This window comes from Aplidium turbinatum, chromosome 5, assembly GCF_918807975.1.
Source record: "Aplidium turbinatum chromosome 5, kaAplTurb1.1, whole genome shotgun sequence".
In the NCBI taxonomy this organism is placed as follows: Eukaryota; Metazoa; Chordata; class Ascidiacea; order Aplousobranchia; family Polyclinidae; genus Aplidium; species Aplidium turbinatum.
In genome coordinates, this window is record NC_137476.1 from 16924342 (window position 1) to 17028974 (window position 104633).

Sequence of the window (104633 nt, forward strand, 5' to 3'; positions counted from 1 at the left end):
GGTAGTTTAATAAATCTTGTTATGATAACTTACATTGCGCTATTACCATCAGAAATGGATAATTACAGCATGCTCATGGTTACTTGTTTATTCAACTACCCATATACTTGCTTTACATCTAGCCTACCGCATCAGGCTTTGTTAAAAAAAAAACAGCTTACTGGTAACTTTTTAACTGTATTTGTAAACAAGTATTCTTTAAATATGCTCTACGTAACATTTGTTAACTGTCTTCTGTAGGTCATTGTACCAACTGCACTACAAAAGTTTCTATGATTTTAAAAAGAAACACATGTTTAAAGCACTACAAACTACCGCCCTGGTAGTGTAATGAGAATAAAACAATCGCTTCGAGCCTTCATATCCCCTTCTCTAGATATTCCTGCAATGCGTATTCTGGTAATTGCACACTCTGTCAGTTAAATAAGGAGGCCAGCCTACCAGTCTGAGCTATGGTTGTTGTTACTTCTGACTCTGAGACCACCTGTAAAGGCCATAACATGTTTAGATTGTGGCGATCGCCGCTACACAATAAAACAAAAAAGGATTATATATTTTCTGGCAACACTTTTAAAAACAAAATGACTGATTTGTCCCTGCCTCGTTTTCCCTCTTTTCTTTCTGGTTGTACTGGTGCTCACTGCTCATATGTAGACTTGTAGAGTGAATAACAATTTGTTTGTCTGGAATTCTTATGGAAAAGAAAACAAAGCAAATGAAGCTGAACAATCACCAAAATTTAAAGTGAAGAAAAGACAAAGTTTGAATTGACTGTGATTTATTAATTGGGCAGAGTTAAATTTAAGTAAAATTGTATTCTGTAACTATCAGTAGAACTCGGTTAATCCGGATTCGGTTAATCCGGATCTTCGCCTAATCCGGATGAAACTGGAAGTACAAATGAGTCAGGTTTGATAGAACCGTCATCGGTTAGTCCGGATCTTCGCCTAATCCGGATGGAATCGCCGGTCAAATCGAATCCGGATTAACCGAGTTCTACTTATATTCGTAATTAATTCTGTAATTGTATTCGTAATTAATTGATCAAACTTATTCTGTCATTTGTCATTGTCATAAAATAGGTTGAAGAAAATAAGTCGGGAGGCGGGAGCCCTTCTGGTGTCAGATAGCAACTAGGGTAACCTTAACCCTCATAGCCTAAATTCCCGCACTGGTGACCCCCGACGTTCAGAACAACGCAGGGCACTTTACCTTTGCGTGTCTCGGGCCAACCCAGCCCTCAGACACTGGTGGGGTGTTATGGGGTACCTCTAAATACCCATTGTCAGGCATTGTCGGGCATTGTCAGGTATTCTCAGGCATTGTCGGCTGTTTGGGGGGTTTTGGAGCATTTTTAGGGGTTGTAGAGCATTTTCAGGGGTTGTCAGGCATTGTAGAGAAGCTACTTTCAGGCATTGTTGGGAATTTCCAGGCATTGTCTAGGATTTCCAGGCATTGGGGATCATTATCAGTGGTTAACGGGTTTGTTAGGCATTATTGAACATTTTCAGGCATTGTCGAACATTTTCATAGGTTGTCGAGCATTTTCAGGGGTTGTCAGGCATTGTAGAGTAGCTAGTTTCAGGCATTGTCTAGGATTTCCAGGCATTGTCGATCATTATCAGTGGTTGACAGGCTTGTGAGGCATTGTCGAACATTTTCAGGCATTATCGAATATATTCAGGGGTTGTCGAGCATTTTCAGGGCTTGTCAAGCATTGTAGAGTAGCTACTTTCAGGCATTGTTGGGAATTTCCAGGCATTGTCGATCAATATCAGTGGTTGACAGGTTTGGTAGTCGTTATGGAACATTTTCAGGCGTTGTCGAACATTTTCAGGGATTGTCGAGCATTTTCAGGGGTTGTCAGGCATTGTAGAGTAGCTACTTTCAGGCATTGTCGATAATTTCCAGGCATTGTCGATCATTATCAGTGGTTGACAGGCTTGTGAGGCATTGTCGAACATTTTCAGGCAGTGTCGAATATATTCAGGGGTTGTCGAGCATTTTCAGGGGTTGTCAGGCATTGTATAGTAGCTACTTTCAGGCATTGTTGGGAATTTCCAGGCATTGTTGATCAATATCAGTGGTTGACAGGTTTGGTAGTCATTATAGAACATTTTCAGGCGTTGTCGAACATTTTCAGGGATTGTCGAGCATTTTCAGGGGTTGTCAGGCATTGTAGAGTAGCTAGTTTTAGGCATTATTGATAATTTCCAGGCATTGTCTAAGATTTCCAGGCATTGTCGATCATTATCAGTGGTTGACAGGCTTGTGAGGCATTATAGAACATTTTCAGGCATTGTCAAACATTTTCAGGGGTTGTCGAGCACTTTCAGGGGTTGTCAGGCATTGTAGAGTAGCTACTTTCAGGCATTGTTGGATATTTCCATGCATTGTCTAGGATTTCCAGGCATTGTTGGATATTTCCATGCATTGTCTAGGATTTCCAGGCATTGTTGATCATTATTAGTGGTTGATAGGTTTGTCAGGCATTGTAGAGTAGCTACTTTCAGGCCTTGTTGGGAATTTCCAGGCATTGTCGATCAATATCAGTGGTTGACAGGTTTGGTTGTCATTATGGAACATTTTCAGGCGTTGTCGAACATTTTCAGGGATTGTCGAGCATTTTCAGGGGTTGTCAGGCATTGTAGAGTAGCTACCCAGCAAACATTGTACTTCGGCCCAACGTAGTGTGACAGTTGGTAAAATAATGCTCCTCCGTTGGCACTACGTTGTGGCCGAAGTTGACCCAACGTATCTTGCACCATTCGTCGCAGTTGGGACAACTTCTTTAAAATGTTTGGGCCAACGTTATCCCAACTCTGCACCCAACGTAGTTCATCGTTGGTACCCTACGATGGCCCAACGTATTTTGCACCATTCATCGCAGTTGGGACAACTTCTTTAAAATGTTTGGGCCAACGTTATCCCAACTCTGCACCCAACGTAGTTCATCGTTGGTACCCTACGATGGCCCAACGTATTTTGCACCATTCATCGCAGTTGGGCCGACTTATTTTAAAATCTTTGGGCCAATGTTATCCCAACTCTACACCCAACGTAGTTTATCGTCGGTACCCTACGATGGCCCAACGTATTTTGCACCATTCGTCGCAGTTGAGCCGACTTATTTTAAAATCTTTGGGCCTACGTAATCCCAACTCTACTGCCAACGTAGTTCATCGTTGGTACCTACGCTGGCCAAACGCACTTTGCACTTTTCGTCGCAGTTGGCCATACATATTTTGCACTAATCGTTGTAGATGAGCAACGTTGGTTAAACTTAACCTGCAATTTCAAGTTGACACTGTCCTGATGATCCATATGCCAATACGATGACCACCTTCTTGTACTGAGCAAATTTAAGTCAATGATGTAAACAAACGTAAAGTTGTTGAAAAATACATTTATTCGAATGGTAAAATGCACCACCCATGCACAATTCTCAGCTACGACAAGACATGCATAAAAGTCTAAAAACACAGTGGACTGAGGTACTTCATGCCTCATCAGAAGACTGCGCCTGGATGTAACAACGTGATCTGTGGCGGCCTCAAACGCAAGTACCTATAAAACAATATACAACATTTGTAAAGAAAACAGGGATGAAAGAAAATATACTGTACAGTGCAAATTAGGTCGTGTTTACAGCACCGTGAAAGAACAGACTCTAATTGCTACATATCCCATGGATATGTGTATGCAACACCCGGTTGTGTTACAATAACAAGCATTTTTTTAATACATCCTAACATTCCTCAGTATGTTTTAATTCTGTAATTCGTAGCCTATACGATGGGGTGGGAATGGGTATACCGTTATGTTCTATCAACCTCTAACATTAATGGCCATTCGTTAATCGTGTTTTTAAACTCATCCTTCACAACAAGTGAAGGATGAGTTTAAAAAAGTCGGACTGAAGGAGGAAGATGCAAGGGACAGGGTGAAATGGAGAAAAGGGATTAAGACAATTGCTGCGCGGAAACAATCGGCCACCCCCACTAGTGGGGAACAAACCGACGATGGATTATGATGATGATGATGCGGTTTGCCTTCTCTAACCAGTGCAAATTATTATTGTTATCGTTTGATAGATCTTTGAAGTCAAGTCTTAAAATGTGTGTATATTTCTTGAAGTTCTGCTCCAGCAATAAACTAATCGCTGGTTAAGTAAATAAAAATGCTTTTATTGCCCTTATTGAGAGAATAGTAACGATTTGTCAGTGACGGAGAGAACAAATGAACATACCCGCAGTACTTTTTGTAGCAAGACGTTTAAGCCGGCCCCCATCGCGGTCTTCCCACGTCATAAACCAGTCGCCCAGTTTGTGGTCGATTTCTTGTAGAGTGCATGATTTCGTATTGCTCTGGACAACATCTATAAGTAAAGCAGTGTTGTAAACAAATAATGTTACATCGATTTTTATTTTTACACAATCATCTGCAGCAGTGGCCAGAGGCTCTTAACCTGTGGGTAATTACTCAATCTGGGGAAGTTTGAGGTCTTCCAGAGGGCAATGAGCAGGACAGTGCAAATTATTACCAATTTTTAATCAAACTTAAATCATTGTTGGGTTTGGCTTTGGCTATTCCATTCAATTGAGATGCTGAAACCAGCTTTGAAATTTTTGTGTTTTCAATATGGAGTTGTGTGATACAAACCATACAACAGCATGTCTGTAAGAATGTGAAGGACTGATTCACACTAAGCGTTTTGACTCCAATATGACATTTGAAATACAAATTAAATATGCACACAATGAATTCAGTTTATTTAAGAATTTCTAAAACAAAACTATATTCTGCCTCATTGAAGCCGAACTGTGACAGTGTGAATCAGCCATAAAAATAGTGGGTTACTCGAAGTCCACTTTGAAACTAGACTGTTTTATTGATTCTTTGATTGCTAAGATCAAGTGTATTTATACTAGAAGAGGACTTCATTTGTTTGAGTAAGTTTTTAAAAGTAGTTCTACTTGATGGGGTATGTTTCCCAGTCATAAGATCAATCATTATACACTTTTGACATCGCACCCACTGCATCAGTGCTTGATTTTACTTTAAAAAATCAGTACGGTAATTTGCTTGTAACTTTTTTTCTGTACATTTTTAAGAGAAAGTTCTTTGGAAATAAGATAGAAACATGTTACTTCTGCAGCATTTAAGCCAAAAACTAACTTTCTAGTATAAGCGGTTATCAAGATATGGCAAAATTAGCTATTTTCAGCTTGTTTGGTGAAATTGCACGGCCACTAGAGGGTGCAAGAACCCAAAATTATGATAGAAGTATTTCATTTGATATTTGGGGCCATATATCAAGACCACTTTTTGAAATTCAATTTTTTTATTTTTCACTCCACCCTAATGAACAATTCGTACCGTCAGTTACCTTGAAAAGATCAAGAGAAAAAATTAAAAAAGCTGTAGTCGCTGATCATAGTTTCCGCAAACATTTTAAAAGGATTAGATATCGATTAGCTAGGCATCGGTATCCGCAAACAAACAAACTGAAAAGATCGAGAGAACAAAATAGAACATTGCTGATCGCAGTTTCCGTTTTTCCGCAAACATTTTAAAATTTCCGGTAATGCAAACATTTTAAAGTTTCCGGTAATGATTCTAAGAGTTTGCTGAAGTCGCTGAACGCAGTTTCCGCAAACATTTTAAAAGGGTTAAGAGTTAGGGTGTTTCCGCAAACAAACAAACTGAAAAGATCGAGTGAAAAAAAATAGAACAAAGCCGAAGTTGCTGATCGCAGTTTCCATTTTTCCGCAGTTTTCGCAAACATTTTAAAATTTCTGATAATGATCCTAAGCGTTTGCTGAAGTCGCCGATCGCACTCGCAGTTTCCGCAAACATTTAAAAAGGGGTACCTCTAAATACCCATTGTCATGCATTGTCGGGCATTAGACAAATCCTAGACTATGCCTTGAAATTACCGACAATGCCTGAAAGTAGCTACTCTACAATGCCTGACAACCCCTGAAAATGCTATAATGCCTAACAAACCCGTCAACCACTGATAATGATCGACAATGCCTAGAAATTCCCAACAATGCCTGAAAGTAGTTAGCCTACTCCACAATACCTGACAACCCCTGAAAATGCTCCACAAACCCCCAAAAAGTCTACTATGCCTAACAATACCCGACAATGCCTGACAATGGGTATTTAGAGGTACCGTTTTAAAAGGGTTAGGCTTGATTAGAGTTTCCGCAAACATTTTAAAAGGGTTCAAGATTAGGGTTGATCAAAGTTTCCGCAAACATTTAAAAATTTCTTTAAATGATCCTAAGAGTTTTTTTTTGTTTGCGGAAAAATTTTAAAATGTTTGCAGAAACTGTGATCAGCGACTTCGGCTTTTTTTAATTTTTTTCTCGATCTTTTCAAGGTACGAACTGACGGTACGAATTGTTCATGGTACTAATTAGGTTGCATCCGATGCTGCGCAATCTACTTCATAAAACAATCTGCAAAAAACTTGTGGTATAGCCCAGGCCCGTAATTATACATTTTAGCTTGGGGGGGCTCAAAAGCTGTTGCGAAGTAAAAGGCTATGCACATAGCATTTGTAGTTGCAATTAGTCTAATTTGCGGTTTTTCGGGCAAAGGCACGGCATATGTTATAAAGTCACAAGGTGCTAGATAGCAGTAATTTCGAATGATTGGGATAATTCCAGAAACATGGGTAATTCCAGCCCAAATGATTGCAGAATAGAATAGATGCAATCAGTGGCGTAGCCAATAATTTGTAAAGGGGGGTTTTTGACGACCCAGCGGCGGGGGGTCTGGGGGGCCTCCCCCAGAAAATTTTGAAAAATTGCTTTGAATTTGGTGCATTCTGAGAGCATTTTCAACAAAAATGTGGGTATGAATATTCCTGCAAAATTGTGCTGTCCGGTGGCATAGCCAAAGAATAAGATCATGTTTTCTTCGGCATTTTTCGGAAATAAAGCTAAGTCTCTATGTTTTCTTGTTGCTAAATCCTGGCTGAGATGTTTGAATGTTTGGTATTGACAAAACTCGCTCTTTTAATGCAGTTTTGCTTAAAATTAGGCAATTTCTTTTTAGACTGAAAGCATCACACGTGCCAAAGGGGGGGGGGGGGGGGTTGTAATCCCCAACCCCCCCTCCCTGGCTACGCCACTGGATGCAATATTTTTAACACACAACTTTGTCAGAAATGACCCTCGTGACTTTGTTTGGTACAGGTCTCCACCAAACCAATTTATCCCCTTTGGGGTGTAATATTCGGCAGTAAACGTCAAAAAACACTAACAGCTATCCAAGCTGATACCAATGTTGATTTATTTGTTTTTAAGAGATATTCATGGACAATATTTCCAAAACCAGCATCTTACTCCATTGTAATTGCTTTTACCTGAGATGCCTTGCCAAAAAAACTCACCCAAATTTAAAAATCATTATCGTGCAATCTGTCTGGAATAACCCTATAACTATTACCCCACCAGTACATAACAACTACAAAATTACAAGCAAGATAATTGTACAAAGTGACATATGAGAATCAAACAAAATTAAATATAGAAAGTCTTGGGTCTGGGATTACCGTAGGCTACTCATTTGGAATTGGAAAACCAATCAATCAATCAATCAATCAATCGTTTATTTATCAAAAAACAAAACACAAAAGTGACATAAAACAATAATACATACAATGTTTAGGTTTTGTTATTGATAGGGAGACAACGAAACGACCATACGGTCAACTAGTCAGTTGCCACCCTGGAAAGAATAATTTGAGTTATGAAACTAATCAACAATTTACCCAAATTGGTTACAATCAAAAAAGAAAACACAAACAAGACTAATACTTCGACTAGTAGCTTACAATTAATTGTCAGCTTCATAAAATTGTGTGCGAGATTTTCCAACAAATAGTAATCATGAAAATCAGTGGACACTGGACACCATGACAATAGACATTGTTAAACGTAAGAGCTTAGGCCAAATGAAGACCCACTTATCAAGTATCATAACTTTGCAAAGCTGATGCTTTGCTATGTTTTTTGAAATCATAAAAAGATAACTTTTTGAGATTGCTTGGAACCTCTGACCACACCACTGGTCCAAATACTTGTATGGATTTTTTGCCAAATTCTGTATTAGTGCGTTTAACAAAATAATTATTGTTTGCTTGATATCTAGTGTTATGGTTGTGGATGAGTGAAGAACTTGTGAACAATGCACAGTCGGCAGAAGGGTACAAGTTCATGCAGACTTTGAACATGTGTTTTTTTACTTCCAGTGTACATATGTCTTCCAGCTTTAAGATATTCATTTTAAAAAATAATGGACTGGTATGGGCTCTATAATCGCTTTTTGTGATTATTCTTATTATTCTTTTTTGCATTTTTCTGAGAGGGTCTAGAACTTTGTTGCAAGCTTTACCCCAGCTAGTAATGCAATATTGAAGGTGGGAGTAAATTAAAGTATAATAAACGGTTGTCAATGTGTCTGAATTCACATAATCTCTCAGTTTTAATAGTGCCCAAGAACCCTTTGCAACTTTCCCACAGACTTGTTCTATGTGGTGTTTCCACGTTAACTTATTATCAATATAGACACCAAGGTACTTGATTTGATCTTTTTGCTGAATTGGTTTACTCCCAATCTTAATGTTAACATTTCTTATTTGTTTTTTGTTTGTAATAAGCATGTATTCTGTTTTTGTAAAATTTATTGATAACCTGTTAAGTTTCATCCAAGTGAGAACCTTTTCGAGTTCTGTGTTCACATTTTGTTGTAAGTCATTCTCACATTTGTCTGCCATCATTAGATTTGTGTCGTCAGCAAATAATTTAACAGTCATTTTTGTTGAGTTTGGCAGATCATTTACATACAACAAAAAGAGGAGAGGTCCTAATGTTGAACCCTGGGGAACTCCACAGGTAACTTTTCTAGAAGTGGACGGAACACCATTAACAACTGTGTATTGTTGACGGTTGCTGATGTAACTTTTTAACAACTGTTGGGAATGGCCTCGAAATCCATATTTTTCTATTTTTTTAATGAGAATAGTATGGTCGACTGTATCAAAAGCCTTAGCAAGATCAAGAAATACCGAACAGGTGGTTTTTTTGTTATCAAGATTTGCTAAAATGTCATCACAAATGTTTGAAACAGCAAGTGAAGTGGAATACTCTGGCCTAAAACCAAATTGGTGAGGTGTAATAAGGTCTTTTTTTGCTAGATATTTGTGCATTTGGTCAAACAGGCATTTTTCAAATACTTTTGTAAAAGGTGACAGGATTGATATTGGTCGGTAGTTGCTGCAGCTTTTTTTAGATCCATTTTTATGTATAGGAGTCACTTGAGCAATTTTTAGGATGTCAGGATATTCACCTTGATTAATACATTCATTGAATAGATTAGTGAGGATGGGTGCTATTACTAATGAGGATAACTTTATAAATTTCATAGGTATTCCATTGAAGCCGGTACTTTTAGAGCACGACAAATTGTTCAGATGTTTAAGCACTTCTTCTTCAGTGATGGGTGACAGAAAAAAGGAATATGGAACACTTCGAAAATTTAGTGGAGACCCAGTGGTTGACAAAGGAATCTTCGATGCCATTGAAGGACCAATTTCAGTGAAATAATCATTGAAACAATTGCTCACTTGTGTTGGTTCAGATAAGATTTCATTATTAAGATTGATTATTTCTTTTGGTATTTTTGCATTTTTCTTTTTGTGTTTAATAATATCATTAATGGTTTCCCATGTCTTTCCAGTGTTGTGTTTGCTCTCTGAAATTAAAAAGTTGTAATGCATCTTTTTTGCTCGTTCCCTAATATGAGTGAGCAAATTTCTATATTTTTTGTAGGCGTCATGAGCAGATGTATCAGTTGGTGTTTTTATTTTTAGGGAATATAATTTGTTTTTGGTTTTGATAGAGTTTAAGATTGCTTTTGTTATCCATGGTTTAGCCTTGAGCTTTTTTTCTTTTCTTGTCAAGATTCGAGGTGGTGCATGTTTATTAAGTATGTCGTTATATGTATCTATAAAGTCATTAAATTGATTATGGATTGATTGATCTAATGTACAGTGATTTGTAAGAGAATTCTCAAGATCACATAAGAACGTTTCTGCCGAAAAATTTCTTGTATCTCTAATTGTATGAGTATGTTTCCCCTCTTTGGGTTTCATTGACTGTATTGCAATTGTAATTGGAAAATGATCAGAAATGTCATGTAGCAAAGTATGGCACATAATTTTATTTTTTAAGTCATTTGTGTAAAAATGATCAATTAAAGTTGAGCTTTTAGCGGTTACTCGGGTAGGAGTCTCCACTAGTTGCTGACAGCCACAACTGAGAAGTGTATCAGAGTAGGCCTTGACAGATGAGTTAACATCTTTTTTTGAAAGATCAATGTTAATGTCACCACATATATAGTAGTTCCTGTTTAGGTTATTTATTGTGTCAATACATTCACAGAGTTTCATTTGAAATTCATCAAGTTTATGTTGAGGATGTCTGTAAAGAACACCAAATAAACAGTGCCTATTATTTGTTGCTGGTATGTTTACCCACAATTCTTCACAACCTTTTATGTTTAAACCAAAATTGTCCAATTGATTATATGTTATTGAATGGTTTATGTACATTCCCACACCACCTGCTACTGATTTAGTGTCTGCATGTGTACTGTGAGAACAAATAAAATTGTATCCCTGCAACTGGACAAACTGAGTACGATTATCATTAAGCCAGGTTTCTGATACGGCAATTATATCTGGTAGCCTTGGCATTTCAGTGAGCAATGATTCTAGTTTTGCAAGATTAGCAACTAAGCTTCTCATATTCACATGGAGTAATAACAGTTGATTCTTTTCATAGACATTTATCTTTGAAGATAGATCCTTGATTTCACAATAACTTTGGCTTTGATCACGCAAAAGCTCATTTACCTTGTAAGGTTTATCATTATTAAGTGTAGTTAGGTCTAGATTTGATATGTTATTAAAAGGAATAATGCATGACATGCATTTGTTACAGTAGTATGGCTCATCAGAGGCTCCAAGTTTTTTAAATTGTGGCAAAGTTAAAGATATGCACTTCAAGTGTGCCCACTGATCACATATGTCACAGCAAATTGAATTCTGGTTTCTTTTACAAGATTTCTGACATACATGGCATAAGTGAGGTGTCATTTAAGTAAAAACCTTGTTTTGTTTTGCGGTATAAAGAATAGTTTAGAAACACTTAACAGTATCAGAGAGTACTAACTGATTTTTCATCAGTAATATGTAAATAATGTATCATGTCTATCATAAAAAGAAATTTAAAGCTCACGATTTTCAATGTTGAAGGGCATAAAAATCTTCTTACTGCTGTCTTTTGCTTTGGTGTAAAATATTTTCCCATCTGTTGTCCAGTACGAATGGATTTCTTTTTCCTGCCTTTTTGTTTCTAATATTCTGATGCATTTCAGTCTTTGAGTTGTGAGCGACTCAGTGATCAGAAGTTTGGTTCCTTTTAATTTTCGTTTCTGAGAATACACCATATATTTTATGTGATAGTTTGTAAATTTGACAATTAAAGGTCTGCAATGGTTTGGCTTTGCTTTTAGCCTATGGCTTCTGTCAATATCTTTTTGTGTGATGGTGATGTCCAATTTTTCTTTTAAAAATTTTTCTACAATCTTGTCAGTATTTTCCTTTGTTTCTTCTGGCATTCCATGTATCAAGATACAATTTCTTCTTGAGTATTGTTCTAATTCTTCTTGTTTTCTTTCAACTTCTTTAAATTTGTTGTCCAGTTGCGCACTTTTTTCTTTGACAGAAGCATTTATTTGATTTTCCATCTGTTGTTGAAATACTTTATTTCCAAGAAGATGTTTTACCAGTTTTTGAGCTATCTCATCCATGAGAGCTTCGTCTTGCTTGATGCATGTTTCAATGGGTAATGTCTTTCTCTCTGATATTACTTCATCTAATATGTTTGTAGTGGCCAGAATCCTTTTGATTTCTTCTTTAACTATGTTTTGGGCCATTGCCAATTTTAAATTTAGATACAGTTAAGTAATTAAAAAATAAATTAAATCAGCTAGAACTGCAAAAACTCCTAGTGATCCATAAACCTTATTCAAATAGAATGTACCAAATGTAGCTTGCCTGGCAGAGTTTTTACTTTGAGCTTGGGGGGGCATTGCCCCCCCCAAGCCCCCCCGGCAATTACGGGCCTGGTATAGCCTATACATAATGCGGTGATAGTAGCAACACTCGAATCCTGATAAAAGCACTTCTCGTTGACATAATAGTCATTTTTATGCCACTTGAAAGTGAAGATACCACTTTTTGAAAAAATCGAGTAGGCTACTTCTAAAAATGTTACTTCAAAACCAATAAACAGGTCACGTAATTGCCGTAAAAAGTATTAAATAGTTTACCCTGAAGAATAGATATGAGTCAACTGAAATAAACCTTACCTGAGTTTCATGATGATCATTCATTTGGGCAGTGCTCTCATAAATGAAAACCTGAAAGTCCCCAAAGCTACGTCTAAAAATTCCTAGATTACATCAAAGTTCCCTAAATCATTATTACATTCGAACAGTTTCACGTTCTGAAACAAAAAGCAAGAGTTAAGCGGTTTAAACAACAACACTAGCAAAAACCATTCTACATAACTTTGTTGTATTAGTGGGCAAAGTCTCACAGCAAAAAGCAGTACGGTATGTTAAATAGGGTGGAGTGAAAAAAGAAAATTTTGATTTTTGCTCTGTAATAGCGATTAAAAGTTGTAGTGTGGCTTGACTATTAAGCTTTGAAAATTTCAGCGTTTTAAAATAAAGTTTTCGTCTGCCGCAAGCAAGTTCAAGATTACAAGGGATGTGCTGATTAAATATCACAATTTGCTTCAGATTTTTTTCCGCAACAAAACCATCGCATGTGACGTCATAGAGGACATTTCTTACGATTCAATTAGTCCATTTAAGCAACATAATCGGAAATATGCAATTCTTAAAAAGGGCCTAAAAAAGCCATTGCAGCGGTTTGTATGTCTGTTGCATTTTAATGAATTACCACTGAGACACTTGATGCATTATCTTGATGGAGTTACATCTGGTCCACTAAGTTTTTCTGGCTCCATTGGTAAAAAACTTGAAGACTGTGACAGTTTACCAGTCACAGAGTTTGAGGCTGTTGATATTCAACTGCCTTCAATTGACGTGAGCTTAAGCACAGACCAGCAGTAGCCTACTGTACTTGTATGGCATCTGTAAAGCAATTAGCTCAGGGCGTTGTGATGCCAAGCTTGCCTATTGTAATCCAAGAGAGATGAATCACTCCAGATGGCTGACAACAACCAATCGCATTTTGAAGCTTTATGTTTCACGAAACAATCCCTGTAAAATCTGAGAGCGTTGGTCTTCTTCATCGTGTATCACACGGCCGTAGCCCAGAGCATCACGCAGGCTCTTGCTCTATCGTTGAACTCGGCCAAATCCTGTGCAGAGCACCTTGCTTTTAGGTCAGGGCATTCGAGTAGATGTTGCATCATTTGCTCCTGTCCGCATTTGCAACTTGTGCTCCCCATGGAATACCCCAGTGTCTCATCAAAGTTTTACACCTGCCAATACCAGTTCTTAAGCGGTTGAGGCATCGCCAATACTTCCACGGTTCACGTTTTCCGGGAGGAAGGCTCTCCATGGGTGTGAGCTCCATATTGGCCAATGTCGGTCCGGCTGCCAGTCTCTCCTGCCATATGAACCCGCACATTGGCGGCGACATCGTCATGACCTAATGGGACAACTGAAGCAAGGAAACTTTTGATGGAGTAGCCTACATTGCCAAGTTATACGCTCCAACGTGGTTTGCAGTGAAAACGCAACCTTCCTGTACTACTTACTGTAAAGGAGCTAAACACTTTGTTTCACGTAGTTAAAAAGTCGCGCTGTCTTAGCGCTGAACTAAAAGCAATAGTTGTCCCTGGTATCAACCGAAATGCCTTTTTTGCTCACCAAGAGAACCTATTGCTGTGGATGTTGGTAGATGAACGTCTGTACAACAGAAAATTAGCACTGAGAAGGATACTTTCCAGAAAACAAGGTCATGGAGATTCCATTCGTCTCTTTAAAGTTCCACTCTTGATCTTTGAAGCAAACGAATACTTTGAACTGATTGATTGGCAGCATACAGAGAGATATGAACTACCGCTAACTCGAGACATACCGGACAGTCAGTTAATGTCCTTCATTCAAGATGCTGCAGCTCCAGAGCTTGAATTTCCTAGCTATCCGTGTCACACGCAAGCCATGGAAGGGGCCGTGCGCCTCGTTATTGAAGCAGCATCTGCTGAGTGTGGGCAGAAACAACGGGAAGGATTCATTCGAAGTAGACTGCAGTCAAAATTAGAAATGCCTGTATTCAATACAAAACGAGAGTTTTTGGCAAATGGAGTGCTTAATGAGATTTAAACTCATGGGAGTCGGCAGAGAGGGGCACTTGTCCCCCTGGATTTGGGTTTTATAAACGTTTCTTTCCTTATGAAAACGATACTTTCAAAAATGTTTCTTACCTTTGGGCGATAATATCTTTTTCATCCAATTTTCTTCGAAGTAAACCAACATTTTTCCAGGACTATTTTTTCGCGCTTTCGGAAACTATCGCTAAGTATGCCTTGGAAATATCTTTAATTGTAACGTTTTCGCTCGTGCCGTCCAAATTTACGTTACATTTCATCAATACACTTAGCTACGTTGCACTCGTTGTAGCTCACAAGATGAAATTTGGCTTAAAAGATGTTTGCCCCCTCCCCCTGCAATATTTCTGCCAACGCCCATGTACTGTATAAGCTGATGATTTAAAAAGCGTTTACAATATTTATATGGGATCAAAAGTAAACAGGCAACCGAAATCTCAATATTGTCATATTAAGAAAAACACTTTTCTACTGTAGTTTGCTTTACCTTCATTGCACATACTTGCTTAAACTGTGGTGATGAACTTGTGAAAGGAACAGAAATTTGAAGAAAATAGCTTAAAATCCGTGTTTTTTCTTATCAGTTGATCATATACATGCAACAAGCGTTCTAAAAGACGTATTTTCCACTGCATTGCAACGATTTATGTGTAATTTACAACTCTGATATTGTTAGATAGAAGTACCGAAGGTAGAAGTTAGATAAAAGTGACGATCTGCTAATTGTGATGACGTCATAGCTCCAAAATACCAGTGAAAACTTCAATGGACTTGCGGCAGACGTTAACGTTGATCAAAATCAAAAATATTTCAGCATGTGAATACATTTACCACATCACAACTTTTAGTAACTATTACAGATTGATTCTATCAACTTTCATTTTTAACCTATGTTTCACTCCACCCTACTGTCCATGTTTTTCTGATAAAAAAGAAGTCCGACTTGGCTGAATATTTCCCTAACCAACAGTGGATTTCCCAGCTGTGCTACCTGGCTGACATCTTTGGTGAATTGAACAAAGACAATCTTTTAATTCAAGGCAAGAATGTAACTGTGATCAACTGCATTTATCTTAGCTGCATTTATCGCAAAGGCTAAATTGTGGAACAACCGAGTTGGAAGAGGCACAGTAGTGCGGTTTCAGACGCTTGGCATGTACTTCGAAGGCAATGGACTTGAGTTGACAGCGGCGTTGAAGGAGGACATAGGTGACCACTTAGGCCAACAAGCCAAGAAGATCGACATTTGCCAACTGCTTTCCGAATTTGGACACGGCTAGTCTCCAATGTTGCGCTGAGCCCTTGACATGTGATGACAGCCAGGTGGATGATGACGACTTTCCGGCCAAAGAAAAATTTATCACTCTCCGAATGAATGAAGCGTTAAAACTTGATTTCAAGGGGAAGGCTTGGATTGGAACCCTTCTGGTTTGGCAGACTCCAGGACGCACCAACATTAGTGACACTGCATTAAATATCCTGACATCTTTTTCAACAACGTATCGCTGTGAACAAAGGTTTTCAACTGTCTTGGGAATGAAGACAAAAAAGCGCAATCGCCTAGATGTCGAAAGCGACACAAGAATCGCCCTCAGTAGGCTACCACAAAGCCCAGGATCTCAAAGCTGGCGGCTGAAGTCCAGGTCCAACCTTCGCATTGAATGTTTACAACGCATTGTCATCTTGTATTCAGCATTGTATTGCATTTTGATTGTCATAGTTAGCCCTTTGAAATAGCCTACATAGCAATAAACACTTTGTTTTTGAAAATTAATCTTGGGGGTAATTGGCTAACTTCAGGGCGAAGATTAGGGTAACAGCCAAAAAAACGTTGAGAACCACTGATATTTAGTTGTTCATTCTTTAACTTGGATCTAACTTAAACAAAAATAAAGTCTTAAAAATTGCCCACCTAGTTTCAAACTATGGGGGCAAAGAAAGGGCTAGGGGGGCAAGCAAAGGGACTAGGTGGGCAAGTGCCCACCTAGTTTATATGTGAAAAGATGCTATGGCGGAAGGAGTAGCTAGGTCATTCCAGCCCAACTCAACCAGTGCTTCCATGGGTACCGTCTCAGATTTTGCTCAAAATTGCACCAAATGTACCTCTATGGGAGCAATGAAAAATCCCCAAGTTTCAGATGAAAATTCCAAGCAGCTTAGATTTTATGGCCGTTTAAACTTTACGCGCCTTATTCCTTTTTCGTAACAGTGGACCGCCGCGTTCATTTTCAATGGTTTTTGAAGGCACATATCTTCATTTCTATGCATGCAATATGCCTGAAAATTGGTATTATGGCTATTTCTGGGCTGCTCTTTCAGAATCTGCTGCCATAAGTGGACTAGGATGTGTTGATAAAAAGTTACAGGCATCTCAAAACTGGATTTTTGTTGGTAACTGATAGCGAATAGAAATTTCAGCCATTTTCAGAGCCCCATAACTTTTATTGTAACTGTGTTAGAAGACTAAAAATTGCTGAGCTAGTTCATTATAAACTATATATACCACACAATTAAACAGTAGAAAACAACATCTCTTGATGCATAAGTGTTAGGTAGGTCATCAAAATCCTGCTTTTTTGCCTCGTATAAGTGTTTTTTTCAATTTTCAAATGCTTCTACTACCCAAACCAATCAAAATATTTCTCTAAAACCTAATTATTTGTAATATTGGGAAACTTTACTTCTGCCAACTTGAATTTGGGAGTTGTGGTGCCATTAACAGAGATCTTATGGTGGTTTGACAACCCTATCAGGCAGAAATGGCCCTTTTTACCCCTATGTTTAGAGCCCTAAATGACCATGTGGGCATTTTATGGTCATGCTGAAAGTTATACCAGACAAATACATACTGTACATTTATTCTTTCATTTCATGAAATAAAATCTTTGATTATCAAACTCCTTCACTATAAATTTTATGTCTTTAAAATGTAACATTTTGGTCATTTTTGGCAAATAATCTCAAGTCCGTAATGGTCAGAGAAAATTCAACAATGATTTATCATGAAAACAGTGAAAACAATTAGATAGGCCTACTATGCTTAGTGATCATAAACATTGGAATGCTGTCATGCTGACACTGTTTACCATTAATATATGTTCCAAATGATGCTTTTTTATCTAAATTTTATCTCCACATCATAGCTTATTGATAGCAGATGGGTACTTTTTCATAAGGTGAGAAGGGGTGAAAGCATCATTTTGAACATAAATTAATGGTAAGCAGTGTCAGCATACCAATGTTTATGATCACTAAGCATAGTAGGCCTATTTAATTGTTTTCACTGTTTTCATGATAAATCATTGTTGAATTTTCTCTGACCTACATGACGGACTTGAGATTATTTGCCAAAAATGACCAAAATGTTACATTTTAAAGACATAAAATTTATAATGAAAGAGTTTGATAATCAAAAAAAAGGTTTATTTTTGTGTGTCATGTGAGCGAAAGTTAATTTTCCCTGGGCCCTTTCTTTCCTACTGTAATACCAAAGATTAACAAATTTTGTAACCAACCTTCAGCCCTCGAAATTAGCTTCCATCTACGACGGCAATGTTTTTGTTGTCGCCAAATCAACAAACCTTGGGTTGCGGCGGTAATTGTCGTATGCTTTAATCAAAAGAAATTTTATGTGCTTCTTCTTCATCGTGTGTCACACGGCGGTAGCCCAGAGCATCACGCACGCTATTTTATACGCTGACAATGCTCTTGTGAACTGTAAAAAGTTTACAACCTTATAAATCAGGGGTTTCCAACCTGGGGGCCATGGCCCCCTAGTGGGCCATGAGCCTTTTTCAAGGGGGCCATGGAAAAATTTGAAAAATAATAATTTTTTAACTTATCATATCTAAGTTCACTCCAACACTATACAACAGAAGAAATTAATTAAAATTTAATAAAAATACTAGTAGGCTATACATTTTGCCCAAATTTTTAAAATTATTAAAAGACATTATATTAAAGGACATTATTATTTAAAGGATTCATCAGAAAACTTGGCAATTGGCATAGAATTGGGCAATTATGCAATGTTTCCAAAGTTATCAGAAGTATTGGATGGCAGATTGGCAGAGATGTGGATATGTCTGCTGACTGGAAACAATTAATTACCGTACGGTAGTGCCCACTTGGGAGATTTGATGCCAGAATTCAGCAAGTATTTCCCTGACATACCAGATCAAGCTGCTACACTAGTAAAAGATCCTTTGTATTGTCCTGTTACTAATATTCCAGACACAAACGATGGTGCACAAAGCGAACTCTTGAAGCTGCAAGAAGAGACGGCAACCCGATTGAGCTTTGAGAAAGATAGTTTGACCACATTTTGGACAAAACTAAGCAAATCGTACCCTAAGCTTAATGAAATTGTCATGCCATTGCTGTTGCCTTTCCCGTCAACATATTGTTGTGAATGTGGGTTTTTAACCATGTTACTTCTGAAGACAAAGCTGTGCAGTGTCTTGGATATTCAATATGGCATGCGCCTTGCTCTTTCCACCACCAAACAAGCAATTAAGACATTGTCAGAGCAAAAACAAGCTCAACCATCACATTAACTGCATATGTAATATTAATAACTAATGTATGTACTATCAATCATGTTTATTGTGTGATGTATTTATATCATTTTATCATTCTAACTACCGGTTACTGTATAAACAAGTTTTTTTTAATTAAAATGACGTTTCTTAATCTTTTCAAAAGGTTGAAAAAAATAGGGGGGCCATTGATTTTTCAAAATTTTCAAAGGGGCCACGGTGTAAAAAAGGTTGGGAACCCCTGTTATAAATACTGGCTTAATTGTTACGCAAAAGTTATTCTTTCATCGAATGCTTACTTTTGACCGGTGTCGTTGCGAGTATAAAAAGTGATACAAAATTGGATAAATGGTTCTTCGGCAGTAAATAAAAGTAATGCTTCCGATCATATGGCATCGCGCGTTCATGAACGGGCAGTTTTGCGTCTTCAAGTATTCCAGTGACGACGCGACAACCTCATCCTCTGATGATTCCGATTCTGACTAGTTCTTTATTCAACATGTATCCTAATTGTGCCGAAATTATGTTTGTGTAGGCTACTGTTTTTTTATATGTAAATCAAGGCAATCTTCTCGCTGGGAGCTATTGATTTGTTATCGGTACCCAGTGTTGTATGCGTCATTGAAATAATTTGACGGCATCAGCGTCAGCGCGAATTGCCTAAAAACTTTACGGCGTAAAGGACTGCGTAAGCTCTTAAAGAAATTGACAGCGTCAGCGCTAATTTCTAGCGCTATTTTTTGCCAGCGTCTCATAAAACGGAAATATTTCAACCAAGTTCAGGCTAACAATAGCTATAAATAAAGAGCAGGTATTATGTTTTGAGACTGTATTGTAATTAGCTGCTCAGCCTATTAGTTATTTCCTTGCAGAAAAACAAGCATTTCAAAACGTTTGTCTGACAATCTGCTGCGTTTGAGACGCATATTCAGGGGCGCCGGAGAGATTTTTGACTGGATGGGCAGGAGTATGAAAAAAGGGCACTTTTGTTGCTGAAAGGCCAATTTTTTTTGTAAGTTTTAAGATAAGATATAGCGATAATGCTCATCTATCAGCTCATTATCGAGTAATGATACAAGTGTCCGCTATACAAAGAACAATGGCACGGAAGGGCATCATGCTACTGGTATTTTATAATGATGTAATATAACTTACTGTGATGGAGAATTTTGTGTCGTGAATATTATTTTGAGGCAAAAATAGAATATTATAATTAGGCTAAAAGCAAATAGCATAAATTTTTATATTGCAAAGTGTGCAGTAGCTTACATGACCTTAAAATGGCACCATTGCCCCCTCTTCCCTCCCCATCCACAGAAATTTGAGGGCTGGGAGGCATCCGCTCCCCCTGCCCGCTTCCGGCGCCCCTGCGCATATTGTCATTTCCAAGTGAAAACATGCGTTCCACAGCAGCGCTGGTTGGTATTGGTGTGTTGTATTTCAAAAACAAGTTGAAAACGTTTAGTCGGAAAGGTATCACTGTTCCAAGCTGTGATAGTTTAGCATGTATACATCTTTTCACAAGGTTCACTGCACCAACATCGCTCTTTTCAGAGGCATAGAGCTCTTGAAATAAAGTATATTCAACGTCCACGATGCCATTCATGGATTTTTCGCTTTTTGTCTCTGATCCCTCGTTCTCAATACATGGGTGATCACCATTTGGCGAACTTCTTCCGCATGTATTTCAGCGAACCATTCCAACCAACGCAAAAGCCGGTAATTCGGATGAGTCGCGCTGGCCAGAATACATTGTGAAACTCTTATTGTGAAACGGGATTTTCCATGAAAACAAAAAATGGCGCTTAGCGCTTGACGCTTAAAATCGGCAAAATAGTTGACGGCGCTATCACTTCCGTCAAATGAAAAATAAATTGACGGCGCTAGCCTAGCCTCAGCGTCAACAAAAAGTTGACGCCGTCAACGTACAACACTGTCGGTACCTGATTGAGCCATTAACGTTGTTTCATGATAATTTAACGTCGCTAGATGTCGAATTAATGTAAAACAAACGTAAATATCTTATTGGGCATTGTTACGTGATATAACTCGACGGGAAAATGAAATCGATTTGTGCTGACTCAAACGTTGAATCAACCCAAAATTAACTTACTTTTTCCCCCAATACATATAACGTGAATCACCGTAACAGCGTGCGTATCGCGTTGATCGCTTTATTGCTACTTTCGGTATTATTACATCACAACAAATCAAACAGTGCGGTCGTGATAGACTATTTCGATTATTTTTTCTCTGCTCGTTTTGCATGTTTTGGTACAATTTTTTTCGTAATAAACGTTCACAGCAATTGCCGAGGCAATTTCAACTTTTGCCGTTTGGCCTCGTCAACGTTTTTGCAAAGTAAAAATATGCTAATTTTGAAGACTGTGTGAGTATTCACAGCAAGTAAAATAGTCCGAGGTGAGGTCTTGGTGCGATGTTTCTGCTGATTAAACTCACGCTGCGAGTAAATCAAACAGGAAGAAATTTTGAACAACTTTTGTCCAAATTGAATGCTCATTTTGCGACAGCATTTTTATTGCCATAGTAGAATGGCCATTATGACGTTTTTGCGGCGGCATTTACCACGGCAATTGCCGTGTCCCGCCGCTAATTTCGAGGACTGAACCTTGCCTTATCAATACTACTCGGAGATCAAAGCCAGACATTGCAACGTAAGACTGGAACTAAGTTGCGCGTGATTGGTTTAGAAGTATGGTACTCCCATCGACTCTTGGCGAAGAATTCACCTTTGTTACGCTGATTCAATGTCATCAATCGTTGCAACAACGTAAAAATCGAAAGTTTTCCTGCTTCAATGGAAGCTAAGGGATACAATACCGTATTCACATAATTTTCTAGATGTGCGCTAGAATGCGCTGGAAATTATATTCTCGCAACAATTGTTTGACGTTCGTGCTATGCAAATGCAATGGCGATTTGAATCGCTCATTTCAGTATTATTTCTCGGCGGACAAATATGACCGATCTAGATGGTACTTCCCGCGGACATCACAATGACGGCGGACATGTCCGCCGTGAATTTCGAGGCCTGTGCTTTCACAAATGTATGTGCTACCGAACATGGAACACATTTTCAGTGCAAAGTCTTTAATTGAACTCCTTTTTAATTAAATTCTTTCAGAACAGGTATTACTTGTAAGCACACCAGACACTGTTGTTTATCAATGCTATCGTCAAAAAACACGTTTCCCCCAAATAGAATTGAAGTCACTGTTTTTATTTGACGGCTAATGTAATGCTTTGATCTAAAACGCAAGTAGGTGCAAGGTGCATTATAACACCTGTGGATTTTGCACTGGAAAATCTGGCATGCAGGTTGTGTTCGTGTGTCGCACAAAAGCTGCTCAGGATTTGGACCACCCGTCCCTGGGTTTGGACCACCCTTGGTTAGGCCACCGGTACCAGTCAACATTAAATTTTAGTAGCGATTCAACCATAAATTAACTGTACAGCACATATTGAAGTTATATTTTAATAATAATGAAATTGTTTCTCAGTTCACTTTCTCAGTCCACAGTCAACTTTTTTAGCTTGACTAATGGCGGTGTTTTGTCACTCTCAATGTCACAGTTTCCACCAAAGTAGCCGATGTCTTGTAGGGTCGAAACGTTTAGACGAAGCATCTCAGGGACGAAATATCTAGCACCCCTTTTTTATATGATGCAGTAACTGCAGTTTCCAGCTTTCCGCTCTTGTGTCGCCATAGTTGCATACTTCTTGTCTTCCACATTTTTCCAAAACTTCACTTGTTGATATATTTTGGAAAACTTCTAACGAAAATCAAATAAGATAAAGCATTACTATTTTTTAAAATTTGATTTTCTTTATGTCCTAAATGTGAACAAATCAAGTTTTAAGACTTGGACCTGGACAGATGAAACTTGTAATATAAAAGTAATAAATTGATAAAAGTAGACAATTTAATTTATTTTTTCTTTGCTTTATTTTTTTGATTGAACATGTAGAAAATTTCAGAGTAAACACACGAATTTGGCACCAGCAAAAGGAAAAGATGGCAAAACTAAAAGGTTTAAAATATGCATCTATCAGACAAACTGAAAAATCACTAACACCTTGGAAGTTCAGAATGACGTACAGTCGTACAGTGAGGCACCGAAATAATCAACATAAAAAAAATTTTAGGCCATAAGTGGTGTCGACTGTCGAAGTACATGGAGCGACCAGTTAGCCAACAAGATCATTTACAAAACCATAGGTGTTCCGTGGGACCAAGGAAAAGTGTCCAGTTGAGCGTTGCTATAATTACATTTTGGAAGCATTCTTGTTGTTGACCAGTTCAATTGAATTACATTTTATTGTTTATTTCAGAAATCTCTAGAAACTAATTGTAAGCATGACTTTACGTATGATCTTTACCACCAGATTCAGGTCTGGTCTACTCTGTTGCAAATCATTGGTGTGTATGACCAGGCCTACACCTGCAAGGACTTTGTTCACTAGGACTCATTCCCTTCTCAAGTCCTCAATTCAAGATAAAACTGCCTTACAGAGGTAAGATTAATAATTTTTTAGGCTTCTTTATTTACAAGGCATTGGCTATTTGACCGGCACCGGCCTTTTAATTTAAAAGGGTGCGACCTATTTCGTCCCCTGAACACTTTGCCCCTGAAAAGATCGAGAAAAAATACAACAGAGCTGAAGTCGCTGATTGGAGTTGCGCAAACATTTCAAAATTTCTCTCGATCTTTTCAGGGGATGAAATAGGTGGCAGGCCTCGAAATTCGATTTTGTTGACGGCGGACAAACGTGTCCGGTCTGAGCAGCTATCTCGGCGGACACACCAGTTTTAAGTCGACTGTCATGCTTAGTCACTTTATCTTGATAATTCTTCGCCATTTGAGAGCTATAGCTACGGCTCAGAAGGCTTTTTAAAATTTCAGCGAAGTCACTCTGGAAGGCTTTCATCAGACCAACGACTTGCGCTTGAAGAGTCAGTGCCCTGCAGCCGCCCAATACGCCACATAACTGATTAACTTTCGCTGAACGAGGTTGTTTGGCTGCTTGGGTCACAATGCTCTGGGCAGGAGTCGGAAAACTTCTGCACTAACCTTACTGTTTTCTGCTGTGCAACGTTTTACTAGGCTTTTTTCTTTAGGTTTGTTTTTGTGTGTCATGTGGATGTGAGCGTAATTTGTAACCACCCTTGCCTTATATCAATATTACTCGGAAATCAAAGCCAGACATTGTGATGTAAGACTTGAATTGAATTGCACTGATTAGTGGAGAAATACAGTACTTCCATCCTTTCTTAATGAAGAACTCACCTTTGTTACGCTGATTCAACGTCACCAATTGTTGAAGCAACGTAAAAATCGAAAGCTATTAACATTTTCTAGATGCGCGTTAGCCGTTAATATGTAGTAGTAGTAGTAGTCCAGTTTTAATCCGGTGATGTCCCCGTTACCGAGGGTGGCCGGATTCACCTCCAAGTGCCGCAATCGTCTTCACACCCTGCCTCCACATCGATCTGTCTAGCGCGTCCTCTCTTGTCAAGCCCACCTTGCTGCTTTCTTCCTCAACTTGCTTTTTCCATGTTTTCTTTGGTCTTCCTTGTTTTCTATGACCCTCCACTCGCAACTCCAGCGCTCTTCTCAAAACATCATCTTCATCCCTTCTCAAAACATGCCCATACCACCTCACTCCATTCGCTTTTGCCAACTTATCAACACTCTCATTCAACCCAAGCAAGCTCATAAGTTCTTCGGTATTCCTTTTGTCCATCAGCTTTACACCACACATTGCTCTCACCATCGCTCTCTCAGTTCTTCTTAAAATCGCCAATTCGTTTTCCCGTAAGCACCATGTCTCACTTCCGTACAGCATTGCAGATCTCACACAACTAATATAAATTCTTCCTCTCATTTTCAACGGAAATCTTCTACCACATAACAACTCTCGACACTCTCTGAATTTCACCCAACCAAACCTTCCTCTTGCAGTCACTGCCGCTTCACAACCACCACTGGCATTCAATCTATCTCCTAGATAGCAAAAGGCATTTACTGATTCAACTTCGTCATTCAGCTTTTCAACAGGACCAATCATTCCTTCCTCAATCTTCTTGCATCTTTCACATTCAAAACCATCTCCAGATCTGCATGTCACTCTCTTCATCTTTGCACATCTTCCATGCACCCATTTCTTGCATTTCGTACATGTAACAGAATTTGCCATCACTCTTCTTCCGCAGACGCCACATGGGTCAATTTTGCTCATTGTGATTTCCCCTTCCGTTCCGCTTATTACGACCTTTGTCTTTTTGATGTTCACACGCATACCTTTACATTCAAACGACTCCTTCCACTTCTCAAATTTCCCTCTCAGATCTTCCATTGTGTCACTCAACAAAACCAAATCATCGGCGTACAGTATCTCCATTAATGAATCTTCTCTTACACATTCGGTAATCACATCAATCACAATGGCAAAGATTAGAGGAGAGAGGACAGAACCCTGGTGTACACCAACCTTCACCGAAAACTCGTCTGAGAGGGCAGATCCAACGCGAACTCTCGTCCTTGCACCGTCGTAAAGACCCATTACGGCTTGCACGAGAGCTTCTGGCATTACTTTTTTTCTCATTGCCCATTCCATCACTCTTCTTGGAACTCTATCAAACGCCTTTTCCATGTCCACGAAACACATGTACAAGTTTTTACCCTTGTCTCGATATTCCTCTTGCAACCTTCTCAAAATAAAAATAGCATCTGTCGTTCCCTTCCCAGGCATAAATCCACACTGCATCTCGTCCAGCTTCACCACAGATCTTATTCTATTCTCCAACACCCTTTCCACTACCTTCATTGCATGCTCCAACAGTTTTATTCCCCTATATGACCCACAATCCATTACATCACCCTTTCCCTTGAAGATGGGTATCACCACACTCATCTTCCATTCATTTGGCATTCCTTTTCCATCTAACACACGTTGACTGATTTCCTGCATTGCTTTCAGTCCTGTCTCTCCACTTGCGCGTATCATTTCCACAGTGACTTCAGATAGTCCAGGAGCCTTCCCCGATTTCATTTTCTTCATTGCTTGCGTTACCTCCTCTCGAGTAACTCTCTTTAATGGACCTGCTACCACGTCGGCTTCCACATTTTGATCCCAATCGTTTTCCTCGTTCATTATCATCTCCATATGTTCTTTCCAAATTCTTCCACGATCTTTCTCACTGAAACCAAGTTTTCCATCCCTTCCTTTAATACATCGTCCACCATCTACATCTTTCCCATCCCGCTTCATAACCTTCATAAACTTATATACTTCGTTAGGACTGTTTTTTAATTTGGTCAATTCCTGCTCAGCTTCTTTCTTCATAGCTTTTGCAACTATTCTCTTTGCCCGATTTTTCAATTGCTTGTACTTGAGCTTAGTTTCTTCTGATCTATTTCTGCACCAAGCCTTGTATGCGACTTTTTTCTCCCCAATCACTTCCCTCACATCTTCATTCCACCACCACGTATCTCCTCGATCCATCCTGCCTTTTGTTTTCCCACAAACTTCATCGCAAGCTTGCAAAACTCCATTCTTGAAGGATCCCCATACATCATTCACATCGTTGTGAACAAGACTTTCAACTCTCTTTTTAAACCTTTCTCTTGTGTCGGCATCTTCTAGCATCTTCATCTTCTAAAATATGGAAATTGTATTCTCACAACAATTGTTTGAGCTATGCAATGACGTCAGCATTAGAAATGTTTAAGGAAGGATTCAACTTAACAAGAATTCAACCTCTTTCGTAGGGATGGGCACTTCAGAATACCGAATCCAGAAGGATTCGAATCCTAAACTATCCGAATCCAAAATGGCAATAAAACCGTGTAATAAGATTCCATTTTAAAGATATGCATATTGCATAGCCTAAGTCTTGTGCAAGCTGTCAGCTTGAAGGTGTGTCTACACGAGAAAGGCGTCTGCTACTATTCGGTGAGTCCGATTCGGTGAGTTCCTAACCTCTAACCCCCAACCCTAACTCCTAACCCCTAACCCTAAAACGGCAATGATAACTAGGCTACGGTACCCGATAATTTAAAAAAAAAAATTAAAAAAATCCCCCGTTAAGGGATTGGACTCACCGAATCGGACTAACCGAATCGGACTCATCAAATTGGACTCACCGAAACGGGCCATTCCGCGAGAAAGTGTTCTTGCTTAAGCTAGTTTTTAAGATTGTTTCGTCTGCACTCACAATCTCGAAAAAAGATTTTGCTTGCTTGAACCGCGTTCATGTGAGTATTCCAACCGCAATGATGTCACGTTTCAAAAAGTTCGCGCTAAAGCAACTAAGTAGACCAAATGTTTTTTTAACAACTATTTGCAGTGAGCTGGCACTTTGAGTTGGTGCAGTCATTCAATGATTTAATAATGGCTTTCAAATGTTAACATGTGTTATTTTTGTTGTGATGGTCATGGCCAGAAATAAAATGGTACTGTTTTATTCGTATTGTTTATAATTGTACCGTACTATTCTCGCAACAGACAAAATAAAGGTTTCTCTAGCTGTAAAAAATGCTGCAAAAAGATAAGGTTCCAAACACGCAATTTACTTCAGAAAGAAGTGTTCTGACACCTTAGTGAAGTTAAAAAGTTAGAAACAGGTGTGGCAAGAGAACACTGGATGCATCAAATGCAAAACAACAACTCAAACTTCCTAGTTGCTTGACTAGCAGCTAGACTACTGAGTGTAGACGTGAGGTTTTGCCGCGAAAAGATTTCTAAGCAAGAGAACTCACTTAAGCGCTCAGTCTTTCGCTCTGGGGCATATTTTTTCTCGGGCACTCGCTTACTCGCTCAGTTTCTTAAAAGTAAGTGGCACAAAGTGCGATTATCTTAAACAAACAAGAAATTTTGCTAGCTTAAGCGAGAAAACAGTTGTCGTGTAGACGCACTTTAAGACAGTGAACTGAAAAAGAAGTGTGGTTTACTCACTTTTGTCTTTGCACTGACACCATTCGCACTTTCAAAAACATTTTACACGCGTTGTGCACGCACACTGCACAGCGCATGCATCCCTACGTCACTCGCTCGCATGAGCAATCAAAAAAACTAAGCACGCCATTTTCTTCATGCTTTGTACACATGCACATTGCACAACTGTTTAATGCTTTTTTTCAATCCATGTGCATATGTGATAGTTTGACTGGTGGCGTATCAACATTGAGCAAATGCCCTTGCCCTGTAATAGGAGTTGGCTCTGAAATATCTCAGCATACCTGCCACATCAGCATTTTCCGAGCGATGCTTTACCCGTACGGGCTTGACGGCAATGAAGCTGCGCTCCCGTTCAGCATTGCCAGATGAGGAAATACAATACCAAATTAAAAAATTCTGGCGAAATTTAGAGGTCTTTACTCTTTAGTTCCAAGCTTTTTGACCTTGGAACCAGACAACTTTTTGGTGAAATCTGTTGAAATTTTTCCCACTCAATTTTTTTTTAAAACTTTTAGCAAATGGTCCCTGCTCGTATAGAAAACGTTTTGCAAGAGGTTTGCGTATGCATGATTGCAGTGTCTTACGTAGAGCTCGACCGATATATCGGTCAGCCGATATCAGGTGTAGCCGATATATTGTATCGGCTATTTTTTGCCGATAAACATCGGCCAGCAAAAGCACACTCAAAACCAGCCATAGATGCCTTTAGAAGAAACACAAGTTGCTTAAATGCTTAAACGTGCTTGTGAAGCATGAACAATTGTTGCGAGAATATAATTTTTCGCGCATTCTAGTGCACGCATCTAGAAATTTTTAATATACTGTATTCCTAAGCTTCGATTGAAGCAGGACAACTTTCGAGTGTTACGTTGCTCTAACGATTGATGACATTGAATCAGTGTAACAAAGGTGAATTCTTCGCAAAGAATCGATGGGAGTACGGGCATAGGCGCCGACTTTTCTTTTTGCACGGGGTGGCGAATAGCACAATATGGCAACCTAAAAACTTTCAATCTGCATGTTTTTGTTTGATTTTTACTAAGCGTGTTTCGTAGATGCAATTGTCTGTTCACACCTGATTTGTAGCTCGATAATTTACAAAGTAACTTTAAAACAAAGCACAGGAAGTATGTTGTGAATTTTATTGTTACGTTGCTGCTCTGACACTTAACATTTGGACAGAACTGACAGAATGCTCTATCTTTGCATCTATCGCATTCTAGCCACGGGAATTCGCTCTCCCACGATTTTTGATAGCTTCTCCCTTCAACAGCGATTATCCTGTTCGTGCTTGGTTATTCCACCTCCTTGATCGTGCTAACGCCTTTTCGCAGTGGCACACTTTCATTTCGTTCAGGCGTTTGGTCATTTTCATGCTGGCTGAAATCCTGACTAGACAGTAGACGCAACAAAAAATGACTCAATGGAGGGCTGCAATTTTGAACGCTTTTTCGGTGGCATCTTTAAGCTGAATAAAACTGGATTGTGGGCGAAAACTTTTAGTGGACGACTTATCGTAATTTTTTCTGCACGATGTAACAAGCAACTCCTATGTCAGATCAATAAATTCCTGCCTCAGACTTTTACAGGACGACTTTTCTTAATTTTTTTTATGATGTAACAAGCAACTCCTATGTCAGACCAATTAATTCCCACCTCACAGTTTGTCACCCATTGACATGCAATATTAGTGCATGAAGTAGATAACAAAGTATAAATTAAAGCATGAAGTAGATGACAGTACACTCCAATTGAAATCGGAATATAATTCAAAATCTTGAGTAATTGAAAAAGGTTGCTTTTATTATTGGGAATTGGCAGGGGGTGTAGCTTTCCTCGAATAGAATCATGTAAACGTGTAAATTTGCAGAACGTTAAAACTGCTACTTTACTAAGTGCACTTTTTAAATAAAACTCAAAAAGTTTCGAAAATTGCATTTTTTTTTAATGAAATTTGAAAATAGATATTCATTTAAGGGTAGAGCTATCAAACATCGAGATAATTTTATTTCCAAGTATTTTATAGCTATCATATTATAATTTATAGCGATATTATGAGCAGTTTAAAAAATTAAAAAAAGGATTTTTGAGGGAGGCAATGGAAAGATCGTATATTATTGATTAATAAATCCCATTGTAAACCTAACAAATGTAACAATGACTTATGACAAGTAACAAATAAAACAATCGCAACAACAACAAGGAAGTATCATGCTTGTGACAAAAACAATCATTTTCTTCGCAATACTGTATTGGTTCACCTCTTGCTTTACGTTGACTTGAAGTGAAAACCAATGATCAAAAAAGATTTAAACGTTTGTTCAAATTACATTTATTTGCAGTAAGTAATGTAACCTAAACGGGGTGGCGTTGCCAGTGAGTACAGGTACTGCTACACTAATCACGCGCAACTTAGTTCAAGTCTTACGTCACAATGTCTGGCTTTGATCTTCGAGTGATATTGATGAGGCAAGGTTGGTTACAAAATTAGATTATACGAGTAGGCTATTACAGCAAGATGCATCAAAATTTGTTAAGTTTTGGTAATACGGAAAGAAAGAAAAGGCCCCGGGAAAATTCACTTTCGCTCACATGACACGCAAAAATAAACCTAAAGAAAAAAGCCTAGTGAAACTTTGCACTGCAGAAAATAGTTGCGGCAGTGTAGAAGTTTTCCAACTCGTGCCCAGAGCATTGTGACGCAAGAAGCCACACGATGCATAAACACCGACCAATGCAATAATGCATAAACTTTCTTGGACTTGTTTGTTGTTTAATAACTTTGTTGGTGACAAATTTTTCGTAATTGATATATATCGGTATCCATAGGCGTCGATTTTTTTTTGAAGATCGAGGAATTCTGGGTGGGCGAGAGTTTTCAAACAGATTTCATTGAATGTGTACTGTGTAGGCTATTATGTTCGCAATGGTTAGTCTTTCTCACAAAGACTGCGTTTAGCGTCGCTGCAGCAATTAAGCTTTAATAGGTTTGATTCTTACCCCTTGCGATCTTATGAGCGCTGCTAAACTAAACAAACTTCTTTTATGTTTTCCTTTGCGACCTAAAAAGCGCATGACTCGTGGCCTGTCAGCTTTAAAGTGGCGCCTTCGAATTTGCCGCAAAATGTTCGGACAGGTGAAGTCTACAGTAACATTACAAGTACCATCAGGGTTAAGACGCATCCACTGGAATTCGGAAAAAAGCTTCCTTTGCAACACACGACTTTCCCGAGCCGGAAGCTGATCAGGCAGCATGCTAACGTCAAATGGAGCAGGTACAGGTCCATGGCTCATGCTGTCTTCTACAACTACCGGAGTACCGGTGCATTGCCTGAGTTATTGACTTCACCACTGTCCATCCTTGAAGCACTGCTTTCTTCATCAATGTCATCTCTACGTTCATTCGTGCTGGACTTGGCTTCTTCAGCATTATCATCTCGACGCCTTTTGGAAGCTGGTTTTAAGAATGCGCGAATAGATGTTTGATTTTGCTTCATGTTTAACTTTTCAATAATTGTTAACAAAATAGTGTGAGGGAGAATAAATATTACGTGTCAACTGTACTAGGCGCAACTAAAGAATGATTACACTGAACACAGAACTAAGAACACGACGCCTACCAATTATGACGTCACACAATTTACGTTGGTGCTTGAGGTTCCATCAACATCCTTCTTTCTTTAAGAATAGAGAGTTACGTTTCCAAAATTATGAGGAGTACAAGCAATGCAATAAACATACAAAATAACATTAATAATACATATAATCAGCGAATCTTGCGGGAGGTTTTCGACTTCTCCGAGGACGCTCTCGGACAGACTCCATCTGCTGTTCATGTTGTTGTGGCTTGCAAGGCTCACCATGTTGACTGGCTTCTGGCAGTGGGTAGTAATAATACGAAGATTTATCACACGTCTTTTTACAATGATTAGAGCGCACATGAACTCTGTTTCTCTTGTAAGTGGCACCATCACTCGTGATGATCAAATACGTACGATCAAATAATTGTTTTATTACAGTTCCTTTAAACCAGCCAGGCTTATCCGGATGTTGGAAATAAACAGATTGATTTGGATAAAGGACACCTAAATCCTTTGCATTTTTATCGTAGGATTGTTTCACCTGCTTTTGACGGTTCATCCTTTTCGAAGGATCAAAAGTACATTTGGTAGAGTTAACAGAAGGAATGATAGAGCGAGTTGCTCGACCAAACACAAGTTCAGCGGGGCTACAATTAGTACTTTGTTGTGGAGTATTTCTAAATTCAAGAAATGCCAAATACGGGTCTGAATTATCACAAATACACTTTTTAATCAAGTTTTTTACAATTTTCACAGACGATTCAGCTTTCCCATTGCTTTGTTGATGTCCTGGAGATGAGGTGTTGTGTGTGATACCCCATTCTTTTGTAAATTTAAGAAATTCATAGGAGGTAAATTGAGCACCAAAGTCGCTTATTACACATTTGGGTATACCATAACGAGCAAACGATTTCTTCATACATGCAATCACTTGACTACTAGTTAAGTTTGGTAAAACATCAACTTCAAAAAAATTACTAAAATAATCAACAGTGATTAAGTAGTTTTTGTTTTGATAGTGACAAATGTCTGCACCAACTTTTTCAAACGGCGTTTTACCTTCGGCATGTTGAATTAAAGTTTCTTTTTGATTTTTTGGCTTAAATTCTTGACAAACATCACATGAATTAGCAATTTCAGAAATTTCTTTACACATGCCTTTCCAAAAAATGGTGTTTCGAGCACGGCGCATCATACTGTCACATCCTAAGTGTGCTTTATGAAGGCGCTGCTTCATTTCATGTCTGAGAGTTTTTGGTATTAAAAGTCTCTGTCCTTTTAGGACAATGCCATCGTGGCAACTTAGAGTGTCTCTTAAAGAAAAGTATGGTCGTATAGATACCTCGAGTTCATTTTGGTGATCTGGCCATCCGCTTTGAATAACTTCTAATAGTTTCTGGATGTCGGGATCTTCATTGGAAGCTTTTCTTACTTCTTCTACCAGAAGATCGGGTATATCTCCAAATCCGTCGACTGATATCGAGTTGACATTAACGAGAGGAATATCTAAGTAAGCTCGACTTAATGTGTCAGCTAAAATAAGTTGTTTTCCTGGAACATACTGAAATGTAAAATTATATCTGTGCAGTCGTAACATCAATGCTTGTAATCTTCTTGGGGCTTGACTTAGAGGCTTGTTTAGTATGATTTTCAGAGGCTTGTGATCATTTTCCACCAGAATCGTATTGCCATAAGTGTACTGGTCAAATCGTTCCAAACCAAATACTACAGCAAGAGCTTCTTTTTCTATTTGAGCCCAATTACGTTCTGCGGATGTTAAGCATCTGGAGGCATACTCAATAGGTTTACCTTCTTGCATAAGTACGGCTCCTAAACCATCTTTGCTGCTGTCTACTTGAAGACAAAGCTCTTTTTCGGGATCGAAGTAAGCTAACAGTGATGTTTCAGACACTTTCTTTTTGATTGTTTGAAAAGCTTTTTCGGCCTCACTTGACCAATTCCATTCTGCACCTTTTCTTACGAGGGCTCTGATTGGTTCCAGGTCATTCGCCAAGTTAGGCATAAATCTTGCCAAGTATTGAATCATACCGGTAAATCTTTTCACACTGTGTATATCCGTTGGGGCAGGCATATTCATGATTGCTTCAACTTTTGCTTTATCGGCTGAAATGCCTTCTTTAGTTATTCGGTGACCCATAAAAGTGATTTCTTCTTGCTTGATTACAGCTTTTTCATTGTTGAGAATAATGTTTTGCTCTTGACAACGTTTTTGCAGTTTCTTGATGTTGGTTTCGTGATCAACTTCAGCTTGGTCACTCGTGTTACCACAACCTACTACAACAATGTCATCGGCTACCGTTATCACACCGGAGAGATCAACAAGGGCATGATTGAGATGTTTTTGAAAGATTTCGCTACTCACTTTTAGTCCGAAAGGTAATCTATTCCATTGAGATCGTCCAAATGGAGTGATCATGGTTGTGAGATTTCTTGACTCTTCACCCAGCTTGATGTGCCAATAAGCTTCTTTTACATCTAGTTTGCTGAATATTTGAGCTTTGTTCATCTTTGGGAGCACGTCATCAATAGTAGGTAGTTTGTAATGCTCACGCTGTAGAGCGGCGTTTAATGGTTGTGGATCAATGCAAATTCGTAATTTTCCATTAGGTTTCTTTACTACAGCCATTTGGCTTACCCATTGTGTAGGTTTGTCAATCGGTGATAGAATGTTCCGCTTCACGAGATGTTCGATTTCTTTGACCTGATCTTGAATGGCAAAGGGAAGTTTTCGGCATGGTGATATTCGAGGTTTCACATTTGGATCAACAATTAAATTTGCTGTGCCTAAATCTCCTAATTGGTCAGGTTGTTTAACTTGAGATATAAAGTTATCGAAGTTTACTTTAATAAGATCCATATCTCGTATAGACTTTAGTCCTAGCAAACAGTCAAACTTGTTTTCTACAACATTGAATGGTAATTTATAAACTTCTTTATTTTTAGGATTCACTACATGCAAAACTGTTTCACCAATCGATTTTACTTGTGTAGAGTTCGTTTAATGGTTGTGGAAATGGTTGTGAAAAAGTTCCAAATGGTTAGAGCATTGGGTTTAAAAGTTAATTGATGTTTGTGAACATTTTCTTCCCGAATAATCAGCGCCAGTATCTAAGTGGAATTTGACGTCTTGTCCATTAATGTTGAGTTTCACCATTAAGTGAGTCTCGTTATGTTTCAACGCATAACATAAAAAATCGTCGTCACTATCGCAGTTACCTTTTTGCTCTTCCTTGTAGTTGTTCGTCTTTTTCATAGAGTGAATACGAGTGCGACAGACTGTACTGAAGTGATTCATCTTGTTGCATTTCAAGCATTTTTTTCCATAAGCAGGGCAGTTACTTCGGCGATGAGATTTTCCGCATCGTGGACAGTTCTTGATAAAGTTGTCTTGTGGTTTCGATGGTGTTGGATTCTGCACTTTCTGGATAATTGATTCAGATTTTTGAAGAGATATTTCATTAGCTTGTTTTTGTGACATTTCGTCCAACCTGCATAATTGAATAGTTTTTTCTAAATTTAAATCCGGATCTCTTAACAAAACTTGTTGTAATTTGTCTGGAATAGAAAAAACAATTTTGTCCCTAGTCATTCTGTCTGCTTCTTTGAAGTTACATCCTTCAGCTCGTTGTCTGAGTTCAGTTAGGAATGTGTCGAAAGGCTGTTGATATTGCACTTTCCAAAATCTATAACTTTCCATGACTGTGTTCTGTTTAGGAAGGCAATATTCTTCAATCTTTTTCAAAACAACGTCTGGTTTGTTTTTGTCGTCCTCTTCATCGAAGTTCATCTGAAAGACTGCTTCTATAAATTGTGGTTCTGCACATTGAAGTATGATGGCTGCTTTTATTTTGTCTGCTTTTTCGTCAGCTCCACTTGCATTTAAATAAACTTCTAGATGCTGCCTCCATCTCTTGTATGCTTCTAATAAATTAGGAACACGTAAGTCTAACGGACAGGGTGCTCTAAAGTTATTATTTGCCATCTTTTTTTAAGCAATATACTTTCAACAGTTAACTTCTTTCATTTATTCAACTTAAAGTTTTCGCTGCCATTATGTTAACAAAAGAGTGTGAGGGAGAACAAATATTACGTGTCAACTGTACTAGGCGCAACTAAAGAATGATTACACTGAACACAGAACTAAGAACACGACGCCTACCAATTATGACGTCACACAATTTACGTTGGTGCTTGATAGACCGAGAGCCTACGACAGAAGATTTCACCCCATAAGGTACAAAAGGTTTGACCCCTTGAAGTTACTGGGGTCAACCATGTCACTCACAAAAAGTATGGAAGATTGACCGCGCCGGGTGGATATGGTCCCTAGAGCCCCCTAAAAAGCCCAAAAAGGGGGTTAATTTCACCCCATAAGGTACATGGACCAAACTTGGTGAATACGAAGTTCTATGTCAGGACATCACAAAAATATCAAATCTAACAATATTTTCGAGTGGAAAGGTGATGTAAGACCCTCCCGAAAGTGACCCCCCGGGGGGTTAATTTCACCCCATAAGGTACATGGACCAAAGTTGGTCAAAACAAAGTCTTATGTCAGGACATCACAAAAATATCAAATCTAACAATATTTTCGGGTGGAAAGGTGATGTAAGATGACTTCAAAGTGACTTCCCTTAATGTGACCCCCTCGGAAAGTTTATTTCACCCCATAAAGTACATGGACCAAACTTGGTCAAAACGAAGTCTTATGTCTGGACATCACAAAAATATCAAATCTAACAATATTTTCGGGTGGAAAGGTGATGTAAGATGACTTCAAAGTGACTTCCCATAATGTGACCCCCTCGGAAGGTTTATTTCACCCCATAAAATACATGGACCAAACTTGGTCAAAACGAAGTCTTATGTCAGGACATCACAAAAATATCAAATCTAACAATAGTTTTGGGAGGAAAGATGATGTAAGACTCCCCTAAAGTGACCCCCAGGGAGTTAATTGCACACCATAAGGTAGGCTACATGGACTAAAGTAGGTTAAATCGAAGTCTTATTTCACGGCATAACAAAAATATCAAATCTAACAATATTTTCGGGTGGAAAGGTGATGTAAGATGTCATCAAAGTAACCCCCAGAGGGTTTATTTCCTGATAGAGTACATGGACCAAACGTGGTCAAAACGAAGTCTTATAGATCCTAGGACACCACAAAATATCAAATCTAACAATACTCTCAGTTGGGAAGATGATAAAAGACTTACCCAAAAGTGAATCTCCTCCTATAGTTTAATTTACTTCATTCCTTACCCGAACCAACCTTGGTGTAACGGAAGTGCTATGCCAGGACAGTACCAATGGATTAAATCGAAAAATATTTTTATATAGGTTTTGGTGAAATACATTCACAAGCTGTCCCATGATGCATGACATGGAACTATAGCCTACTTTACAAAAAGTTTTTGTATAAATCATATTCAGTCAATCGAAAAAAGGCAACAGGACATAACAATACGTGGCTTTGTAACACCAAAAACAGAAAGTACATAAGAAGCATATAGGCTACAGTCATGGGCGCCGACCGCTCTCTAAGATTGGTGGGGACATTTACTAGGAAAGAAAGGGCAGACGAGCGAACCGAGCTGAAAGATTGGGGTCTGTTCAACAAACAAACAAATAGGCCTACAGTAGATAGGCTACAAGCCTAATGCGATGTATTTTAATTGTCTGTGTCAGCATTGGACAGCAGAAGTCCAAACACTGCAACTCGGCAACGAGTCTCCGGCGAATTAAAAACGAAGTCCTTGGTTGATCCTTGGCTTGTAATGAAGGTTGATCGATTTCAAAACTTTATTGTGCACATAGCAGACCATTGCATGATTTGGCCGTTTCTGTGTCATGGTAGATCGTAACAAAGTTTTGATACGTCGCAAAGTTGAAAATGAGCGTTCAGCTGAATACGAGCGGGCTGGTGATATGAGCAAAAGTTTCACTTGCGGAAACATTTGCCGAACAGCGGATGGTATCTTCTTGAATATCATTCGAAAATCTTGTGCAAGGGACTCTGTGTCAAAGAACTGAAGACAATCGTCTACCAAATGTGATTGTAGCCTTCCACTAAAGAGTGATTCTTGTAGAATTTTGTAGTGCTCAACATCGGTCGACTTGAAATAGTCAGTAAGATTTTGCTGCGAGCTGTCAATGACTGCAAAATACTCTGACCGATCGATCTTGAAGTTTAGGAGGTTGACCATGCCCATGTCCATACTGAAGACGATTTGGAACGTGACAAGTCTTTTAAAAATTGGGTAGGGTAAGAGTTTTTTCAATTGAAAAAAAGCTGCCTGCCAGCCTTCCAACTGCTGATTTTCCTATATACAATTTTTTGCCAAACCGGTAAAGACATTTCGGCAGCTCTTAACCTCAATGTAATAATAACTGAAAAACTAGCTTTTTTCTTATACAAAAGTAACACAAGCTACACTTACTGCACTACATGCTTGTACGACTCTTTCAAAGTAATTCTAAAACTCTGCACTGTGTGGCCCTGGCGTAACCAAATTAAATACAATTTGCGAGTTACACCAGAGTTTCTCTGCCTAATAAAACATTTCTACTACGGTTGGGGCTTCCTCGCATAAAACAAAAATGTTGTCCCCTCCTTTCAATATATTTTAAACGTTTGACAGGTAAAATTGTGACATTCGGGTAATATTTTCCCTTTTACGTTACAAAAATAATGTAAAAAGATGATGGGGACATGTAAAAGGATGGTGGGGACATGTAAAAAGATGGTGGGGCATGTCCCCACTGTCCTATATAGGGATCGGCGCCGTGGCTACAGTAGCCAGAAAATTGATCCAAGATCTTGATACGACCACTAAATGTTGACTTAATAGAACAACTGACTATCCAAATAAGAAGAAGAATAAGACGAAGAAAGTGAAAGCGACAGCAGTGACAATGAAGAATGAAGAAACGACCGTTTACATTTACACAAACAATCTCTGTTTATGAATGAACAGTTACAATAACTGATTAGAGACATGAAGCAAATGGCATTAAACAAAAATTTACTACATTGGGTTTATTGGGTTATTTATTGTAGCAGCTGGAAAATGTTCATTACTGCCTGAATTAACGTTCCAAATGATTCACTTCGAAACGTTTTGATTTGGATAGTCAGTTGTTCGATTAATTCAACATTCAGTGGTCGTATCAAGATCTTCGATCAATTTTCTGGCTACTGTAGCCTATATGCTTCTTATGTACTTTCTGTTTTTGGTGTTACAAAGCCATGTATTGTCATGTCCTGTTGCCTTTTTTCGATTGACTGAACATGATTTATACAAAAACTTTTTGTAAAGTAGGCTATAGTTCCATTTCATGCATCATGGGACAGCTTGTGAATGTATTTCACCAAAACCTATATAAAAATATCTTTCGATTTAATCCATTGGTACTGTCCTGGCATAGCACTTCCGTTACACCAAGGTTGGTTCGAGTAAGGGATGGAGTAAATTAAATTATAGGAGGAGATTCACTTTTGGGTAAGTCTTTTATCATCTTCCCAACTGAGAGTATTGTTAGATTTGATATTTTGTGGTGTCCTATAAGACTTCGTTTTGACCACGTTTGGTCCATGTACTCTATCAGGAAATAAACCCTCTGGGGGTTACTTTGATGACATCTTACATCACCTTTCCACCCGAAAATATTGTTAGATTTGATATTTTTGTTATGCCGTGAAATAAGACTTCGATTTAACCTACTTTAGTCCATGTAGCCTACCTTATGGTGTGCAATTAACCCCCTGGGGGTCACTTTAGGGGAGTCTTACATCATCTTTCCTCCCAAAACTATTGTTAGATTTGATATTTTTGTGATGTCCTGACATAAGACTTCGTTTTGACCAAGTTTGGTCCATGTACTTTATGGGGTGAAATACATCTTCCGAGGGGGTCACATTAAGGGAAGTCACTTTGAAGTCATCTTACATCACCTTTCCACCCGAAAATATTGTTAGATTTGATATTTTTGTGATGTCCTGACATAAGACTTCGTTTTGACCAAGTTTGGTCCATGTACCTTATGGGGTGAAATAAACGTTCCGAGGGGGTCACATTAAGGGAAGTCACTTTGAAGGCATCTTACATTACCTTTCCACCCGAAAATATTGTTAGATTTGATATTTTTGTGATGTCCTGACATAAGACTTCGTTTTGACCAACTTTGGTTCATGTACCTTATGGGGTGAAATTAACCCCCCGGGGGGTCACTTTCGGGAGGGTCTTACATCACCTTTCCACTCGAAAATATTGTTAGATTTGATATTTTTGTGATGTCCTGACATAGAACTTCGTTTTCACCAAGTTTGGTCCATGTACCTTATGGGGTGAAATTAACCCCCTTTTTGGGCTTTTTAGGGGGCTCTAGGGACCAGATCCACCCGGCGCGGTCAATCTTCCATACTTTTTGTGAGTGACATGGTTGACCCCAGTAACTTCAAGGAGTCAAACCTTTTGTACCTTATGGGGTGAAATCTTCTGTCGTAGGCTCCCAGACTATGAGGTTCCATCAACAATAATGAAATGACAAACATCGCGCGGTGTTCCAATTTATATCCAGCAACAAGTTTGTGAGGAAAGATTTGTAAAAAGCGATTGTTTCAGTACATCTTTAGTTTGTATCGGTTATTTTATTGTCATGTTCATTATGATGTCTCATATTCCCTTACTTACGCTGACCCGGAACTGAAGTTTGATTGTGACGTAACAAAAGTGAGACCATTCGGGAGAAAATATCAAACGTGGCATTCTCTCGCCAGGAATTTCCAGCGTGTGGCAGTTGCCGTGGCAACAACAATGCAGTGAGTACCGCCTGGCCGGAATGGCCCGTTTCGGCGAGTCCGATTCGGAGAGTTTCCTATTCGGAGACAGCCTTTTTCGGAGAGTTCCCTATTCAAGGATTTTTTGAAATTTTTTTTGAAAATTATTGGGTGCCGTAGCCTAATTATCATTGCCGTTTTACATAGTTTTAACGTCACTAAACGTTGAAATCGTGCAGAAAAAAATAGAAAATTATCGGGTATCGTAGCCTATTTATCATTGCCAATTTACATCGCTTCAACGTCGCTAAATGTTGAAATCGTGCAGAGAAAATATAAATAAAATGTTTGAACAATTAAATGAAAATTCGTCATGTCAGTTCAGTTGAGTTGTTTTTATTTGTGACCATCATATCAAAAACAATACACGTCAACATAGCAAAGGTCAAGAAAGATGTAGAAGTGACAAAACACGAACGTTAAAACATGCTTGCGACTGACGACAACAAATTTGGCACGGCCGCAACACCTTCAGAACAATGTAAGATATGAAGGGAAAATAAAAAAAAAAGAAGATGTTACAAAAAAAAATCATGTTTATGTCTATAAGTTAGTACTTTTGAATAGTTAAAATGATTACCGGTAGTTTGGATCAACAAATGTGTGGCCTACAGCTTGGATTGAAAGGAAATTATCGGGTACCGTAGCCTAGTTATCCCGACCAGTAAAAATTTGTTCCAAGAACCCAGTTAGCCTAACAGTTCATTTTTACGTTGTAGTAACAGATAACCACATGTGTGGCCTATCGTTTTAACGTCGCTAAACGTTGAAATACCGTAGCCTAGTTATCCCGACCAGCAGAAATTGCCGTTTCTACATCGTTTTAACGTCGCTAAACGTTGAAATCGTGTAGAAAAGAGTTTGTGTTAGCAGACTAGGATACACATACTAGGATATTCCACAATATCGTTTCTTTTATAGTTGAAATTATCGAAGCTTTAGATGAGTGGGATTTAGACCTAACCACTGAGATCTTAAATCATATTTATGACACCGGAAAGACCAAAGAAAACCGGAGCAACAGAATGCTCACTCCACAGAACAATTAGCCTTGTGAATCACCTAACAAACATCTTACTCCGAATCATGATGATGAGATTAATACCAAAACTACAATCAGAAATTTCAACAGCACAGTTTTTATTTGTTCCAGACAAAGGGACCACAAAAGGAATTTTTACATTAAAAATGATAACAGAGAGATGTATGTCCGATTCTTCTGTTTATTTAGAGAATTTTGTATTTTATTCCACAATATCGTTTCTTTTGCATTCTTGTATTTTGTCCAGTGTTTACCTTTGAGTGGCTTCCCAGACGGCAAAATCCGTCATTTTTACATTGATTCAACGTCTGCAGACGTTCGAATCAATGTAAAAATGACGAATTTTGTTGTCTGGGTTCGTTCAAAATATGTGTTTTACATCAAAACAACAGTTTTCATGATTAACAATAGGGGTTAATGAGATAAAGTCTCAGCGAAAACGTGTCAACCAAAAAAAGACAGTTGCCAAATAGCGTTTGCCATAAAAGATGAAGTTAAAACCTAAGTGGCAGTTTAGAGTAAACCTATAATTTTTAAATAATTAATTTTTAAAATTAATAATAATTCCTAATAATTTTTTTTTTTAAATTCAAAAAATCTCCGAATAGTGAACTCTCTGAAAAAGGCTGTCTCCGAATCGGACTCGCCGAATAGTAGCAACCCCCTGTTTTCAATGCAGCGTTGTTGCGGAATTGCTTTGTTCTGTCGGATACCTAGCGAGAGACAAAGTGTAAAACAAGAAGTTGCGCTGCAGTTGGTTGGATAATTCAGCGTTTAACAAAAACGAAAATAATTTTAACGAATACTTCATAAGTGTCATGAAAGCTGGGTGGGCAAAACATATTTTGCCCACCCTCGTTTCACGGCAGGGTGGACACCGCCCACCCTATTTTGACGCCTATGTCGGTATCGGCCTAAAAATTTCATAAATATTGGTATCGGCCTGAAAAAGTGATATCGGTCGAGCTCTAGTCTTATGTCTTAAAAACTATTTATATTTTAGGCGACATTGCTTAATTTACGGTGTTTTAAATATCTGGTGAAATTTTAGTTACTTTTTGGTGCCAAGCAGCTTCCAGCATCCGGCAACACTGCTCCCGTTTGACTGGCATTCATTTGGAATGCCTTAATGTGTGCCTTAATGCCCACTGCAACAAACATATACTTTGATTGTGTTGCTTTTGTGTCTAAAATTGCAAATAATCATTGCATGAAATTTTGCTGGAGCCTGGAAGTTAATAGGATTAGGTATTGTGGATTCGATTTAGTATTCCGGAATAATTCTGGAATAGTGAATTATTCTGAATTGCCGATCCCTACTATTTTGTCCCCAGAACGAAGTGTTCAGGAGACGAAATAGGTTGCATCCAATCTAAAACACTATCAAGGCATACTTTTTTCTTTCACCTTCTCTTTCAAAGCAATAGACGAGAGGAGAACAAACGAAAAAAATTGCATTTATAACTTCTAAATTCAACATTTTTTTTCAACTGAATCAGTGGGATGTACGATATTTGTCAAGCTGATATTCCCAAGGATATGAGTTGGATACTACCCAGAAGCGTTTTTGTAAAACTAAATTCTAACCGAAGTGACTCAATCGTTAGGCTATTGCATTTTTGTGGTGAATTTTTAATTTGAGTAGCCTACAGCCCAATTTTTTATGTCTTCAAACATGAGGAATAAAGTTAGAGATATTTTAATTTGCCGGAATTTGAGAATTTCTTTGGGTAAGTTTTCGTTCGTCATAAGAGGATATGACCGTGTTTGCCGAGGTAGTTTGGTAGCTGTAAAAAGTTACAATACTTCTTTAAAGAAAATGGTTTCATGAATGTTCAGTTTACTTTTAGGCAGTGTTTTTCAGCAGGCAGTTTTGTTTAAAATAAAGCGCTTCTGGGTAGTATGGAACTCATATGCTTGGAAATATCAGCCTGACGAATATTGTACGTGCCGCTGATTGAGTTGAATAAAACTGTTAGATTTAGAAATTATAGAGGCCCTTTTTTCATTTGTTCTCCTCTCGTATTTTGCTTTAAAAGAAAGGTTGAAAGAAAAAAATATGTCATGTTCGTTCAAATAGTGTTTTAAATTAAAAGACCGGTGCCTGTCAAATACCCACTGCCTATTTCAGGCCTCGAGATTCACGGCGAACATGTCTGCCGTCACGGCATGTGATGTCCACAGGAATTACCATCTAGATAGGTCATATTTCTCCACCAAGAAATAACACAGGAACTAGTGATTCAAGTCGTCATTGCATAGCACAAACAATTGTTGTGAGAATATAATTTTCTGCGCATCTAGAAAATGTGAATACTGTCTTCCTTAGCTTCCATTCAAGCAGGAAAACTTTCGATTTTTACGTTGCTTCAACGATTAATGACATTGAATCAGCGTTACAAGGGTGATTTCTTTAAGAATCAATGGGAGTATGGTACTTCTACAGTCTACACCAGGGGTGTGCAACATGCAGCCCCTTCGCCGGCCATATGCGAACCGCGAAGAAAAACTGTGCAGCCCGCAAAGATGTGCCAAATTTGAATTGTGTCCGGCCCGCAAAACGTGTTTATAATTTAGTTTAGTCTGGTACGTGTAAACAATTTATTGTGGGGCGGATTATTGTAGATTTCGCACCTTCTGTTAACCATTTTGGTAATTTCCTACTGGCCACCGCTAATCTATAGTAGCCTATTTAATTATTTGTAATGTAAAAATGTTTGGTCACATAAAAGGCATTATGAGCAAGTCACGACTTTGGAAAGCTCACGTACAGACAGGAAATCTTTTTCACTTTCCAACTTTGAGAGACTATGGAATGCATCCTGAGAAGAAAACTGAATTTGCAGACCAACTTGAAAAATTGTTGTATGAATTTTTGGCTCGTTTCAAGGACTTCAAATCTCATAAACATTTGTTTGGTATGTTCTCTTCGCCATTCAATACAGACATTATCAAAGCATCAGCAGATATGACTTGAACTTATTGATCTTCAAGAGAAAAACGGATTTGAAAGCGAAGTATTTAGAAATGAATCTTGGCGATTTCTACCGAAAACATCTCAACTAAGATGACTTTCCACATTTGAAAAAATCCATGGCTTCAAAAATGGCTCTTGTTGGCTCAACGTATTTGTGCAAACAATTTTTTTCTAAAATGCGCGTCATGGCATCTCCCTATCAATCGGTTCTGACAGACGAACACTTGGAAAATGTACTTCGAATTGCGAGCACTTCCTTCTTTGTAAAAAAGCGGTCAATGGGAAAAGAACCCAGCTGCAAACTTCTCACTGAACTCGTTTAAAGATGTTGTGACAATAAATTTGAATAGGCTAGCAGTTTTCTTCAGAAATTTATACGTCTTGATAGGTTATTCCTGGTAGTTTCGCGTAGGCTACTTGTAGAGGCGCTTGATAGAGGGCCGGTTACCGAGATTGGCAGAGTGAAGTTTCCGATTGCTGAAGTGTTGTTGCCAGGGAATTATTCCATTCACTAGGTGCCGTTGATTGGAGAGCAGTCCTGAAAGTGCGTTAACAAAAACTACTTTTTTGTGCCTGCAACCACTAGAAATCATATGTTAAATAAACGTGCGGCCCGCGGTTTCACCTAGTTATTTATATCTGACCCTCTTGTAATAAAGGTTGCACACCCCTGGTCTACACTAATCACGCGCAACTTAGTTCAAGTCTTACATCACAATGTTTGGCTTTGATCTCCGAGTAATATTGATAAGGCAAGATTGGTTACAAAATAAGATTATATGAGTAGGCTCTTTCAGCAGGATGCAGCAAAATATGTCAAGTTTTGGTATTACAGTAAAAAAGAAAAGGCCCAGGGAAAATTCACTTTCGCTCACATTACACATAAAACAAACCTAAAAAAAACAGCCTTGTGAAACTTTGCACAGCAAAAAATAGTAGTCTAGTGCAGAAGATTTCTGAGCCGTGCCCAGAGCATTGTGACGCAAAAAGCCACACGACCTCGTTGGGTGGAAGTTAAACAGTTATGCGACGTATTAAGCAGCTACAGGGCGGTTTCACTCTTCAAGCGTACCTCGATGGTCTGATGAAAGCCTTTCAGAGTAAATTTGCTGAAATTTTGAAAAGCATTCTAAACCGTAGGTATAGTTCTCAAACGACGAAGACTTATCAAGATAAAGTGATTAAGTATGACGATCGACGTTAAAACTGGTGTGTCCACCATGAGACTTAATTTGTCCACCGAGATGGCTGCTCAGACCGGACACATTTGTCCGCTGTCATTAAAAACGAATTTCGAGGCCTGCTATTTACAATTGTTCAAAAAGTTGGCTGGTTTTGCTCAATCCACAATCCTCTGCATTTCTTATTAAACTAGCGTTAGTTTGAAAGTAAGTTTATTGTTTCAGGACTTTTTCTTGTGCTATGATGAACTTTACTTTATTTTGTTGTAAATTTTTTTTTATCTGACTCACAATACTTTATAGAGGTATCATTCTCCAAGGCTACAGATGCCCCCCTCCCGATGACCCTATAGTGGAAACAATTGCTGACATATTTATGACAATTGTGTGGTGTTATATTTTCTGGAGATTTTACCATGATGGTCATGTGTTAATTGTAAGTGGATCTCATTTATTGGACTTACTTTATTGGAGAATCATTGTTTCTTATGTTAGTAACTTTGTTCAAACATATCGCATTTCAGGACTGCTCTCCATTCAGCGGCACCAAGTGAATGGTATAATTCCCCGGCAACAACACTTCAACAATATGAAAACTTCACCTTGTCAATCTCGGTAACCGGCCCTGTGTCAAAAGCCTCTACATTTACAAGTATGCGAAACTACCAGGAATAACCTATCAAGGCTTTGTCAGTCCGAGGTCAAACATTCAAAACCAACCAACCTACTCACTTTTCTTTGTATAAGTAATGATGGCTATCCCTCGCCTTGGAGGATGATGGCCTTCGCAATAAAAGTAAAAAGCTAACAGTGAGTTCTTAAACGGCTAATGAATCCAATCCTGGCTTTAAAAGTTCGATTACATTTGGTACCATAGGCGCCGAGTTTCAAAGTAGCTCGGCGGGCGAACACATACTGTCACGCCATAAAGGTTACGGTATTTTGTGCGTGTTTCAAAAGGGCGATTTTGCTAGGTTGTTGGGCAAGCCTAGTTTTACGTTTAAGTCTATGTCTCCTCTAACACGATTAGGAAGCAAGTAATAAATATAATTGGTACGAATGGTACGCTACAACGTCTGGTCCTGGTAATTCAGTTCCGCATATTTTTTGTGATTGGTATGAGCGGGTTGCGGACGAAAACTGCAATATTGTACTATAAATTGCAAATATCTAGTGATAAACTGCGCTATTGAACCGAGCTTACATTGCATCCACAATTAGAACAGTTATATAACAAAGGAGCTGTATTGCAACTAATGACAACCAACGGTTTCATCCGGCCAAACCAACACGTGTGCACAGTAGAGTGGTCCCCAAAATCGAATTTTTGAAATTGCTATGTCTTACCCTTTGAAAAGTCTCTAAATGACTTAAAACTAAACCTATAAAAAGTTGAGACCCATTGGACTATGTTTAGGGGTGCCACAATGAACTTGAAAATCAAGCTGGGGGGTCGCGAGGAATTTTTGCTTAAATTTGCATAACTCCAGAACCAGATGAGATAGAGAACTGTGCTCGGTGTCAAAAGATGCAAAGCAACCACATTCCTATCTGTACTCAAGAGGAAAGTGTGCTCTAACTGCTTTAATTTTTGAGTAAACGAAAAAAAACTGAAAATAGGGTTAAAATCAAACTTTTTTGCCCTATGTTGCTTCAGTGAATTATCTTTGCTTTACTGCAGGCAGCCTGTATCTGTTTGCCTGTAGCTGAAATTGTATCCATTTATTTAATTGCACCTATTAAAGAAGTAGTTTTCTATAAAGGGGGTTATTCTTCCAATTACAGCATTCCATGACTTTATTTAGTATCAATACAAGGCACAGCAGTGGCACTTGTTCACTAAGAAAGCTTGTTTTTTTTTGTTACCAAGCAACTATGTTAAGTTCAGTGGGCTATATTTTAGAACATTTCACAAAAGACTGTTCAGTGATTACTGATTAGATTGTTTGCTATTGTAGATATATTTCACAAGTTAAAGAGTACATACTGTATTTATTCGGGTACAAGTCGTACCCCTAACAGTTTGGGATGTCACCTTGATAAAATAGCCCTTAATCGCTCATCAGTACATAGGGCAAGAATCCTTCATCGGCAAGAGATCTCCATAAAAATTATAAATGAGTTTGTTCATGACTCTGCTCACAGTTTACTGGGATGGAAAACTCCTTCCAGATATAACTGGTAGAAAAATAGTTGAACGGTTACCAGTAATTGTCACTGGAATGACTACTAACAAATTGCTTGGAGTGCCAAAGTTGCAGTCTTCATTAGGAAGTGTGCAAGCTAATGGAGTAATAGTATGGGGTGTTGTTGACAATGTAAAAGCAATGTGTTTTGACACGACACCCAGCAACGCTGGTATTAAGTCTGGTGCCTTTATCTTAATTGCAATAGAATTAAACAAGGACTTGCACCATTTTGCTTGTAGTCACCATATTCTAAAACTTGTATTGCAAAGAGCGTTCTTAACATGTCTTGGGCCATCATCTGGATCGAATATTCTCTTGTTTTAGGCGATTTAAAGCAAAGTGGGATAGTTTTGACAAAGATTGTTATGTCACCTTAGAAAATGATGACTTCTGCTGTGCTGATGAGATCATTAGTTTTTGCAAGGACCAGTTGGCAAAAACTCAACCAAGAGATGACTATCACGAGTTCCTTGATCATAATTCTTAATGGGGCACCACCAGTCCACCACATCGCATTCGGTTTCGTTATCCTAGCGGCAAGATGGATGGCCACTGCTATATATGCATTGAAGATTTGGCTGTTTAGAATGCAGTTTGATTTGACCAATAAAGAGTAATTAATGTGGTTTCAAAAAATGACATTTTTGTGTTAAAAGTATACCTAAAATCTTGGTTTACTGCTTCTCTAACAATATGCGGCATGTGCCCCACGGAATGATCTGCAATTGTTAAAAAGACTAAAGGAATATCAGCAACATGACTCAGTGGTAGCCAAAGAAGCAATGAAAACATTCTCAAGGCACTTATCACATTGGCCTTGCATTTTTTGATGATGGTGTTTCAAGTATTGAAAAAGAAGCTATGGTTTTTGCCTTGACCCATAACAGTATGAGTAGGTAAAGGTCCCATACTCAGATACTGAGCTTTGGGGGATGAGAAGATAAGGTTCTCATTATACTAAGCCTTCGGCACTAAGGAGAGTAGGGTGGCCAGTTCCTTTCTCTCTGCCGCCTTTACTTCAGGAACTACGCCCACCCAATTTATTACACCCTGGGTAGAGGTGAGCGGTGTTTTTTTCAACAACCAGCTGAAGCCGGGAGTCGAACCAGGTTTGCATAATTGGAAAACCAACACCTTATCCATTGCGCCATCCCACCAACAGTATGAGTAGTCTACCATTAAAGCGTACTTCTTCATTGCCTGATGATGTCTCTTCAAAAGATTCATCAGACTTTGTCACATCCAATAGCATGCGATTATTCCAGATTCTGGATTTACCATCTGACTCTCTAAAGGTGGAAGTTGTAGCATGGTATGTGGATGAAAGTAATAAGAGGGCAGAAAGCATTGTTAGTGGTCTTCATGTGATCAACGATTTTGCTGAAAGAGGTATTGCATTGATGCAAAATTTTAACAATTTTCTGACAAAAGATGAAGATCAAATGCAGTATATTCTGTAGAGCAGCACCGATGTGATCTTCCAAATTGCAATAAAAAGAAGCACTTAAAGTCCACAGGCTGAACTATATTTTGATACACGGGACCTGTAAATGTATCCACTCTAAGTGGGTGCGATATAACTTGTTCAGCATATCATTACAGCATATGCATGTTTTATTGCCCACTACAGACCGGAGTAGTGGCTACTGCCTAATTTGGCAAGATTGTTGCCTATTTTTCTTCGTTTGTATCTGCAGTGCAATGTATATTGTTGAGGTCTTGTTTTTAAGACATATATTTAGGCGGTTTACCTATTTTGACAAAATTTTCGTATTTTTGTCAATTTTCACTGGTCATGTGGCACCTCTAAACCTTCATCAAAATACTTCAAACTTTTAGTGAACTGTTTTTTAGTAAAAAGGAACCAAATGAAAGGGTAAGAACCAAACTTTTCCAACTTTAAAATTTTACCATACATTTGAGGACCACCCTAGTGCACAGTTTAATATTAGTGACGTAACAGACGCAACTGTGATGATTGAGACGACAAAATAGAGCATTTTGGCAGCAGAGTTAATTGATAACGTCGTTTGAGAGAAAATTACTTCTTTGAAGAACAATGCTACAGTTTTTACACTGATTTAACATCTGGTGTATGTTAAAACGATGTAAAAGCAGTTGAAATTGCGGTCAGACTTTTGCCGCGAATGGCGTTCCTCACAGGTTTGCGCAATTTACTTGATTTATAGCACTGGGCTAGGAGTGGCGGTGGCCGGTCGATTGGTCGAAAGACATTTGGTCGACAGTCATTTGGTCGACAGACATTTGGTCGACAGGACGTTTGGTCGACAGACAATTGGTCGACAGACATTTGGTCGACAGGACATTTGGTCGACAAGACATTTGGTCGACAAGACATTTGGTCGACAGACATTTGGTCGACAGACATTTGGTCGACAAGACATTTGGTCGACAGGACATTTGGGTTACAGTTAGGGTTAGGGTAGGGTTAGGTTAGGTTAGAGTTAGGGCTAAGGTTAGGGTTAGGTTAGGATTAGGGTTTTATAGGTTAGTTTTAGGGTTAGTTTTAGATTCATTTTAGGGTTAGTTAACCCTAAAATGAATCGTTCTGTCGACCGAATGTCCTGTCGACGAAATATCTTGTCGACCAAATGTCTGTCGACCAATTGTCTGTCGACCAAACGTCCTGTCGACCAAATGTCTGTCGACCAAACGTCCTGTCGACCAAATGTCCTGTCGACCAAATGTCTTGTCGACCAAATGTCTGTCGACCAAACGTCCTGTCGACCAAATGTCTGTCGACCAAATGACTGTCGACCAATTGTCTTTCGACCAATTGACCGGGTACCGGAGTGGCAGAGTGGAGACAAACGGCACGGCTGGACACTTTTGCTCGTTTAACGGCGAATCAACGTTGTTTAACGTTGCATGAATGTAACAATGGCAATAATTGACGAAAAATAATCGCTTAATTAGTACTAGTAGGTCTAGTAGGGCCTATCATAATATGGCGACAAAACCCTGCGAATAAGGTAAGTAGGCTAGTATCAGAGGGTGGCAGATGGTTACAGAAATTTTGGGACTTAAAAGTGCATTAATTTTTTTCTTTTAGTTCCTGAAACGTCCGGCGGGCGCGGCCGCCCGCTCGGGACTCGGCGCTGGTGTTTGGTACATTTAAGATCCTTTGGGAGAGTTGGTTGTGAGTGTGATTGTCGTTCTTTTCTTCGCATTCTTTTTTCTTTTAACCTTTGAGATCTGCTCTTTTCAAACGTGGCAACATCTACATGAGTGGCAGATCTCCAAAGCAGCCTATCCTCTGCGGTTTCCTCCCAGTTTGTATAATTGATGTTACACCTTTTAAGATTACTCTTCAGTGAGTCTTTATATCGCTTCTTTTGTCCACCTACTGGTATTAACCGGTACCTACCGGTACTGAACGCTTACCTTTAGCCAATTCCGAGTAAAACATTTGCTTAGAAAGATGCTGATCTGGCATTCGCACTACATGCCCGCACCATCTGAGTTGGTTTTGAATAATGCCGGGCTCAATGCTTGTTGTTTCAGCCTCTTCTAGCACGCTCAAATTTGTTCGTTTTTCTTCCCAACTGATATTCAGAATTTTGCGCAGGCAGCGTTGTTGAAATCTTTCAAGAGATGTAATATGGTTTCGGTAGGTGGTCCAGGTTTCGGAAGCATATGGTAATGTTGTAATAACTACTGCATTGTAGACGGCAAGCTTTGTACTTTTTGGAATGTTATGAATTGTCAAATATTCAAGAGCGAAGTTTTCCAAAAGCAATGTTAGCACAATTTAAACGATGTTGTATTTCATCCTGAATGTCAATGCTATTTCACTTCCGAGGTACGGTAGCGGAAGTGTTTCACATTCTTTAGAGGTGTATCATCGAGAAGGATTTCTGGCAGAGCACTGGTACGATCTTTAAGAAGTGGTGGAATGAGGACCTGAGTCTTGTTAATATTGACGCTAAGTCCAAACCTCTTGTATGCTTGATGGAGAGCATTCAGAATCTGCTGTAGGTGGTTTTCACTCAGTGCTGCTACGCAGTTATCATCGGCATATTGAAATTCCATGATACTCCGTGTTGTAGTCTTTGATTTGTAACTTTTAAGGCGAGCAAGGGTTAAAAAGCTTTTCATCCATGCAGTAAGATATGTCAATGCCAGATGGAAGGTCATGGTGGACTATTTCCAATATAGATGCAATAAAAATTACAAAAAGAGTTGGTGCTATTATGCATCCCTGTTTCACTCCAGAGTTAACCAGGAAAGGTTCAGAACTGTTGTTGCTGGTCTGGACTCTTGGCAAACATACCATCATGAAGAAGACGCAAAATACAAAGAAATTTGTCTGGACCTCCGTATTTAGAAAGTACATCTCACAGGAGATCTCTTGAGACGCGGTTGAAGGCCTTAGAAATATCAATAAACGCCATGTACAGTGGTTGATGGTGTTCACAACACTTTTCTTGCAATTTTCTGAGGAAAAATATCATGTCGATGGCCTGAAGCTAGCCTAAGATTCAGGAAGGATCTTCTCGGATATCAGTTTGAGGCGATTGTTCAAAATACATGCTAAAATCTTGCCTGCAGTTGCTAACAGAGAAACCCCATGATAATTTCCACACTCAGATCGATTACCAAATGCGTTTGTATATGGTGATGATATTAGCATCTTTGAAATCAGATGGAACAATTTCATTTGTCCAGATTTTGATTAGCAGTTGATGAAGGTCATGTTGGATTAAACTGCAACCTAGTTTGGAAATCTCTGCTGGGATTCCATCACGGCCCGCTGTTTTGTTCTTTTTCATGGCCATGATGGCAGTTTTGACCTCCCCGAGAGATGGTGTCTGACAAAGAGAGTCTTCTTGTGTCATGTTGGGAACAGGGTTGAGAAAAACCCGGGTTTGTTTGGGTTTTATTGGTTTTTTTTTAAAAAGATGCAAAAAAAGGTAGATTCATGCTTATTTCACCTCAAAACTACTTTTTACGAATGAAGTGCCTTTCACTCACAGTACATGCTTGCATAACTCAATAAAATAATACACTAGGGCTGTTGTTGCTTGAATGTTGCATCATCCATTAATTTCAAGATCAAGTTGGATGTTGCATCATCCACTGATTTCTATACCAAGTTGATGCTACCGTGGTAGAAATCACATTATTGCATCATTTGCTTTAGATTTGAAGGCAAGGAGCATTTATGCCATCATGTTTAAATATTTTTGATCATTTATATATATATTATATATAAAAACAATAAAAACTATTAATACTACAAAAAGTGCTCAATGCTAAGCAAAAAAGCAAAGCAGAGCGAATTAAATCAAATATAGTTATTACCATCTGAATCCTTAACAGCCTGTTTCACCTTTAACGGATCATCAGAAGTTCTGATTCAAATAGAATCTTCTATTTATATTTGAATAGAATCTTCTATTATAGAATCTTATATTCTATTTGAATAAGAACTTCTGATGATCTGTTAAAGGTGAAACAGGCTGTTAGGGATTCAGATAGCAATAACTATATTTGATTATATTATACAGTATTATATATAGTAATGGATGAACAATTGAGCGATTGCGTGGCCAATGGCCATTTAGGCAAATGCTCTGAAACAGCCATGCGTTAGATTCCAGAATCTGTAATTGGTAAATAGCCTCCTAAATTGCATTTCACATCATATATACAGACTACAGTAGAGTAGTACTTTCACCAACTGGTTTAACTATAAGGCCTTCTTGCATAAATGAGTTTTAGTGTAGTATACACAAAGTGGCATTACTTGATTTTTGTGTACTGTACAATATCCACTGCGTTTTCAGTTTATTGTTGGAAATTTACTTCACAATCACATCCTTAAGTCCTAATTTAAAGTTTGTTTTAAGTGCCTTGTAGTGTTTTTGTTCATTTTTTTAATTTTCTAATAAAAATTGGACAAATATGATGCTCTGGGTTTTTTTATGGGTTTTTTTAAGTGGGTTTTTTTGGGTCGGGTAAAATACCGACAACCCTGGTTGGGAATGATGTCAATCACGCATTTGTCAATAACAGGCTTAACAGCTGTATGGTTGAGAAGCTCCTCAAAATGTTGCTTCCATCAAGATCTTATTTCGGCTACGTTCTTAAATATCGTTTCTCCATCCTTACTTCTCAGAGGGGATTGTCTATGCGTGGATGGTCTGTAGACTTCTCTCATTGCATTAAAACTTTCACTTTTCTTTGTATAAGTAATAATGAGTTGAACAATGTTGTGGAACAGTATGATGAATTTAACAATAGAATACAGGAACAAATCCAACAAAAAGAAAAGGTGGCTAAAATTCGTTTCGACTTTAAAAAGTTCGTTTCGAACAACCCTAATTTTTACATAAGTAGGCCTACACATATGCAGTGGAACCACCGTAACTAGAAAACTAGACCTGATAGACAAAAACTGACTGCATTTTTGAAAACAGTGACCCCAAATTAGCTAAAAACAATTGAAATATCTTCACCACCAAAAAAAAAATTTTTTTGTCGGCTAGTGTAATCAATAGCTTAAACCACGCAAGGCCGTATTTACTGCTTCCCAAACCTCCCTCCACCTAGGGCCCCACGCATGTTTAGTTTGTGCAGCGTTTTTTATCTTATAATTTTGTATGCACCGAAAACATTTAATATATTTTTTTCATTTTTGCAAACGTTTCCAGCTTGCTTTCCGTTCATAGTTTTGGAAAGTGGATAAAGGGAGTATGCTTACATACAAAATGTGCAATGTGCATCTTGATATAAAAAAACATGATTGCACCAAAAATCTAAAAAAAGTGACCAAAACAAGATGATATTTTTTAAACATTTTTGGGGAGTAAGTCCCAAACACCCCCTATTCAGCTTTACCATTTCGGGCATTTAGTTTTGCAGTATCCATTTATATTATAAATTTTGCTTTACACTATTAAAACTCTGATTCTTCCCAAACTTTTTTCCAGATTCGGTACTGCATTGTCGGCTATTTTTTTTATTTATTTGTTTATTTACTTCAGATATGCACACATGTTACACATCCATATCGAATTACATGAGAAAAAAGCAACCAAACAAAACAAAATGAATAAAGATACATGTACAAGGAAAGACTACAAACATCTCAATCTTCCTTGTACAACAATTTACAAGCAACATCATAAAATTTTGATCTTAGATAAACATCAGTATTTAGCAGGGCACAAATTAGATTATTTATTGGCGTCTGAGCAGCATAACAGAAAATTATACACATTTTTTCTCCATAAAGCATCAATAATTAGTACATCGCAACGAACTTGCTGAGTGCTCCCACTTTCATATATTATTATAGGCAACTTTAAACTTCCTTTTCCATTTAGCAGAGAAATTGGTTCGCAGGTGTGAATTATATAGAATAGATAGACTATACAGGCACACAATATGCTCGAAACACAGCTTGTTTTACATCCACACTACAATGTTTGACAAACGAAGGCATGTTATTAGTGGCACAATATAAAGCTCTGATTTGTCGTTTTACATAACTTTTGTCACACAACTTGTTATTAATAAGCACACAAAGATATTTGGTTGACTGCGCAATCTCAACGCGTTTTTTTTGAAGAGTCACAACAAAATCACACTATAAGTTCATGCGTTTGTTATTAAAGCAAATGCAGTAAACATAATACCATGAGATTTGGCATATTTAGAGCAAAGTAACAAAACCGAACAACTCTGCTTTTCTATTCGACACTGTGACAACGACTAGAAAATAAAGTAAAATGGTATAGGTGTTTAGAGCAGGAGCCAGGTCGATTTATTTGACTGTCTGAGTCAGTAAGGTTTGACAAGTGTTTCTTGACTGAAATTTTGTGTAGATTTCGAAAATAAACTTCTTACTTGCACTAGCCTGACCGTTTTCTCTGTAAAGACCTGTTGTTATACTCTTATCAAGAAAAATGCTTACTTCATTGTGACATGATTAACATGCAGTGAAACTTCAGTGATCTTCGAAATTACCTTCTAACTTAGCTTGAAATATGATATTAATGCTGTTTTCTCGTTGGGTTAATAAAAAGTCATAAACTCCAGAATTAGTCTTTATTTTACTCTATCTGGAGACATGGCCAGTGGCCACTACCGGTACCGCTCGACCTAGTGCTATAGGCTATATTATCCGATTACAATATATCTCCCAGCATTCTACTGAGTTTTTGAGAATACAGACGAAATGGGTAATAGTATACTGCTTAAACGTATCAATCGTTTATTTGAATCAAAACCTAAAATCCCAAACCAAATCCAATCTAATGTTAAGTAAAAACATCGGTTAAACGAATACCGCTTAAAAGTATAAGTCGGATAAAAGCATCAGGATTTGCTTCTAGTTTGCATACTTCATTCATTTAATCATATAATTGTGCCTGTTAGCGAAAAGAGAATGTCTCTTTTTTGCTTCGCATAATTGTCTGCAATGTTCAAAGGCGAAATGAAGCAGAGGTGAGACATACGCATGCGATCAAAACAAAGACAAGTGTCTGTAATCCCAGGCCATAATCTAATAGACATCGCACTACAAAAAAAAACAATTTTCGCACAGCTGGGCTTCATTAAAACAGAAGAGCAGACAAAAGGAATAAGCACACTTCCCAATCTTTCTCTCTGTAGGTATCATGGCTGATACAGCCCTCGATGTACAATGATGTTCCAATTTGATCGATCTCGTGCGTCTTGCCAAATTTTAGTAGGGTTTTTCATTTGTGGTTGAAAATTGTGCAAAAATGTGAATCTTTGAGCTCCTCTTAACTGTTTTCCTATTATTTTTCCACTTAAAGATAAATCTTCAAGTTCGCCTTTCCTTATGCTGTGACCCAAGAACTTCAGTTGCCGCATTTCTATAGATCTCATTATCTGCTGCTCCTGGCCCATCTGTTGGAGAACTGCTCTGTTGGTTCGAAAAGCTGTCCATAGAATTTTAAGAATTCTTCGGTAAAACCACATTTCTGCAGCTTCAAGCTTTTTTCGGGTTTTTGTTGTTAGCGTCCAGGTTTCACATCCGTACATCAAAATTGACCAAACACAGCATTTTAACAAACGAATTTTTAAAGTTTTGGAGAGCTTTCGATCTTTAAAGATTTTTGTCATGGTGTTGAAACTCGACTTTGATAATGCAATGCAATTTGATAATACACTTCCCAATAAAGAAGTTTAAATGCTTTTGATGTCATCCGTCGGCGACTGGCTTTCCAAGGAATGGACGAGGACAAATTATTTCGGCTTGAGAGGGAAGTGTTGGAAAGCATGTCCAAAAGTTTAAACCAAAAAAACTTTGGAGAATTTTTTTTTAAATTGCTGAAAAAAGCAGCCTACTGTTGTGAAATGCAGTGCGTAATTTGATTTGTGCAGTTTCGTTCAGTTGAAGAACATTGCATGTTAATTATTTTACCAGACAGCGCAAAAGACTTGAAAAAAAAACCTTTGCGATTTCAAAACAAACAATTGGTGTAAGCCGTGTTTTTCTACCATACCACTATTTTCGTAGGCCACGTTCCATACTCAAAACTACACAGCTGGTATGGAGCTAAAAATAGCACGCTTGAATCAAAAACATCAACGTCAAAGTTCGCGTTGTGACGTCACAGATATCGGTGAGATTAAAAGAAGTCCGATTGCCACAGTTTGCAGAAAAATGCTTTGATCATAAATGCTCTCCCAGTCAGCAAAGCTGGTCTTTTTTACATTGTTTCAACGTCTGCAGATGATAAATCAATGCAAAAAGGACCAGTTTTGCTGGCTGGAAAATACAGCAGAGTGTTACGTAACACAGAACTTGTAAACTCTTTAAAGTTTAACCAGAATTGTAAACAGTTGTAGGAAGCATCAGTTGTAATGTGCGTTGCAGCCTAGTCAGCACAGACATCTCAACAATTACGCCCATTCACAATAAACCTTTTTTTTAGTAAATTTGTTAAACGAATCAATCGGATAATCGTATCAAAACGTCTGGCAAATAGATAATTCGATTAACCGATTTCGTCTGTATTATTAACAGAGAATTTAGCAGTAGCATGTGAGAAACAGGAACGTCAAATATAATCTATTTTGGATGACATTGTATTCTCTGTGACCAGGGGGCCAGTTAAAGTGCCCCTGACAGGTTGGACCCAAGTATAGTAACATTTATAACCATTTCCTAGCGCAGAATTATACTAAGCGATCTTTTTAATATTAACCTCGTAGCTCGACTGGTTAGGGCGAAATTTATACAAAACGACTGCTCTGCAGCGCCACCACAGGCGAAATTCTATATTTCACTGCTCTGGGACGACTTTGGTGGTGTTATGTCATCATGGGTGGGCGTCGTTAGCGATGGATGAAACAAATGCTTTCTAGATGTAATTGGTGGATCACAGTTTGGTCGGAGTTGGTACAAACGGTTGCTTTTTTCAAGATTTGTTGTTTTTTGCAGTTTAATAAAACTGTACTGGATGCGTTCCTACAAAACCTAAAATATACTTGAAGTGAAAAATGAAGAAATCGTACGAATCATCATTCATATTTAATTCATCATCATTCATCACTATTTATAAATAAATAAAAGTACTCTCTCTCTCCCTCTCTCATAATGTGCCTTCAGTTGGCCATTGAAATCCGGTGTAACGGCCATCTGGACTTGAAAATTGTTTCGGATTCACCAAACAATGCATGACGGCAGCACAATCCGATTGTTGCTTCCGAGAGCATCACCTTGTGGTATCCACTCCAATACATGCCTGTAAGCGACTAATTACCGATACTGCCTGCAAGGAAACAAAATTACTTCTTTTAGTGTGCATTCTTTAGCGTTTAGGGTATTTTTAGCCTAATGTAGCATCCTTAGGCTACTCTTTTGCTAGGTCTCCATTTTCTTCTTCCGGTTTATTGCTTTTTCTCCAGTTCTTCCTGCTCCTCATAAAAAAGTCCTCAGAACTACAGGATGTAAGTGTGCCTCAAAATTGGTCGAAATAGTAACACAGCTAGATGCGTCTTTCTTCAAAAATTCTTTCGTCTGTGGCACTTCATAGAAACGTACACATTCATTGGGCTGGGACATAGACTCGCACTTGTGGCAAACGCACCACCTAGATTTCCCAGCACGCCACTCATTGCTGGGAAGATCTAAATCGGGTTGGTGGTGTTAACAAAATCATCTCCAGTGAAGGGAAGAGAACATATACGACTAGTTTTGTATGGTCCATCCACTTTCCAACACTTGAAGAAAACTTTGCCTATTTTCTTCTCAGCACCTTGTTTTGTTTGAAAGCATGAAAAGATTGCACACGTCTTTGTCACTAACACATAAACAGCAATTTGCAGGCATTACCTCAACCATTAATTAAGGGTACTGTTTGTGAGATACTGCTTTTACACTGCAAATGGCTATAGCCAGATTAGGACAATAAAAAATTATCAAAATTGTAGCCCTACAAGAGTTTAGAAAAACTGCAATTTCAATTGAATTGAGATGCTGTTTGATAAAAATACACTCAACCTTTTTGATCTAAACCTGATAGTAATAATAAGTTGACTTTTTCATTTCGGTAATTCTCATTTTGCACATGCTTTAGACCAATAGAGACCCACACATTGACGTTTTGTAGTTATCGTACCATACCTTACCAACTCACCACAGAGAAAGAAAGTATCCTTCCCACCCACGGTGACGTCACAGCGGTGTTGCCGTTTTTATTTTCGCAATTAAATGAGTGCCAGATTCGCCGAAAGTGAACGAAAGTTTGCAAGCGTGTAACTTAGTAGCCTATTGATATTTTTTAGGATTTTCTGGTCAGGGAAGTTTGTTAGTGTCATCTCTTTGGTATCTTAGCTAAATTTAGTGAATTTATTTTCCTGTCAGAGGCACTTTAAACCTCAAAAACATCTTTTGTTTGGCCTGGGTGTGAAATCCACAACTGGCCTTAGGAAACTTAACTGATTAGGACATTGCATAAGCTATATAACAGCAGAAGACGTAGAAACTGAATTGGCCTCAAATTTTGCAAATAGGAGTTGTGCTACACCTGATGGACTAGGCTACTCAATATTGCAAATTTATCAAGCGGACTGGCTTTCGACAATTTTGATGAATTGACTGAAACATTGGATGGAAGCAACCCTCTTCACGACACCCTCGGTATAGCTTATCAAAATGTTTGTAGAGAAACAACAGGGACAGTGAAAGACAAAAATCTGTCTGACAACACAGAATATGGTTCACACACAGCTGAGGATGAAGGTGTATCTGCAACCACATCTACATACAACTCTGAAGACACAGACGTTCATTATCAACCACCAGTAAAGAAGGAAAAAGTGACAAAATCATCAGCTGTTACCCAGAGTGGAACGCCATCATCGGCCAACACTTGTCTAAAGCGCAGAACTCTAAACGTTCAAAATTGTGATGGTCTTTTGAAAGAAACATTTTACAATCAAGCAAAGATACTTCATCACCTCCTTGCGGTCGATTTCAGAATAAAGCATCTGGAAATGTTCCTCCTGCAAGCTGACATATCCATTGTTCCAGTAATGAAACTTCAGCTACTTCTCAACCCTTCACCTGGCCTGATAAACGAGATTGAGAGTCATGAAGAATACATAAACTTTCTCTCAGCCTATGAGAAATTCACAGATGATACACTGAATGGCAAACATGGAGCTACAGTTCAGTTTTGGATGCAGTAATGTAAGTTGGTGGAGCACTACCAGAGGTTCACAAGAGCTGTGAGGATCAGTAACTTAGATTTGTTCACTCGTTCTCTGAATAAGCTGATTCCCCTGTTGTTTGCAACTGGTCTCCACAACTATGCCAAATGGATGACCCTGTAGGAAATAAAGCTGCTGAACATTGAGAACATTCACCATGGTTTGAAAGATCAGTTGCAGAATGGGTCTTGCAACATCATACGAACATCAAAAGCATTCAGTCGATGTGATGTTGATCTCACGTTGGAACAGACCGTAAATGCAGATGCTCCATGAAGACTGACAGGGATAGCATCGATGACACAGAATTTTGGTGCATGTAAGAGGTGGAATATTCTTAGAGCAACAAAAAATGCTGTTGTTGGAAGCTTGATGATGAAAGCAGGATTAGCTCAACTTGTAGAACCTGCTCAAGAGCTGAAACCATCAAGAGTCAAGAGAGATACATCAGATTTCGAAAAAATCCTCAAAGTTGTAGACACAACTATGCATCCATTTGCAAATCCTGTTGAGAATGATGTTTTGTATTCCATTGGAAGTGGGAAATATGCATCTGAGGAAGTCACAAGTGAGCTTCTGCAAGTGCGGAAGATTGCCGAGAAGATGTACTCTGAGTTCAAGACAGATTTCTTGATATCCACCTCCAGGTTTGAGTCACCAATCCACAGGAAAGTAGTCAAACTCTTATAATGCTGTAAAAGCAAAGGTGGTGAACAAGGAAAGAAAATAATAAAAGTGAAAGGGACAAGAGACCTGTTTGGGCGACTACTTTATCTTACTGTGACATTGTTACAACTCATATTGAGTTACCAATTGTCTTCAAGTATCCCTTAAACTTCTGCCCTTTGTGCCTTGGAAAATTCGATGGTTTAATGAGTTCTACTGCTCACTTCCTTGCTCAACAGTGGTGTGATGATCAGTACTGTGATGTACTGTGTAATAAGAAACTATTCTATGGTGTTGATGACAAGTGCTTCGTGTATTCTGTTGAGGATGGACACATAACAAGGAAAAAGTACAAGCCACTTGTGAGTTCCCACATCGAAGCTGATACAAGGATGATGCAGGATGCGAGGGCATATTCACATCCTCAACCCCAACCACATCATCACTGCAAGAGCAAATGCCACTGATGTGCTGGTGATTCTGTTGTATCATGCCAGTTGTAACAATTTCCTCAAAATATACATGGACGTAGGAAATTCGGAGCAAGTCTTTTAGGCGCAGACAGTTAGGCGCCGGTCAAATAGGCGCGCACACTGTGGCGTCTGGATATTTAGGTGCGGAGCACTGTGGCGCCCGGTAGAGCTGGGCGATATTACGATACTTCGATACGATACGATATTTTTTCGGCAGCGATATTTATTCACAAAGCTCCGATTTTATCGTTTATAAATGTACTGAAATTATAGCAACATTTTCGCATGCGCAGTGACACAGACATCGCATGCGTAGACAACCCAGTGTGTGTGCATTGTTTACGCATTGCGAGCAGTCTGACATCGCATGCGCAGACAATCCTCAAGCGTGTGTGCATTGTTTACGCATTACTAGCAGTCTTTGTGATTACGCAATCCTGCTTATTGATTCCCACGTGTTGGGTTGTTGCGAAGGATGAAGTCCGGTAAATACGATAGGAAACTTGCAAGCTGACTGAATTTACGTAGCGTAGCGGCCGTAGCCTACGGTAGCTACAGCTAGGTAGATACTTTATTTTGTTTTGCTACTCACAGCTGCATCTCTATTTTGCATCAAAAACTATCAACAAGGATAGCTGCATCTGTACATGGTGGCGAGCTAATGCACTGACTTTTCCTACACTTGCAAAAGTTGCAAGAAAACTTCTGTGCATTCAAGCCACCAGTGTTAGTTAGTAGTGAAAGAGTGTTTTCACTTAGTGGCTCAATTGTTTCCAAGAAGAGATCGTGCCTAAAACCCTGCAATGTCAACATGCTGACATTTTTGTCCAAAAATCTTTAGTTTGCGACGGTTAAATCGCAGCATTGTTTGCAATAAATGTTGTTCATTTCAGTACCAGTGCTCAGTATGTTTTTCATGCAGTTATAGAAAGCCGTGCTTTGTGATTCGCCGTAAAATATCGAAACTTAGATAATATCGTTTTATTTTTGGTAATATCGTATCGAAATTATTTTACCAATATCGCCCAGCTCTAGCGCCCGGTCATTTAGGTACTATTCCTAGTAAATTCTGCAGATTGTATCAGCTTGGCATGTAGGGCAATGCTTTTCACACAAAATGTTGTATTGCACAGAAAAATATGTTATGGCTTTCGTGAGTGAAGCTGCTTAAATCGGCAATGCTTTTCACACAAAATGTTATAGGCTATTGAACAGAAAAATATATTGTGTTTTAATGCGCATGTTCGGCATTTATTTGTTGTTAGTCGAGGTTTGCATCGGCGAAAGCTTTATCAATAAATTAATTACTCAAGTTTCCGAACATGACTGAGTTCATTTTTAGTCAACTAATAACTACACTAAACATCAGTAAAAAATATACCGTAGCCTATACTCAAGCTCAAGCGGGTGGTAGGCTTGAGTGAAGAGTGACTTAGTTTTCCGTCAAAACCTGGACTAGGTTTAATAACGAGCACAGTCGCACCATTATGCTTGTAACTTGTAGCCAGGGTTCATATGCCCTATTGAAATGTATTCATGTAGTAGAGCGTTGTCTCATACGTAGGGCTACTCGCCACACGACCAATCCATCCCGAGTAGAAAAAATTGCAAAAGATAACAGATTAAGTAAGGTTCCATCTGGCTGCAACCAGTGTTCAGGATGCAAAGCAAATGTCTTGTGGATAACTGGAGATGTGCTAATATCAAGAGTAGTAGAGCGTTGTCTCACACCTCATCTCTACACGCGCATTAACAAAACAACATATTTCTGTTCAATATAACATTTCGTGTGAAAAGCATTGCCCTACATGCCAAGCTGATACAATCTGCAGACTTTACTAGGAATAGCACCTAAATGAACGGGCGCCACAGTGCTCCGCACCTAAATATCCAGACGCCACAGTGTGCGCGCCTGTTAGACCGGCGCCTAACTGTCTGCGCCTAAAAGACGTAGACCCGGAAATTCAAACAACAACTGTCGCAGGTACGTTGACGTAACGCTGGCCGACACTTTGGGAAAAGAACTTTGTGAAGCATTACCAGTTTTGCATGCGTTCACTGGCTGCGACTACTCTCCTTCATTTAAGAGCAAAGGGAAAGTATGTCCATTAAATATTGTAGAGAATTCTCCAAGGTTAAAAAAAAAACGTTTAGAGAACTTGGCTTTTCAACAATGGCTGAAGACACCTACCTTGTGCTGGAAGAGTTTGTGTGAGTTTTGTATGGACAAAACAAGATTAAAGACGTTAACATTGCTCGCTTAAGCGTAAGCTTATAGCTTAAGACGCTTAAGCGTCTTAAGCTATCAATCAATCCAGTGCTCGCTTGAACACTGGATTGATTGATAAAATCTAAACTTTCTCTTTACCTTTCATAGTTACTGAATGTACAGTACTAGATACCGAAATATAGAAATGACAAAGTATTTTGTCTGGCGATTGAAACTTTTTGCATGTTACCATATTGCGTATATATAATCAGACAAAAAGTGTTCATTTTGATCATCTTTTATTGCCTTTTACTGTTACCTGTGATGTATACCATCTTGATAAGCATTCAGTCACATAACAGACGAATATACTGTATAGCGATATTGCCAGGTAGGTTATCATCTCGGAAAATGCTTACTATAACAAAAACGGTCAGGCTAGTGCAAGTAAGAAGCTTATTTTCGAAATCTACACAAAATTTCAGTCTAGAAACATTTATCAAACTTTACTGACCCAGACAGTCAAATAAATCGTCCTGCCTCCTGGTCTATTAATTATCCATGTGCAGAGGGGATATCGTTGAAAGCTCTTTTGAAGTATGTTCGATTGTTCGTGACTTGTTAATTCCATGCAATGTTGAATTGTTGATCAAGAAAAGATGGTAGGCATATTATTTGATGGTGCTTCATCGCCTTATCAAGAAGAAAAATCCTGACATTCGCCATATGTGCATTGTTTCGCTCATCGAAATAAGTTTGTTCTTAAAGACGCCACAGCAAAGTTTCCATTGCTTGCTAACGCTCAAGACTTTTGTGAAGATCTGTGCGGAATGGCCCGTTTCGGCTAGTCCGATTCGGCTATTACCCTATTCGGCTACAGCCCGATTCGGCTAGTCCGATTGGGCTAGTTTCCTATTTGGCTACAGTTTTTATCAGTTAGTTCCCTATTCGGCAATTTTTTTAAAATCCAACGATAATAATCCTTCTGTAATCCAACAAAATCCTTCTGTAAATCCAACGACGCCTTCTGTTTATTTAGAGAATTTTGTATTTTATTCCACAATAGGCTATCGTTTCTTCTGCATTCTTGCATTTTATCCAGTGTTTACTTTTGAGTGCCTTCCCAGACGGCAAAATCCGTCATTTTTGTTGTCTGGGTTCGTTCAAAATATGTGTTTTACATCAAAACAACATTTTTCATGATTAACAATACAGGTTAATGAGATAAACAGAAGTGTTTTGTTAGTTGTTCGAGTATGTTATTGTTCAAAATCATAGGCGCCTAACTATTTTTTTGGCCGTGGGGGCGAAAGCGTGTTTCATCAGCAGCAACGTAAATTCGGCAAATGTCACGCAGATAAATGACGTAATTATGCCGTCACACTAGGATTGCTTTTATTGCCACACTCGGAGTTATCGCTACGTTCGACCTACCGTTAATTATTATAAACAAAACTCGACCACTTTGGTTAAGCAAACACATGACATGCGTCTGCGTTAGCTAGCGGTTGATGGACTGCTACTCTTTAAGCTAAGCACAACATAAACTAAAGTTTAGCAACGAACTAGATTTATTAGCATGAAACAAGAGACGAAAAGGTTTACTAAAAGGTACACTGTAAATGGAATGACAATGTTTTGAAAATGGAATGCAAATACTAACTTGATCATACGCTTAAAAATATACCTGTGGAAAGTAAAATCATTCATGTTAACATCAATTCAGCAGCACGTCACCTTGAATAAATTTAAAAGTTGCTGACATCCGTAAGCAGCCCTTGAAAAATAGTTACGGAGAGACGTTTGATTAAATTTTCGGCTTGACATTGCTCCCTTTTCACTACAATATCGCAACTTATGACTGACCGCTGTAAAACGCCCGTTTTCGCGTTGCAGATGAAACAAAAGATGCGCATATTCCGCCTTTGATCGGGTTTCTATGGCAACGGTCGTGTGTGCGCCATTCACTTTGTGTGAGTCCGTTACTGCGTTGATTCTGCGGCGTGTGCGCAATGCGGTTTGTACCAGCCCTTGTTGCGTTGGTTAGTAGTTACCTCGGGCCGAGACTTCAAGTTCATTTTCACAGCGAGCGATTCACTGGGCACTGCGCAATTCACTGCAGTGCAGAGGTTTCGACTTTCGAAAGCGACATCAAGTCTGTTTGCAAGCTCATAAAGCTAAACGCACGCTCCGTCTATGTAGCAAATTATGTTTTTCTTTTGGGTGCATTTAACATCTGATGACATTGAATCGACACAAAATGGTAGATTTTTGCTATGTCCCAGGCAGCAAAATCAATCATATTTACATTGATTCAACGTCTGCAAACGTTAAATCAATGTAAAAATGACAGATTTTGTTGTGTGATGTGGGATTGTAGCATCGCTACTCGTTCTAGTTCTTTATTCTACTCGTTCTTTATTGCGAAGCTGTTGCGGTTTGCATTCAAAAAATGTTTTCCTGCTGCCGATCGCTAGTCCATCTATTGTTTTATGTATCAATACAGCATAAAAAGTTGCCCCCACGCAGAAATATGCGTGGGGGCCAGGCCCCCATAGCTTAGGCGCCTATGTTCAAAATACGTGTAAAAACTTACATACGAGTTATTAATTACGGTGATAGCATAAATTTGATGCTCTAAAACAAAGTCATATATTATCATATATAGTCAAAGTGGCAAATGCGCGGACGGATAGTTTTTACGATAATGCACGGTCCATCAATTTAGAGAATTAATCGGCGGTAAGTATTAACCGGCGATTCAGTTCGATAATATCAAACCTCCATCTTTACACTCTGACTACAAAAAAAAAATTGGGCCTATATCACGTGAAAGTTACGAGTAATTAAGCATTGATTTCAACGACCTAATTTTTGGGCAAAATCAATATTACGACCGGTTTTGCGAACTTTGATCTTCCGCTTTGCAAGGCAACTTGATAGTTACTTTGAACTTTAGTCCAACGTAAAGTGGTTTCACTTTAACCTGAATAAAAAAATGTCTACTTCTGGCTTTCTTTCCCAATTAAAATCATTAATCAGCGCATTCGAAAAGGTTTTCCAGAATTTCGTTATTGCTTTGTGACAAGCATTTCTATGGTTTACCTCGCTTCCCACTTTTTTCTCAGCTATTCTCTTTTAAATATCGGCGCACGTAGTCCTGCTCCTCCGTCAAGAAAACAGGCTGAAATTGTGTATATTTGATTTATTGTGATAATTCAACAGATGTGTATGGTTTAATACCTAATGTGGCCTCCACCTTCTTTCAATATTGCACGAACACGGTTTGGCATGGATTCGATTATTTTTAAAACCACACCTGAATGATGAGCTTCCTTATGATGGTGCAGTCCTTCTTGCGTAATCGTGCCTTGATTGTGCTTTACAAATTTTTGATAGGATTTAAATCCGGAGAATTGCCAGGCCAATCTAACGTGATAATCTTGTTTTTCTTAAAAATATTATTGGTTTTTCTAGAAGAATGGCATGGTGTGACCGTGTGAGGTTTGTGAGAAGGAGTGTTGGAGAGACGCTGAAGCCCTGCCATTTCAATCAACGAGTAAAAGATTCCCCCCAAAAAATGTTCTGGGGAAGTTTTAGCCACAGAGGTGTTGGATCACTGTTTCCGGTGGAAGGAATAATGAATTCTGAACGATACATCGATGTGATCACAAAAAAGGTTATCCCAGACCTGGGAAAAGCATTTCCTGAAGATGGGGGCATTTTTCAGCAGGACCTAACACCATATATTCTTCTAAAAAAAACACTAATTTTTTTAAGAAAAACAAGATTATCACGTTAGATTGGCCTGGCAATTCTCCGGATTTAAATCCCATCGAAAATTTGTGGAGCATAATCAAGGCACGATTACTGAAGAAGGACTGCACCATCACAAGGAAGCTCATGAAGGCCATCATTCAGGTGTGGTTGCGGGACCCAAAAATTGCAGAAAACTGCAAAAAACTAATCGAATCCATGCTAAACCGTGTTTGTGAAATATTGAAAGAAGATGGGGGGCCACATTAGGTATTAAACTACACACATCTGTTAAATTATCACAATAAACCAAATATACACAAATTCAGCCTATTTTCTTGACAGTTTCAATGAATTCGAACAATACTGTAATGTTTCTCGGATTCCTTGACGTCTGACTATCTCGGACGAACAGTCATAAACAAACAGATAACCTTATTTGAATCTCAACATGTACTCAGACTTCAACATAAACTAGCAACGTGAACGCCCACATAGCTGCGGCACTAAAACCATTGACTTATTATTGGAACTCGAGTTTTGAAAATGACGCAACGCTGTCAGGAAAGCGAATTTAACAGCGGCCAATCAAGGTCATGGAAAACGCGTAAGGCAAAAGGCGAAACACAAGGTACAAACTTAAAAGGCAAGTTCTCAAATAACTTAAAAGTTTAAAGGCATACTAAAGGAAAATTTCAAACCGGAATTAAGCATTAAAATGAGTAAACTGAACATTCAAGAATACATTTCAAAAACAATTACCCCAAAAAAATTGTTTTCAATGGCGCTGGCAAGGCCCAAAGTCCAGTGTTTCATTTATTTTCATTTTTTTTAAAATGACCAAAACGTGCAAACACAGCTCAAGAATACGTCATAAAGTCCAGCAATAACAAAAGCCACGTTACCAATCTGATGTTTTGAGCAAACTGTCTGCTGTTTTGATGTTAAAATGTGCTGTTTTGATGTAAATACATACATAGCCTACAGTCAAATCGCCCGCAGTAACAATTATTGCGTGATCGGTTGATTGCTAGACTTTATGACGTAGACTTTATGACGTTCTTTACAGTCGCACGCTTCGTTGCTCAGGCCAATCTCGTTTTAAAAGCTCTGACAAAAGCACGCGCACAATGGTGGTCAGACCGCAATGGGGCAAAATTTTATTGAAAATCGTTTTATGGTAGCATGTTAAACACAAAGAACGTGGAAAATCGCCAAGTCAGGTTTTTCCTTTAATACCCCTTTAAAGGCACGTTTCCAATATTACAATGACCATTGTTTCTGTTTTCTTTTTAGCCTATTTAGTTCCATGCCAAATATCTTTCTTTTCGTACACACAATATCTAAGATGTTTTGCAGTTTTACGTCCAAGTCAGCTATCAAAACGGTGTCTTCAGGCCAGCATATCGTATGTGATTAATGTTGTTTCCTCCAATACTAGTACCTCTTTCTTCTTCAATGAAGCGCAACTACAGATCTTTTTGCATTTCAATTGATCTCTGAGCGAAGTTTTTCAGAAAGAAGAACGCATTCCTTGTTTATCAATTAGTTATTTTTTCAAACTGTTTTCGTGCTACGGTATTTGTTGTTTTCGCACTTATTTGTGTTGGCAAATGGAAAGCTAATTCTATTTTGTCATACATGACAAAAAAGTCGAGATTTATAGAAGATTGCGAGAGTGGACGTAGAGATGAGGATGCTGATGGTGGTAGTACCATGCTGAGGTTCACTAGGCCAACTTCTAATCTGATTGAGAGAACGAATTCTGATGTATCGGCAACCTGTGGGTTGTGGGCCGTGAATGCCTTTAAATATTAATCTAAGGGATGGGCATTGGCCTATTGTCACTGCTGTCGCAAATCACTCGGCCGACATTTCTGAATTAGCCCCCTAATTTTTTTTTCTGGGTGCGCTACTGACAGTAGTCAAAAATTTTTGACACCCCCTAAAATGAATTTTGGGCTGGCTACGCCCCCGCCGTAAACCTAAAAAGGTTGGGAACCATTGGCCTAGCGTCTTTACCATTGCTACAGTATTTGTGAAACTTATATTCGCATGTGTGGTATCGTCAAGAACAGCTTGGGCCAGCATTAACTTACTTGAAAATGTACTTTCAGAATTACGGCGTCGATTACATAGATTACAGCACCTACTCCGACGCTGAACTTGGAATTGAAGAAGAGATTGAAGATTAGGTTCTGCACCCAACGAAGGAACTTTTATTGTTTATTTGAATTTATCAAACACTTCTGTGAATTAAATATGTTTTTAAACATCATTGTTGTGCTGAGTATGCTAAAGTAGTATTTCTCAACCTTCAGAACCATTTCAACCTTAACATTAGCAGTTTTTGCACTAACATATCGAGGCATACAGTGGCAGTAGCCTACACTACATTGCCTACAAACAGTGGCGTAGGTTAGCCTGCGCACATGTTTGGCGTATGGGGTTAGGTGGTCGGATAGTGTACGCGCAGCACTACCGATGTGCGACTCCTAGCTCAGAAGGGGCGATGTTCTAACCTTATCTCTTCTAGAGTGCACTGCCTACTAATACCACACAGAAGTAAGCCTTGTAGAAGTTAGTATAATTTACAGTAAACCAAGGTAAACTGGTAAACACAGTAATATTATTTAACAACAGAATCAATGTCCCAAATCAGTAGTCCAGGTTCAACCTTGTAATGTTTCGAATATCATTTCTTTATTGTCTTCTTTTGTGTATCGTTTTCCTTCATGTCCTGCCACTGAGTTGCCAAAGTGTTTGCTGAATATTCTTCCGCGAGCCACGTTCCAGCCTTTACGCCTCTAGCGGACAAAACTCTTCAGACGCAGACAGTGTTGCAAAGGGACACGCCACATCACTTGGCGCCAGATGATTAGATCATGAGTAAATGAAATGATCAAACATCGATATGCTTCTCGGCGTGACTTCTCGATGGAGATGCTGGTGGCTCGGACTGATGCGTTTGCAGGAATCTTTATACCAGTCTTGTTTGTAGCACTAGTTTTCTTTGAAAACATGTGTGAAAGAGGGAAAAACATTACTTCTGATAGCGGCCCCGTAACCTGTACGCTCTGGGGGAGGAGTTCGACTATAATTCGCAGGCCTGGGCTCTAGAGCAGTGGTTCCCAACCTGGGGTTCGCGGACCCTTTGGGGGTCCGTGATAACCAGAGATGTACGTATACGCCGCACACTTACGGCTTAGACTTTTTGTCTACGCTAGCGCTTACGGCCACATTTTTTTGGATAGTTTGCGCTTGAGGCTACGCCGTAAAGTTTTCGCGGTTTTTTAGCGCATAGCGTCAACGCATACTTTTTAATGTTTTTTTTTCGCTACAACACGCCAATACTTTCCAGCACTGCAGTTGAAAGAATGTTTTCAATGGGCAAAGACATATTGGAACCAAAACGCAGCAAAATGTCAGATGAACACTTTCAGATGCTTGTGTTTCTTCGTATAAATTCAAAATAAAACTGATTTGTTTCGAGTGGTTTATACCGTGTGAATGTTTGGCACCTAGCAAACAAAATTAGTTTACACTAGTGTATGCGCTGACGCCGCCAACTTTTTTTACAAGTTACGTTGATGCATACGGCGTATGGTTTTTCGAACGTTTGCGTTTACGCTGACGGCGTCAATATTTTTTGTATGCGCGTACATCACTGCTGATAACCTTGATGAATTTTGAAAAAAAAAAAAACGAAAAGCGATCTTTTCACTTTCATTTCTCTCTTTAAATGCAAATGTATCAAGCTCAAGCCCGCGAGAATAAACTGTACCGGTATGCATTAAAACAAATCTATGCTGCTGCTCCTCGCGTTGTTGTTGCTTCTTGCTCAGGTACGACTTAGCAGCAAAAACTTTACCAGCCAGTCTCAAAGAAATTCTGAAGAATTGCGTGAAAGTCATTAATTTCATCAAAAGCAGAGCTGTAAACCACAGTACTTTTAAAGCGCTCTGTCACGAAGTAGGATAAGATTACGGAGTACGTTTGTATCATTCTGAGGTACGTTGGTTGTCTAGAGGAGAAGTTTTAAAACGACTGCAGCAGCTAAAAAATCAGGTATCAACTCTTTTGATAAACTCTTTTCAACTCTTTTGGTATCAACTCAACTTACCTTTGCGAGGCAGGATTCTCAGCTCTTGTTACAATAAAAACTAAACATCAAAATCGCCTGGACGTTGAAGATGACATGCGTGTTGCATTGTCAAACACTCAACCACAGTTCAGTCGTTTAGTTCAGGAAAGGCAACAACAGCCCTCTCATTAATTTTGCTTACGTTGAAAAAGTTTCGGCATAGCACTTTGGGTCACCTTAATATTGAAGTACTGCTGACATTTCGTGAACAATTCATTCATTTTCTTATTTGAACAACTGTTTCCTGATGTTTGCCGCAGGAGTCATAGTGGCAACGCAATATGGCACAGTACAGTAGTTGAGTAGCATAATTATTACAATAGTCAATCGTATGTTAATTGAGTTACAGGCAAAATTTAGGTAGGGGTCCGCAGAATTAATAATTTGTGTAAAGGGGTCCGTGACAAAAAAGGTTGGGAACCACTGCTCTAGAGCCTTTGGAAGACCCTTAGCCGCGGCCTCGAGACCTCCTGAAATAGCTTGAAAACATGTGGATTGTACTGGTCCACTTACGGATTGAACAGGCGTCTGGAAAAGGTTATGTAAATTTAACCGCAAATGACGTTTACTGTTGGTATGCCTAGAAGAGCCCTTCTTAGAGCTACGCCGGGAGCCCACCTAGGATCGATACTCATCTAAAGCTACCTCTTTACGTTGTTCAGCCCTCAACTGTGCGTCTTTGATGCGAACTCAGCAGCTCTCGCTTCGGCTTCAGTTTTCGCGACGGCTTCTGCTCGTACGGCCTCAGCATCTCTCGCTTCGGCCTCAGCTCTCGCGACAGCCTCAGCTCGTACGGCCTCAGCAGCTCTTGTTTCGGCCTCAGCTCTCGCGGCAGTCTCAGCTCGTACGGCTTCAGCCCTTGCGGCAGCCTCAATTCTCGCGGTGGCCTCAGCAGCTCTTGCTTCGGCCTCGGCGTGTATCTAGAGCTCCTCTCGTCTTAGCTGCAGGTTAATTTGTACAACTATCCGTGACGAGCTCTTAGACATCCTAGTGCTTACATTTGAGGCAGTATCCTCAGGATGTATGTCAGCATCCAACATATTTGAGTAGGCTACTCAATTTCATTTTTTTGAAAGTTATTCTTTAACAAGTTAAATTCAGGATCTACCCTAGTAGTCTATGATGTGGCCTAGAAGCCCCGAAAGCTAACCCAAAAGTTAACCCAAGTGTTAACTCAAGTGTTAACCCGCTGAAGCTAACCCGCCGAAGCCAACCAGCAAAAGCTAACCCGCAGTTGCACAAAGTGTGACGTCACGACAGCTAGGCTGTCGAAAGAAGTCATTTATTTCAGGTTTAGCAATTTAATTCTGTGTAGGTTATTTAAACGTAATATGATGAATATTTCGCTTTTTATTAACTATTTAAAATGAAATTTTATTAACTTCGATAAACATTTTGTTTGAGAATTATTAAAATAAAGTTCAACCAGCCTCATGTTTAAACAGAATATATATTTCGCTACATAATGAGCATCTTCAGTTCTGCAAACAAACAAACAAATTATTGCAATGACTGCTGCATAAAGGGAAACTATATGCTGTAAGCCTCTATAATCAAAATTAAAATGATGAGCAAAATTTCTTCAATATTTACACATTAAGAAAATTGTTTACGTCATGGGATATAAAACCAATGTTTAAAGTGAAGAATAAAAACCAAGAATGGATTTGGCAAATCTTCTCTCGTCGGTAAATGGCAGTTCACTCTAAGAGCTATCAATAGGTAAAGTGGTATCAAGAAATGCAAATCATTTAAAAATGGCAGTTCAGTTTGTAGTTCAGTTCAGTTTGTAAAATGAAAAATCAATTGAAATTGTTGATGTGGTTGCCAAGGAACAAATTTGTTTGCGAAAATAGTCTACGAGCAGTAATAATGAAACATATTTATGCAAATTATAAAGGTCATACATTATAAAGGCGAAGTGAACATTTGGGAGGGGTTCGGTTCATTCAAAACAAGCGTGAATTACAAGAAATAGTAGTAACAGTGGATAAATTAAAACCGTAGAAAACAGTAACACTTGAAATTACAGTGAAGCCTATTATCATTTCTAAAAACATTCTATCTGATTTTGGGTAAGAACATTTTTTTAATGTTAATGTTTGCATTTAAAATATGAAACCAAAAGTTTTCTCGGCTATCAAGAATGGAAGGTTTAGGTTCTTCAACGAAAATAACTTCGAAACAATCTGGAAGGGTGGGTTTATTCTTGATAATATTGGAGTGAAATCGGTGAAAATGTTTTAGTAAGGCTGCTTTATCTGAATTGTCCTTGCAATCAAAGCTGTTCCAGTTGTGTCGGTGACCTGTCCATCTTACGGAAAAGGGGTTTTTAGTTTGGCCAACGTACTGATTTTTGCAGATCCTCCAAGTTGCGACGTAAATTCCAAAATTTTTGCAGGTTAAGTTTTGTTTCAGGTTAATTTTTTTTCCAGAGCATGCAGTTAGAAATGTGGTAGAAGGCACCATACTCGTTTGATGATTTTTTCTGTTCCCGCAAAGTGCACATTGTCCACAAGGTTGCGATGTGCCTGTTTCAGGTTTAAGATTTGTGCTTAGGGAAATAGATTTATAGTTCGTTAAGTGGTTTGCAAGTGTTGCTGGGCGTTTAAAAACGACTGCTGCATTGGGTTTTAGTTTTACTTCCTTGGTGGTAACTTTCAAAAGGTGTGGAAAAGAAGTGGTCCAAATAATTTTTTTTAAATTTTGATTTCGTTTAGTAATGCTAGGTCCAAGACGCGATTTCCATGTTTTTGCCAAGGTGATCATTTCTTTCGTGATAGTTTTGTTGAAACCCGAGTCTATGCATTTTTTATAGAGTTTTTCCAAACTGGCCAGGTAATAATCTTCACGTTCATTAAGTCGGCGCATGCGAATTGCCTCTCCATAGATGATTGACTTGAAAACATGTGTGGGATGATGAGAATTTCCGTGTAAAAATTTTGAGTTAATTGCAGTAGGTTTCACAAAATTGGTTGTAAAGAATTTTGCTGGGGCTTTCTGGTCAATAATATGATGGACATCTAAAAATTCAGTAAACCCCCAGGACATTCACTTTATCACTTCGATAAACAATAATACTTTTCGAAATACGTTTTCTGCAGCAAGGACATGTAGCTATTTTTTGTTCACAACTTCGGCAGCAACATAAATGTTCGTATGGTAGAAGTATAATATTGGTTCGTTTATCTAAGTAGATAACACAAAGAGAAGCTAACCCACCAAAGCTAACCCAGAAGTTGCACTTCAGGTAACATAATCAAGGCAAAAAGTGTCAACGGCGTGACGTCACGACTGCGCAGAGCGCAGTCGTTTTGGCAATGTCCTGAATATTTTAATCACAACTACGATATTATTTTATTAACCGGATTATACTTTTCGAAATGCGTTTTCTGCAGCAACATAAATGCCTGCATGTTATAACTTTGTAGGTGATAAGTATCCTGTGAGGTAGTTATGAAACAATCCATTTTTCATTACAATGTAGGCTAAGTCCTAAATATACCTAAACCATACTTGAAGATCATGAAGGTATTAACGCCACTTTAATAATTTTTCGTACTCAACCAACATAAAAATAGCAATCTCAGAACATATTAACTAATGTAGTGTTGCTGATTTTAAACCTAGATTTGTCACATTTCGTGAACTTCCGAAGATAACCCTTAATTTTTGTCGGTCTGATTGTAACCAACTTTTTTACAAAGCTTCATTACAATTTTTTAAACGCTTTAGCAGGGAAAAAACCTATGTTTGCGGTTATTTGACGTTATGTTTCATGATGTTTCATAATGCTGCGCATTGAATGTTTTAATCGCGTAATCGTTTTAATTTCGTGGGCTTTCATAATTGTCTTGCCTTAATTTCTTTCATTACAATTACATTACAAATGATATACATATGAGAGCTTGTATATGGCGTGATTTTAACTATTTTTTTTTATCTTCGCTTCGAAGTATTGCCATAATTATTACTACAATACAAGTCCTAAACACATCTAAAGCATATACTTGAAGATCATAAAGGTTTATTAACGTTATTTGTATAATGTTTCTTGCTCAACTAACATAAAAATATCAATCTCACAAAATAACTAATGTAGTATTGATTTAAACTGCAGATCTTTTGGTTCTAGGTATATAGAACATCACGATTTAAATACGATATGTCAACGCATGTTTGTTCTTCTTCCCGTACAATACGTAGTGCGGGCTGATCGGGTTTAAATTAGCAAACTGTCTGTATGCATATGGACGTAAAAATTATAGATCGGTTAATATGTAGGATTTAATTAAGTTAATTTTATAAAAGTTTTGTTAATTTTTTATCGGTTTGGTTGCAGCCATGTTTTTTCTTTATAGAAGCTGTTTGCTTGCATGAATGGAGTTTTCACTATTGATTCTGGTGGATAGGTCTATTGGTTCGATTCTAGGTCTTTCCGAATGCTGTGTTTCATTCTTATGGGGAATGGATCTTTCGATTTGGATGTACAGCCCAAACAAGGGAAGTAATATTGATTACTCGAAATATGTGGTAAATAAAATTAATCAAGTAGTTAAACCAACTAACTGCTTTACTATGAGTGACATAGATGCATGCCACCCCTTGCCATCTAAAAAACTAAACAAACCAATAATTATTAAATTTGTTAGAAGGATGACAAGGGATGAAATTTTTTATTCAAAAAGCAAGTTCTGAACTGATGATGGTCCTAAACTATCGATCACAGAGTCCTTGACCAAACGACATCTGTCATTACTTCGTCAAGCGAGAGATGCTTTTGGTTTCAAGGACGTGTGGACATCCAAAGGAACAGTGTGGTGCTTCTGGAATAACAAAAGGCAAGTGATAGATGATTTTTCAGATATTCCAAAAATTTTCAACTATAAGGCATCTTAACTTATTTTGTTAGGCTGTAACATTATGCAGTTTTCAATTATCATTTTGAAGCTAAACAAACCATATCACATGATATATTATTACCAATAACAGTAAAACCAAACTCAGGAACCCTTTTACTTTATCCATTCTCTTAAACCTTAGCTTAGCTTTTAACCAACCCTATTTTATACATAACTTTTTGTTTTTCAATTCTACGTTTATATAATACATGTCATTAAAACCAAAATGTAACTATTGCATGAAAACAATCAGAAAAAAACAAAAATTTATTAAATGTGTAACTTGTCCCATTGAAGTTCATGTCAAATGTTGTAAAAAAAGTGCAAATTATCATGACACACAAAATTGGACATGTACAATGTGCAGTGATTGGATTCCTCCTTTTGTCCATCTATCCATCACTGAATTAATTACACTGGTTGGAAGCCACAGTGTATCAAATCTTACCTTCAAGCCTGACTATCTGAATGATATGTTTGCTAGCACATCTTACACAAACAACAATGACATAGATGACCTTTTTATGCCTAATATATCTGAAACATATGTAGACTCAACAACTGTCAATAAACTAAAAATGGACTGCTCACTAGGGCCAGTCTTCTCTTCATTATGTATCAATGCTCGATCTATTGTTAATGTAAAAAATTTCACCAAACTTGAGGCCCTGCTGATGTCTATGAATATCAGTCCTGATTTAATTTCTGTAGTCGAAACATGGATTCAGCCTAATTCAAAAGGTCCTTACTTAAACCTACCGGGCTATACATTGATATCAAATGCTCAAATAAACAGTCGCGGTGGAGGAGTAGGAATATACTTAAAAAGTGATATTATGTATACCAAGCGTGATGACCTAACCATTATGAAAGAACAAGTATTTGAGTCTATTTTTATTGATATTTTTGTCGGTGGTAAACAAGTGACCTGTGGTAGCATTTATCGAGCACCTGCATTGGATGCTAAGTCAAATTTGGAATTTCTTGATCTCCTTAGTGAGTGCATTAATAACATAGCTACGTCAAAACAATGCTACATAATGAGAGATTTTAATTATAATTTATTTGATTATGAAAACATCAATGTAGGCAATTTTACAGACTTGATGTTCTCAAATTCTTTTTACCCACTAATTAATAAACCTACTAGAATAACTGACACCAGTGCAACAGTCTTAGATCAAATATGGTCCAATGTGCAAACAGGTAATGAAAGTCGGTGTGGAATTCTAATTAATGCAATCTCAGACCACTTCCCAGTTATGCATTGTACAAATATTGGAAAACCCTCAGTTACATGTCATCAGTATACCAGATCATTTAATCTCTCAAACATACAAAATTTCTCAAATGCTCTGGAAAATATGGACATCACGTGTTGCTTAAATCAAACTGATGCTGATGAAGCTTATGAGTCATTCATAGGAGAATATGTAGTCAATTTAATAAGCATTTTCCTTTACAAAAAAACACCTTTAAAAAAGAATAATTCTTGATTTGATAGAGAACTACTACATCTATTACGAAGAAAAGAGCGTTTGTTTAAAAAGTAGGATAGCAAATAAAACTATTCACTCCAAAAAGAACTACACCTCTGCAAGAAACTTATACTTCCAGACAGTTCAACAAAAAAAGAAGGAATTTTATAAATCTAAATTTGAACAGCAAAAATTTAATATGAAAGCTACTTGGCAAACAATCGACAATCTATTAGGTAAATCCCAGTCTAAGACTAGGCTAACCATGACATCAAAATAAATGATAGTACAGTCATTGACAGATTAACTATTGCAAATCACTTCAATGATCACTTTTCCTGTGCTGCCCATTCCCTTACAAAAAAAAATTCACAAATCAAATACAATATTTTCAACACATCTTGACTCTCCATGCTCTGAGACAATCTATATTTATCAAACTACTTTGAATGAAATTAACAATATTATTCATGCTATGCCAGCAAAAACTAGCAGTGGCATCGATGAAATACCATCCATAGTTGTAAAGTCAACCCCAAACAATATACTGCATGCTTTAACTCATATATTTAACTTATCTTTAACGAGTGGAAAATTTATAAATTCATTTAAGTTGGGGAAGGTGATACCTATCTTTAAAAAGGGTAGCTGCAAAGATTCAAACAACTACAGACCAGTTAGCCTACTACCTGTTTTTTCAAAGATATTAGAAAGAATCATGTAGCCTACAACAGATTATACTCGTTTTTAATTAGACATAAATTTTTCTATAACAATCAATTTGGTTTCAGAAAAAATCATTCCACAAGCCTTGCTGCTTCAATGCTAATAGAAAGTATCACCAGTATACTCAATGACAACCATCTTGCATTAGGAATCTTTCTTGATTTATCTAAAGCATTTGACACCATTGACCATAAAATATTGCTAGCTAAATTATATCATTTCGGAATAAGAGGCGTGGCCTATGACTGGTTCATGAGTTACCTGAGTAATAGAAAACAAAGAGTGGTTTTCAATGGCACACTATCTTCTAATGTTAACAACATATCTTTGGGTGTCCGACAAGGGTCTATCTTAGGCCCTCTTATATTCCTGATTTATGTAAATGACTTTCCTAACTGTCTTCAACACGAACTGCAATTATGTTTGCAGATGACACCACTATTAGCCTATATATAAAAATATTAACCGTTTCTACTGTATATGATATGGCAAATCAAGATCTTGTATGCATAGATCAATGGCTATCAACCAATCGATTATCTCTAAATGTCACCAAAACCAAACATATATTATTTTCAAGTCAAGGAAGCAAGACACTATCATGCAACCCACCCTTAAATATTCGAAAAAACAACACAGAACAAGTTGCCTCAAAAAAGTTTCTGGGAATAATTGTAAACGAGCATATGACATGAAAATCTCATATGGAAATCTTGCTTCAAAAAATAAGATCAACACTCTGCGAGACAAAAAAAATTAAGCTTTTCCTAAACAAACAAGCACTTCTCTCCATTTACCATTCTCTAGCTGAGAGTCAGATATTATATTGTATCTCAACATGGTGTCATGAAAACAAAACTTCATTGCAAAAGCTGCAACGTACATGCAATAACTTTCTTCGTATTGTATTTGACATTGACCGCAGGGAGAGCATAAAAGGTGTAATGGAACTCAATAATTTAAAATCAATTAACCACATGAAAAATACAGAGATTGCAATTTTCATGTTTAAATATTCAAAAAAGCTACTTCCCACAACATTCAATGATATAATTATGTGTAAACAATCAAGTAGTCTAACAACAAGAAGTAATTCTCCTTATATTCCGATATATTGCAGAATTAACACTTGCAAACAATCAATACGGTACATGGGGCCAACAGTTTGGAACAAGCTTCCCCCTACTATAAGAAATGAATGCAAAACTATAAAAGGCTTTAAATCAAAGATGAACAAGCTAAATCTTCCTTGAAATAATCCTATCTAAGTATAACATACACCAAACTTACTAATATTTTTTTTTGCCCAGAAATGATAGGCCAATGTGTGTAGATTTATCAGCAAAATAGTAAGGTTGTGAGTACTCCTACTGGTCTTCTGGTTCTTGTGTTTTTTTTTGTCCACAGAAGTTCTATAGAGTCTGCAGAAGTTTTTCCATCCTCTTCGACCACTTGCAATCTTTCGGTGAAGCGGTGGCCATGTGCTCCAACCAGTTGTTTTATATCAATATCTTGAACTGGATCGTCATGCCATTGTTTGGTTGTTTAAATGTTTAAGCTATCTATTTTTCTAACATGCCGAATTGGATTTTTTTTCTCACTTTTGTTATGGTGTAACGTGTAAAACATACGGTAACCCAAATTTATCATATTACTGTGACATGCCACTACTACATCCCAGCTTCGATGCCTGTCGTTTTTGCATTGATTCAACGTTTGCTAACGTTGGATCAGTGTAGAGGTGACGAGTTTAGCTGACTGGGGTCTAAAATTATCGCTTTATCAACGCAACTTTTATCAAAGCACGCTTGATATCTTCAAGATATATCTTCCCTGGGTATAATTGAATTTCCGCAAGATGGTGATGTTGTTTTTGCTAGTTTGTTTTATTTGTTTTTGTCATTGTTTTCATGTCGTCAAGTCATAGCCTATCTATTTTGTGAGTCGTGCAAGGCCTATGGTGCGTTGCGCTTGAAATGGCTTTGCCCGTGGTAGGATTTCTTTGTGGGATTTTCTTTGCATGCCTTGCTCTTTTTTGCTATGAGCTAAACGCATCAAGACGTGTTCCCCTTACGACCATCAGCACTCTTGATAACGCACCATGGCCGATCTTCATAGCAACTGACCATACAAATCTTGAATATATCAGCTAAAGCTATGTGGGCTAATAAAGCTATAGCCTAAATATATGTTATTTAGTTTGTTTTTTTTGTAACTTTTTCTTTTTTATTTTCCCTGTATATCTTAAATTTTTCTGAAGGTGTTGCGACCGTGCCAAATTTCTTTCAACTCAATAACTTACTTCGGTCTCAAGCACGTTTTAACATTTGCGTTTTGTCGCTTCTACCCTTTTCTCCACCTTTGCTATTTTGACGTGTGTTGTTTTCATATGATGGTCAAAAATAATAACAACGGAACTGAACTGATTTTCATAACTTGTCAATGATTAGTGGGATTTTTGGTGGTTTTATTGGTATATCGATGAGGTGTTGTTTGGAATGTTTAGGTTGATTGAAGATTTTGTTGTACTATGATGAGTCTTTTAAGCAGTGGATTGGTTTTAGTTTGTTTTAAAGCAAATGATCAAAGGGTTGGTTATAATTATTATAATCCATACCTTGTCCAAAAAAAATTAATAAATACTGCATTTAATCATCTTGAACAGTAATAAATACTGTATTTTATCATCTTTTTTGGTTAATCTTCGTTTCGGTTTATGTTGGTTTCGGTAAACCTTTATTTTACCAGGTCTCCGTTTCGCTGTAACAGTGGTTTCAGCTAAACCTTTAGTAACGTTTGATAATAGCTTAGTCAAAATGACGTAACTTTAGGCTTATCATATAGGAATAACATTTACGATTTTTGTTTGATGATGCTTATTACAACTAAACCACTTTACGATAATAACACGACGTAGCCTACAACTCAATACACAACCACTAAATTAAGACAAACAATCTCCTGCTTTGGTATTGTTCAGTTTAGATCTGTGTAGCTTGTCATGTAAGCATTTGTTTGATAAACATCATTGAAACAGTAGTTTTAGGTAATCATTGATACCGGTAGTAATTTTGATAAATGTAACTAACCTGGAAATTGAATTTGTTGGTATGATGCCACTTAAAGCTTATAAGAATAAAGCTTTTTCAAAACAACGTTACTCTAAGTTTGTTATTGTTTGTTTGTACGAATAAATTTTACATTTTTATTTTAGATGATGCTAATACCAGCTAAACAATCAACATTCTCTTTATGCAATGAGAACACCCAAATAAACAAATTGTTGTATAGAACAAATTGTTGCAACATATACTTCTACATTCTGACAACTAGAAAAAATCAACAAACCTAACGCAAACTACATCACAAAATGTTACCTAAACTTAAGACAATCATGAAAAAATACAAACTCTAGCAGAATGTGAGCACAAATTTTGCAACACGTAATGACACCTGATTATAAAAACACACAAAAAAATCTCCGAACACAGATTTTACGTTACAAATTATGCAATTGTTGTAGTTTCTTAAGCTTGTAAAAATAAAATTGTAATTTGCTGAAAATATTTTAAAGTTTGTAAAAGAAAATTTAAGTTTGTGACTTGAAATAATTTTTCATGCGCATGTTTTCAGAGGTAAACTTTCAGATTACAATTTGTTGAAACCATTTTTTTTTTCAGTTTGTAAGTTATGGAACTTATAAGTTTGTAACTTGTTAAATATTTTAGTTTTTGCAATGAAAACCTTGTGATTTGTTAAAATTATTGTTCAGTTTGTAAACAAAAATTTAAGTTGTGATTTAAAATAATTTTTCGTGTGTGTGTTATTAGAACAATTTTCTTAGTTTACACTGTGTCAAAACTACTTTTTTAGTTTGTAAAACAAAACTTAACTATTTTTTTATTTAAAGTAATTTTTCATGTGTATTTTTTTAGCAAAACTTTCATCATGTTTCCTTATTTTACATTTATTAACTTTACAAAATTAAATGTGAATAATTATATATATATAATGTAAACTTCATATTTGATTTAACTTATAAATTAATTAAGATAATAATAACTCAAATTGTTAGTTTTATTGTACATAGTTTTATTTGAAAAAAAAAGTTATGAAAATGTTTAGTTTACGATAACTTATTACTACTTATTGCGAATTAATGTGAGTTATTGTCAGATTGATATTTTGTTTTCTTATTTCTAAAAAACAATACATCAGCTTATCTATTTTTTATATGTTGCACACTTGCACAATTCAGTTTTTAGAGTAAGGAATCAAGATGAGGTATTCCAGCAACCATGCCGGAGCGCCTGAAACCATAAAATGTAGCTACTCAAAGCGCACTTATAATTTGCAAACTCTTCAAACATTTTCGATGTGTTACATTAGACTTTTAAATGGCAACACCATTTAGCTACTTAAGGTTTCACCTCCATTCTGTTCTGAAGTTTTTATTGTTGAGCTGTTGGTTCCGTGATCGATCCCATGCTTCCATTTGTAAGAAGGATTAGTTGTAAAGAAAGGAGCGTTCTTCCCGGCTATCAGCCCAAGGCTGAGCACTCACTAGTACAGCGAGCAGTTGCGATTTGCTAACCATATCGGTGTAGTTTCCACGCTTGTTAATACTGGGGTCACAAGTATTTTTTTTCACATTTTCAACTCTCCTGTTATTTTTTGTTAATTACAAACATGATTTACTTTTGGAAATGCTAAAATTTTCATGCTGGTAGTTTTATCAAGTATATTAGACTACTGTATATTACAATTCATCTGTAAAGATTACGATTAGGCTACCTAAACTTACTGTTTTAATATAACAACGTAATATTTTTTAAATCGTGGTAAGTTGTATAGTGCATATATCATTTTTAAAGCCTTTGTGTTTTGCAATCTCCGAAAACACTGTAGGCTACAAGATTTTTTTAAGAAGCAAAAGAAGTTATGTTCTTCGGTTTTATCAAGCTCGATGCTTAAACTGTTTGTAATTATATCTAACCTAATAGATAAACATTCAACCTCTAACAGATATAATAAACTATTTTATTGCATTGAAGGATGTTTTCTAGTAACTCATTGTTTTACACGTTCTATATGCCTCTAACTTTATGTAATAATTTTACCACATATACTTAGCCTATAGCTTAATTTCAGTGAGGTATATTTAAAACAACAACTTTTTTTACGAGTATAAACCCACAACTAAATTTTTTCACTTCAATTCATTAGTGGGTGAAAGCACACAAGCAGGTCTTGAAAACGAAAATTAATTTATGCCTGTCTTAATACATTGTCTTGTATCCAACTACAAAATTTATCTGTTACACTGATTGATTTGTATAAAAACGAACCATATTTCCTTAATTCCTATCAAATTCGTATATCGAAGTGTATCATACAACTTAATCGCTTCCTTTAATTGGATGGCACCCTTTAATAAAGCACCTCCTGTTCGAATAGCCTAGCTCAGGCACCCACTATAACACATAATTTCATGATCACACGTTTACACAGGACTTCGAATTATGTCTTAAACGTCTTTGTTTTATCTTAGTCAAAACATTTTTAAATGAAACTGCAATAAACTGTTTTATGTTGTTTAAAACAGACCGAGTATAACAAGTTTTAGGTGGGTCATGCGTAGGGGAAGGTCGGGTTAGTTGAGCCACTGGGTTAGTTGATCCACCCCTTTTAATTCTTAAATGTAGTGAGGTAACCACATTTTATCATCACCTGATCTTAAAGCTTCTCATCGCGTGGTCTCCAGTCTGGTTTAAGTTGATGATTGATGTTATATGTGGTGCTGAAGTTAAAAAGTTGTGTTTTGACCTTGGAAAGTAGGTTTTGAAAATATAGGTATGTGGAATAATATTTTTTTATAGGCCTAACTTAGTTACTGAGACAGTTTCATTCAATTTGTTTGGTAGCTTACCAAACAAGCTACGTTCTGAATAAAAAGCGGCATAGTGTGCCATGAAGTTTTGCTGTGATTTTAACATTTTCATGGCGGTATACAGTAGTTGAGGTGTTAGTTGAGCCACTGCCTTCGGTGTTAGTTGAGTCAGTGTAAAAAGGGCGTTGTAATGCTTACGAAACCTCCACACACCTTACATAGATTGCAGCCGTTGGATAAGTCTGTTTACGGTCCAATAAATCTCTTTGAACTACATAAAATTCAACAAAGGCACATAAACTTGGTCAAGCTTTAATGAAATGGTGTTATTTGGATGCCGTAGCAATACCTTCATTATTTGATGTGTACATTGAGTTGCGAGCGACTCTTGGAACAAGTGTTAACCTGTTTTCATATGTTGATAATTACTTTCAATAGCAACTAAGGCTTAGCAAAGAAACATGGTTAAATTTGTGTTTTCAAAAATAATAAATGCGGCTCAACTAACCCTCACTGTGGTGTTAGTTGAGCCATTTGACTATTAGTTTTTAAACACCTGTGGACCCGGTTGTCGCCGTACGACATGGCTTATACTTCCTACAGATATTGTTTAATATACGTAGGATGTAAAGCACTGTGAATGAAGAAATAAAAGCAACTCATATAAAAAAAAAATTGCAAAAATGCAAAAAGTGGCTCAACTAACCAGACCTTACCCCTGAGCACTTGTTTAGGCTATAACAAACTAGATTGACCGAGTGGTTAAGGTGTTTGTGATGAAACTTACTTTATTGAAAGCTTTAACTAACTTAGAAGTGAAGCATCTAAAAACACAAAGAGTTACTGAAAATAACCCACATAACTGAGAATAGATTTAGGCATCTGACTGGCAACTAAACACTTGTACAACTGATCGGGTTTGTAACGAACTTGTGACGCCCGAGAGCTAATTTTCTCTGACGCAACGCGCGTCACTGTGACGTCAGGTCGTATTCCAGAATCTTCCTTTCCAATCAACAAATACCGCGTACTTTCGGAATGCAGCCTTGTAATCAATCTTTGCACTGCGCCTGAATCGCAGTACCACTGTATTGCATCGACTAGTGAATCCACCGTTGTATTACGTTAGATGATCGCATGTAGAATCGGCAATGCCTGTGGATGCGCCTCTCCAATTTAAACCAGAGTTCTTTTTAAGAAACTGCAATTATGATCCTTCACTAGACCACTAGACTACTAGACTGCTATTCGACTATACTTGCGATACTGCTATACTAGACTTTACTAGACTCTACTATACCATTCGAGACGATTCGAGGATTATTCAACTCAGACTCGCTATTATTCTATTTGTAATCGAGAATGTTAAATGGTGAAATGTAATATGCAGAATTCTGTTCTCTGGAAGATGCAGTCGTAAACGAAGTTTCTTTTCCTCAAAGTTGAAGTTCTTTTTGTTGTGATGAAGTTCCTAATGTAGTACGCCAGCATGCTAGTATTTCGGTAGTGGGATTGTCAATAGTTCGGTGTTCTCTTTTTGCTATACTTGGGTTATGTTCTTCTGAAACTAGTAGTCAAGTTAATAAACAACGCAGTCTTAAAGAATTCTATCTTGTGTCAAGTAGGCCTACTGTTCCGTCAAGCCAGTCAATAAGTAAAACAGTGAAGAAGACTATTGTGTCCTGGTCATTACTCGCCAGTTCTGATCTCGGTTCTGCCCAGAAATGTCGCCGTCAGCACGGACGGCTGCATATGAGCGCGCGTGCTAACTACCGCGTCCGCTACAAACTGATTAGTCAACGCACAAGGAACACAGGCACAATACAGAGTAAGTGAAACAAACGTGTCAATCAACGAATACAAATGAACTCAGGCAAGTTTTAAGGCAATTCACAACATTCACCCCGCTCAATACGAAACTGCGTCACCATATCTGGCAGGAGGGACCCCACGAGTAGATCGATTTGATCTGCGTAAGACAGGTTCAATGTTTTCTTCGGATGAAGTACTGTGAGTAGGCTCACCACCGTCAACTTCCTCATGATTCCGGGCGATTGGCTGGGTCTCTTCGTCGAGCGGTAACATGGGACGTGGAACCGAATCCGTTCCGCTGAGTTGTTTCGAACAAGGAGCCAGATCGTTGATTGAGACGTGACTCTCTCTCCCAACAGGATACCGGATACTGGCAAAGTTAGGGTTGGCTTCCAGCAAGTGAACTGCTCGGACCAGGTCATCGTTTTTGTGTGCTTTTACAAAGTTACGTAGCAATACTGGGCCGAAATGTGTAAGCCACGTTGATATAGATATTCCTGAGCAAGAGCGTCTGTTAAATTGAAAGAATAATTCGTGTGGAGTTGCGTTAGTCGGGGTATTTAAAAGAGAGCGGGTTGCGTGAAGCGCATCTGGGAGCATTGCTTCCCAACAAGAGATAGGAAGGTCGTTTGATTTCAGAGCCAGACGAATCGACTTCCATATTATGGCGATGTAGCGTTCGACTTGTGAATTTCCGGTCGGGTGATACGGCGATGATGTGCTAGAAGCAATGCCCCGCTTCAACAGATAATCCTTAACGCTCCAGATGTAAAACACTTAGCGTTGTCGGAATAAACATAGTGGTCACAGCGGTAAACCATAATCTCTTCGTGGGAAAATTGTAACATAAGATTCTCGTATCCGTTCGTCTGTATGCAATAACCGAAAAGAAACATTCTTCCGAAACGTCTTTTCAAGATTTGTATTTCTGTAAAAATAGCCTCAAAGCTGTCGAAAATGGGTGCAACGCGATACACCACTAAAAACTGGTCACTACAACACAAACTACTTAGATAAAAGACGGAATTTTCGTCCAGCTGACAAGCACTAAGCAAACAGTTAAATATGCCACCAACTTTCAAGCAACCATTTTACGAATGAATAATTTGCGATATCTCAAACTCACGTAAACAGTAACTGTGACGCAATAATGAAAAGCATTGTCACGCAATTCAAACAGGTGTTCAAAGGCGGTGATGCAATGTTTCATCAGGTCTTACGAACGATGGTGCAATATTTGGACATTTTCTAGCAATTTCCATGACGTAAGATGCCAGCTAGGTTAAGTAGACCATAACGGTTTTATATGACGTTTGATTTGGTGAATAATTGTCGGGAACACATAGTTGGGTACCCCACAAAGCGTAAACAATTTATTTAAACAACTAATGACAGTAGAAGCATGCATATCGCGACATGGAAAGGCGAAGGGAAATCTGGAATATTCGTCAATTATAACAAGCAAGTATTTATTGTTCGACGTAGACGGTAAGGGGCCTTTGAAGTCGATACTGATCCTGTCTAGGGGACGAGTCGCTTTGATGAGTTGGCTCTCTTCAGGTTTGTAAAATGATGGTTTAAGCTCCGAGCATGTCCTACAAGCAGAACAAACTTTGCGAAGATCTTCTGTAGAGTAGGGTAAGTTTTTAGAACGCACAAAGTGCAGCAATCGTGTCACTCTGGGGTGGCAGAGAGCTGAGTGTATGCTCGCAAAGTCAAGCTCTGACGATACCAAAGTACAATAAGCCCGAGTCAATGAATCAGGGGCGACGTTATTTTTCCCCGGCCTATATTTGATTGTGTAACTATACGACGATAGTTCAAGCCGCCAGCACTAGATTTTATTGTTTTTAATCTTTGTTCGTTTACGGTTGTCTAGCATGAACGCTACGGACCTCTGATCAGTAACCAAAGTGAAGTGTTGACGAGAGAGAAAGTGACTCCATTTTCGCACCGCTTCCACGATAGCAGTAGCCTCCTTCTCCACAGCCGGATAGTGCAATTCACCACCTTGGAATGATCTAGACATAAACGCTACAGGTCGACCGGCTTGATCTAAGGTTGCTGAGACTGCGACCTCTGACGCATCGCATTCCACAACGAACGGTAAATTCTCATCTGTGGAACGCAGTGAAGCTCTTTCGATGCCTCTCTTCAGATCCTCGAAATCTTTTAACTCGAAATCATTTAACGGGAACGACTTCACTTGTTTCAAACGGGAGATTTTATCAGAAAATCGGTATTTCCATTTAGCATAGTAAGCAAATAACCCCAGGACCCTCTTTAACGACTTCGCATTTCCAGGGAGTGGAAGTTCTTTTAGGGGTCGTAATCGTTCTGGATCAGGTTTTATTATACCATTCCCTACTAAATAACTGAGAATATTAACACTGGGGACAGATGAAATAGTTTTCTTTTCGTTTAGAGTCCAGTTCCGGAGTGTGAGTGCTTGGAGTAGACGCTTGACATTGTTGTCGTGCTCTATCTGATCACGACCAGCAACAGTGATATTGTCCAAGTATGGAAATGTATCGACCAGACTTTCTTCTTGGACCAGCTTATCCATTTCTCTCTGAAAGGCCGGTACCCCATTGGTTACTCCGAAGGGGATTCTGGTGAACTCCCACAATTTCCCACATGCTTCAAATGCCGTAAAAATGCAATCTTTTGTAGCAATTGGGACTTGGTGGTAGGCGCTACGGAGATCAAATGTAGAAAATACGTGATAATTTGCCATTTCGTTAATTCGATAGTATCGATTTTAGGTAAAGGGTTAGGATCGAGCTCCGTAAACAGGTTGATAGTTTGCGAATAGTCAACACATAGACGGCGTTTATCATTTTCCACATCTTTTACAACTACTATTTGTGCACGCCATGGGAAAATGCTTGGTCGAATTATATCTTCAGTACAAAGACGAGTAATTTCTTTATTTATGAACTCTTGGTCTTGATTATTGAAGCGTCTGGACTTCACAGCAATTGGTTTACAATTAGGCGATAGGTTGTGGAAAAGGGAGGGCTTGTTGGCAGAAGCTGAGGCTAGCGCACACGTACTTTGCGAAATAATAAAGTCATCTTTTTTACCGCCATATTGAAAAACTACCTGGTTATTTTGTGATTGAAAATCTTGCCCCAACAATATATCGCTACACAAATGACCAAGTACTTTAAAACGCACGTCAAGATATATGCAATCATTAATACTAAGATCGACAGTACAACTGCCGTGAACATTACTTTTCAGATTTGATGAAGCCATTGATACACTGCTGCAGCAAGGAATGACATGTAGGTTTAACCGCTTTGCGGTATCTTTGTTGATAAAACTGCACGAGCTACCGGTATCAATCAATGCAGAAACTTTAGTACCACACACTACCGCGGTAGTACTCGCTTGCCTTAAGCACGTTGGCGCTTCATGGTTGCACACATCGTTGCACCGGTGCTTGTTCCTTGTTGGACTTTTGATCGGCAAACATTAGCGAAATGTCTTTTTCTCGAGCACTTAAAACAAACAGAATTCCTTGCGGGACACACAGTTCTTTTGTGATAGACTACTGGCGCCCGCAAAAAAGCACAGTTTACTCACACTTCCTGAGACAGCCCCTTCACTTGCTTCTTCCTTAGTCACTTCTTCGGCTACCGCTGTTGCAGATAATCCAAGACCTGTCGTGTGTGCTTGCAAATAGAGTTCGGAGTGCTTTCGAGCCTGTTCAAGCGCTCGTGCTTGTTCAACAGCCGTTTCGAGGCTTAATTGGCGATTTTCTAGCAACCGTTGTCGAATAATAGGGGATAGGATCCCGTTGATAAAAGAGTCTCGAGTCATTTCATTTCGGTACCCTTCGATCGACACTGCCCGGAAATTACAATCTCTTGAGAGCTTTTGAAGCGTCAGTAAGAATTCGTCTAGCGACTGTCCAGGTTCTTTCTTTGAAGTCGCGAGCAGGTGTCTGGCGAAGATCTCACTAGGAGTTTTGGAATATAGGTTCTTCAACGTAGTAACAGCCGCTTCGTAAGTTTCGCACTCTTCAATGTGCTCAAAAGTACCATGCGAGACGCAGTTTGTGAGGATCTTAACCTTGTCCACCTTCTGTCTTTGCTCTTCAGGGAGTGCTTGGGTTAGGGCTTCGATATAGTTGTCGAAGGTTCTTGACCAGTGTCGCCATTGCTTTGAAGCCGCAGGTGAATTAACGTCGATGTCTGATCGTGACGGCTGCATCAACCGTTCCATCGTACATGACAAATAAGTTAGTTAAATTGTGATGAAACTTTACTTTATTGAAAGCTTTAACTAACTTAGAAGTGAAGCATCTAAAAATACAAAGAGTTACTGAAAATAACCCACATAACTGAGAATAGAATTAGGCATCTGACTGGCAACTAAACACTTGTACAACTGATCGGGTTTGCAACAAACTGATTAGTCAACGCACAAGGAACACAGGCACAATACAGAGTAAGTGAAACAAACGTGTCAAACAACGAATACAAATGAACTCAGGCAAGTTTTAAGGCAATTCACAACAGTGTTGGTCTTAAGCACCAATGGACTAGCGTCCGCGTGAGTTCGAATCCTACATCTAGTATTTTGATTTTGGGTTATTTTTTTAACACATAATTCCACTTATTTTGTTTCTTAACATCACTTCAGTTGCTTGTACACACGGTTGTATTTTTTTCTCAGTCATAACAAGATTCCTTTTTCACATAAAAACATAGAAATCTAAAGATTTCCAATAAGTCACTTTTTGTTTGCTCAGATTTCAACATAAATAGATGAAAAATCTCTACCTTTGATCTATTTGACTATTTTCTAACAAACAATCAGGTTTTGGCAACACTTTTGCAATCAACTTACTAGGTTTTACGTGTGTTCTAGTTACAATCTACTTATCACGAGTTTACATATAATAAAAATGGCGGATAAAAATAAAGAAACTCAACTTAGAATTGTATAACCTTCGTGATTTGAGATAAGTTTGTGCATACAAAATGCCAATTTTGAAACTGAGCCAAAGTTAAACACATGTAGCCATAACATTTTACTTGTTTGTATACAGCAATACCAAAATTATTAATTATTTCCAGCCATATAACACCATCCATTCTGTTAGAATCGATGTAACCTATTTTTTAAACAAGTCTGAACACGATTTAGGGGAGAGTGGGGTTAGTTGGAAGGTGGGGTTAGTTGAAAAGTCTTTTTTAAATATTTACTGCCACCATGTGAAGTAGTTTATAAAAACACATAATCCATGTTAATTTCAATTTGTTGCGTCAAGTTATGCCTGTTTGGCAGACAATTTTGTATTTTCTTGCTTTCGAAGTAAAATTTTTGGCGTTTTAAGAAACATCTTTTGCGTCGATGTCGTTAAAGATAGGCAGAAGTTTTTTGGTGTGTGTCAGCTGTGGGTGTTCTACAACACCAAGAAATAAACAACTTTTAGTCAAATGCACCATGCTTGAATATTTTAGAAAAATAGTTTCTCATATTCTAATGGGGCTAGTTGGAAAATATTGGGTGGGGTTAGTTGGAAAATGTTTTGATACCAGTATGACGATGTAATATGATACGAGTATATCGTCGTGGTATGATAGTACGCAGTATAAGCTCCAGTGTACTGGTTTTAAGAAGATATACTGGTAAAATTTTAATTTGAATAGCTTGGAAAGTGCAATATATACGGTATCACAAGTTTTAAGAATGAGTTTATTAAAAAACGTTCTTACGGTGATTAGGTATAGAATTTATTGCATTTTGATTTCAAAGCAATTAAACATGTTTGCTTACAACCCCATGTAAATGTTTGTTGGTTGAAAAAAGAGCATCCAATCAATTAGTGTGCAGTAAACTGACGTTTTTCAACTAACCCCAGGCATGGGGTTAGTTGGAAAATCAATTGTATGTTTGTTTATTTTAAATTTGCGGTAAAAGTTAAATTGACTGTATACTTATTTTTAGTTTTATGATAGGGGACAACATAGGTGATAAGTTAAGCCACTTCAAGTTGTCAGGTTATGCACCAATTGTTTTAAATTCCACTTTAAAAAAAAAAAATTCCAACTAACCCCAGTCTCCCTTATATATGATCCAGCCAGCAAGCCCATATGGGCCCCACATGGGCACCCATATGGGCTGATGTATGGGCCCCATGTGAGCTGCCTATATGGGGCCCATACACATTGTGTCCGCGGGCATCACATTGCCCCCATATAGGCTGCCCATATTCATTTATGGGTTGCTCACACTCAACCCACAAATCTAATATGGGCTGCCCATATGTAACCCATATATCTAATACAGGCTGCCCATATGTATATATATAACTGCAGACAGATGCCAAAGTGCTCAAACCAGGGTTGCCAGATAGCCAAAAGAAAAAAAGCCAAACTTGCCCAAAAAAAAGCCAAAAAAAGCCAAATCTGCTACAAACTCTAACAAACCTATGTTTTTTCCTTAAAAGACACAAGCTACCTATAAACTAGCTTATAAGAAACAAAATTAGTCGTGACAAGACACTAAAAGACAAAAATAACAGTTTAACAATATTCTAAAGCGACTGGGTCTGTTGCGAATAGACAAACATAGCAGTCATCTAGTCAAAAAATTTAAATGGGATCATCGTCTTCTTGCAGCAACCACAAAAGACCTTCTTCGTTAACTGAACCTTCGCCAACTTTGTCAGTTTGATACATGTTTTTTGATGTAAACAAAGATAGCATCCTTGGTGTTACTTTAAAGTGTTTACAGCATTGCTTTGAGGAATGCAAATGCGGTTTTATTGATTGATTGATTGAATCTTTATCCTCGGACTGGGAAAGCTTCTTGCAGAGCTTAATCCTGGCAGTTTCGCATACTTGTAGAGCAGAGGTGGGCAAACTACGGCCCGCGGGCCGCATGCGGCCCGAAACAACTTTCTGTGCGGCCCGCGAAAGCCTGAAGCAATTATATAAAAAATCATCCTAAAATTGCTTGAAAATTTTAATTACTATGATGACTTAATTAAACTTTTTCTTCATATACTTCATCTTGATAAAGATAAATTATAGTCTTTTTGTCGCATTGTAGTACCGTAGTTTGTTTCCCCAGCCACATTGTGATCTTGCATGAATGTATGGCTATTATTAGTGTCAAAGCAGCCATTGCTAAAAACAGCCGATTACATCACAATTGAAATTTCTGACTTCAGCCTGTCGCATTATGAGACTTTCTTTTTCGTTTTAGTCTTGGATCAAGGCCAAGACTCTTGGTGTTGGTAGAGAGAAAAGGGGCGATGGCGACAGTTTTTCTGGTTATGTTAATTCTCTCACAGATGTATTCTGTTAGGCCACGATTCTGTTTAATTCGCTCTAAGTGCGTCTGGCAAAGTGTTATCTTGATGTGGGTTGTATTCAAATAAATAATTGAGATAAATATTTTTTTATATCTTTTATGTAACACATGTAGGCCTACTGTATATAAAATCTCCGTTTTTTTCGTCACTTTAAAAATAAATAAAAGCTTGTGTTTTGAATATTTTAGATTTGATGTTTTGGCTTATAATCTTAATTATACTATACTGCGGCCCTCGAACAAATTCAGATTCTGAATGCGGCCCTCGAGATAAAAAGTTTGCCCACCCCTGTTGTAGAGGCTTTGAATCACTGACGCAGGCCCGGTCACCGAGATTGACTGAGTGAAGATTCCGATTGTTGAAGTCTTGTTGCCGGGGAACTATTCCATCCATTAAATGCCGCTGAATGGAGAGCAGTCCTTAACGTGCGTTGCTCAAGCGCACACCCCGAGAGTCGAACCAGCGCCGCTTGATCTTGAAGCTTCTTCGTTCCAGAAGTGACGCGCTAACCAATTGAGCTATCGGAGCGGTGAGTCCAACATTTGCAACCGCATTCCATTTCTCTCCTTTGTTTTGATCAAAGTGACAGTAGAAATAATCCCTTCCACAACTGCATTGGAGATTGGCATGGTTAACCTTTTTCTAGACCTCTGCAATGTTTGGCATAGGCCTATATTGTTTTTTTGTTGTTGTTGTGGTGGTCAGAAAAAAAACAAACTGAACTGTTAAACAAGACAAAGCATATGAGGCCAACTTTGCAAATCCATGTGTACCTGCAGAATTTGTATATATGTTTTGACAACAATCCAAAAATCTGCTGTATCTTTTGGGATTTTTCCAGCAAATAGGCTACTTCAGTTTCAGATGACCAACCAGTCAATAAAGCCTATCTTCCTGTACATTATCACCTTGGAGAAATCTCATTGGCAACTGATCAAAATGGACTCGAGCAGTTTGGGAAAGGACTTTAGATAAGTGCAAAGCACTTAAGCCTTGAAAAATCATCGTCATCCCATCACAGCATGTTACGCTAGTTCAGTTCTAGTATTTATTGAATTAGCACTTCAATGTAATTTTTCTCTTTTTGTGATAGTTTGATCTCTTCTTATCATAATACTCATGAAATTTTTGAATGAAACAAAAAAAAGCCTAAAAAAGCCAAATCTCATTTGGATTTTTTTTTAAAACAAAAAAATCCAAAGTGGTTCAAAAAAAGCCTAAATTTTCAAATTTGGCTTTAAAAAATCCAAACTGGCAACCGTGGCTCAAACTGCAAGCAGTGAACTTTGCGCAATGCATAGCAAGGTGCCCCCCAGTAAAGTGCTCAATCGGCGTAAGCCAAGAGCGTTTTTTTTTTTTTTTTCTCTTCGCGCAGCCAAGAGCGTCAATTACTGCAGACAGTTTTTTATACACTGGAATGGCCATGAAGGTATATAACTCCATGTGACATTTTCCTATTTGTGGTACGTAAGCACCAAAAATAGTACTACTGCCAACCTTGCCAAAGTGCTCTAACTGCAAGCAGTGAGCTTTGCGCAATGCATAGCAAGGTGCCACCAGTAATTTTGCTTGTTCAATTTCATTTTGTGTTTGTTTAAAAGATCAATAAAAGTCGTTTGAGACAATTAAAAAATCTCAAAGTCTAGACAAATGCTGATCGAGGTGTATATCATATTAGTATGGGTTGCCCACAAACCTTTGAATCACTGTGTGGGTAGCCCATGGTCTGCCAATAAAAAATGTGGGTAGCCCATGGTCTGCCCATAAAAAATGTGGGCAGTCCATGGTCTGCCCATAAATAATGTGGGCAGCCCATGGCCTGCCCATAAAAAATGTGGGTAGCCCTTGGTCTGCCCATAAAAAATGTGGGCAGCCCATGGCCTGCCCATGAAAAATGTGGGTAGCCCATGGTCTGCCCATAAAAAATGTGGGCAGCCCATGGTCTGCCCATAAAAAATGTGGGCAGCCCATGTTCTGCCCATAAAAAATGTGGGCAGCCCATGGTCTGCCCATAAACAAAGTGAGCAGCCCATGGTCTGCCCATAAACAAAGTGGGAAGCCCATCAATATTTCATGCTTAGCCCATGATCAATAATTTTATGTGGCTAAATTTATTAAAATGCATTTATATGATCACGCATTTGAAGATTGGAAGTTTTATATACCACCTTGTCATTCAGCAACACATTCTGCAAGAAAGCCCATATTGGGCACATATGGCAAAAACATAAAAACCCACATAGAACCCACATGCCCACAAGCCCATTAAAATAGTATATGGGGCCCATATGGGCTTGCTGGCTGGGGAGCTTGGCGGTTTATGTTAAATCGATCACAACAACGTTATTGTTTGGTAATTTTTTTGTAAATATCTCAGTCTTTTGTGTAACTTTAAGTGTTTTGTAAGATCTAAACAAATATCAAGCAATCTGATACACTTCATGGTAGCTTTTGAACAGGTCTAAACCGGTTTTGATGAAAATATGCTTGAAAACACATGATGATGCTTTATTAAATGACCCACATGTATCAACCACGAACCAAACCAGTTGCAATAATTTTGTTTAACAACATCAAAAAACTTTGTGTTCGTAGATTTTAATAATTGTTTGGTCTGTAATCGACTTTACCAGTTTGTTTATCATCAACTTACGTTAAACATAAGAAAATTACTTAAACACTCTACTTGGTTACATAGCACTATAGCATTTACGTGTGATGGTTTCTTGTAACAACTACAAACCAATGACGCCAAGTTATTCAACAGAACCATTAAATGAAGATTTGTTTAGCATTATCCGCAACTATTTCTACTGTCTTTTCACCTTTGAACCAGTTCCTTAGACTTTCTTTTGTCGTATGTAATGTAATGTTTAATTCTTAAAAATATATTATTTGAACAATTTTCCCGCTTTTATGCTTATCCTCATTTCAAACAGATTGTTTGTGAAGACTATACTTTAACAGTTTCCATATTTTAGTGAAAATTTACATGTTTTATTCAACTCTTTTATCTTGCTTTTACATCTAAACTTATTGTTTGGTTCCTCTTGAACTGTCTTTTGGTCACATGTTCCTGGTGTTTTATCTTTATTAGTCTATCTCACTTAGAATACATTGGTTTGTGGTTAGTCTATGTAACACTAACATATACACTTCTTCCAAACACCCCTTCTTTAGTTTTTCTCTGATCTTATTGGTTTGAAACTTAATGAGTTTACCAACTAGTCTTTCTGTCTTTACATTCCCATAGTATTTTATCACCACTCTTGTGTTTTTCTTTTACAGATATTAATCCAAAGGTAAAGCTTTAATTTTGTGTAACATTTTCAAAATAACTTTAAACGATTTTTTAACATATGTACAAAATATCATAAAATTGTGTTTGAACCTAAAAACAAGAAAAAAAAATCCATATCTATGCAATACTTATCACTAAACACAGATACAAAATTGTTAAATTACTCATTTTTGATAAGTATTCTTTGTTATACAAAAACAATATATTTTTTACTTGAACACACGTTTTTTCTTTTAGATAAGTCACATATCTGTACACACTTTGCACAGTGATTGTCTACCAAAATGATGCTACTTCCACAACACTTGGTTGAAATGTTTGCTGTGACGTAGCCTACGTGTATTTAATATGATTATGTTACGATAAATGCAAACTATCAAACAAAATCTGTTACACAAGCGACAATCTATCAATCACCAAGCCAAGGTAGAAAACAACACAACATTATTTACAAAAAACTAGAATATTTATAGTATGTATTACTAAAGTTCATATAAATAAATATAGTATATAATACATATTCTATCAAATATAATTATTACTATCTGAAGCCTTTACAAATTGTTTCACCTAACGGATCATCAGAAGGTCTTATTCAAATATTCACAGGTTTTTTTAAAAAAATTTCATTTGATTTTGACAGGCTATAAATCTCATTTAATTTTTATAGGTTTATTAACAGATTTTATTTCATTTTGTTCAGGTCACTGCAGGTTACATCATCACAATTCCTTGGGATTTTCACAGGTTATAATTTTGAAAAAATTAAATTTCATTCGATTTTTACAGGTTTTAAAAACAATTTTTATTCATTTTGTTCAGTTTACTACAGGTTGCACGGATCATCACACATGCATTTTGCTTCTTTGTGATGTCATAGATGTTGCCATCATGTTGCTTGGTTGCCATTGGGACAAATTGATTGAAACTTTGTCGTGGCGGATGGAGGTTGTCCTTAGTAATTCTGAAGTTTTTTTTTCTGCAGTTTGGATTACGGTTATAATACTTAATATCTTTTCAGGAATTCAGGTTTAGAGGTTTTTTTTTGCAGATTAATTTACAGTTGTAATATTTAATATCTTCTCAGGAAGTACAGGTTTAGAGATTTTTTTTGGCAGATTAAATTACAGTTGTAATATTTAATATCTTTTCAGAATTATCGATTCTTTACTGTTTGCAAGTTTTTTCAGACCTTCTGATGATCCGTTAGGTGAAACAATTTGTAAAGGCTTCAGATAGTAATAACTATATTTGATATAATTTTTCTATTTAAATATGTATCATATATTTTAAACTATTGTTTGTTCAACTACAAAAAGTTTGCGCTACCATTGGTTTCATGTACTGCAAGGTACAATCATCAGGGGCATACTGAAAAACACATAAGCAGAAAATTAAAAGCTATACGTCAAAGGTAAATTCTTTTATCAAGCAAAATTTAGAAATGTTTTGAAGATGTTGCTAAAAAAAAGCGGACAATCATTCATTGTGACGTGTGAATAACAAATTAAATATAATTTTTTGAAAAAGGAAAGGGAGTGAAAAAAGGCAATGGTTAAGAAAAATATGCGATATTATATATTATTATATTATATAGCTAACTGCTCTTGGCTGATGCTGAGCTGCGTCGGAGTCTGCCTCGCTTTCTGACCTAGTCTTATTCTGAAACGATCCCTGTTCCATATCTAGAAAGCTAAAACCTCAATTGCTAAGGTAACAGGGATCAGTTGTCAGTAGATGTTACAGAAAATATATTTCGCACTTATTCAGTGCATCGTCAGTTCTGATAAAGGGCAGTTAAAACCTACAAGTAATGTTTTAAACAACCTTACAGTGACGCAATAATGTCAAAACATGAGCGTAAAAAATTGAAAAAGCATAAACGTAAATATTGAAAAAATGCTGAATGAAAACTAAACCAAGCCGGCAGTAAAGTAAATTACGTATCAAATATAAATTATAAACTAGAATTGATGAAAGAGCGATGAGCAAAGCCTGCAAATGTAGCGTTGTGACAAATTACGGCAAAGAAAATAAATTATATGCGGAACACGGCAGTCAAAGGCAGTGATAAACAAACTAAGTACAGCGATAAATAATTAAATGGAGCGTCTTGGAAAACACAAAATGTAGCGTTGTGGAAAAAAGAGTAGGCAAAGACGGCAGTGAATAATAAGGCAGTAAAATATTGAAAAAATACCAAAAATGTAGTGGAGCGTCAAAAAATTAAACTTGTGGCAGAATTAATTTTTGGATATTTATTTTGGCATGTATCCTATGTATCCATTTATCTTCACAAGCATCTAGATTATCAATATTGGGTTGTTCAACAAATGTGACATTGTAGCATTGGGAAAGTTGTGGTTCAGTACTTAGATCATGAAATACAGCAAAATGTTTTAATAACGCAGCCCTGTCATTATTAGAAGAAAAATCGAAAGTGTTCCAAGTTGCACGATGGCCTGACCACTGACCAGCGAACCGAAAATTTATTAACCGTTTGTCCAACATATTGTTCATGGCTAAGTATAAACATGTTGCTACATAAATCCCATAATTGCTGCAATTGAGTTCCTGTTTTAACTTAAAAAGTCTTTGCGGAGTGCTCAATGTCGTTGTACGTGAAACCATTGACAAACGATGATGACCATGGTTACCACACAACGCACAGCGACCACAGGGGGCAGAATAACCTCTTTGTAGAACAGAAGATTGGATTTTTTTTTATAGATCTTTGTAGTTTGTAACATAATTTCCAATTGTTTTTGGCTTTGTGTATGTGACCATGACATCAGGTTTAAGTTCCTTTTCTTTTTCACTCATTTTTAATAAAGCTGGGAAAGCAGTAGCCCACACAGTCTTGCTGTTTTTCTTTTGAGTTTTGGTGGCCTAAGTCTGTCAGTCCAAGTTGAAGCAATTCCAATCATGTCATTTGTCATCGCGATAGGGAAATCTGACCTAGTAGCTTTTTCTTTGAGTCTTGACAAGCTGGAAATGTAATGTTTATGGCACTCATTCAGAAGACGCATTCGAATGGCTTCTCCGTATAATATGGATTTGAAGGTGGATATAGGGTGGTGCGACTTTCCATTTATGAAGCAACGATCTTTTGCTGTAGCTTTGACGAAATCTTCAGTGGTAAATTTAAACTTGTTACCATGGATGATGCAATGATTGACATCTAAAAATTCCACTGCGCCTGTCTCTTGAGAAGTATCAACCTGCCTGAATGTTAATTCAAGTCCAAATTTGGCGAAATTATCAATAAGCGCTAATTTTATATTTAGTTGTTTCGAGTCCAAATGAAAGCCAAATGATGTCGTCGATGAATCTTTTGAAAATGCATGCTTGGTTAATAACTGTACACAGAGATTGCACAATGAAATGCATAGTTATATTAGCAAGTGAAACTGAGTTGTTATCTCCAGTTATAATACCATCAGTTTGAGTGAAAAAATGCTCTTGATATTGAGTCACAACATTGTTCATACAGAAATTATTTAAATCAACAATTGTTTTCTTAGCTTCAGCAGAAAATGTGGTGTGTGTGTTCAAAGCACTATACAAGGCAACATCAACGACTGAACGTTTAAGAGAAGGATAAAGTGATTTCACATCCGCCGCTACAATGTATAAAGGCGATTTCTTCAAAACGTTATCAATTGTACTTGAATTTGTACTCTGCCAGGACAATAACTCCTCAATATAGTTTCTGCTATCCCTGCAGTATTCGTTCGGATTGGATTGGCAAAATTTGATGCTGATGGGTGCCAATAGTTTTTCAAGGAAAGCGGTGATGCGGGATGTAGTAATCATTCCAGCAGATTGAAGTAGACGTACTGGAATGTCTTTGACATTGACAGCGGATAAATTTTCCGAAATCAGTTTGTGCGTTTTGAAGAGAGGGTAACAGTAGGCTGGTTGATTATCCCGAAAATGTTTGGCATTTTTACCTGTCTCTCGATGGTAGGATGAACCTTTTAGTTTAAATCCGATTGTATGGTATAGCAGATTATCGTCAACGACACCCAATTTATGCAATCTCAAGACAAAATCCTCGCAGTGCTTTCTAATTTGATCCATGTGTTTGTTGATGGTGGTGGGATTGTAGGGCAATCCGAACTTTACATCGAACCCTAAATGCAGGTTGATTAACCCTTCCAAGTCCCAGATTGGCCGTATAAGTAAACAATACTTGGACTCTATTAACGTAACCATCCGTAATGCATCACGACTGAATCAATGGAAAAACACAGACTCTGTGTTATCCTGGTTTAAGGCTATTCCATCTAAACGTCAATGCACCTTTTTGAAATTTGACATTGTTGATTTTTACCCATCCATTACGGAGGAACTTTTGTGTAAAGCAATTGAGTTTGCCAAATCATTTATGGTTTTGGATGATTGTGCGTACAAACAATTTTCCATGCTAGGAAATCGTTGCTTTTTGATGGTGGTGAAACTTGGGCTAAGAAAGATGGTTTGTTCGATGTTACAATGGGCTCATTTGATGGTGCTGAGATTTGTGAGTTGGTCGGCTTGTTTCTTTTGAACGAACTTTCTGCTATTGTTGACAGAGACATGCTTGGGTTATATCGTGATGATGGTCTGGCTATTTTGCGTAATTTATCTGGTCCTAAAGTTGATCGTTTGAGGAAAAATGTCATTCAATTATTTAAACAACATGGCTTAAATATTATTGTGGATACTGGTCTAATTGAAACTGATTTTCTTGACGTCACTTTGAATTTGCTATCTGGTAAATTCTGGCCTTATCGAAAACCCAATAATGATCCAATTTACATTCATGCCCAGTCCAATCACCCACCCAGCATTAAGAGACAAATCCCGACTATGATTGCAAAGCGATTGTCCGCCACATCATTTGGCCAAAATGAATTTGATAAGACCGCATCTGTTTATAATGATGCCCTATTGCAGTGTTTCTCAACCCCGAGTCCGCGGACTCAAATGAGTCCGCGGAAGGGCCTGGATGAGTCCGCGAGCACAGTTGCTTTTGCTAGTAGTCAGTTCATATTGCATTACAAATAAAACGTAAAATGCTCCTATTTCACCAACTTTATCTTTGTGATGTCGTAATAAATGGGCTAAAATTCTAAAACTTACTGTGTTCTACCGGTGAGAACACAGTCAGTTTTAGATTAGATGCCTGGTGAACAGTCTCAGACAGAATTACTTAAAATAGCTAAAAGAAAACAAGTTTTTGCATATATAAATGAATACTTGAAGCTTGGATTTACTTTGATTGAGGTGAATGGCGAAGTGAGGCCGCAGTGTGTGTTGTGCTTAACAGTGTGTGTGTTGTGTTGTGCAGTGTGTGTTGTGCTTACAGTCTTAGCTCACAGCTCTTTAAAGGACACGAAACTTTGTTGGCACCTAGAATCAAACCATGGAAATGTTGTTAATTTAACAAATCTCTTGAAGTATTTAAAGAAAAAGAGCATCAGGTGAAGCGAAGTCGCGTTGATCGCCCAACTGCTTGGGGAGGAATAGTATATTCTCACAGTCATGCAGTGCGTGCTTCTTTTGCGGTTGCATGGAAAATCGCTTACAAGTGCAAATAAAGCACCTCACACAGCTGGAGAAAATTTGATTAAACCAGCATCTGTTGAAATGGCCAGGATAATGTGTGGTGATGCTGTTGCTAACAAACTGGAAATGGTTCCTTTGTCAAACGACACCATGAAGCGGCGTATCGAAGAACTCTCAAGAAATGTTCTGCAACAAACAATCGCTGCCATAAGATGCTGTGAAAGATTTAGTTTGCAACTGGATGGGACAACCGATATCGGAAGTGATGCACAGCTCATGGTGTTTGTGCGATATTTTGACACAAATGATTTCGTTGAGCAGTTTCTGTTTTGCCGTCCACTTGCTAAAAATACCACAGGAGAAGAAATATTCAAGAAAGTGGACTACTTCTTTGAAGAACATCAGCTTGAGTGGTCTAATTGCGTGTCTGTTTGTGCTGATGGTGCTCCAGCCATGATGGGAAGTAAGAAAGGCTTCATGAGTTTTGTGAAAAAGAAAAACAATAACATTTCGGTCGTTCATTGTCTTCTCCACAGAGAAAATTTGGTAACAAAAGAAATACAAGAAAATCTTGCCATAGTTTTAAAAGAGGTTGTATCTGTGGTGAATTATATTAAATCTCGTCCTTTGAACACTCGCTTATTTCGTGCTTTGTGTGACGAAATGGGAGCGGAACTCAGTGGGCTTATGTTCCATTCAACTGTTCGTTGGTTGTCACGAGGAAAGGTGCTTGAGAGAGTGGCTACTCTTAAAGAAGAAACCCATGCTTTTTTAAAAGAGCAAAATCATGAACTTGCTGATCGCTTTCGTGATGATGAATGGATTGCAAAGTTGCTATTTTTGGCCGATGTTTTCAGCCATGTAAACCAACTGAATAGTTCTATGCAAGGAAAAGAGAAACTATTTTTTGATGTTTTGGAAAGTATTGATGCATTCAAACGTAAAATAAAGCTGTGGATGCATTGAATGAAAAGTGGGAGGTTAGCTGCTTTCCCAGGATTGAACTTATTTGTGGAAGAGAAAGATATCAATTTGGGCGTCATTCTTCCCATCTTTCTTGAGCACCTCAACACATTTCTTTCTGAATTGGATCGTTATATTCCTTCCAACAATTATTGCAGGATCTTTAATTGGGTTCGGAATCCTTTTCAGGTGTCAGCGCTAGAACTTCACTCAGATATGATCATATGGACTGTATTGCTGAACAGTTGCTTGAATTGCAAAGCCGACAGATGTGGAAAGACAAGTTTAAAAAGGCTTCTTTGACTCAATTTTGGGCAAATGTGCAGTCGATGGAGCCTAGTCTTTCAGATCTTTGCAAGCAAGCTGCAACAGCTCTTTTGCCATTTCCAACCACATACCTGTGTGAATCTGGCTTTTCAACTCTGACGATGATCAAAACGAAGTATCGCAATAGACTTCAACCGGAAGATGACATTAGATGTGCACTGACAACCATAATTCCGGAATTCGATAAACTTGTCGAGCAAGTTCAAGGACAAGGCTCTCATTGAGTGTGTGTTGAGTGAAAAACAGTGCTTGCTTTTTTCGTTGATACCGTATTAAACTCTCTTGGATAGAAATCAAAAAACCTATTTTTCGTTAATACATAGCTTGAGTCCGCGGATATATAGGCGAGCTTGAGAATAGTCCGTGAGTCAAAAAGGTTGAGAACCACTGCCCTATTGAAAAGTGGTTTTGCGGAGAGAGTTTGCTACAACCCTGCCAATACCTTACGAACATCTAGGAAAAGGAGTCGGAAAATTTTATGGTTTAACCCTCCTTTCAGCTTGCAGGTTGATAGCAATATTGGTAAGGAATTTTTCAAACTTGTTTCCATACACTTTCCGCCCCATCATAGATTGCAT

At 38.0% G+C, this 104633-nt stretch overlaps 4 protein-coding genes across 5 annotated transcripts; 2 read left to right on the forward strand and 2 right to left on the reverse strand.

The window, feature by feature from the left end:
- Positions 1 to 3428: 3428 nt before the first annotated feature.
- On the reverse strand, positions 3429 to 12864 carry LOC145771342 (uncharacterized). Of its 2 annotated transcripts, none has more exons than XM_082583092.1 (4): positions 12454 to 12864; positions 11355 to 11514; positions 4250 to 4378; positions 3429 to 3567 (listed from the first exon to the last, which is right to left on the reverse strand). In XM_082583092.1, exons 1-4 carry the CDS (start codon positions 12475 to 12477, stop codon positions 3554 to 3556), a joined length of 327 nt encoding a protein of 108 aa, XP_082439218.1. In that variant the 5' UTR covers positions 12478 to 12864; the 3' UTR covers positions 3429 to 3553. The 2 variants fall into 2 exon arrangements, with proteins under 2 accessions (XP_082439218.1, XP_082439217.1); XM_082583091.1 differs by having other exon boundaries at positions 11319 to 11514.
- Positions 12865 to 23345: 10481 nt separating this feature from the next.
- On the forward strand, positions 23346 to 69902 carry LOC145771407 (uncharacterized). The gene is made up of 3 exons (XM_082583168.1): positions 23346 to 23524; positions 45918 to 46050; positions 69742 to 69902. The coding sequence occupies exons 1-3, from the start codon at positions 23367 to 23369 to the stop codon at positions 69817 to 69819; spliced, it is 369 nt and encodes a 122-aa protein (XP_082439294.1). The 5' UTR covers positions 23346 to 23366; the 3' UTR covers positions 69820 to 69902.
- A 20180-nt stretch (positions 69903 to 90082) lies between these two features.
- LOC145770990 (uncharacterized) lies at positions 90083 to 90808 on the reverse strand. The gene has a single exon (XM_082582730.1). It carries the CDS (start codon positions 90806 to 90808, stop codon positions 90083 to 90085), a length of 726 nt encoding a protein of 241 aa, XP_082438856.1.
- Positions 90809 to 102741: 11933 nt separating this feature from the next.
- On the forward strand, positions 102742 to 104279 carry LOC145770991 (protein FAM200C-like). The gene is made up of 2 exons (XM_082582731.1): positions 102742 to 103687; positions 103918 to 104279. Exons 1-2 carry the CDS (start codon positions 102742 to 102744, stop codon positions 104277 to 104279), a joined length of 1308 nt encoding a protein of 435 aa, XP_082438857.1.
- Positions 104280 to 104633: the final 354 nt, after the last annotated feature.

Bases quoted from the DNA above. Each gene is read 5' to 3' on its own strand.
- LOC145771342 (XM_082583091.1), bottom strand. From the start codon at position 12,477: ATGAATGATCATCATGAAACTCAG. The intron at 11,515-12,453 runs GTAAGGTTTATT...GTGTATTCTCAG, and splicing joins ATGATCATCATGAAACTCAG to AAACGAAAATTAAAAGGAAC. The intron at 4,379-11,318 runs GTGAGCTTTAAA...CTTTACTTATAG, and splicing joins GCCCTTCAACATTGAAAATC to ATGTTGTCCAGAGCAATACG.
- LOC145771407 (XM_082583168.1), top strand. From the start codon at position 23,367: ATGACTTTACGTATGATCTTTACCACCAGATTCAGGTCTGGTCTACTC. The intron at 23,525-45,917 runs GTAAGATTAATA...AATACTTTATAG, and splicing joins GATAAAACTGCCTTACAGAG to AGGTATCATTCTCCAAGGCT. The intron at 46,051-69,741 runs GTAAGTGGATCT...ATGTACTTTCAG, and splicing joins ATGATGGTCATGTGTTAATT to AATTACGGCGTCGATTACAT.
- LOC145770990 (XM_082582730.1), bottom strand. From the start codon at position 90,808: ATGGAACGGTTGATGCAGCCGTCACGATCAGACATCGACGTTAATTCA.
- LOC145770991 (XM_082582731.1), top strand. From the start codon at position 102,742: ATGCAGTGCGTGCTTCTTTTGCGGTTGCATGGAAAATCGCTTACAAGT. The intron at 103,688-103,917 runs GTATTGATGCAT...AATCCTTTTCAG, and splicing joins ATTTTTTGATGTTTTGGAAA to GTGTCAGCGCTAGAACTTCA.